Raw genomic sequence first — 112,679 nt, 5'->3', positions numbered from 1 at the left:
TACATGTTACGGGCGTGGCTTTTAAGTAAAAACTAAAAAAAAGAAATCATAATTAATTGTTTTTTAAAGGTTACATAAAAATATATATTTGTATTACAATAATAGAAATAATTAATTATTATGATAATATGGTTTCGTGATAGTGTTCAAACGCTTCTACAAATATTAAAATAGGAAAAGAGTCAAATAAATTATAAACACAGTATAGCAAATACGTTGAAGGGGACTGGATTATTTATTAAACCTATGTGTAAAATTGTAAAGCTTTCCTCATTTTGCCGATTTATTATCGTTTAAAATGTGTACTGTTTTTTGGATTAAAAAGTCCTTTAGCTGCAGTGATGAAACACCTTTCGTGAGATGTATATATCCCCTCTGCCTGACTTGTAATACCTAATCATCTTTAATTCCTGGTATTATAATAGCAGGCATCGATTTTTATACAGTTAATTTTATTCATATGAGGGACTGTTGACTTTTAGTTTTTTTTATTAGGAAGGATTGATTATATTAACTTTTTTTTGTTTGTTTTATCTAATTATATCTAATTCTTAGTATTATGTTAGCAGGCATCGATTTTATTTAGTTATTTTATTCACATGAGGGGTAATTCGATTTTTTTGGGGGAAATGGCGTGCGTAGTGCGCCGCAAATTTTTTTTACCCCCTCCAAAAATATTTACCCCGGGGGTAAAATTTGCTTGGAAGGGGGGAGGTAAATTTTGTTTACCCCCCAAAAATTGTATTAAATATTCAGTATTAAAAATGCACGTGAAGCGCACAAGAATTATCCAACCCCTCTATTCTTTACTTTGCCAAACCGTCTTATTTGTTTAGCTCTAATTTTATGAAACTTGTCATCCTTGTTTTAGATGTAATTTAATCATTTTTTATTCCTCCATAAAAATCGATTCATATTATTACTTTTGTATGATAAATATTGTAAATAATCCTCTGTGTTCTACTCCTATGTGGTATTCTTTAATGGATATAGAATGCGTGGACAATATGACAGGAGAAATTTTGTCATTTAGGTGGCAAAAATAGTCCTTATTCATTTGTCAGTTCGTTCCTCCAGTTTAGGGGTTTAGAGGGGGTGGATGGGGTATATCCTAATATTAGCCAGCTGGAAGTAGCTTATTATCAGTGCATGAAAGAAATTCACTATCCACATTTATTATATCAATTTATTTTTCATTTTTATAGTCAAAGAATATACAAAGAATATGTGTTTTAAGGTTACAAAACAAGGATTAAAACTAAAACACACCATTCCTACTTATAATAATACCAGTAGCTTCGCCCTTAGAGGCCTCTAAAGACAATATGAAGATGGGAAATTAGGTAAAATTTCATTTTTCAATTAAAATTTTTTTAACGGAAATAAAGGTGTTTCTTTATTAATATCTCTTGGCAGGGGAGAAGAAGCCACCCCGAAATAGCTAAAAATCCCTTCTTAGTCATTTATAAAAAAAATCCATCTTTCAATAATTTTGGTTATTTTCAAACCTGTGATAGATTCCAAATAATCCTTGAGTTATTACATCCTTTCTTAAAGACAGGAATAATCATTCTGAAATTAAATGAAGTAGCAAGTTAGAGTGGGTGTCAACACCATGTGAGAAAAATATTTTGGATAGCTTGCCTCTCCTTCTTGAAACGCTTCAAGACTTCCTTCTCCCTGAAAAATCCCTGTGCACGCGCCTGTTTTTGTTGAGAAAAAATGACCACTAAAATACAGGGAGTAAGGGAGGGGACAATGGGCAATTAATTCAATATAAGAGTTATCAAAGAAAGGGCATGAAATCCAGTTTAATCCAATAAATTTGTAGGAAATTATAAAGGGATTGTTAATTGAATAATAGATTTCCATAGCGTCATGTAAAGTGAAATCACAACTTGTTTTTGATGAAATATATTGAGGTTTATTGGTGTGATTTTTATATTAAAAGATTATTGGACCCGGCCAGCTGCTAGCAATAATATGACTGCCCCTTTTTATTCTGTTTATTTCCCTTGCCCCTTGCCCCCACCTCCCTTCTCCCCGTCTGCTACATTCCAAACTAACACAACGAGTGTTTATTTCCCTTGCCCTCACTTCCCTTATCCCTTCTCCCCATCTGCAATATTCAAAACATACATAACGAGTAGCGGCATTTCATGCGCAAGTCCCCAAACTCAGTCAGAAACTGCTAAATTCTTGCACATTCCCTTTAAGCCAGTCCCCAAAGTCTGAGACTCCTAAAAATTGAATATTCGATCCATTGTCCCCTCCCTTACTCCCTGACTAAAATAAGTGTAGGTCCTCTAATACAATGTGTATTTAAACTATTAAAACTGTATGACAATTTTGACTGTTAGTAAAAGTTTTATAATTATTTTATTTTTTTTATTTTCAGTATAATTATCTTTATCTTTCTTATTAACTTCTCCTCTTTCATTAATACAACATTTTTATCTCTCCCTCTCTTTATCTATCTTCCTCCTCCCCCCTGAATTATGAATAATTTTGTGTGTCCAGTTGATGGTTGGTTGTCTGCAGGTGGGCTATGCTGTGCAGGATCCTGAAACTACCATCAACCTGAATCTACACCACCATTATGAAAAATCATTAGGATTGTCACAGGTTTGAGCTTATTTTTGAATTAGCATAATTTCAAGCAAAGCTTTCCTACAATTAGGGGTTTGTTTATATGTACATCAGTGACGGCTAGGCTTTACAATTCCATACTGAGCTGGATCTTTAAATCATTTTAGTGGTGAGCCAGATCAGGGTGGCTCACCTCGATCTGGCTCACCACTAAGTGATTTAAAGATCCAGCTCTGAAAATTTACCTATATAATTTGATATTAGAATTTTAATTTTAAACTAATCCCTTGTATGTAATTTGTCATAAGACTACATGCGCAGCAACTTTTATAAAACACAAATTATGTTTATAAAGTCAGGGAAGGGGAGGACAATGGCATTTAAATATTTTTCTCCCTCAAATTAAAGGAAATAATTTTGTGTTGGGTATTTTAATTTGTCTATGATTTTCTCTTCTCCTTATTATTAAATTTAATTAAAATTCAGTTATTAAAAGCGAAGCTTTTCTATAATTAGGGTCGGTACGTCCGTCCGTAACGGATAGCTTTTTTCGTTAATTTAGGCATGTTTGAATTGTCCTATCGATTTCAAACTTTGTATGGTAATTCCTTTAGTAGTTAGGTACGATTTAGCAACTCTATAATTATTACCAGAATGTCCGTACGTCCATTTTAAACATGTCGATTTTTTTACTTTTTTAACAACAAATTTTCATGTGATCTAATCATCCGATTGATCTGATTTTTGGTATATTAATTCCTGGGACAACAAAGTATATTGTTATAAGCGAAGCAACTCTATAATCAAGTCCTAAAATATAAGTTTGTCCATAAAGATTATCCTGTATCCAGCAGTTTTTCAACAATTTTACTTACAATTTTGGTTCGACTCTTATACATTTATATTTTGATTATTCAGTTCTGACACTATACAAATGTTAATGTCCGTTTGTTCTACCGTTTCAGTGCTTCGCTTTTATGGATGTTGTAATCCTTGTTTATTTTACAGTTATACAGATAATATTTTTATTTCAGACTCCTGATGAAAAAGGGACAGACAGGGTACTTGTACAGAAAAGACTATCCCTAGTAATTTTAAAAAATTGTCTAAATAGTGACAACAAATTTATGAAAAGAAAGGATGAATACAAGGAAATTTAGAGATCATATTGCCTTGCAAATATATGGAAAGTGTCAAGTCTGACGACATAAAAACACGTCTATTATCCATCTCTGTCTTAGTGGTTACCTTTCAACTTTCTCATCTCATCCTTCCTTTTAAGACGTATTTTTATGACGTCACACATTACGCATATCAAAAATAATTTATTTAAAATAGGGAGGGGGACAATTTACATTTTTAAAATCAAAATCACTTTGGCAAGGCTGGTGCTTGGCTTAATCTCAAGTCCAATTTGATCAAATTGGTAATTTTGCAAATTGTCCCCCCTCCCCCAAAATAAAAAAAAAGAAGAAAATTTTAAAAAATTAAGATAAATTTACCATTTAAAGGCATGCAAATGAATCTTGCATGTATGTTAGTCTGATGGTAGAATACATAGTAATGCCTTAATTCAATTTTCGCCTGATTTGGACAACATAAAACAGTTTTTACCCAGCAGAAAGGATGGAGGTGGTGGTGGGGGGGGGGGGGTTGGTGCAAAGTAACAATTATAAATATTATTATCTAATGATAGAATAAATCCCAAAAGATGAAAGCAATATTTTGTCAAACCTTAAAACATTGACAACAAATAGAAAAGATAAGTTTATAAAATTATTATTGAGTTTTAAAAAATAAAATTTAGGTTTTTAAAGTAGGAAAATCTTAATCAATTTCCAATTTAAAACATTTTTACCTTTTGTGTACAAGTGACTAGAACTGTCTAGCTGTCCACTGCAATGCGTTTCATATTTGAAGCTTTTAAATTTTCAAGGTAAATTTTACATTTAAGCTACAACTTATATGCTTATATCATTTAAAAATTAGGTAATTTTCTTGGGAAGTAAATTTTACTACAAGGTCTAATTCCAAAATTTTAATTATGAAACCCAAAATTAGTAATATAATAGAATAATCTAAATAGAAATTACAAATAGAAAAAAATAAAACTAAATGGACTATTCATGAAAATGTGTAAAACATTTTTTGCCTTATCAGACAAAAAGGCGGCTAGTTGAACATAAAACAAGGGTGACAACATCCATAAGTAGCGAATCATAAAAAAATCATGGAATGGCCAAATAAATAAAGTGAGTTATAGAGTAGATTTTAAGTTCTCATAACAAAGAAAAAAAATCCAAGAAAATCATGATATCTTTAAGGAATAATGTTTACATTTTTCAAAGCTGTCTATCTTCGAAAAATAATATTTCCCTACTAGCGTTACGGAATAACTGACAGACCAAATGAATCATAGAGTTGTTTCTATGCTAAAAACTATTGCTATTTCAATTCAAATTATCAAAAAATGAGAAAAATTTACCAAATCTATATATATCGTCAAACACTGTTCTTATGTCCAACAAACACTAGCTATGTATTAATTGCATTGATTTCATAATGATATCAAAACTCACCAACTCTCTTTCTTAAATAGTCCTCTTATTTATAAATATGAAATAGAGAGCAAGGGAAACTAATGATCAAAGAACACAAATTAGGGCGAAATTACTTTAAGATAAACTGAGGTTGCAATTCTGATCTCTGTATCTATGTAGAAGTGGTGAGAACAAGGACGATCTAGAGGATGACAGCGAGGAACCTCAGGAGAGGAAACGAACAGCCTCCAGGTATAAAACATGCAGAGCTTATTTTTTAATAAATGTATTAGGTCTAATTTTATTGAAATATTCCAAACAAAAAATCATGGGTAACATATCCGGATGAAGCTTAAGACATTACCAACCGCATGACCGATTAAGCTCTACTTTTCAGAGAATTTCCCTACTGGTCATTCCATAGTTTAAGATTAAGTTTATAAATTGCGTTATTAATTGCTATGCTTACAATATATATATATATATCGTATTTGCAAGCTTTAAAACATATTCAAACTAAATCTTTTAAGTAAGAGGCAGTCAACAAATAATAAATAAAATCAAACAAAGTAGTTTTAGGTGATTTCCCCCTTTATTAAAATGCTTTTCCTAAATGCAAGGTTATACACTTTGACTTTTCAAGGGTATCATTCATAATAGGGTAAGAGCCAAATCTAATATTGAAGGCATTATCTTTTTTATTTTAGTTATTTTTAGATATATCCCTTCTCTTAAAAATTTTAGTTAATTGCCAAACTTTTAACAAATAAGCAGTTAAATCTAGTATGAGTTTCAGCTTAAACCTAGTTTTCTGATTAAAAAATTTAATGAATCCTAGTGTCAAATTTCAGGTTCGCGTGGAGGCGGGGCAGTGAGGGTGATGAGGTTAGCAGCCTGGCCATCCTCCAGGCCGGGGTATGCCAGATCAATCCGGTCACCAAAACTGGACAGCGGCTCTACATGGTAACTTAGAAAGATAATAGGCTTAACCCTAAAAAAAATTATAGGCTAGCATAGTAGTTAGGTAGGATTACCATACCCTTAAATATGATGATGGGTGTGGGGGTATGTGAGGGTTTTATGCCCTTTTGGCACTTTAAGAAATGCATTATTTATTTTTATCAATGCGGAGTGAAATAATAAAAAGCTTAGTATATCTGATTTTAAAAGTAATTTCAAATTAATAGTTTTAATAAGGATATCTTTAGACATATTCAGTAAAGGTAATAAAAAACAAATAGGCTTTCAAAAAAGGTTAATCTAACAAATTGTTTGACCCTATTTTGTCATCAAGGTACACATGTTGTTGCTGCCCTTCCTGCCCATTACAGCCTTGATCATACAGAACTCTACAACCTTGAACAACTTACTGCACTATCAGGTATTCCTTGTATATTTGTAACTGCTTTCTATACTGCCATTTACAGCCTTGATTATACAGTACTCTACAACCTTGAACAACTTACTGCACTATCAGGTATTCCTTGTATATTGGTAACTGCTTTCTATACTGCCATTTACAGCCTTGATTATACAGTACTCTACAACCTTGAACAACTTACTGCACTATCAGGTATTCCTTGTATATTGGTAACTGCTTTCTATACTCCCATTTACAGCCTTAATTATACAGAACTCTACAACTTTGAACAACTTACTGCACTATCAGGTATTCATTGTATATTTGTAACTGCATTCTATACTGCCATTTACAGCCTTTATCATACAGAACTCTACAACCTTGAACAACTTATTGTACTATCATTTACTTGTGTATATCTGCTCCTCCTTTTACACAGCATGATCCCTAAAAGGGTCAAGTTATGTCAATTTGATTTTTCATATTCTGATGTGGAAATGTATAGAGAACAAGATATTTATACTTTTGATAATGCATAAATAAGGGCTTTCAGGGTCTATTATGTACTAACTTTTCAGCCTTGATTATATAGAACTCTACAAATCTTAACAATTTACAATAGCGATCATTTTATACAACAAACCTTATTTTTAAAATAATCACATTTAGTAGAAGGTTGCATTATTGATAAATTCTGATATTTCAACAATTGATTTCTTTTCCAGTTTCATGAAATTATTTTATATGCTTTTAATGAAAGAAAAACAGCCTAGGTTCGAGTCTCGGTAAAATTATTCATTTTTCATAATAATCATATGAATCAAACAAATACTTTTTAATCATTGAAAAAGCTTTAACGTGCAAATTTTCTGTTACCAGTAAATATTTTTTGATTAGAAATAGGAGCAAATGAAAATGACTTTGCCCCTAGCATCATCTAGGGTCTTTGTAGTAGTATGGTGAGGAAATCCAAGGAAAATAGCATAAACCATCTATATGAATTTTCCTTAAAATGGAGGACTAAATCTGTTTAGTGGTTAGCGGAAACTTAACTGACAAACAAAAAACCTTACTACTTTTAATTTATTTTAAGAGAGAAGTAGAACGAATAGGTGCAAAGGTGGACGCAGCTACTCTTCTGGAAAAGTTTATTACTAACATGCAAAGAGAAAGATCAGAGGTATCAATATTTTTTTTTAAATTTCAAATAGCAAAACTATTATACAAGTCTTTTAATCAAATCGTCATGCCTTCTTTAAGTTTAAATACTTTAATTGGCAACCACCATTTAAAAGTAATATATTTTAGAAATACTTCATTATATACAGGGTGAGTCAGAAAAAACTGAGTTTTCCGATTTTCTGATACAACCAGTAGGAATATGGAAAAAACAATTATAGGTTCTTGTTCTCTATAAAAATATACATTAAACTTAGAAAAGGTGTTTTTAAATATCTCTGAAAACAACGGCGCTTTTTAGAGCATAAAGATTTCAAAAAGTGTGTGTGATCACTTTTTCGGCCATTATTTTGTACTTTTTAGGTAGATTTATGAACAATGAAAAATGTTTACCATTCTAAAAAGATAAACAAACGTATTTTTGATTATTAAAATTTGTATTTAACAGATTGTAAATATTTAACATCTTAAAAATACAATTTATTTAAATTAAATTATCACATTATAAATCAAACGTTTTGTTGTAATCTATTGTTAAGATTTAATACTCCATGACCGAAAAATCAGCTCATGACCGGAAATATTTCATCTTGTTACCTAAGGTCCTACCCCCTCCTCCTGAATTTCCTCTATATTTGGTGCAAGACTGGATTTAATCTCCAAAATCTCCACCCCCTTTTGAAATAATTTTACTTGTGTGTTATAATCCATCATAATAACTTCATTTAAATAGGTTAGGGTTTCTAAAAGGCATTTTTATTTTAAAAATTCAAACCTTGATAACTTTTTTATCTTAAGAGATTTTTTTGTCAAATAAAAAGGTTTTTTTTTCTTTTTACTATAAGCTACGTTATTATAGAAGATTGTTTTAAACCACATGCATCACAATCAAGAAATATGAAAAAATGACAAATTGCAGTATTCTAAAAATGCTTTTGTGAGGAGCCAAAAAGCATTTCACCTTTAAAACTCTTTAAAGTATTTTTCTTAGACCTTTTTCTAAATAAATATTGAAAGTTTAAGATTTTTTTATACAAAATAGATGAGTTATTGTAATTTTTCTTGATCAACATTTTTCACACAAGGCATTTTTTGATACCATACACCTATCATAGAGGCCGCATTTTTAGAGATAATGAAAAACACCTTTTACAAGTTCGATGTGCTTTTGTACAGAGAACATGGATATATAATTATTTTTTCTGTATTCCTTCTGGTTGTTTCTGAAAATCGAAAAACTCAGTTTTTTCTGACTCACCCTGTATACCATTTTTAAAACTAGAACCAAAAATATTATAATAGTCTTTGTAGATTATTTCAGATCTGTAAATGAAACGTCCTTACTCTACAATATGTTATAGGAAGCAACGCTACTATACAATATATTTTGTATGTGTCTAGGTAGCTTTTAACATCTTTACTAACGGTACTCAGACCCTCGGACTCAACTTATCTGAAAGGTTTGCAATAACGGACAATGCCCTGGAGAAAATGCCTTGGCCTGAGATGGCTGTCAATGAAAATACCAGGTAAAATATTTTTGTTATTACAACTAAAAGGATTTTGCTTTCTTTTGAACTATTATTTACCTTAATACTATATGGGGGGGGGGGGGTTTGCCTGAGACTTGAGAATTATGTATTTATACTCTTAAATAAATAACCTAATTAATGTATTGTGATGGTTTTATGCTATATCACTGACTTTCCCCGCCATAAAGGATAGAGATTAAGCAACTAATATTAAAGAAATCATTAAAGCAACATTTTTTTGTTTTAGACTTTTTAAGAGCAAGCTAAGATTCCAGATTCGACACGGGGACTTCAGACAACGTATCAGCCAGGACGAAGAAGATATTCAGGCAACATACCTTTATTCTGCAAGTGGACCATGACATTCCCACTTAATATTTTATATTAGCACAGCTACATTATAATTAGGTTATTTACGTTCCTCCTAACTTTAGTTTGGATGTCAGGTTAGGTTTTATTATATTGAGAACTGGGTAGCCATGCAGGATTAGGGTCTCTGTGGGGCTTGGAAAAGAAAAAAGAACTTCCCCCTTATTATCCACATATTTCAAAAATAAGGAGGTGGGGTTCGATAGGTACTTTGAGTGAAATAACCTTATTCAAATTGTTCATAGTTTTCTAAAACTACAATGATTTTTATTGTTTTTATATATATTTTTTTGGTGATTTAAAGAGTTGGGGTAGTGATATTCTACTTGAAGAATAAAGGATAAATAATTAATCTGCAGAGTATCTTGAACTGGTACAACTCGGCGGACGGAGTATTTCTGAACCATCTTTCACAGGACATACGTGGCACTAACAGCAGTGCCGTCTGGAGGTATTGTTTTAGCATTTTAGTAGCGTACCCAGTGTGGGGGTCCACTTTAGTTTAAAGGAAAAATGAATTTTTTTTGGGGGGGGGGAGGGTATTTTTTTTTTACACAAACAGACATTTTTCTATATACTTTTTTATAAGGATTAATTTACTACGTTTCCTTAACATAAGGTCCCACGACTAAACCAGAAGCAAGAAATAAACTAAACTTGTGTTGAAATTAGCAAAAAATAATTATATTTTAGATATTTGATAGCATACAAGAATCTGTTACGAGCTATAGAGAACATAGGCATAGCTGTAGTATATGGTATCAGGTAAACTAATCTTTTTAAAGTTGGGTAAACACATTTACTAATATAGTTTGACCCATTGGTAGATAGGTAAAAATCGCATATCTATCGCATCGTATTATAGACTGTTTTCCGCAGATATTTAAATGAAAAAATATGAGATTTAAACTAGTTTAGTTAGCCCAGAATGGCTAATAAAACTGGTGATAATTTTATGATTTTTTTTATTTTAGTGAAAAATTGTCTGTAATACGACGCTATACTTTATTTTCAGTATGGCAGAGAACCGGTTCTAATCCAGCGGATATTAACCGGTTTCGAAGCCATACTGGAATTATAGTTATTTTATTTCAGTTCTTCTTATTTTGGACTGTCAATTGGTCATGCAAATTATAGCTTATTTTTATATTTCTTGCATTGACTATTATGACCAACTTCTTTAAACCCAAGCAAAAGTAAAATTATTACCTGTTTAGTACGAGCTTCAATAAGATTCTTGGCCATAAAGCGGGAAAAGAGTGTCATAGTTTGGTCAGTAAAAAACATGCTCACTCATGACAATTACATCCAGTTTATCCGACTTTTAAACTTAATGATTTAGGATGGTCTGCATTATAGTCAGTTATGCACATGTTTGTATTTAGATATTATGGTAAAGGAAGCATCACACATGACAATTATGTACAATTTATCCGTCATGACACCCTGGGATTTGAGTATCTGGACCAGAGCAAGAATTTTGTACCACAAGTGGCGGTCAACCTGCTTGATGTGGGCAGAGGTAAGTTTTGTATTGATAGAATCGTCCTATTGGTTTTGGATTTTGTTCCGTTATGCAAGTCTCAATTATTAAATATGAGGTCTCGTTTTGAAATCAAAGGCGTTTTAAGTAACAATTCTTTTGTAAGATGTTAATTCATTTTAGTATAAGGACATTTTCTCATAAGTAGCACACACTTTTAGAAATACTGTTAAGTCTACTCTACAATGTGCATGTGCAACTACTATAGAGACTGAGTAGATACTGTATTATCAACATTTAGTTAATTATAGCCCTACACAGAAACAAACCTAATAGTAGAGTAGATCAGGTACTAAAATTAATATCACATATTCATCTCATCGTATTACAGACAGTTGTCCACAAAAAAATAATTATTTTATTTCTTTTTCGTGGACAAGAATTAATAAAATGATACTATATGAATTTTTCAGTATGGCTCAGAACCTGTTTTAATCCAGTAGAAATTAATCGGTTATAAAGCTATAATGATAATATTTGTTATTTGTTTAAAGGGAAAGATTTTCCAACATTACGGCTGAAGGCAAGTCGAGATGATATACTCGCACAGAAAGAACAAAATCCTGATCCACAAGAAGCTTTGAGATACTATCAGGTTTTTATTTTTGATCATATTTTGTTTATGCTTACTTTCATCCTTGTTAAATTCTGTGGTTCCAATTTATATAAATCAACAAAAAAAACGATATCATAATCATATTTCTACAATTTATTAGTAGCGAAGCTACTCTATAATTCACAATGTCCGTCCGTCCGTCTGTCCGTCCGTCTGTCCGTCCGTCTGTCCGTAATTAATGAATTGGGGGAAACGTGATTTTCTCAGCTCCTAAAAAAGGTAGAAGGCTGAAACTTTTTGACAACATTTCCATCATTAAGGAGCACAATTAACCATAAAACATCAATGGCGGCCAGACCTCTCTTTAGCAGGTTTTAGGCTATTTTTATATTTTTCACATTTTTCTCCATTTTTTTGGTGTTTATGGTCCGATTTTCAAATTTTTTTCAGTTATAGATATCTAAATAAAATTTCCTGTCGATTAAAGAAAACAACAATGACGGTCTGACTGCCTCTTTGCAGGTTTTAGGCTATTTTTATATTTTTACATTTTTCTCCATATCTTTGGTGTTTATGGTCCGATTTTCAAATTTTTTTCCGTTCTAGATATCTAAATTAAATTTCCCGTCGATTAAAGAAAACAACAATTACGGTCCGACTGCCTTTTTGCAGGTTTTAGGCTATTTTTATATTTTTCACATTTTTCTCCATATCTTTGGTGTTTATGGTCCGATTTTCAAAATTTTTTTAGTTATAGATATCAAAATTAAATTTCCTGTCTTAAAAAAAATATGGCGGTCAGACTGCCTTTAGCAGGTTTTTGGCTATTTTACACATTTCCCCATATCTTTGGTGTTTTTGGTCTGATTTTCAAACTTTTTTGGGATATCAGTATCAAAATATTTTTCCATTGTTATGAGCATCATTTATGTAATTTACTTTGACTGTGGTCATCATACAAAATAAAACTAGGTTTCGTGTTTATTTTCTCTGATAAATCTATTTTTGAATTTAAAAAATACACTTTAAATCTACTTGTACACATTCCCATCCATGATTTTTTGTGCTTCGCTACTTATGGATGTTGTCATCCTTGTTTAAGTTCTTAAGTGTAAGTGCTATTTTTCGTATTACAACTTTATTTGAAACTTGAAAAGTAAAATATGTTAAAATTAAAAGGATTAAATATATATTAGGGGCGTGTGGCCTAATGGATAAGGCACCAGACTTCGGATCTGGGGATTGCAGGTTCGAGTCCTGTCACGCTCGAAAAATTTTATATTATTAGTAGATGTATTCTAATGGATATACAATATACGTTGATATTATGAATGGAGAAAAATTGTGACAGGACTCGAACCACACACCCTTGCTTAAAATCAAAACACAAATTGAGAAACTAGCAATAATGAGAAATTTTTATATTATAATTTTTTTTAATAAAATCTTCATTTTAAATTTTAAGATTTTAAAATTTTCTCTTGACTTAAACAAAAAATATACCGAGCGTGACAGGAACCTGCAATCCCCAGATCCGAAGTCTGGTGCCTTATCCATTAGGCCACACGCCCTGCTAAATATAATTGGATTAGATATCAAATTAAAATTGTTTTTTTTTTATTTCTATGTTCCGTGATTATTTTATTTGTACTGAATAATAAGATACTAGTTTTCATAGTATGTAGTATGTAATCACTTTATTGGACCTTTTATCATTAAACAAAATGACGTTAATTATGTAAATTTCTGTCATTTTTATTTCTTTTTCATCATGTGAAAATTTGATGTATTCTTTTTTAGGCAACATTTAATTACACTGAAGATTTGAGAGTGGTTTTAAGAGATCTTAGACTTAGAATAGTGTAAGTTAACCTTTTTTCAAGAACTATTAAGATTTTAGCAACAAAGCTACTTTACAAGCCACTGTAAAACGTGTTTTGATCGGTTTTATTGCGGTAAGTATAAAATGCTTCAAATTTCTATTTGCTTTTATTATCCCCGTATAACATTTTAATGTTATTTTTCTTTAGAAAATAATAAAGATAAGGATATTTTTAAAACATCTATAAAACAGATAAACAATAAAACCAAATAATATTTGTAAATTTAGCTAAAAAAAATTTATTTATAGGGAGATAGTTAACAATGAGTTGAACGCGGCTAACCAGCAACAAGCCCTGGGGATAGGTGTTCTAGTCCTGGTTCTGGTTATATCTCCAGTTATCATCTTTCTGGTCAGGTAGGAATAATTCTGCAAGGGTGGGAGAGGACAACAAAAGTTAAAACCTTCAATAAATGCCTATTCTAAATATTAACCAGCTCTTAGGGTCAAAGTCTACGAATTATTGAGTTCTTTGTTGTATTGAATGGGGGCATTCAATGAAAAAGTACTCTATGATTTAATGCAATTTAAAAGTACATAACCAGGAATAAGGTGTAACCCTTAAGCGTAATAAATCTAAAATAATTTTTTTTTTTTTTTTTTGGGGGGGGGGCAGATGGAGATGTCGTCAATTCTACTATGCGTTGCCCCCACAAGAGCTGAAAAACACTTAAAGGTTTCGTGATATTTTCCCGAATTAATTTCGTTGTTGGTATAAGCTGGGACAAAACAGTTAGCTAAGTTTAGATTTAATGCAATTGTGTGTGTTTGTATATGGGTCCGACATGTTAGTTGTAAAAGTTGTAAAATATTTGACAGACAAATTGACCGACAAACCGACCTAAATTACATAGCTACGCAAATAAAAAAAATTATATATTTAGGAATGCCACAGTAACCATCCAGATATTTTCGCTATCCTTGACAAAGAAGGCGCATGAGTTAAAGATGGAGAAGAAGAAGGCGGACGCATTGACGTATCAGATGTTACCGAGGTCTATAGCAAAGGTAAACATCTAATAGGATCATGTAGAAGATATAAATCAATTTTGAAATATTAAAAGGCATTAAATACAGTATATAGCATACAGAGCTGGATCTTTAAATGTGTAGCCGTTGCCGTAGCCGTTCTCTTATTTAATATTTTTACTTAAAATTCAAAAAGTGGTTTTGATTTAAAGATCGCATATAGCCGTTGGCCACGCGTAGCCAATTTGATTTAAAAATCGCTATTAGGTTAGTGGCTGTACCTCTGGCAGCGGCAATGGCAACGGCTACACATTTAAAGATCCAGCTAAGATTGATATGAAACACGATTAAAGAACAAGCATTCTTAAACTATGAATACAGCTTTAAGAAGTCAACATAATTACTGGTGTTTTGTAGAAGATGATTAAAGTCCCTCCAAAGATTATGACGTCATACGATAAAATAACCAATGAGAGGCCAGCATAAATTTTACCATCGGTAAATTACAGTGTATACTGGCCTCTCATTGGCTATTCTATCGTATGACGTCATAATCTGTGGAGTGACTTTAATCATCTTCTGTTTTGTACATTTACAAACATTCTAGAAAAACAGTTGAAACTGACTTTTTCAAAGCGTTTGATGTTAATAAATGAAAAATGAATATTAGGGCTTTTTAACGATAACAAATATTCAAATTGAGCTTCCTCTTTTTTAAAGGAAACTACATGAATGTTGCTAGATCTCAAGGTTTTTTTAATGTTCAAAATATCTTAACTTACTTTTATTTTTGTTTTCATTTTCAACAATTTTTACAGGATTTACAACGGAGAAAAAAGTTGGATGCATTGAAATTCGATGCTGTGACCATCTACTTCTCAGATATTGTGGACTTTAGTCAGATTGTTGAAGACAGCTCTCCTCATGAGGTGTGTAGTACGTTCTTGTTTTCAAAAGCAAAGCTACTTTATAAGTCTTACTTGCTATACTACTAGAGACTCTCTAAAGTCTCATAATGGAGAGAATTTTTTGGGTGAGGGTTTCTAGGGGCGGTTTCTTTTGGGAAGATTAAGGTAACCTACTCTTAAATGATTATAAACCTTTCATGAACCTACGTAAAGCTTCCCTGTATAGGAGAATCATAACGGTTCAGCTGTTAACGAGATCCTTTGCTACACACAGAGATACATTCTGTTATTTTTACATAAGGATAAAGGGTTTCTTTCGGTTAAATCGTTGGTCTAATTTAAAACTTAAAACGCTTGCTTAGTTTAACTCGATATTGTTGATTTCAAAAACATATTGTGCGATCCCATTGATTAGTGTTTTTAAATCATCAATGTTAAACATGTAACTTGTACCCTATTCGTTGCAATCTTTAATATATTTGACATCTAAGTTTAGTTTAAATGAAAATATTTTTTTTCTAGTTAGTTTTCTTTCTGAACGCATTTTACAAGATGTTTGACTACTGTTTACAAAAATATGATGTATTTAAGGTAAATTTCATTTTTTTTTTTTAAATATTCACCGCCCTAAACTATTATTATTTTTGTATTATGATTAATTGTATCCAATTTTATTCTAAAATTCACTTTAAAAATGTTGTCATATGTATAATAATTTAAATTAAAAATACACCTTACAAAAACTATATAAATTTAATATATTTGAAGTTTTTCTGCCATTAACGCAATTAAATATCTCGGATGTTTTTAAATGTTCATCCAAAGACCAAATAGACTCTTGGGATTTTCAGTAAAGCAGCCACTCTATAAATTGTCCATGCCTGTCCGATAGGACTTTGAAAACCTAAAAAACAATTAAATGATCTTTCATAAGCATTTTTTGACAGGGCTTGCCAAAATTTGGTACTTTTACAGCACAAAAATATTTTGAACCTAGTAATAGTGGCTGACTCAGATTATGACGTCAAAAAAATTAACCAATAAGAGACCACTATAAATTTTACCATTAGTCAGTTACAGTGTATACTGGCCTCTCATTGGCTATTTTTACGTCATAATCAGAGTCAGACACTTTTACCAGTTTTAAATATTTTCAGTCGAACATTTTTTAATAGGCGTTGCTACAAAAGACATAATTACAAAAGGATTTATGGATGTTGTCATATTTTATTTATGTTATATTTTATTTAGGGCTTTTGTAGGACTATGTCTTTTGTAAATTAGATATTTTGTTATACTCTTTTAAAGGTGGACACGGTGAATGATTCTCATATGGTGGCCTCGGGAGTTCCAGATAAGAATGGTGACAGGCATGCCAGTATTATTGCCAGCATGGCTCTTGACGTCATGGTGAGTTTTGGGCTTAATGTAAAGGTTTCTACATGATATCAATGCAAGACGACCTTTTAAAAATCAAGTACAATTATTAGTTTTATTCATGAAATAAAGTATTCTATTGGTTGGTTTTATATGTATAGCGCATTTAAACATAACAGACGACTTTTTATGGACAAAATAGTTCTTTTTTTCATTGGGGAAATAGCTTGAAATATTATAGGCAACGTGTAGTATGTTTCCAATTCAACACAAGCCCAACGAGAGAGTTCAGCTGAGATCCAGTATCCATACTGGCAGTGTCGTCGCTGGGGTACAGGTAGTAGATAGATAGATAGATAGCAAGACATACAGACAGTATCCATACTGGCAGTGTCGTCGCTGGGGTTCAGGTAGTAGATAGATAGATAGATAGCCAGATAGACAAACAGTATCCATACTGGCAGTGTCATCGCTGGGGTACAGGTAGTAGATAGATAGATAGATAGCCAGACAGACAGATAGATAGACACATAGATAGATATATAGTTAGAATCATAGATAGACACATAGATAGACACATAGTTAGACATATAGATAGACATATAGTTAGACATATAGATAGACATATAGTTAGACACATAGATAGATAGATGGATAGACAGACAGACAGACAGTCAGTAAGTCAAATAGACAGACAAAGATACAGACAGATAAATACATAGATAGAAGGTTATAACAAATGGGTAGATAGATAGTTAGATAGACAGAGAGATAGTATTATATATTGTAGATGTATTGAATAAGAAAATTTAGAACTTAGCATCTCATTTAATAAAGAATTTACAGATTAAGTTTTGGTTTGTTTCGAAAAAATTTGAGCGTGGCAGGACTCGAACCTGCAATCCCTGGATTCGAAGTCCAATGCCTTATCCATTAGGCCACACGCCCTTATAAAATAAAACTGTATAATAGCATTGTATTTCTGTTATTAATTATGTCAAAAAATGTTGAAAATTTTAAATGTACATACACAATAAAGGTTTTCTTTTAAACAAAGTTTATTGATGCACTAATATCTTGGGATCTAAAGGGATTATACAATGGCCGATAAATTTATGTATATGCATCCCCATTTATCATGCACAATATTAACCCTTCTGTAGATTACAATTGTAGGTTGAAACGTATGCACACTCAACTTATTGGGCCAATCTATAAAAAATCAGTAGAAGTCCCCAAAGATGTTGCGCCGACTAATAAGAAAACCTAATAAGGATGATATAAAATAAGGGACATCAAAATTAGAAGGGCTATTTCTCAGATATGTTGCTTCAAACAGGACTCGAACCTGCAATCCCTAGACCCGAAGTCTGAAATATTAAAGATATTATATGCTTGTTTTAGAGATACAACAAAGATAGTCGAAATAGTTAAGCATTAATCATTTATATATAAATTTCATTCCTAGTCGCAAGTTATTCTATGTTCAGTCATATGCGTCATTTAGTAGAAGTAAAATAATTCATGAAAAAGATTTTATTTCTATAAAATTTAATACTAAAGATTTTTTAAAATGTTGAATTTTATGTAGGAATGTGTTTTATCCTTAAGTTTAAAAATACATATTATAAATGCACTTTATAACATATATTTTATTGTCATTTCCCTAAATGATAATTGTAACAAACTAGAAAACCAACATTTTTAAAGCATAAACATCTTTTATTAGAAATGTAGAAAATTTGATTCCCAATTGGTACACAATTGAACTAGGGTCATGATAGAAATAAATCAAAATCAATTAAGCCACAAATAAGTTAAGAAGAAGGTATGAACATGAATATATTGACATCACGCCAGGCTACAATTGAATCAAGACAAAAGTAAGTGCCGAGCTCTGGGACCTATGTATGGTGAAATTAGACATAAAACCATGATGATTCCAGGTAAAATCAAAATATTTCAGCGGGATCTTTTTGAGAAAATTAGATTTGAAAATTTTAGGTTAAATTTTCACCCCCTAGGAGTTGCCGTATAATCATGACAAGAAAAGCAAAGATTATTTATTTAAAATTTTGAACAACTTTGCTTTTATGAGGTCTTTCATAAAACCTCTCTATATATGATTTATTTAAGGCTAAATTTCCGTGACCTTAGCAAAGCAACTGATAAAAATGGCCATTAATTAACTCCCTTCAGAAGTGGTTTTATGAAGAACTTTATAAAAGCAAACTTGTTCAAAATTTTAAATAAATAATCTTTGCTTTTCTTGTCATGATTATGCGGCAACTCCCAGGGGGTGAAAATTGGACTTGAAATTTTCAAATCTAATTTTCTCAAAAAGATCCCGCTGAAATATTTTGGTTTTACCTGGAATCATTATGGTTTTATGTCTAATTTCACCATACATAGGTCCCAGAGCTCGGCACTTACTTTTATCTTGATTCAATTGTAGCCTGGCGTGACATGCTAAACACTAAAGTAAACAAAACAGAAAATAAACTCTACCCTAGTACTGATATAGTGACGACTATATTCTTGTTCTGAGGAGGGTTTTCATAATGAAAAATACCGTGAATATTACAAGACTTGTAAACATCAAGATGCCAACTAAATATCAAAATAAGTACATTTTCCAATACTTTATCTACTTTTTAATCCTCCTAGCTTTAATTTTTATTTGATCTTACGAGTAATATTTAATAGAAAAAACGGCATTTTATTATAAGAAACTTACCTCTGCTAACATTCATTAAACCAAAATTATTATTTCAAGTTCGATACTAATATAGGTGGTTGGAAGCAAAATGCCGCGCTACAGATTATTTGGAGAGACAGTGGATGTTGCCTCCATGATGAATGTCATTGGAGAAGGTAACAAACCTTAGATTAACATTTTCTAACTTAGAGTGATTGCGGTTCTAGCATCTTGGGGCTTTAATAGGATTGGAAAATAAAAAAAAATGTGAGCTAATATATAAATGCTTTAGAATTTAAGTTCTTAGAATCAGCTAAAATTTAGTACCTTTTTAAAGCATTTAGAAATGAGCACTAAATTTTGATCACCCTATATTTTAGACTTCTCTGAAAAGCATTGCTCAATCGGACAAACTGTTTAAGAGCTCTTTTGCTTCAAAAAAAAACCTCATTATGCATTATACTTTGTATTATGATGTTTAGAAAAAGCAAAAAACCATTAGGTACATTACTTCTTTTTGTAAATAATGAATGTTTTTTCTTTGCCAGCATTCAAGATCCACATAAGCCTGGAGTCTAAGGTCCTGTTGGACACCCATGGAGGGTTTAGGACTGAGAACAGAGGAGTTGTAGAGATCAAGGTAAATATCAAATTAATCTTCTTCTCATTTTTTTTTTTTTAATATTCTTTTTACATATTTGGCAAAAGAAAAGAGTGTATATTTCATTAGATGCTTTTATCCTCCTAAATTTACCCTCTCCCTCTTGACTATTATAAAAAAGGTTGCAATTTCATGATTTTTGTCAGTTGTCACATGTAAGAGATCAAAATTATGGTTTTGGTTAATTTAAAATATCCACCACAAAAGTCATCCCCCTTATTGCACTTCCTTTCATGGAAATTAAAACGGGCATTTATGTAGTTATGTAGAATATGTTATAGCCGTTCCCATCTTCTTTCATGCGACTGATATAACAGCCGCTAAACTGTACTAAATTTTATAATTGCAACATAATTCCCTCAAATTTTTATAGATTTTTTATTTGCTGAAATTTAACTAATGTTGCAATTTTAGGGGAAAGGAACCGTGAATTCTTTCTGGTTGCTTGGTAAGGAGACAGCTGACAGGGAGGAGGTCAGCAGACAACAGGTAATTATACAAAAACGTTGCTAAAAAAAAAGTAAGCAAGCAAGCCTGATCCTCAACTTTTATCTCTTACCTAACTATATAGGGTAAGGGGGGGGAAATTTCGGTATTTTTTCGGGGTTTTTTTGAAAAAAATGGGGTAAATATTAATATTTTTAAATGAAACCAAGACCGGTAGAAAGCTTATGGAAAGGACTATCTGGTCCTAAAAGGACGTTATCCTAGGACTTTTAGAAGTTTGCCAAAATTGACCGCAAAAAAGTTACCGAAAATTCCCCACCAGCGGGGGAATTTTCGGTAATTTTTTTCAACCTAAAAAAAATCGATGAAAAACGGCCAAACGACCAGTCGAACATAAATAATCATAATTAGTATAGGTTATAGGGATTATCCACAAAAAATTTCATAATGATCGGACTATTCCTTCTATGTTAAAAATGAATTTTTTTGAAAGACGCGAATTTTCGATTTTTTTTTCTCGAAATTTAAAAAAAAAAAACTTAAAATTAATATAAGAAAAAACGTATTTTATTACTTTTTAGGCCTGATCCTAAAAAAGCTCACATTGAACTATAGATTTAGACCAAAAAACATGAAAATTTATTAAAAATTGACCTCAATAATCAAATTTGAAGCAAAAGTGTCATCTTTGCAAAAAATCTTGACTACATTTTAACCTTAAAAAAATCTATGAAAAAAGGCCAAACGACCAAACAAGCGTTATAAATCATAATTAGTATAGGTTATTGGGATTAACCACAAAAAAAATCATAAAGATCGGACTATTCCTCCTATGTCAAAAATATTTTTTTTTCAAAGGACCAGAAATTTTGATTTTTTCCTCGCAAAAATTTGCTTCAAAAAATAAAATTAATTTTTTTTGTTTTTTATCTGTTCTATTCATTTTTAGGCCTAATTCTTAAAAAGTCCATATGGAAAAATAGATTTGACAAAAGAAAACATGAAAACATGACCTTAAAAGTTGAATTTTAATTTCTTTTGAAATTACCGAAATTTCCCCCGGCGCCAACTTTGGTCATTTTTGAAAAAAATATTACCCCGATTTTAAAGCTCTCAACAGATTTGGAAAGAGCGGGCAATTCTTAGTTCAAAAGGTTTCTACGGATCAGCTCTAGGTCTTACTAATTTTTGTGTACGTCGATCTTTACACACCTACTAAAAAATTTTTGAAAAAAAAAAATTTTTCGTCCGACTTTGAGACCCAATAAGTTCCCTTAATATTCATCTCACAAAAAATTCATTACATACTTTTTTGTAGGCAATTTAATAAGGAACAAATTTGCTTTTATGTTTTTTTCTGTCATTTGAAAGGAACATGGAGAAAAAGGTCATTTAATGAAGGTAGGTCGAAATTACCGAAAATAGCCCCTTACCTAAACTTCCCCCCCTTTACCCTATTTTTACTGAATTTCTACCCCTTTTCTATCCTCAAATACTGCTTGATTTCGAACCTTTAACATCAATGATATTCATATTTTCCAGGTGTATGATTTAATGGAGGAGCCACAGTACATGCGGGACCTCTCAGACTGGGCGGATATCGATCAGAATCCTTAAAATGTATTTACAGGGTGATTCCTAAAAAATCACGTTCTTAAAAAAAAACACCAAAATTTTACCTGTACAAAAGTACATCATCCTAAGTACATATTGTAGTATTTTTATGTGCTTATTGCATAGGAAACTGAAAAATGAGAAAATTATTACTTTTTTTATATTGATGTACTTTAGTAAAAGAAATATTAGGGAAAAGAACTTTGTTTTAGGATCACACTGTATAAAAATATTATCAATTCTATTTCAACTTTTCTGTGTTTTATAATTGGTGGAAAAATGTTAACCCAAAAATAATGTATTTATTGTAAAATCTAAATGTATTTAATGAGAATTTATATTATTTCTGTCTGTTAATAACTTAAGCATTTACAATCATATTATTATTATTATCTTATCATTTCCTTATAAGTATTACATCATAGATATAAATGTATTTATCTGTTTTATAAATGTTTTAAAATAATTGTTTGATAATGTATTGGAATTCAACCGAGTTTCTTTTAGCTGCCAAGTGTTTGTTTATATTTTTACAGTCCATGAAAAAATATATTTATTAAAAATGTTCTATTATTATTGATGTATTTTAGGTATATAAAATAAATTTTATTTCTTTTTTTTGTCTTCATTTTTGTTATAACTTCCTAGATAATTACTTCGTTGGGTCTGGATTCTCCTTTGATTTCAAGTTAGTAACATCCAACAGACAACCAACTCTTTGATTGCATGACCTTTTATGAGGTGCGCCTGTTTTTATGGGCCAAGGCATTTCTACTAATCTGATTAAAAGAGTCAAGTGTCAGACATAGCAGCAGAAGGTACCATTTTAACGTTTCTTGTATGATGCGGTTTGGACCAGACTCGAACCTGCCAGCGCTGCATATATGAAAATGCCGCGGATCATCTTTAATGCTCTATATTTGTTTAATTTTCTGATTTATTCAGCTTCGCTTGTTTGGATGTTGTCACTCTTGTTTTTGATATATTTTGATGTTTTATAATTAATGTTATTTCTGTTGAATATTAAGATATTTAGACTTTGTAAAAATGTTTAAAAGGTTTCTCAGCATAATTGATTATTTGTGTCCTATAATAGGGATTCAGAGATGAGTCAATATAATAAAAAAATAATCCAAGAAGTTTGATCATCAGAGCTACACTTTCTACGGATATTAAAATAAATAATAACCCCAGTTTTGTTAGCCGAATGCCCCGGCTAACAAAACTGATATTAACTTTATGATGCCATACTTAAAAAGTTTCTTAATAATCTAGAATATTACAACAAAAATATCATAAAACGTTAATTTTCTTGAGCCTAACCCTGCAAGGCTAACCATTATCCAATAAAACCTATCCTAACATAATCTAAAGTATTAACAGACTAACAAAACTCTATTTCAATTTATTTTCAAAGAAATAATACAGGTGAGGATTAATGACTAGATGGCAATTTGAAGTAATACATCAGTCTATTTTACTACGTTTTTACTATTAATTATAACAAAATTTATTAAATTTTTTATCTTTCTCTATATCTCTGATTTACCTTAAAAGAAAATATGTGAGTACGCGGAATATTTTTTTATTTGAGTACACTTAAAACACAATTTTTAAAAAGAACGCAAAATGATTCCTAGTTTCACATAAGTTTACTTGTATCTAAAATAGTATCTTATCATATAAAAAAGTGAGGTTTTTTGTCTGAAAATAAAAACTTCGACAACAACCGATTAGCTTCACATTGGTCCCGAATTTTTTTTATTAAAGCCTTAGGATACTTTCTTATTTTCTTTACCTCTTTTAATACAGAGCTCCTAAATGCTAGGGGCGTAGTGAATATATAAGGTACTTATCATTTGCTATCATTTTTCTAATTCCTAAAAAAAATTATAATACATAAAATGTTCAGAACCCATATGAAGCTGTCTTAAAAAGAATTAAAATGTTAAGTGATTATTTTTATAGGCCCAGGTAAAGTTTTAATCAAGTTTGATAAAGTCAAGAAAAGCCTCAAGAAAGCAAAACAATGTTGGGGGGGGGGGGGGAGGGTGTTACTACATCTCTATTTATTTTAAAAAGGTCCCTAGAAGCTAGGGGCGAATACAATAGTATTTGGATTAAAGTAAAGTATATATTTAATGTTAGTATAAGTAAATATAAATAAAGAGCAAGTGTTATAATTAAATCTTTTGTTTGAGAATGGGTGTAAGAAAAGGAGTAAACACTATTTATCCTTAGTAAAAGACAAAAACATCACCAATCAGAGAGGGAGTGGACATTAGACTGTTTATTACACTCATCCCTAAAGTTTTATGATAACGCTTTCTAATTTGTTTCGCTTTCAACTTTGGGGACTTTCATCAAATTTTGATTGGTTGCTTCATTAAGTTGAGTGTCCAAATGTTCCAAATACTAATTGTAATCTACAGAAGGGCTAATTTTGTGTATCATCATTGGGGATGTACATCAATTTATCGGCCATTGTCTAAACCCTTTAGATCCCTGACTGCCATATTTAACAGGTCAATCTATAACATTGTGTAATAAATATAGAAAGTCTAGATGAACAATCCCTTGGTAGTGCTAATAGTCTAGGAGCAATCTGACCACATTTAGTACTAAGTGCGGTATTATTTCCATTGCATTGCAAGAGTTGAATTTCTTAGCTGTTAAAGAAATTATATTGTTCAAGAAAATCGTCGTTCGTATTATTTGATTAAATCGTATGTGACTAGATATACAAAGTTTTCGTCTGCTCTAAATTCCTTTTAAGTTTGGCGTATTGTTGTATCAAATTGATCAGATCATCTAGAGTAATATATATATTGTTTGTTTAGTGTAATGTCTGTAAATAAGTTACAGGTGTTTTCGCATCACCATTTAGCTAATAAAATGTTCTGTTGTAATCTATAATACAAAGTAGAACGCTGTCTGTCTGTTTGTTTGTCTGTGTGTCTGTTTGTCTGTTTGTTTGTAGCGAAGGATCTCGCTAACCGCTGAACCGATCGGGTTCTCCTTTACAGGGTAGCTTCTCATAGGTCCCGGGAAGGTTAACAACTATTTTCTTGGGGGGTGGGACACCCCTGTCCACCAACCCCCCAAAAAATTAAAAAATACCCCCCCCAAAAAAATTTTTTTTTCTTTTTAATACTAAAATTAAAATAGTGGGACTCCCCCCCACCCCATAAAAAAAAATTCCCCCCCCAAAGAAATTTTTTTTTTAGATTTATTGTTTAAATCTAAGTTACGAAAAATTGGTTTGATCAAACCTCTTGGGGCAAAGCCCCTAGAGGCTAGGGGCGAATCCGCTAGTAATTTATTATGTGATACATTTAAAGACACAATAACTTCAATTTTTAAGATATTAATATTCAAAGAGGTTAAAACCATAATATATACAGGGTGCGCCACATAAATCCGGACTTTTTTTAAACGGCCATAGCGCCAAAACTACTTGACCAATCAGGACGTTTGACCCCACTATAAAAAGCTTAGGTAATGACCTTTTTGCCCATGAAAATCTTTGGGCGATGGAGGACGTGTACGCCGAGCTGGCCGCGCATATGTTCAACAAGGCAGATTCGAATTGCGCAGATAAATTACCGTGGATTTATGACTTGGGCCTACTAAATCTGACCTTAGCCCATCTGTAGGTGAGATGGACTAATGAAACTTGCTGGAGATACTATCAGATACCTAGTGAAAACACTAGAAAAGACTAGAGCTCTCTATCCCAACTGACTTGGCTGTAGTACTCCGACAAAGTTGATCGTGGTAGATTTTAAGATGTCAAAAACGTCAAAAATCTTGAAAATTTCTCGGTTCTTGACTTCAGGGGCCCATATGGAACCTTGAAACTCGTTTTAGACTATGTATTGCGCTGATAACCCTATCCTAATCTTCGTGCCATTCTTAAAAAGGTATAAAACGTTGTTCTAGCTTAACTGTGGCCCAAATGAGAGCCGCCGTGTCAGTGGGTAGCTTTAAAGATGGGTTAATTTGGATCCTGCTGTTACTCACTTCTTAAGGAGATATGGCCTCCCAGCAGCCCCGATCTTAATCCAATGGACTTTTGGGCCTAGAGCGCCATTAAAGCATGAACCAATAGACGCGCCCATACCAAAAAGGTATCTCTCATTGCTCCTATCATGGAGAACTTCGCCTGCTTGAACAGGGACATGTTGACCAGGGTCGGCGGGCGGTTCAAGGGGCGGGTAGAGGCGGTGATTGAGGCTGGCGGCGATTTTATTAAATAATCTAATAGTCATATACCTAGGTTGCTTCCCAGTTTTTAAAATTCAATAAAATCTTTAAAATTGACGATTTTATGTTTATTTGTTTAAAAATAAGAAAAAGTCCGGATTTATGTGGTGCACCCTGTACAATAGTACATATTTGCAATCCGATTAATTTTGAGAGGACAGGTTAACATGGGGAATAATAACCTAATAATAATCCCAAAGTCATGGGTTTCAGTGTATCGAAATTTTTTGTGGTCTAACTAAAATATTTTAGAAAAATTTTAAGAATAAATAAATTTTAACTGTACCTAGAATAATTAAAAATATATTCCTCCAATCATTCAATTTTCGCATAATATTAATTTTTTAAATTCCATATGTTAAAAACCTTCAAGCATTCGCGTATATGCAGATTTATAAAAGGGACTTGAGCCTTGATGAGATGAAAGAAATCTAAAGGTAGATTTTTTTCTCATTGGGATGTTGACCATGACCACCCTCCCGTACGCCCCTATTCAAAATAGTCGAATACAACAATTCCCAAAAGGTTTAAAAATAAATACATGTAAACAGCGAACACTTAATTTATTCAAAATTGCCTAAAATGGTGAAAATGTCAAAGAGTTTTCACATTTGCCTAAATCTAACAAGGCTCGTTTGCCGCATATTTTCAAGCCGTCGTCGAATTGTTAAAAAAGGCGGCTCAGCTGCTGGCAGCTAATTGCTTTCTAATAGACGACTGCTGTTGTCATTTAAATATTATATTTTGCGGCTGCAGTTATAGATTACCAAAATGTATTTATCGGAATGCTTGCTTACCGGCAGCTGCTTTTGGCTGAGCTGCAAAATACTACTAATATGGCAACTGCTGATCCATTGAATTGAGAGAATGCATAGCCCAGCGGGGCCCCGTGGGAAATTAAGACTATTTGTTGGAAACGCTTATGATAACAATTTCATTATGCATATGTCCCCATTTACTTTTTAGTCAAGGATTCAGTGATAAGTCAATGGTGCACAAATATTTTACCAACATTTATATCTCAAAATTGTTTTTACGTCCCTCTTTCTGAAAAAAATTTGACAGAATTATTTTATTTATGAAAAAAATAAAAGCTTTAATTGACGATACCTGCCATGGTAAAATTTCTCTGTTCTTTGTTTACATTTTACCTTACTTTTTTATTACCTCTACATATGTATTTTACTAGATTTAATTTTAATAAGAATAAATTTATATTTCATTAAACTATGTAAATTGTTAAACTTTAACTTTGAATTTAAAAAAAAAACAAAGAATTGGTTTATTTGTAGTTTCATAAATTTTTAAACTTTATTCGTAAAACATAGAAACTAATCTAACAAGAATTGTTTTATCTATAACTAGCGGCTGCGACCTTATCATCTAGGTTTAAAGGGGGTATATAAATCCGAAAACCAACCCAAGGCTTAAATATAGAAATAAGATAGCCTAAGACCAGCCCGCGACCTATTTGAAATTTCCCTAAAAAGGAGAACTTAATTTGTTCAGTAATTATTGAAATCTTCAGACAAAAAAACCTACAACTTTATAAAATAGGATGAAGCCTTAAAGCTTTTTAAAATACATATTATAAAAAAAATAATGAAAATTTTATAGAACTAATTATCAAGCTAAAATTATAAAAAATAATGAAAATTATATAGAACTAATTATCAAGCTAAAATTATAAAAAATAATGAAAATTATATAGAACTAATTATCAAGCTAAAATTATAAAAAATAATGAAAATTATATAGAACTAATTATCAAGCTAAAATTAAAGAAATAAACAAGGATGACAAGTTACAACACCAATCAGTAGCGATGCTTTATAAAGAAAGTCCACCAAAGAAATGGAGTTTATAGCAGTTCCGATAGACTGACAGACTAAGTAAATTGAATAATAGATGCTCCTTTTTATTAGGAATCTTCACTAAAAATTTCTACAATTTTAGTAAATAGTTTCTGTGAGTAGCACGTTTCCTCCAGAAAACAGCTGATAGACGGACATTTAGAATTCTTTGCTTATAATAAAAACTTGCCATAGGTTGGAAGTTTTTTTTTTAAATGTTCGATTTTACTTTAGTTTTATTATGAAAGAATATTATTTGAGTGTATTAAACTCATTTATTAAGGAATTTATAAAGATTTGAATCCTGCAATGCAATAATGTGAGTGAATCTAAAAAATATGATGACATTGAGCTATCCTAAATAGCCCAATAAAATTACTCCGCCAATTTAAGAGATATTTTGCTCCAGACAAAACTGCTTCGCCACTAGAATTTAGGGACTTATGCTTTTGATTTAGGGGTTAGCAGGATAATAACACAAAACCAAACCAAGACTTTTATGAAAAGAATAACCAAAATCAAAGACATCTTTTAACCTGAGAATTTACAGAACATACATTTGAAACTAATAAACGCTTAAGAAAATTAGAATTGCCGGTTGTCTGTCCCTCGCCCTAGATGTTATAGCTAGGACATAATTCATATGATATTATGTCTCCACAAGTATTTACAAACAACCAAACAACTTGGTAAAACTATACCAAACTTGGATATTTAATTTCAAACTTTTCAAACATTTTGCCGGAAAGGATTTATTGGGAGAATGTCATTCTTCTCTCATCTCTCTATCTTTTTTTCTCTCTCTCTCTCTATATATATCTCTCTCTCTCTCTCTCTCTCTCTCTCTCTCTCTCTCTCTCTCTCTCTCTCTCTATCTATCTATCTATCTATCTCACTCTCTTTCTCTCTCTCTCTCTTTCTCTTTCTATCCCTCTCTCTTTCTCTTTATATCCCTCTCTCTTTGTATCTTCATACTTATCTTTTTAAAATCATCTGAAAAGTATTCAATAATATGTTAGTTTGAAATAATTGTAGGACATTCTCATCATATACTTAACTAGTGGATGCACCCCTAGAATTCTAGTCTAAACTATTCCCAAATCTTAGAACATGAGACCAATCTAAAAATGGGTACTTGAATCAGTTAAGTGGTTAGTGAGATCTTAGCCGACAAACAACAAAACCTTACTATTTTCATTTTAGGATTAATCATCGATACATTTTGATATTATTTGCTAAATTCAAACTATTTTCATTCATCGTCAGTCATAAAAATAACCTTCTTACAACTATAAAAGTTACAAAAAATAAATCTTTTCAAAGTGCCCTGTTAAGCCAGAATCCTACCCCTTATTTGATACAAACATTAAAAATGAGAGATTGGAAATAGTTTTCTTTTTAGTTTACTAATTTAGTTTAGGTTAGGTACTTACAAGGGTTAGGCATAGAAAACATCTACCTCACTCCCCCCTCCCTTTATTTTTGATATATTTCAAAAGTAAGAGGCATAGCACTAATACAATTAATAAAAAAGCTTCCAAAAAGATAGAATAAAGATGTATAATTATGAATATTAGATGAAAAACATCTTAAAAAAGAAACATTTACCTGTGTTGTAACGACATTACTCTTTCTTTGTATGTTGGCAATATTTCACGGATAGAGGATAATTATTCGGCTATTTTATTCGATTTTCATTGTTCTTTCTATTTTTCAACTTATCTTGAATTTTTCCCTTCTTACCTTTGCTTGGCATACGGCATTTTTTGCTCGGTTCGGCTGTGGAATAGTAAAACAACTATGAAAATATCTAATGTAGATTTTGAATTTTTGGCGGCAGATTATTTTATGAAATTACTGCAGTTTGCTCAAAATTTGAATTGAAAGTTTTCAGCTGGGAATTGTCAAAATTAAAATTGTTAATCTAACACAACTTAAATTGATCAAATCTGCAGAATATAATTCCCCCGTCCACCAAGATATATGATTTATCAATTACAAAGTTGAGTGAAAGCAATCAAACTTTATACTTTTCTTCATTCACTTTAGTAAAGGAGAAGAAATTTTTTATTCTTTTTTTTGTAAATTTATTTTAGGATACAATGGTCAATAGTCAGTTTTATCACATTTTTATATTTAAGGATGTAATTTTAAGCGCAGCTATCCTATATGTTTGTTGAGCTCTATTTACAGAATTATCATAACAGCCTAATTTAAGAATTGTGATTCCTGCAAGACGATTAGGAACAACGTAAAAAACATTATATATTCAATAAAATATCTAATCATGTTCAAATTAATAAATTTTTCAGTAGATATAAAAAGCTATATCAGTGTCAGTCTAAATTTCATAATGTTTATTTGTCCTTTAGCTGATTAGTTTCGCTTCTCTAAAGATACTCTATAATCGTTACCAGTAGGCTCTATTACCAGTTAGTCCGTAAAACCATTTAAATTTTAAAACATGCTAATTTTAAATTTTTTTGACAACAATCTATTGTATGATATAATTATACCATTTTTTGAACAATGATTCCTATGACAACAATTATGCAATGCAGCTTCAAAAAGTCCTTAAAAATGTAAGTACGTCCTTAAATCATCTGATTAAAAAGCTTCGTTTTTATAGCTCTTGTCATCGTTGTTACCTAAAAATAAAACCAATCTAAACACACATACACAAACATACATCTTAATACTCTCACTCATTCCCCTCCCCCACTCCTCTCTCTCACTCCCCTCCCTCACTCATGGTTTCTAATAATAAAATGAAAATTTGATGTTAATTTAATATTTGGCTTAAGTATTCACTATGGATGGATTTACCTAGTCTTTTCAACTTTAACAGTGATGTACTTCATTGGATTTCTATGAATTGGGAGAGTTTATATTAAGTATTCAATATGTATGGATTTATCGTATTTTTTTCAACTTTAACAGTTAGATACTTTATTGGATATCTCTGAAGTGGGAGAGTTTATATTAACCCATTAGTGACGAACCGGGTATTAAAGGGCGAATATAGGTTGAATATAATATGGGCTCAAAATAACCGTGCAATTCCATAGATTATAAGTAACTTTAAGATATTGACATATCCAAATGTATAAGACTGTTATAGCTTAAAACCTGAACATTCTCAGGATAAATTTATGTAATAAGTGTGGTTCCCTAAGAACTCCAAACACCCTAGCATCACACAAGGCTTCGGTTTAAGGTTGAATTAAAAAGCTTTCGTTAAATGATAGTCGTAATAAAAGTGGAAACCAGTTATCAATCTATTTTTTTGTATTGTGGATTGTTTCTTCCTTGACAATATTCCCCAACAAAGTGTAAAGTATATGAATTTTATTTTTTTTAAAAAACCTTTACAGGAGAAATTTTATTTCATGTAAGTATGAAAATTATATGGTAATTGTTATAATTAATTTAAAGAGGACAAAAATAATAGGTGAATAGTGTTTTTTTTCTTATATTTTTTCTGGAGAAAATCTGGCGATCGGTGCGTTTGTGTGTGTGTGTTGAAAAATGCGTACTAGGGTAATTATACCATCAAGAATTAATCATTGATCTTTATACAGAAAAAAAAACTTTAAAACGTATTATTTACCCTAGTAATTACTCCGGACGCAAATTGACGCAAATTATTTTATGCTTTTTAAAAAATCAATAAAATAGTATATAATATAGAAGAAATAAACATTTTAATTATCAATTAAGATGCATGCCAATGTAATAATCAATTAAACTTAAGAAAACTAGTCAAAAAAAGTCTTGTAAAGGGGTAAAATAAACGATTTTGTTGACTTTCTCATTTATCATATGTTGAAGTAAAAGCAAAAATTGCAAAATCTACTTAAGGATTTTTTTGATTTTTTAAATTTAACATAGATATTTTAAAAGTATGTAATGGCACCTTTCATATAAGCTCATATCATATTGAAACTATATTCGCCCTTTAAAACCCGGTTCCGAAAAATGGAAAAAAAAACGGTTTCCAGTCTTCAAATTTCATCATCCTTTTGTGAGCCTCCCCTTTACTCCGTTCTTTATCTATTGTCCCTGGAGAAAAGTCTCAGATATGGATCTATGATATGGATAATATGGATCAACCGCGAAAAAAAAGGTGCTTTAGAAAAACGTTAATAACTTTTTTGTTTTTATAGTTAAGTTGCTGATTTTTTTTGTGAAATCTAATGTTTATTGACAAGTACATCTATTTGTGAATTCGTTTTATTCAAATTATTATTTTTTATATGATTTTTTTATCATTTTTTTACGCCCTATTAGGACCCGGTTCGGCATGGCCATAAATACCCGACAGTTTTAAATCCCGGCTCGGTTTTGATTTTATTACCTGGTTTTAACTTTTCAACCATTAAATATTTTTTTATGATTTATCATTCTTGAGCCACCCTAATCAGTTTACCCTAGTAATCTCTATATGTGTCCTCCAATAGTTTTATGCCCTTTTTCTGATATGTATCATCCAATTTTTATATGTTCTTTTTTTGTGTATGTCAGGTTTTAAAACTTTGACAAACGGGCTTTTTTACCCGGTTACGGCGGTCGAAACCGGCCGAAACACTAAATTTGAAATAAATCGCTTCATATATTACTTGTAGCCCTATAGATTACATGAGGTTGTGTAGTTTTCAATTACGGATCGTATCAAAGTTCTAAAAAGTGTTCATCTCACTTTGGGCGTTCAAAAATTACATTTTTCATTTTTTTGTCGAAATAACCGGGTATTTAGGAAAAAGCGGCTTTTAATGCCGGCAGAAAACCACCCAAAACGGGTTTAAATACCCGTTGTGCATTTATGGCCATGCCGAACCGGGTTTTTTTTGCAACTTTCCTGTGCACGCCACTAGAGCAAAACAAAAAATTGGAATTCCATTTTGACCATTATAAAGCTTCCTGAAATTTTCAGCTCGATCGGCCCATAAAAGTGGCGCTCGGCACTAATGGGTTAAGTATTAACTATGGATGGATTTACTGTATTTTTTCAACTTTAACAGTTAGATACTTCATTAGATTTCTCTAAATTGGGAGAGTTTATTATGTTATTTTTGTTTGACAGATTTATTTTTATTTTTGATCTGGATTTTAAAATATACCGTTGGCGACAGTTTATAAGGCCGATATTGCATGCACACTTAGGACTTTCCCATTACAAGGGGAATCAAATTATAGAGTAGATTAGATACAATACTTATTATTTTATATAAGCTTTCCCAATGCACAGCAATCTATGAGTGTATCTAACTGTTTAAAATTTATATTTTGCTCTCTAAGTTAAACGAAGCTAGCAAATTGGTTAAAACATCCATAACTACATATGTGTATGTATAAATGTTTATAGAAAACTGAATACTTTTAGTTTTATTTACTATATTTATGCAGAAATATAGGGATTAGTAAATGAAAGATAAATTAACTTTCATTGTTTAATTAAAAAGACATGATTTAGGATCTTTATTTTGATGGATGATCAGTATTTCACGCATCGTATAACAGAATTTTTTATAGAAATAATCACTGCATTGGTGACCTTGACCTATGGCCCCTCGTAGCCAAACAGAAAGTAATTTTTTGATTTTTCATTGAAAATGCCTTTAACACCAAACGATTTTTAAAAATGCCTGAAAATAGGTTTTCATACAGCAGAAATTAAATTAGATTCGGAGCCATACAGGACACCATTTCCACTGACCTATCCATGAAGACTTAGGTCATAATTATTAGAATCACTTTACATCAAAGAAATTAATCACAAAGTAAAATAAATCTATAAATTATTTTCCATACATTTATCCATGAAATATATGATATGTATAATTTACATTTTATTCTTATTCAACTTTATTCAGTCTAGTTATACCTTTTATGTTAAATTAAAAATTTACTGTGTCATTCATACCAATTAAAGTTAATTTCTTTTTATTGACGGTAGGGGGACAAAGTGACTAAAAATCAGCCATGTGACGTCATAAAAATGAGGAAGATGAGTGGGAAAGGAAACCCTTAAAAAATATATGGATAATCCCTCTTGTTTATGACGTCACATGGCTGATTTTTAAGTCACTTTGTCCCCCTAAATAAATTAGGTTTAAAACGTTGAATCTGAAATTCCTTTTTTCTAACATACATACACGTATATAAAAGGTATTTTATTTATAAAGTATTTGTTTTTTCTTCACATTTTTATATCGAAAAAAAGTTTAAAATTGAACCAGAATACTTTTTTCAATTTGTTGCGAAGCTTTTCGGTTTAAGCCAAATATATTTTAATATTTTAACAGATTAGGAGTTTAGAAAGGCAGCATTTAACAGGAAGATTATTTTTTATATCAGTAGACATATCCATCAAAAAAAAATAAAAAAAATAGAACAACAAGGATGACAACATCCATAAAAGCGAAGCTCTGAAATGGAAGGACAAACGAACATTAATACTTGTAGATTGTCAGAACTGAATTAGCAGAATATTAATGCATCAGTACAAACAATATTTTAAGAAAATTTGTTGCAAAACTGCATAAATAGATGATACTGTTTAAGGACATACTTACATTTTTGGGACTTGTTTATAGAGATGCCTCGCTTATAACATTGTACCTTGTTGTAATAGGAATCAGTTTTCAAAAAATCAGAAGAATCGGATAATTTTAACATACAAAAATCGACATGTTTAAAATGGACGTACGGACATTCTGGTATTGTTTATAGAGTTGCTACGCTTTCTTAATTGTACCTAACTACTATAGGAATCATCATGCAAAGTTTGGAATCGATAGGATAATTCTAACCTGTTTAAATTAACGAAAAGAGCTAACCCTCGGTTTCGGACGGACGGACGAACGGACGGACCGACCATAATTATAGAAAAGCTTCGCTTTTAAAAATGCGCGACCAACTAACCCTCAACACATTGAAGAGTAGCTTCGCTGAATGAAGAAACTAGAGCTTACGCCGCCACCTTGATAAAAATGTCTTGTAAAGTTCAATGTTAAACTTTTGAGATATCATTATATCGACACAGATCCTGTAGCCAAACGATTATCATAACGTTATATTAGTTAGGATTTTTTAAGTAAAAAAACTGTTAACAAAAATGCAGTTAACAAAACCATAAAGTCGACATAGACAACTAAAATTGTATGTCAACGCAAGACATCCATGCTTAGCACGGATTGTAAGGGTTATTATATTGGTTCTGGGAAGGATATTTGTTTATTTCTGAATAAATTTCTGCATAACTGACAATATAACAATATTTCCATATCGGATTCTTCTACTACCAACAGGGGAGATAAGAGATATGGTATCTGAAGATAATATAACAATATTTCCATATCGGATTATTCTACTACCAACAGGGGAGTAAAAGGGATATGGTATCTGACGGAAAATTAAGTTTTCGCAAGCAAGGAAGAAAGGAACTGTGGGGGGAGGGGGTGATTCATCTATCCAACAAGAATTTGGGGCAACATTTTTGGAAATTTATTACAACAAGTTGATTATTACCCCCCCCCCCCCTCTAATCATTCAGAATTAAAAACTAATATCTTCTGTAGCTGTATCTCTTATATCCCTTATTACAACAAACTGATCAGTACTCCCCCCCCCCCTCTAATTATTCAGATTTATTAATTCATATCTTCTGTAGCTGTATCTCCTATATCCCTGATTACAAGAAGTTGATCAATACTCCCCCCCCCCCCTCTAATTATTCAGATTTATTAACCCATATCTTCTGTTGCTGTATCTCTTATATCCCTGATTACAAGAAGTTGATCAATATCCCCCCCTCCCCTAATTATTCAGATTTAATAACTCCTATCTTCTGTTGCTGTATCTCTTATATCCCTGATTACAAGAAGTTGATCAATATCCCCCCCTCCCCTAATTATTCAGATTTAATAACTCCTATCTTCTGTTGCTGTATCTCTTATATCCCTGATTACAAGAAGTTGATCAATATCCCCCCCTCCCCTCTAATTATTCAGATTTATTAACTCATATTTTCTGTAGCTGTATCTCTTATATCCCTGATTACAATAAGTTGTTCAATCCCCCCCCCCCCTTAATTATTCAGATTTAATAACTCCTATCTTCTGTAGCTGCATCTCTTAAATCTTTGATTACAACAAGTTGATCAATACTCCCCCCCCCCCCCCCAATAATTATTCAGAATTATAAACTAATATCTTCTATTGCTGTATCTCTTATATCCCTGATTACAACAAGTTGATCAATATTTCCTCCTTTACAGTTATTCACATTTATTAACTCATTTCCCTTTCATAATGTTTTTCCAATGATTTAATGCAAGTTTCTATTTTATTTTTTGTCATAATTGAAATCTGCTTCGGCAGCAAAATTACTCGAATTTTGTCTGTCCACACGTCCGTTTGACCATGGCACTTTAACATCAGATCTTACATTACAAGTTACACGAAGTTCTACAGCTATCAAACGAGAAAAACTTGAAAAAAACTGTAAGTTTTTATACTTTACTTTGATCTACTATTGGCTTTTTTTTCTTTTTAGATATTTAATGCATAAATTTTGCCTAAATTTCAATAAATAACACTTTACTGATATGTTATTAGTAAAACTGTTGTTAGATTTTTAATAAGCCTTTAAACATTCTAAACATTTTTCGATTTCACCCTGTTGGATATGATTTTTGTTTTATTTCGAGACATAAGTAAAAGTACAAAGGGCGCACGAGCTATATGTAACTACCACGGGGTGGGGACCCTGTACCGACTCTCAATTAGGTCTTTGAATATCAACCAATAGCCTCAGAGATACTAAAAGGGGCAGAAAAAAATTCGCAGACAGACGAAAATGGTCCCAATCTCTTGGGTTAGATAGTTGTCTGGGTTTTACATCTATACTTAATACGTATACATTTATTATTTGGACTGTAAGAGAATTCTTAATATTCAAAAGAACAATCAAAATATAACAAACAATAAATGATAAATTCATGTAGATTGGATATAGATATATTTTGGATTATTAGAAAGAAATAATGATATGTAACAAATATCTATTTATATGACATTATTAATAATGCAAAAAAAGCCTTAATTAAAAAATATTATTCTTATTTCCTTTATTTAAATATGAAAGGTTTTCCCGTTGTTAAAAAGTTAATATCTAGCCTTAAAAAACTAACATTACTTCTTAAATGAAGGAAATAATGTAATATTTTTAAATTAAGACAACTCTTTTTCGGTCGCCTATCTGAAAAAAAGAATGATTTAGGTTATGTCAGATTTTAAAACAAATCTTTAAGTTATTATTATAACAATACATTAATTTTACTTTTGTTTAAAAAGGAAAAAAAATCCTCTTTTAGGGTAGATTTTTAGTTCATTTATACTTAACAAAAAATACACATAATAAAAATTTAATTATTAATAACAATTTGAAGAATAAAAAAGAAATATTAAAACTTAACACATGAAAAAAACACAAAAATTTGTTAATACATTTGTACCTCGTTTAAAATTTTTTTTCATTGATATATCCCTTACGCAGTCGGGCAGATGAAAAATATGTTATTTTTATAAAACAATCTTAGTTTTCTTTATGAAACCTTAATAGATGGAGATTGTTTATTTAGAATATAAAGTTTTTTCATCTACCCAACTATTTAACAATTAAATAATTTCTTCTGTCTTCCTAACTAATAAACTAATAGATTAAATAGAAAATGGATATAAATATAAAATACTAAAGTTGCATAATAGAAGAATGATAGTCTGTGATTGGTTAATTATGTCCGCTGTTGCACTGATCATGGCCTGGTGAGATAGAGGAACTATAGATAAGTTGACAGATAGCCAATTTAAAAAATCATAGTATTAAGCGAAAAAAAAGGGCCAAATAATTATTTGTGTTAGGCAGTGTCTGCTATTCAGCCAATTAATTCCATTTGAAATTGCAAAAAATTAAATATTTTGTTAGCGTAAAGTTGGTGTAAAACTTTTTTTTTTGATGTAACTGAAAGGGAAGGGGGTAAAAAGGGGAGAAAAAAGGGAAGGGGGTGAGGGGAAATTTTCACTTCGAATTGTTTGTCAGAATCACATTCTCTTTTCCCTGGTCTTAAGTATTAGTAAGTAAAAAGTTATGGATTTGACAATGAAATTAATCTTCACCCTAATTCATTTATAAATTCTGCATTTGGTAGCTAGTGAACATTTAGGAGAGGAAAGAGAAAAATTATATTACAACCGTCATAGATAAAAAGTCAGTAACTGAGTTTTACACTGAAGTAATTTAATGAATATCAAATGCTTTACAAAAGTCAAACTGTCTTAAATTGCGTATAAAGATTATGGTCTATGTGAAATATAGGTAGTTTAATATAGTTGGGCATAGATTAATTCAAAATTTAAAATTTAATCTAATTTGTCTTTTACTTACTTATGATAGCTTATATAAAAGTTGGGGATTTGGGATTTTTATCAATTTGTTGTGAAATGGTGTACTCATTGTATCCAACAGGCGATTTAATTAGAATATGTTTGGCAATAAAAAAAATAAACTCATAAAACTCCCATTTTATATATCTGACAAGCAAAATTTTCCCACATTTATTTTGCTCATTGTAAATACAAAACTGTCCTCATTATTCTATAGTTTGCTATGCCTGGTTCAGGTTAGGAAAAGTAAACTCTGTTGTACGAACAGTACCCTTCCCTAAACCGGTTTGCTCCCCACTGTTGGAACCGGCTTTTCTGATTGTCTCCCTCTCCACTTCCTCTGTTCGATGATGTATTGCTGGCTTGAATATGTCTGGAATCCAAGGGTCTATAAGTAAATGTTTTCTTAATATGAGAATTTAGATAATAAATAATTTTGTTTTAAATTTTAAACATGTATTATGCTAGCTGACAATAATCATATTGGGAGTGCCTTGACACACAATAGGACTAGTTTACTATTTATGTAACGAACAAGAAAGGGGTACTTACAAGAATTTCTTATTAGTCTTAAAGTTAGCATTTTCTTAAAAGGTCTTAAAGCAAATGATTCATTGGGTAAATTGATAAAATTATTCCAGAATCTAACCCAATTTTGTACAATCTAGTTAAAGCTTTTATGCGTTTTCGCCATTATTATTGGAAATTTAGTGGAAATTTCCTTGCTGCCCGAGTCGTTAATAATCATTTGTTCAAGGATAATCAAGGAAATATGATTAATAAAACTTCTTTACAATAAACTCATGATTTGTTAGGGTTACAGGTAGTAACAAATGTAACATTTTCAACGTTTCACAAAATAAAGAATAAAAGCAAGGGCCATGGAGAAAAACAAGGTATCGACTATATTGCCTCCTTGCCATCAGACATCAGAAATGAACTATACAGACAGTATGAGTTGGATTTTACAATGTTTGGTTATACACAATATGATTATGAATTATAATTTTAAGTTGCTGCAAAGTTATTATAATTATCATAAAAAAAACAAAATTGTAAACGATTAGAAATGAAAGAAAATCGATTAAGCTTTTTCACTTAATAATGTAACAAGAATGTAAGTTTGTATTAGTGTAGGAAATGAATTACTAAACTAAATTAACTAAACGACGCGTCTGTATCAACTTATGCAAAACTATAATTCAAAACTTTTCATAGTGTGTGAAAAAATGGAAACAGAGTTTCAATAGATTTGAGTCTCTTCTAGATTATAAATTGTCGGTTGGTCTATCTGTTAGCAATAATTATGTGATTTGTTAACCGACGATTTATGAAAGGGGTTGGTTATCCTTTGAATAAAGTAAAAGTATCTCTGTCTGTGTTTCTGTCTGTGTGTGAATGCCAAAGTATCTCGCTAACCACTGAACCGATACGGTTGATCCTGGAAAAGTTAATAACTAGTTTGGGGGAGGGTACCACCACTCTCCCACTATCTCTATCTGTCCCTAACTATCTATCTAGATAAAGTTATGATAAATGACACCTGAGATGATATAATTAGTTGTGAATGAGACAATTTCACTGAAATCAGACCAACCAAATTTATTCCGAGACATAACTTTTGCCTAAAAGTAAATAATTTAATAAAATTGCTAAAAACTTTGATTTTCCTATACTGAGTAACAATTGATGAAATATAGCATTTTTGCAACATAGCAGTAAGCAAAAAAACATTGTAAAATTGGTAAACTGTTTTAACGTGTATTACCTAAAAAAAATTTTAAAGCCAGTAAATATTTAAACTTAAAATATATTATTTCTAAAAATTTTATTTAAAAAGAAACTACTTTCCATCAAACATTCCACCAGGAAATTTTTTTAATGCAAAATGGAACTTTTTATAATTTCTATAAAAAAATGACATCATACTGGCCTACCATTGGTCAATTAGAATATATACTGGCCTGTCATTGGTAATTTAATTTTTGTATTGGCCTATCATTGGTCATTTGTATTGTATGAAGTAATTCTTTTATAGGCACAATATAAAGCTTCGTAAAAACGACTGAGTCACTGATTAATCAACAATTCAAATTATAGATTAAATAACGTGCTTACTTGATATGGAGAATTATCTCGTAGACCTTCAAGAATAAATGTTTGTGTTTGTCGTGGTTCGCTTACACTGTCAGGTCTGAAAAACAAAAAATATTTAGGTACTTTATATCAGAGCTCGGCAGCCGCGTGAAAACTTTATTGAAATCATATTATAACTTTAAAATTCAAGTTGATGTGTCTAAACCGTTTCTAAAACAGACAATCCATCTTTTTGATTTTTTTATTTGCACAAAATAGTCAGAAAATAACATAAAACCATCACAAAACATTTATAAAGCTTCCCTAAAAATTGCAATTTTGAAAAGCATTTCCCGAAATCTTAAGCTTCAGAAAAAACCTTACTAAATTAAAATCAATTTTTCAACATAGTAAGCGGCGTCTTATTGCTAATATTTAAAATGATTATAACAAGGAAAATTATGCAAATGAGTAGCACAGCAATTATAACTCTTACCTATTGATGACAATTGTACTCCATGGTAAATTTGCATCTTGTTTGGCATCTATTGGCTCTGCTCTCTATAGAAAGAAAGTCATTAACTTACACAAAAATAATGTTTTGAATGAAATAATAATCAATAATAAACAAGTCTATACGTTATCCTGTCTTATTAATACTGAATTTAAAAAGTAGCATGTACTATAAAAACACAAGTACGGTATAATTTAGAGGTTTTAATTTTTTTTTACAAATCATTTGCAATCATTTGCAATTGCTATGTAAATCTTACCCCCAGACATAGACGTCTATGAGAGGAAAAGGTGGTGGTAAAGGGGCACTTATCCCCAAAAAACTTTAAAACCCCTCATTTCACCCCTCAAGAATTTAAAAATTTAGACTACCCTCCCCCCAAAATCTTTGAAACCCTTATCTTAGATGTCATTCAGGGTATTTTTTATGAGTGGGTGTAAAATTAACTCTCCCCCCTCAAAAAAGCTTGGACGTCCCTGTATTTACATACATTATATTGTTATTAAATTAATACTTACCGTAACAAGTCTGTAGAGAAGTCTGTATTCCAGAATCCTCTCATGACTGGTAGTGAACCATTGTAACTTGTAGCTGCCATCTTGGTTTCTCTGTACGCGGGTATCGAACTCAGGTCTGCTAGGGTTGCCTGTAATATTAAACAGACTTTGTTGACAACCGCAGTTCAACAAAATAAACGGCTGCATTTTATTTTTGGACTGAATGCAACCAGAAATAAGGTATAACCAACAAGCGAAATAATTCTAAAATAATATTGGGGGGGGGGGGGGGGGGCAGATGTAGAGGTCGTCAAGTTTACTGAGTATTGACCTCCAACGACAGCTGCATAGGTTTAGTGATTTTTTCCAATTTAAATTCGTTGTTGGTATAAGCTTGTACCAATGTACCTTCCTTATTTTTTTTAAATTTAAAAATACCGTAATACCTTACTTTTTTTTATTAAGTCTTTTTTTGCTCATGGTCGATATCATGCAATAACAAAACTAGATTTTTTACCTTTTAATTGAATAATAGTTTCAGTTTTTCCCAAACTGTTGGTGGCAGAACAGGTGTAATTTGCAAAATCTTCCTCTCCAACTTTTTTGACAATGAGATGGTGGTCTGGACCACTCTGCCGGATGTTATACCTTAAACTATATTCAAAATTAGTAAAAATCTAGGATAATGGAAAGAAAACGAAGTACCGGGTTCCGTCGTATTTTCACTAGGGTTGGGCTGGATATCCGGTGTGGCCGGATATCCGGCCGGATATCCGGCCATTTTCAATATCCGGCCGGATACCGGATATTAAAACTATCCGACCGGATATCCGGCAATATAATCTTTTACAATATAATCTATAATACAAAGTAGCTTGATGTCTGTCCGTCTGTCCGTCTGTCCGTCTGTCTGTCTGTCTGTCCCTTAAGATCTCGGTAACCACTGAACCGATTGGATTCTACTCTTCAGGGTATATTTCTATTGGTCCTGTGGTGGTTTTAAGCTATTTTCTTGGGGGGTGGGACACCCCCAACCCCCCCAAAAACAAAAAATCCCCCCCCCATTTTTTTTTTTTTTTTTTTTTTTTTGCTGAAGATTTCCTAGGTTCTTTAGGTTTTGTAGAAGATTTCCTAGGTTCTTTAGGTTTTGCAGAAGATTTCCTAGGTTCTTTAGGTTTTGTAGAAGATTTCCTAGGTTCTTTAGGTTTTGTAGAAGATTTCCTTGGTCCTTTAACGAATTTCGCCTTAATTTTTTTAATCACCTCTTGGGGCAAAGCCCCTAGAGGCTAGGGGCGAAGCCGCTAGTCTTTTATATTTTACAACAAAAATCTCTGTTTTTTTTTAAATTTTAAATGGCTTTAATTTTTTTATTATTGAAGCTAGTAGAACAATTTTTTTCTGAATATTTTTATCTTTATGTAAATTTTACATTAGAAATCTAAAAACATAAATTTTGGCGGTGGCAGCAGTACTTGGCAGCTGCCAGCCTCAAACCGACGATTGGCTGGTAAACGGCAACGGATTTTATGAAATTGTAATATGTCATGAAAATATATAAAAAAGCCTAAGTTTAAAATTTGAAATCTTCAAGTAAAAATTTGCGGTCACAGGAACCGTTTAAAGATATCTGGAGACCTGGAGAATCAGGACTTGCAGGATTATACCTGGAACATGAAATCGACTTGAACACCTATATTACATATGAGGATGTACGACTATGGGATATTTTATATTTTAAAATGCTTTGTTTAAGTAAAAAAATATTTTTACTTTTTATCTGAATGACCTTACCAGATTTGCTGGTATCCTGTGCCCGCCAGGAAGGAGGTATTAAAAAAATTTCAACTCTCAGTTATGTGTCATACCCATATTTCGAAAGTCACTCAGTTATAGCCCTCTACCTTTTATACACAGAAAATGGGATAGAAAAAATCAGAGGGGGGAGGGGCAGGCATTCAACGCCACCTCCCCGCCCATCCTCCAACCGTTAGGGATTGATATTACAGATTGAGAGTAGTAATAGTTAATTAGATTGATTTGCTAAGCTTTTTTGTCTGTAGCGAAGGATCTCGATAACCGCTGAACCGATATGGTTCTCCTTTAGAGTGAAGCTTCTTATAGTGGTGGTTTTAGGCTGTTTAATTTTTATAAAAAAAAGTCGTTGTAAGGTTTTAAGTTATTTTTCTGCACTTTCATGTCCCTTCTAATTTCCCTAGATACTAGGGACGCAGCCGCTAGTATAATATAAAACACCAGTTTATGAAGAAATTTTTTTTGCGGGTATAGTCCCTTTCGTGGCAACGCCCCTTAAGGAGCGATTATTCGCATTTTCACAGTAGCCTATCTCCTATTTCTAGCCTCTCGTGGGGGACTCTATCCTTGCGGGGCCAATTGCCTAACCCTGCGGGGAAATCACCTTACCAAAAATAACCTAACCTAACCTAAAATAACCTATTAAAAGCAATTTTAAAAATACAACGAATCGCCCCTTAAGGTGCGTTGCCACGAAAGGGACTATATCCTTTTTTGATACTTTAATATGTAGTAATTTGGCCGGTTATCCGGCCGGATATCCGGTCATTTAGCCGGATAACCGGATATTTGCCGGATATCCGGCCAACGCCGGATATCCGGCCGGATACTGGATATCCGGCATTTGAAATAAGCCGGATATCCGATATCCGGTATCCGGCCAAAAAAATATCCGGCCCAACCCTAATTTTCAGGGTTAGGAAATTGGCCCCCAGGGGCTAGAAATAGGAGAAAAGCTACTGCGAAAATGCCACGAAACCCGCTACTTCGTTTTCTTTCCATGATTCAAAATCTATGTTCATTAATAAAATAAAAATAAAACTCTTGTCAACTAAACTAGACTAAGATTTTTTGCTTCTTAAAGAATTAAAATAAATAACAAAAAGCATATAAAAAACACATAAAAAATGTTTATTTTTAAAAAATATTTAAAGAATAACTAATTCAATTATATTTTACACATTTTAATCTGATTTGATATCTTTCTAAAAATTTGGAACTATATTTGAATGACAAGTTTATAACAAAGATACTGATTCGTAAAAGAATATTAATATAAGAAATTAGAATGTTTTACCTTTCCCCAACTCGTATAGGAATGCTGTTCTTAAACCATTTAACTTCAGGTTTAGGTTCTGAATTGACTGTGCACGTGATTTGTTTCCTGTAACCTGTCCCTCCTTCTACAATTAGCTCTGATACCTGTAATATAGTTGTGCTTAATTTGAAATGGATTTAAAATAAAGTATTTTCAGTAGTAAGGAAATATTACAATAGATTTTAGCGACTGCACAAAAATTAATCCTTTTTAAAAATTTTTAATAATACTTTAAATAAGATGGTAATATAATTTAGGAAACAAAATTGGATAATAGTTATTTCTCGCATCGTATTATAAACTGGTTTTAATCTTATGATTGTACATTTTTATATTCATAGAAAGCTGGATATAATACGATGCTAGACATAGTTTTTTCGCATGGATGAGAACCGGTTCCTATCCACCGGATTCGAATGAATACGAGAAAATAAAATTACAACATTTAAATTTGTATAATACAAAAGTAAATTAAGTAGAAAAGCATGAGCGGACGATATCAAATGTTTTGCTAATGTTAAATTAACAACAAATAAATGATGCATATGGCATTTTGTAGGATAAATGCTCAAAATTAATTTAATGACAAATCGTTTACCTAATACTTATCATTTTTTATATGAAAAATATTTATATTACTGAAATCCTAATGGACATAATATACCTTTATAACAGGTGAATAGAAAACTAGCAGATTTATTCTTCCGAAAGATTCTTTTCCAACTCCATTACTCGCCTAAATTAATTAAATATAATTAATTTTTATTTAAATATAATTAATTAATTTTTAAATATAATTAAAATTTAAATTTAAGGTACTTCAACAATTCTATATTTTAATCATTTTATATTATTTAAAATTTATAAAATTATTATGGTTATTTTCTTTTCAAATTATTTTTTAAAATCTATGAGTTTAGCACCATAAAATTTTATCCTTATGTAAGAGTAAACGAGGTCTTTGTGTAATGTGTATGTCTGCAAGTTTAGTGCTATCCTAAAAGTGCCTAGTGAGCCATGTCACATCATAGAAATGAGGGATGAGAGGAGAAGTGGGAAAGGAAAAGAGATGGATAATTCCTCATTTTTATGACGTCACATGGCTAATTTTTTTAGACACTTCATAAAGCTTCCTTGTTTTGATATATATTCTTCATATAATGAGGGGGTACTGTTAGTTTATCATTAAGTCTAACCAATTGGTAGGCCCTAACCCAGAGCAGGCCCTTCAGTCTAAATATGCAGGACTCTAATCCTGTATCCATGTAAACCTAACCTAACCTGAACTAAAGTAAAAAACAACAACATACACTCAAAGTCTGTGCTCGACAAGCCACTTTGGAGAACCAAAGTCAATTTGTTGCGTCAAATATAATTAAAATTGAATAAATTATTGGCGCCGTTTAAAAGATCTTACCGAGCAAACATATAGTCCAGAGTGATTTCTGTGTGCGTTGTGAAGGGTCAGGCTCATTCCATTATTTGCCATCTCAATCCTAAGCAAAACAATAATGACAACATGCATAAAAAGCACAGCTCTGAAACGGTAGGATAAACGAACATTGACTCTTTTAGAGTATCTAAACTGAATAAGCAGAATATAAATGTACAAGTCTGAACAAACTAAAGTAAATTTGAAAAATTACAAAAGAAAAAAAAACAATTTGCTAGCAGACGAAAAGAGTCTAATCTGCCATGATACATCTATACAATCTATACAATTATTGTTTGGCATAAGAAGTAAGCTATAGGGAGAGTTATGTAGCAATAAACAAATTTGTACCCATGGTTAATGTTTTTCTTGTTATTATTATTTTAATATTTTCTAAACCTTTTCATCTCTTTTGTGAAGCTTTAAAATTAATCTCATGACCCGCTTTTCATATTCAAGCATGGATACATGGATATGTAAACTGTATACAAATTGAATACCCTCTGTAAATTTTCTCCCTGTTCTATTGAATAAAATAGTATGGTTTTTGGTGTGTTTGTATAAGCTTAAGATTTCGATGATTTCGAGTGATTTTAGGATATCTTATTTTTAGATTTAATTTTTTGGATGGTTTTAGTCTATTTCGTCCTTCTCTGCTCCTTTGAAAAAAAGAGTCATGAGTTACTAGAGGTGTAGCTGCTAAACGTACAACTTATATTGTTCTACTATACAGTGAAGCTTTTTTGAAGGACCTGGAAAGTTTTTTTTTTAATTTGAAAATTAAAAATGGAGTATCGATTAGCAAACCAGCTTTTTTATAGTACCCACAGATGAGGTGCTTTTAGGTGTTAAAAACCAATTGTGAATAAACTTCTTATTATTCTATCTATGTATCTTTGTAACTTGAGTACACACACACATCCTAGTACTTTCATACATTGGAACACACTTTATATAGTTAGGCAGTTGAAAATATTTCTTTATTTATTAGTTTTTAAGATCTTTAACTTCTGAATATAAAAGTTAACTTTCACTCTTTCTACAAATAGTTTAATCTAATCCTCCTTCATTAACTATCTTAATTTTTATTGTAAATGCTGGGATTTATAATCAACTGTTAATTATTCTAGTTTGATAAACACGTCCTCCCAATTGATGGCTTAAAATCATATTAAACCTTGTTTGGGTTGATCAAACTAGCAGTGCCCAAACAATTCCACCAAAATTTACTAAATGGGGGTGTACTGTTTTTTATCTCTGAGCAAATGATACTGTTTATTAATATGATATATGGGTTAGATTTAAAGAAACAGCAAAACATTATTTTAGGATTGACATTTTAATATATGACACTACTTTTAAGCTGCTCAACTGTTAAATACATATTCAACTTTTGACTTTTAAAGTTTTAATGGAATTTATAAACACACCCTTACTCACACACATACACATACACACACACGCACACACACACACACACTCGCATATTAAAGTTTATGGTGTATAGATATATGAATAAAAAGATAAAAGTAAAAGATATCAAGATGTTCAGGCGTGGTTGCGCCCAATTTAGGCGTGTCATGAAAGTTTTCTTTTTGAAAAGTTTATGTTTGATGTTTATATAGGCCCAATTTGATTTAGTTGTAAAAGAGTTGCCGTTAATTTGATCTATGTCAAAATTGTGCTCTAAATAAAGTGTATTCTTATATCCTAACTGCAGATTTTTTATGATTCGTTTTGTCTGTCTGTCAGTACGTCGGTCCTTCCGCAACGCAATACATGGTGGAAATGTTTTTAAGACACAGCAGAATTTTTTTGGTATAGATTCCCTGTACTAACGCCAATCATACTTCAAAATACATTAAATAAATACTATATTTTATTATTTTATTCAATGCTTTATTTCCATCTTTTTTTTGTTTTTTTTTTATAACAACTGAGCATCTGTTATAAAACTCACTTTGTCTGTTTGTCCATACATGATTTTTTTGTGCTTCGCTACGTCCAAGCTTTTTTGAGGAATGTAAAATGAGATATTTTAAAGGTTTGAGGAGGGTAATCTAAGATGTTTTATTTAATTTAGGGGGGGGGGGTAAAATGATGGGTTTCAAAGTTTGAGGGGGGGGGGGGGGGGTAAATATACCTTTATTCCCCCCACCTTGGAGGTTTATTAAATTATAATATCTGTATTTTACCTTCCTCCATGCAGTAGACGGTCAGGTTTTAACGTTACTCCGTTGCGGCTCCATTTCACTGTCGGAGAGGGATTTCCATTTGCTCTAAAAATAAACATATTAGATTTTTTGAGTAATATTTCTAAAAATTTAGCCTAACAGGTCTTTAGATTAATATTTTAACGAATTAAATAATGTTTGTAACACTGTTTACATAAACTAGGTTTTTAGTACTTCAATGTTAAAATAAAATTTTTCTTATTAGCTTTAGCATGGTACTGTTTTTTTAATTTAGTGGCATCGCTTTTAGCCTCTAAGATCCTCTTAAGCTTAAGGTCCGAAACTTAATGAAAAAGAAAAAATTAGGGAGATGGGGGATTTTTTCTTCCTTTCATATATCCTATATATATATGACCTATCCCACCTGCTTACTCTTTGTAAAACAGGATAAAACCTGGTCTCTTACTGGACAGTCATTTAATTTGTATGATTTACTCACTAGCTTTTATATCAAGCAGTAAGATATTTTGGTCTGAAGCTAAAGATCTTGAAAATTGCTGCTCTGACTTGGTTGTAATTTTTAATTTCATAAATAGTTTTAGGCTTTTTTCCTAACCTCCCCTAGAGTCTAGGTACGATGCAACTAGTTTAATATACTTTAACACCCCAAATTCTGTGGTTATTACTTCTTGTATATAATATTTGTAAAAAGCATAAGCAAACGTGTTACATTGTTATATGGAAATATTGTTTAAGATAATGTTCCCTCGTAAATCAAAGCAAAGTATGTGAAACTATCTCACTACTTTCCCCAATACAATCAAGAATTTCATTGTTTACATTTGGAAGCTTTCAAAGCGTTGGACCTTTTGAAGTTTAAAAAAAGGAAAAAGAAATGTAAAAAAATATTTCAGAAAAATGATAGGGACTTTCACTAATACCTCTTTTTACCGTTGAACCCTTTCTGATTATATATCTCTGAAAGAAAGTATATTTTTGTTAGTGTGAAGGACAACTATGGGGTACAATCCTTGCAGGGCTTTTATATCTTTTACTTAACCTAATCTAACCTAAAATAAGCATCAAGCAGATTGTTTGTGGTGCATTATTAATTTGAGGTAAATCGTCTGATAACTTAAAATTTAAGGTTTCTAAATCAAAATATTCTGCTATCGTGAAAAGTGAAAAAAAGATTAAGATAGAATTCTAAATAAAACATTACAAATTTTATGGACGGATTTGTTTAAAAACTTTAAAACTCCCATTTAAACATTGTTGCAATTCAAAGAATTCTTAATTTTGTTAAGGGGCAGCGTGATATTAGAGTGTGTGCTTGGTTGAAAGTTGAAAATCTATGAGATTAGTGGAGGGAAAAAAACACTTAAAGTTTGTGTAGTACATTCGATAACATTATGTCATTTTAATATTATTAACAATATGAATTTTTGATGTGCTGAATTTTGATTTCCAATACATTCAAAAATTAAATTTTAATTTTTTTTTGGAAGTTTGAAGCTTTTTTAGCTAGTACTAAATATTGAGATAGGATGAGGAGACACCGCGGAAACTGCGTACACATTTGGAAATTAAAATTCAGCACATTGAATTTTTATTAGTTTTTGAAACATCCTAAATAAGGAGTTTCGGAAAGGTCATGTGTGACGTCATAAAAATACGTCAAAAAAGGAAGAAAGATAGGAGAAGTGGGAAAGAAAACCCCTAAGAAAGAGATGGATTTAGACGTATTTTTATGACGTTATACATGACACTTTCCGCATCTCCCTAATTAACTGTATTTTATATTTTTGATGCAAACAATAGTTTCTTTATGTCAGTCATTTATAATTCATATCACATTAACCCTGTGGGGATAATGTGATATGAATTATAAATGACTGGGATATGGCTAATTACATAAATTTAATAGAAAACCTAGATTCCTCTTTTGCATTAATTTTTAAAAGCGAAGCTTTTCGATAATTAGGGTCCGTTCGTCCGTAACGGATAGCTTTTTTCGTTAATTTAGGCATGTTAGAATTGTCCTATTGATTTCAAACTTTGCATGGTGATTCCTATAGTAGATAGGTACGATTTAGAAAGCGTAGCAACTCTCTAATCACTACAAGAATGTCCGTACGTCCATTTTAAACATGATGATTTTTTTACTTTTTTAATAACAAACTTTTATGTGATCTAGTTATCCGATTGATCTGATTTTTGGTATACTGATTCCTGGGACAACAAAGTACATATATCATAAGCGAAGCCACTCTATAATCAAGTCCCAAAAATGTAAGTATGTCCATAAACATTATCCTGTTTCAAGCAGTTTTTCAACAAATTTACTTAAAATTTTGCTTCGACTCTTATACATCTATATTCTGATTATTCAGTTCAGACACTATACAACCGTTAATGTCCGTTTGTCCTTCCATTTCAGAGCTTCGCTTTTATGGATGTTGTCATCCTTGTTCTTTAAAAAATCTATCCCTGCGAGGTTTTAAAAGGTGAAGAAATATTCCGGTAGGGATTCAAATGCCTGCTGCTATTTATTTGTCAAAGAAAAAAAATTTGTTTCTACTCAAACCTAACTTTGCCGTATTCTAATTAACCCTGTTAGGGTTTAATAGGATTATTATTCATAAAAAACCTGTGGGATCTAAATGTTGCTACTTACATGAACTTTATAGGAACACTAGAGAATCGCCTACTTAAATGCATTGGCTATAAAAACTGGTTCCTTCTCTTCCTAACTTTGTCTTTATCCTACAAACCTTGCTTTCTTTGAAAAAAAAGCTTGATAATTGGTAAAATTATCCATTTGGGGGTCTGAAAGATCTACTCACAAGCATTTTATAAAAACACTAGTTCCATCTATTGGAACACAGTAAAAGTGTCTGACTGATTATGACGTAACAAAAAAAATTAGCCAATGAGAGGCCATTATTGACCAATGGTAAAATTTATAGTGGCCTCTCATTGGCTAATTTTTTTTTGTTACGTCATAATCAGTCAGACACTTTTACTGTGTTCCTATTTAAATGCATTAAAATATTTTCAAAGGTTTATCATCTATTCGTTTGGTTTTTATAAAAAATGGCTACTTACATGCACTTGATAGAAACACTAGTTCCTTCTCTGACAGTTATTTCTCCGCTTTTTGGTTCTGTTTTAACTGTGGGTGGCACTAAAAGTAAGTCAAATGAAAAAATACTAACGGCTGCGCCCCTAGCATCTAGGGGATCTATATTTTAAGGGATATGAAAGGGCAGAAAAATAGACTAAAATCACTAAAACCTTTTCCTTTATTATAATGTGATGTGTCGCTTTGAGCTGGATTAAAACCAGTGCTTAGACATACTGTTTTTTTTGTTGTTGTTTCATACTCAAGTCTATTGGCCACGAGTAATAAAATAAATTACGTCAAACACTAGATATGACAGGCCAGACGCTATAATAGTACGCCATACCCTGGAAATACAAACACTAGATGCGCGGCGAATAGCAATACATCAAGCAAGACCTCTCTTAAACCATTTATTATACTAAAAGTATATAAATAATAAGTAAAAAGAACCTACCTAATATTTCAACAATATGAACTACAGCTAATGGTTCAGTTGCTTCCACCTCGGCCTCACAACTAAATTTCAAATCATCCCTTATTTTGAAGATGTTTAGGATATATTCAAAATATTGGTTTGTCCTTTTCAGGAAAGATTGACACATGAAATGGGTTACATTTTAGGCTATTTTCTGCGAAGTAAGCACTATTATTTATGAATTAAATGATTGATTGCTTCCCTTTTCCATGTTTTACTTCAGGTATTTAAATATTTCTGTGTGTTTCTCTCAGATAAGAAAACGCATAATTTAAGTACGAACTTTTTAAAAAAAATTCCCTAATAACGCGACAAGTGCGATACAAGTTAGGGTTGAAAGTTAGAGAAGGAAGACAGAGGAGGATGACGTCATATTTAAAGGAAATATGACTATCGGGATACTTCCGCCAAATGTTTTTAAATTTGTCCCCTTTTTAGGAGACTAGCTTTGTTGAAAGTCCATGAGGATGACTTATCATTAACCTTAAATTGAAAAAAGGGGGGGGGGGGCAGGGGTCAATGTTTATAAAATAATGGATTATTTCCTATATTTTCCACCATCATGAATTCCAATGCTGTCAATTCGAAGGTTGTTTCCCATCAGATGCAGTCGAGAATCTCGCCGTACCTATAATTATATTTATTACTATCTATGAATAGAATCATCCTACCAGCGTAAAAACTCCTTAATGATTCCTGTTCTAAGTTCGTAATATTTTTATAAATGAAACATCTAAAAATCTTTAAGATCCATGCATTTTATTATTATTTTTTATATAGATAAATTCATACACATTTTATCAATATTTTGCCTAATATTTTGATATTTAACTTCTTCAAGCATTATCATTTACACTTAAAGAAGGCGTCTTAACTTTTATTTTTATAGCTAGTCGGTGTTTTTAGTAAGTAGTAGATGTAAAATTTTCCATAGAATTCAGATATGCAATCGTTTTTTTTGTAGACCTCTTTTTTAAAAAGTAATTTAATTTTTTTTTATAAAAAAATAAGTATGTTTTAAGGTACTAAAACGCAACAAAAAAAAGAAGAAAATTGCCATTATGAACAAATATAGTAAGATCTTTAATTTGACACTTTACTTTTTTAATTCTGTTGAGTAATTATTGAAAAAATCTATTTTTTTGAACCCACGAGAATAAAAACTTTCAACTTAAATATATTATCACAGAGTGTTAAGAAATAGGCGTTATATATACTTTTAGAATGAAAAAATCGATTTTTCAATAATTACCTAACAGAATTCAAAAAGTAAGGTGTCAAATTAAAGATCTTACTATTTTTGTTCATAATGGCCATTTTCTTCTTTTTGTTATTGCGTTTTAGTACCTTAAAACCAATTTAATTTTAAAAAAACTTAGATTACTTAAAAAATAAGAGGTCTACAAAAAAAACCGATTGCATATCTGAATTCTATGGATAATTTTACGCCTACTACTTACGAAAAACACCGACTAGCTATTAAAATAAAAGTTAAGACACCTTCTTTTTACTTTTTATACTTAGATAATGTTTTTTTCTTCTAGACTAAATCTTAACAAGCTATATTACATCATCAATAAGTAATGAAGCGAAGCAGCTTATAGTGCCCAATAAAAATGACGTCATACAATGCAAATGATGCAATGCAATGATAGGCAAGTATACAATTTACCATTGGTCAATATAAATGTATACTGGCCTATCATTGGTAATTTGTATTGTATTATAAAAGCCAAAAGCCTATAAAAGACTGGTTTAAGCTAATTTTGAAATAAAGATATTACACGCTCTCTAAAATATTCAGACAGACACATAGAGAAAAAAATAAAAGAGAGGAATTAAAGCAAGTAGAAGACGAAAATAGGCAGTGGGCCCAGGGGCCTAATTAGCGCGGTTGCCGCGCTAAATTTTATTGCTATTCCACCACTTTTCAAATGGGAGGATTACAAAATTAATATGTAAAGTTTTAATAATTAGAATATAATATTTAAATTAAAAATAAAAAGAAAATTTTGTTATTAAATATAAAAAATACTAAAATAACAACATCTAAAAAAATATTTTTTTTTACTTTTTACTTTTAGATATTGTCGTTTTAATGTTTTAATTAAAAATTACAAAGAATTTATTTTTATTTTAAAAAATTTGTGCATGAAAGATGAATCCTTTCATTTCTAAAAAGGGGGACATTTTTTTCATAATAAACATTCAGCTGATTCTGACCGCCCATGGCTGTTTGCTAAATATCGCTTTTCTTTTTATTCACATTATTGTTTATGATTGACATACAAAAAGCCCTGGGCGGCTTTTGATTTTCGTCTGCTAAATTTTCTTTAAAAATTTAGGGATGGGGAAGTAGTATTTTACCATGAAAAGGGGGTGAGTATTCATCCTCTTATCCTTTTTCCTTATGGACAGACAGGTGGATATTCATAATATTAGATGGCTTCGCTGATAAAAATATAATAACCTTTATATCTCCAGCTGTAAGAACTCTGTCACCTTTTCTCCATAACATTATTGTTCCAGGCCTAGAATAGTTAAATCGTAATATACACAGCTTTTCGCGGATATTAAAATCAAAATTATAAGATTTGTTAATCCCGAGGGGCCGGAGGTCTACGCTAACAGACCTGGAACTATTTCTATTTTATTTTGATATTCGTGGAAAATTGTCTATAATACGATGCTATACACGATTTTTGGTACGACTGTGAAGTAGAACCGGTTTTAATCCAACGGATATTAATCGGATTCGTAGTTATACTGGAATTACTTATTCTTATTAAAATAACTGGATGTGTGTGTGACCGCTGAACGGATATGGTTCTCACATACAGAGGAGATTCTTATAGGTTCATGGAAAAATACCCTCCCAAAATTAGATTTACTTTTTCTTCTTTAAAGGGGACCGACAACCCACCCTTGAGGTTCCTAGGGGCATAAACACTATTTCTACTATATAAAGTAGTAATGGTTTTTATGTTTTGTCCGTTCACCACAGAATTAATTAAGTTCTCTGTTTTGGGAAGTTTCACATAGGTCACAAAATATATACAATAATAAATAATTTTGTATTGTAGTGTCCATATAATTTTGTTTCACATAAATATATTCTAACAGTCCTTAAACAATAGATTCTTCTTTTGGAAATAAGCAAGGAAAATCATGTCCAAGAGACACAACTCTAAAATTGTAAACGCAATTCATTTTTTACTCTTTTTGAAATTTTCTTCTTTTTGTAATAAATAAGAATTAAACTTCCAAAAAGCGAATATTATTTAAAGTATTTTATAATTAAAATTTGAATATATATGTATGTATGTTAAAATAAATTTTGTTTACAAATTGAAATTCAATAATAACTTTTTTAAACATCAACATGTAGACAAAAAGTGCATTTAGCTAAAGAAAATACAAGAATTATAGAGTAGCCTTGCTCTGAAAAAGTTATATTGGATGTGGGACACACTAATATCCAATATTTTGTATATCTTTCCCTGGGATAAAAATTATTGACTTAGGTAAAAGTTTATATATTTGTAGAATGACCTTCTTGTATAAGAAGAAGAAGCATCCTTCAGATGAAACTCTACAAAACTTATGCTTATTATTAACTAATTAATATAGATATAATAAATACTATGAACCAAAAAAATTAGGTTTATAATGCAATTTAGTTATAAAATCAAGGTAGAATATTGTGTGCTTTTTTTATAAAAATAACAGGATGTCAGTCTATTTATCTGTGTGTCTGTAACAAAGGATCTCGCAATTTTCTTAACTAATATGTTTCTCCTTTACAGTGACGCCTTATAGGTACACTACACACAAGGTTTATTTTTACATGAATTTATTGTACCTAGATTGCAAAAATACGGCATCCATTGAAAGAAGAATTGATTTTATAAATCTAGAAAATAATTTTAAATAGATTTATCGCATCGTTTTATAGACAGCTTTCCGCGGATATAATAGTAAACAATTATAAAATTTAAACCAGTTTTGTTAGCCCTGATAGGTCGATACATATTTTCATCATTATGGCATAGAACTGGTTTTAATCCAGCTGATATTGATCAATTTGAACACTCCAGGTAAAGTTCAGATCCTGTAACCACCTGAACCATACACACACAACAAGCTTACCTTCTGACTATCATAGAAAGAGGACACTCCAGGTAAAGTTCAGATCCTGTGGCCACCTGAACCATACACACACAACAAGCTTACCTTCTAACAATCATAGGTAGAGAACACTCCAGGTAAAGTTCAGATCCTGTGGCCCCCTGAACCATACACACACAACAAGCTTACCTTCTATCAATCATAGGTAGAAGACACTCCAGGTAAAGTTCAGATCCTGTGGCCCCCTGAACCATATACACACAACAAGCTTACCTTCTATCAATCATAGGTAGAAGACACTCCAGGTAAAGTTCAGATCCTGTCGCCACCTGAACCATACACACACACAACAAGCTTACCTTCTGACTATCATAGGAAGAGGACACTCCAGGTAAAGTTCAGATCCTGTGGCCACCTGAACCACACACACACACAACAAGGTTACATTCAATATATTCAACAACTTTTAAACAAATGCATACCTAACGTACAAATACAATATGGTCTAGAACAGGAAAAAAAAATTTTGGGATTTTTTTTCAGTCCCAAATCAGTTGTAAAGTATGTTTTTATTTTGTTAATCAAATTTGAAAAGGGGGAAAAGGTGCAGTTTTTTTTGGAAGTTTAAAGTTGATTGAAGTGAAAATAAAATTAAAGTCTGTTTAATTTTTAACATACATTGCTAGTATCGTAAAGAATCCTTCTTTTTTTTAGAAAATTAATTTTAAGGGCATTTTATTTGGACTATATTTTATGGAATTTGGAGAACTGTGCATATGAATTCTGAATTTAAATAAGTACATAAAATTTTAGCAACATAGTTTAACCATTTTATCTTGGAACATTTCATTATTTTAAACTATAATTCTTTAACATAAAGTAAACATATTATTTTTTCAAAAGGTAAAGATTTCATAAGCGCTAGACTGAATTGAATGTACTTTTCAGAGGAGCTTTATGAATATATCTTGGGATGGTTTTAGGCTATTTTTTTGACCTGCTTAACCCCCCTCCCTCTAATGGCTAGGGACTGAGCTTAGAAAAAAAATATTATTCAAATAAAAGCATTTACTAAAGGCAGAATTTTGCAGATGTTTTCAATGAATTAAATTACTAATTAGGACATGTTACTAATGTTTTCTTATATTTTAAACTTTCTTATACCTAGAACGAACTATTGAACCACAGAAAAAACATCAAAAGTGCATTTTTCCAAACAGTTTGTTGAAGTCAAGATGCCATCATTTTTGTTTAAATCCACCAATATAAAAAAAACCATAGTCCTCTTTAAGGTAAAAGTTCTTGTAAAATAGACATACGTTAAGACAATTTCATGTACAAAAATATCTGTAAATTGTTTTATAAATATATTGAATGTTCCTTGTGTAGTTTTTCTTCCCCAACTATTCTAAGCTGTTTGTCTTCTTCTAGAATAATAAAATTATGATTATTAGTAGCGAAGTTATGTTAATTACAAATGGATATAGAATATTCGTGGATATTATGACAGAGGAAAAGTTATCGTCAACTTAGGTTGCTAACATGGAACTTTCTTCTTGGTCAATAGGAGGGGAGGAGGTCGGGTAAAGGGGTGAAAGTGTTGTTTTAATATTTTTGCCCACTGCGAGTTTCATTTTATTAGATAACATAAATATCTGGAGTAAGATTCAAGCAATAATATTTCCTTTTAAACACAGAAGTTCTCGTATTATCACTGACAATTTTAATCGGTTTGACTTAAACAAAGGGTTTAATTTATGTGTATGTTAATTTTGATTTCGCCGGCTATTTCTAATGCCATTTCTAATAAAGTTAATAATAAAAAATCTAAAATTTAAAAAAATAGTTTTGAAATCCTCCAACATCTTCTTTATTAAATAAGAGCCCAATTTTAATCAGTTTGACTAAAACAAAGGGTTTAATTAATATGTACATATGTTTTTCACAGGCCAATTTTCAATACAACAGATCTATAGTATAGATGTATATACAGACAACTACCGCCCTTCCTTTTTCAAAGACCTCTTTCGTCTGCTTCTAAATTATTTTCTGCTACTTGGCTGTGTTAATATCAGCGACACCATTGGTTGATTTTCAATAACCCAATAGAAAGGTTGCACAAGGCGGTTGCGATGGGAAGATACAGTTATTTAACCCTTTCTCCCTCTAGTGTTTATTCTAATTTTAATACAATATTTAAAGATCGTTAAGTTAATTATAAAAATCTACAATTTAAAAAAAAATCGTTTTAAAATCATTCAATACCTCCTTTTTATGTTATTTATTTCCTTAAAACCTTATATGATTAAAGTGTATTAAATTCCCTGTCCCCGACATAATGATCTGACTTTGTTGTGAGAATGTGCTCTAACATTCTTGCCAGGGATAGGACAATGGCCGATAAGTTGATGTGTATCTCCAATGATCATAAACAAAATTACTTCTTCTGTAAATTTCAATTAGTGCTTAAAACGTTTGAACACTCCAATGAACCAACCAATCAAATATCAATAAAAGTCCCCAAAGTTATCAAGCCAACGAATAAGAAAAAAGTTATGTTAAAACTTTGGGGACTAGTGAAAATAACAGTCCATTGTCCCCTTCCTTCCTAAATTCTTGTGGCCAGAAACATATCATTTACATAAATTTCCCTTTCCTTACATTCAATATTTGGTGATATCACACAAAGTTCCCTCTTAAGCACTGATACCCCCCTCCCCCTTTTTTTTAAAAACAATGTAAATAAGGGAGGGGGGTAGTTTTTGTTTGTTTATAACTAAGGTTAAGTTAGTTTATTTTGGAAATTGGAAAAAAGGACTCCCCAGTTATTTTTAATTTATTTTTAAAAATAGGGGGGGGGGGGGTTATCAGTGCTCAACTGGCGACTTGTGGGAAAGCAACCGGTATTTTCTTTTTCTTCTTTATAAGAAGGTATATTCAATAATATACATAAATATTATCCCCTCGTAGTAGCGAAACTCATCTAAAATTCCAATTCTTTGTATGTCCGTCTGTCTGTCAATAAGTTTAAGTGAGAAATGTTATTTTCTATAGTTTATGATGGTGCCTTGAAAAGTTTGTCTGTGCATAAATTTTATGTTATTTTTGGGTGATATTACGTCTAATTGATTTCAAACTTAAACAACTAAAATATAAGAATATTAAAATACGAAAATAACTAGTAGACGATGTCTATTCTTTCATTTATGGAGATTATTGAATTTGGGTTAAAAAATACAGAAGTATATTCCATAATTGAAAAAATTAAAATTATTGAATATTTGTCTGTGTTTATGTGCGGCTGATATATTGATTATAATTGTGACAAATGAATATTATCGGAATTTTTCGCGCACATATAATATGACATAAACACAATACCATTTGATTATCTATAAGTAACTAATATGAATGTAATATAATACGCGCACACGTTTTGGCAGTTGGAAGGGGTGATCAAACCGTACACAAAATTAAATTTTTACACTCCCCAAAAGTTTGTATAATATTGATTTACAAAAATTTGCTAAATAAATCATAGAAAGGAATGATTTTAGAGATGATTCTTTTATGCCTATTCGTGCTAGGAATCAACATTCGAAAAAAATCATCTAATTGGATAATTGTGTGTTTTATATTTAACATATTTGTTATCAAAAAAGCTCTACGTTTGAATAGAACATACAGACCTTATTGTCATGATCATAAATAAATGCTACGCTTTCAAATTTATACCATGTTTTAAAATTTATAGGACAATTCTATTATGCCTGAATTAACAATATTAGCTAACCGTTATGGACATACGGACAGACCTACATTTAGAAAAACTGCGCTTGAAAAATAATCATAATACTTGGCCCTCAAATTTAATTTGAGCTAATGAATATGACGCACTAATATTCCATGTTATAAAGAAGCTTCGCTATTAGAAAAATAATACATAAAACTAAATAGGAAAAATATAATAAACTGAAACAATAAAAGTCTTAAACGTTTGGCTAGAAGTAATTTTGTTGAATAAGTTTAAATCCCTTTGAAGTTAGGAGAGATAATAAATGTTCTGAGTTGTTGATCTAATATTCTACACCATACACCCACACCCAGGGATACAGGGGTGTATAAATATGTATGTAAGTGTTGATCTATTATTCTACACCATACACCCACACCCAGGGATACAGGGGTGTATAAATATATATATAGGTGTTGATCTAATATTCTACACCATACACCCACACCCAGGGATACAGGGGTGTGTAAATATATATATGTAAGTGTTGATCTATTATTCTACTCCATACACACTATGCAGGGGTGTATAGATATATAATTTATAGGTGTTGATCTAATTTTCTACACCATACACCTACGTCCTACACCCAGGGATACAGGGATGTATAAATATATATGTAGGTAGGTGTTGATCTATTATTTTACTCCATACACCCACACCCAGGGATACAGGGGAGTATAAATATATATGTAGGTAGGTGTTGATCTATTATTCTACACCATACACCCACACCCAGGGATACAGGGGAGTATAAATATATATATAGGTGTTGATCTAATATTCTACACCATACATCTACACCCAGGGAAACAGGGGTGTATAAATATATATATGTATGTGTTGATCTAATATTATGCTACAAAACTCAACTATATTTTTAATCATAGACTTATCTTTATATCCTTAACACTCACACTTAAACACCTCATGGGTGTAATATGGAATGGTTAGATATTAGCACCCTAATTTTCAAACACAATGAAACAAGGTTAAGAACATCCCAAACAAGCGACTTTCATAAATTATTGAAATGTTCATAAATAAAAGAAAAGTTATTTAAACCAAATTTTTAAATTCATGTATTTTTCATTGAAGAGAACTAGCCCTTTGATTTAATGACCTTTGAATATAAAAAAATCTTAAAACAAAAATAATCTTAATCCTAAAATTGTATTCAATTCTGTTAAATATACTAAAAACTATAATCTTCCACTTGATTTTTTTTAACTAATTGACATATATTTCAAACAAAAAAAAATATTAGGTTGACATAATCTAAAGCATCAAAGCTGTTATGAGACATTTTTATACTATGCCATACTGATCATTTATAAATAATTTTAGAAATTAAGATTTAAAAGAAAAATTAAACCAATGCAATGCAATAAGATACCTTATAGTTACAAGAATCTTTATGAAAGATTTAATTTATAAATAGTTTACAAATCTAGATGACTTTAGAAATAAGATACACATCTATTATGAAATGTTCAAAATATACAGAACGATTGAATTCATCTGCTTTCCCTTTATCAAAGTACACCATTACGCCCTTGTGGACACTTGCTAATAAAGTTATAGAATACTTTATAAAATTTATGCTCCAACATTTATATGAATTGTGTAGATACATATTTATATTCTTCACAACAATTTAACATTATCTTATACATGCAGGGATCTTAAGGGATAAGACAATTAGTTAAAAATTGATGTATATCTCTAATTATGATAAACAATATTAACCCATCTGTTGATTATAATAATTTGCTGAAATGTTTGGACCAACCAAGATTTATTAAAAGTTCCTAAAGTTTTTAAGCCAACCGATGAGAACACTTTAAAAAATACTACCTAGGTTCTATAACTGCTTAAGATTTAGGTTGTTTACTGTTATAGTCATTTTATTGTATTTGTATCTCATATTTTTTGATTTTATGACTTTGTTTAAATTTTAATGCCCAAATAAGTATGTTTATGTTTTTATGTTAAAACTTTGGATTATACGAGTGTAATTTACATTCCTTTGTCACCTCCCTCCCTCTATAATAACTATATTAAATAGCCGCCGAAAAAATCACATTTCCCCCATAGCGTTACGGACTGACAAAGTGAATTATAGAACGACTTCGCTACAAAAAAAACTAGAATATGTTACCTTCTCCTGTGGAAATATCAAGCATTATGATTGGAATTATAACAATAAATAATTTGTGATCATGTACTATCATTTCTAATCCTATAACTAATAATTTCTGAAAATATAAAAATATATTTTAGCTAGTGATTGAGTCTATAGTAATTCATATTTGTACTATAGGCTGCACCCCTACACATCAGTTCAGGGAATATACAGATCCTTCGGTACAAACACACAGACATGCAAAGATCATGTTACTTTTAGATTAGGATAGAATAAAACTGACAATTATTTTCAAAGCAATCTATGATTCAAAGTAGAACGATGTCCGCTCGTAACCCATCTGTCCGTCTGAAGTTTAAGATCTCGCTAACTACTATAGCATGAATATATAACTACTGGTACTGTGGTTTCAAGCTATTTTCTTGTAAATTCAAAAAATGAACACATGCAAAAAAATTCTTATTTCTCTATTTTTATAACAAAGTTGAATTTGAATCCCCATGGTACTATTGAATGTTACAGGGCCGGCAGCCGCGCGTCAGCCACGACTAAGCATCAAATTAAAACCCGTATGGATGCTTTACATTTTTATATTACAGGAATTGCCATATTTGGGTCAGGTTTAAACTTAGGTTTTAGACAGTTGGCGCTCGTATGCCGAGCCCTGGTATATTATACTGTGGCTGCGTTACTAAACGTGTAAAAACCTAGAATGAACTCAGCCCATGTCATAATTCTGAAAGTTTAGAGAATCAATTGTTTGATGTGCAGCCCCGCATGGATAAATGGTTAGGTAAATTGGCTGTTAACTTAGGATTTTGAATGCGATTTAAGATGTTATAACAAACTGGTGGCTATGCCCTTGTGGGGCTTTAAAACATACTCCGCGACTAATACTAGCAATGTAAAGAGATTATTTGCCCGAAAGACAACAAAACCCTTGTTTGCACGACCTTTGTTTGGAAGTCCTAACTGAGATGCGACAACTGTTTGGAGGTCAAAGCATTCCCTCCTACTTTTACTATTGATGTCACGCGCCTGTTATAGCAGTTGTAAGTACCATTTTTAATGTCTCTAGCATAAAAATCATGATGATAACTATTTTAATTTTCTAATTTTTTTTCATGGATTTTCTTTAATCTTTAAACCATGTGAGTTGGGGTTAACTTTAACGTGTTGCTCCGACTTCAAGTTTTACTTTTATAGACAAATTTAAACTCAGGTATATTTTACAAACGTTTTCCTCATTATATGAATTAGTAACAAGAGCGATTACGTCTAATAGTAGGGAAAAGGTTTGAAATTATAAGCTAAACATCAAGAGATAATATGAAAAAAGGGAAAGTGAATTATCTTCAAAAAATTGACCAAGGCTACCATTACAAATAGACGAGACACACGGACAAATGGCTATAAAGATAGACAGAGGGACAGACACAAAAAAATAAAATCTCCATAAGTTGCGCAGCAATGTTAAACTTACAACAATTTAAATAAAAAAAGAAAAGTATGTATTGTGTTTTAAAGAGGACATTGTCATTAAATCATCAATCATAATTGTTTTTATCCCTTAACATCACTGCTTATCGGTCAATCGAGGTATTAGATAATTGTAGCATTTTATACTACCTTTCATGATATGACCTTTGTGTACAGGTTGTCAAAGTTCATGACAACATATCCTATTATATAAAGTACTAAGCTTTTTTTGTCTGTAGTGAAGGATCTCGCTAACAACTGAACCAATATGGTTCTCCTTTTGAGGGAAGTTTCATATAGGCCCTTAGATGGTTTTAGGCTATTTTTATTTTTAAAAATAAGTCTTTGTATGGTTTTAAGCTATTTTTCTGCCGTTCCATATCCCTTCGAATTTACAGCTCCTAGATGCTAGGGGCGCAGCCGCTAGTATACTACATGCCAGGACACTAATAGAACAACAATGGAAACAAACATTAAAAAGAAGTTCTACAAATGACTAACAAACGAACATCAACAAATAAAGAGTCTTAAAATATTCCGTAAAAATCTTATAAAAAAGTTTAAATACCTTACCTAATATGGACATACTAACATTTCAAGACAATTGACTATATAGATGTTGCGCTTATGACACTAAAACAATAAAATATATTGACATTCCTAAATTAACGACAAGAACTTTCCGTTATGAACATGAAGACGGATGGACCAATCATAAATATAGAAAAACTTCAATTTAAAAAAAATGTAGATTACAAAGAAAAATTGTGAAAATAATAATAAGGAAAAAAAGTGTAAGTTAGATGTGAATTGAAGAGGAAAAGTTTAAAAGGTAGGATTAGAACAGGATTTCTTGTGCGGCTAGGAAATAGATAGATACACAGCAGGGAGATTAAGGGATAAGACAATGGATAGGATTAGAACAGGATTTCTTGTGCGGGTAGGAAATAGATAGATACACAGCAGGGAGATTAAGGGATAAGACAATGGATAGGATTAGAACAGGATTTCTTGTGTGGGTAGGAAATAGATAGATACACAGCAGGGAGATTAAGGGATAAGACAATGGATAGGATTAGAACAGGATTTCTTGCGCGGCTAGGAAATAGATAGATACACAGCAGGGAGATTGAGGGATAAGACAATGGATAGGATTAGAACAGGATTTCTTGTGTGGGTAGGAAATAGATAGATACACAGCAGGGAGATTAAGGGATAAGACAATGGATAGGATTAGAACAGGATTTCTTGTGTGGGTAGGAAATAGATAGATACACAGCAGGGAGATTTAGGGATAAGACAATGGATTGGATTAGAACAGGATTTCTTGTGCGGCTAGGAAATAGATAGATACACAGCAGGGAGATTAAGGGATAAGACAATGGATAGGATTAGAACAGGATTTCTTGTGTGGCTAGATAATAGATAGATACACAGCGGGGAGATTAAGGGATAAGACAATGGATAGGATTAGAACAGGATTTCTTGTGTGGCTAGATAATAGATAGATACACAGCAGGGAGATTAAGGGATAAGACAATGGATAGGATTAGAACAGGATTTCTTGTGTGGCTAGGAAATAGATAGATACACAGCGGGGAGATTAAGGGATAAGACAATGGATAGGATTAGAACAGGATTTCTTGCGCGGCTAGGAAATAGATAGATACACAGCGGGGAGATTAAGGGATAAGACAATGGATAGGATTAGAACAGGATTTCTTGTGTGGCTAGATAATAGATAGATACACAGCGGGGAGATTAAGGGATAAGACAATGGATAGGATTAGAACAGGATTTCTTGTGTGGGTAGGAAATAGATAGATACACAGCAGGGAGATTAAGGGATAAGACAATGGATAGGATTAGAACAGGATTTCTTGTGTGGCTAGGAAATAGATAGATACACAGCGGGGAGATTAAGGGATAAGACAATGGATAGGATTAGAACAGGATTTCTTGCGCGGCTAGGAAATAGATAGATACACAGCAGGGAGATTAAGGGATAAGACAATGGATAGGATTAGAACAGGATTTCTTGTGTGGCTAGGAAATAGATAGATACACAGCGGGGAGATTAAGGGATAAGACAATGGATAGGATTAGAACAGGATTTCTTGTGTGGCTAGGAAATAGATAGATACACAGCGGGGAGATTAAGGGATAAGACAATGGATAGGATTAGAACAGGATTTCTTGCGCGGCTAGGAAATAGATAGATACACAGCAGGGAGATTAAGGGATAAGACAATGGATAGGATTAGAACAGGATTTCTTGTGTGGCTAGGAAATAGATAGATACACAGCGGGGAGATTAAGGGATAAGACAATGGATAGGATTAGAACAGGATTTCTTGTGTGGCTAGGAAATAGATAGATACACAGCGGGGAGATTAAGGGATAAGACAATGGATAGGATTAGAACAGGATTTCTTGCGCGGCTAGGAAATAGATAGATACACAGCAGGGAGATTAAGGGATAAGACAATGGATAGGATTAGAACAGGATTTCTTGCGCGGCTAGGAAATAGATAGATACACAGCAGGGAGATTAAGGGATAAGACAATGGATAGGATTAGAACAGGATTTCTTGTGTGGCTAGGAAATAGATAGATATACAGCAGGGAGATTAAGGGATAAGACAATGGACGGTAAATTGATATACAAAAATAACCACTTTTATAGATTGAATTTATTGGTAAAATTTAGACACCGTTACTAGTTTGGAACCAACTAAATAAAATTCAATAAAAGTACTTAATGTTTTTGAGCCAACGATGTCCCCACCCTCCCTGAATGGAAAGAGAGAGATTTTCTTATTCAATAGAAAACAATGAAAGATAGTTTTAAAATGCAATATATATACATTTAACAAGAAAGGGCTTACTGGTTGCCTCATATATAAAAGTTCGCCAATAATATGAAACATATTAATAAATCATAGATGACATTAGTTAAAATTTATGGTAATTTCAACTACCAGATTTGCCCCTGATTTTGACCAGAAAAAAAAGTATTTTAGGGAGGGCTGTGTTTTTTTCTCGAAAAAAATCGTATATTCCCTATGAATGGCCTAAAACCTTTGGAAAACTTTAATCAAATTTATAAAACAGCAATTTAAAAAAATGGTAGTGACACACATACATACAACTTGCTACTTTATAGAAAAATATTAATAAGCAGATAAATAAATACATTTTTAGTTGTTATTTGATCGATGATAGGATGATTTAAAGTGCAGGACTAGAGGCCTCTAGGGGCGTAGCTTCTAATAGATAATTATTTTATTATCAAAGGTTTATTTTGGAATTGAAAATTTTCTAAAATATGAAAAATGAAAATTGAAATTTTCCACAATAAAGTTTTGCCAGGTTTATCCTTTGTGAAGATGTTTAGACAATTTTTTCGGATCATATTGAAACTTGAGGATAAAGAAATTTATAAGTTAGCCAAGATTATGCTTTTTAAGATGATAGTGGCTGGACCTATAGCTTCTCGGAGCTCCGTTTAGTTGTCATAATCACCCAGAAAATAGCCTCAAACCTGCTGTAATATCAAGCTTTCCACAGAATTATTGACCAATTGATCCAGCTGCTTACATGATCTTATAGGACAAATACACTGCGTTACTGTGACACAGTGTTTTAAAATCTAATAATGGATGTAGAATATATTATACGTGGATATTATGACAGGGGAAAATTGTTGTCAATAAAGGTTGCTAACATGGACATCATTTATTGGTCAGTATGCTTATCCAGTAGGAGGGGAGGGGATAAGGTAGAGGGGGTTAATGGGGGGATCGTTATTTTAGCCTGCTACAAGTTTAACTTTTTTAAAACATGATAATTTGGTATAAGATCAAAGTAATAATAATCCGTTCATCTATTCTAATATAATGTTAAGAGTTCTAGTTCTCTTATATTTTGTAAATATTTTATTAATTTTACATCCACTTAAGCAATTTTAAATTAAGTAGTAATAGTAGTAATATATAATTTATTTGTAAGCAAGGATGAGAAAATCCATGAGTTCAGATATTTATATGCATTTAGCCAAATATCAAGAAAAGTCAAATAAAAAGATGACTGACAAAGTTATGTAGTAGATAACAAGTATTTTTATTAAACTGTATTTTAAATGATTTAAAATACAAAAATGTATTTCAAATCAAATTTTAAATTGTTTTGGTTAACTTAAAAAACCTTTTGCCGGGAAAAAATTTATTGAGATAGTAAAAATTGTTAGTTTTATAATTCAATACAGTTCTTGGGATACACAGAAATCATCAAACCTTTATATATGATTAAATATCAATGACTCTAGTAACATGAACTACAGACCAATAGACCAAGTAATTTATTTCTGGATGCACATCAGTAAAATGACTCCTCACTGAAATATGTGGCCGTCTATATTAATTAGGTGCTGGTAAACACAAAAATAATTTAGAAGGTAAGAAACGAATGTTTAAAATTAAAAAGTAGCTTTGCTATGGTTAGGTTTTACATAAACCTATACCTATGTGGCTGGTGCAGTGTTTATGGTGGGCCTAGCCCTTGGCTACTTCTCAACCATATCTCCATATAAACCTATACCTATGTCCCTGGTGCAGTGTTTATGGTGGGCCTAGCCCTTGGCTACTTCTCAACCATATCTCCATATAAACCTATACCTATGTCCCTGGTGCAGTGTTTATGGTGGGCCTAGCCCTTGGCTACTTCTCAACCATATCTCCATATAAACCTATACCTATGTGGCTGGTGCAGTGTTTATGGTGGGCCTAGCCCTTGGCTACTTCTCAACCATATCTCCATATAAACCTATACCTATGTCCCTGGTGCAGTGTTTATGGTGGGCCTAGCCCTTGGCTACTTCTCAACCATATCTCCATATAAACCTATACCTATGTGGCTGGTGCAGTGTTTATGGTGGGCCTAGCCCTTGGCTACTTCTCAACCATATCTCCATATAAACCTATACCTATGTCCCTGGTGCAGTGTTTATGGTGGGCCTAGCCCTTGGCTACTTCTCAACCATATCTCCATATAAACCTATACCTATGTCCCTGGTGCAGTGTTTATGGTGGGCCTAGCCCTTGGCTACTTCTCAACCATATCTCCATATAAACCTATACCTATGTCCCTGGTGCAGTGTTTATGGTGGGCCTAGCCCTTGGCTACTTCTCAACCATATCTCCATATAAACCTATACCTATGTCCCTGGTGCAGTGTTTATGGTGGGCCTAGCCCTTGGCTACTTCTCAACCATATCTCCATATAAACCTATACCTATGTCCCTGGTGCAGTGTTTATGGTGGGCCTAGCCCTTGGCTACTTCTCAACCATATCTCCATATAAACCTAAACCTATGTCCCTGGTGCAGTGTTTATGGTGGGCCTAGCCCCTGGCTACTTCTCAACCATATCTACATATAAACCTATACCTATGTCCCTGGTGCAGTGTTTATGGTGGGCCTAGCCCCTGGCTACTTCTCAACCATATCTCCATATAAACCTATACCTATGTCCCTGGTGCAGTGTTTATGGTGGGCCTAGCCCCTGTCTACTTCTCGACCATATCTCCATATAAACCTATACCTATATCCCTGGTGCAGTGTTTATGGTGGGCCTAGCCCCTGGCTACTTCTCAACCATATCTCAATATAAAGCTTTGCATGTATAATGCTTCACTTTAAATATATCATACACAAACACACACACACAAACATATACACACACACATCCACACTGACATATCCTTAAACAATTTTACATTAATGTTTTAAAATAAATATATTATAGATAAGTATATTAGTAAACCAAAACAGAAATAGACATAAAAATCACCGAAATTGGATCATGAAGTCTTCAGATTTATTGACTTGATGAACAGGCACTCTTAATCGAACTATACTTTTACTGTGCTTCATACCCTCAGACATACAGACCTTTTTAGAATACATCTAGACAACAAAATTAGAAGAGTTTTTTTAATTGTATTTGATTGCTCGTAATTATTATTGTCATTATTATAGTCCAAGGAATGTACATAAAAAAATACTCATACTTTTTAACAACACAAATTTTTCAAAACCATTGCGTTGTCTGTTGCTAATTTTGTTGCTTTATTTTAATAATTTTCTAGCGGTCCCTAAAGGCTTTGATTTATTGAGTTATGCACCCCTTTTTTCAGATTTTCTACCGTTATCGCCATTGTTTACCGACAATGACGGTTGCACGGAGGTACCATACCCTTCCCCCAAAAATAGTTATAAACTTTCCCTTAACCTATAAAAAGTTTCAATGTAAAGTGAACTATGTAATATCCGTCCTGCTTTTTGTCGAGATCTTAAGCAACAGACACACACGGACACATGGACTTTTATATATGGATAGTCATTTAAAATGTAAATGGCATGTTAAAATTAACAGCTACTATATCTTTACTTTAATAATGTAATGCTTTGATTATGCTACAAGGACTTCGTAACCTACTGGTTTTTCATCCTTGATCTTTCCAAACAAAATATAAAATTGTGTAAAAAATTCAAATCTCAAAGTATAAAGTTTGATAGCTTTATTGAAAAGATTCAGGTTTATGCCAAAAAAAAATATTAAAATTTTTTAACATCAAAAGTGGTAACTGGACAAAGTGTCTCAAAAATTAGCCATGTGACGTCATAAAAATGAGGGAGCTAAGAGGGGAAGTGGGAAAAACCCCTTATAAAGAGATGGACAATCACTCTTTTTTTATGACGTCACATGGCTGATTTTTTAGACACTTTGTCCAGTTACTAATAAGTGTTGCAGGCATTAATGTCCATTTTGAACAAGTTTTAGGTGATAAAATCTGAGAGTTTATTTTGATACTAGCAGCTGCGCGCCTAGCATCTAGTGGCTTTATATTCGAAAGGATTTTGAAAAGTAGAAAGATAACCTAAAACCACACCTAGACTTATTTACAAAAAAAATAAAATTGCCTAAAACCATCTCAGGGCCTGTAAAAAGCTTCACTGTAAAGGAGAACAATATCAGTCGAGCGGTAAGCGAGATCCATCGCTATAGACAAAAAAAGCTCACTACTTTATATAACATCCATAGACATAGTGTTTCGCCCTTTTAGGGCTCATCAGTATGGCTCATTTCATCAGCGTTAATTTTGCACGTGGTGGGGCTTGAACCGGGAACCCTTAGATTACCAGGCCAACACCCTACCCATTGCGCCATAACCCCATGACGAGTAAGGAATGAAATTTCGACCAGAGAGCTCAACCAACTTATGATTAGTTGGGGGCCTTACACTTATGGCTAATTAGATAAATTGTTAGAAATGCAATTTTTTTAAGAAAAGGGAATCCACATTAAGAAAAGTCCGTATTTAACGTATAGTTCCAGCCGCTCTAAAAGTAAGAATTACAGCACTTCTGTAATATTAATCACAGACGGTTGGCTGCAGACAATTAAGATTATAAATTGGAACTTGTAAACTAAAGAGACTGAATGTCTCATAAAAAAATAAGAAAAATGAATATATGATCTTATTTACGTTTCTGTGGGATATTTCTATAAAACCTTGGTCATTTTTTGCTCTATTTACTACTGCTTATCTACTCAAAAATAGTTCAATTTTTTACATAAATTGTCCCCTAAGTTTTTTAAAATTAATTTTTAACCTATTCAAAAGAAGTTCATAGCTAGAAATTTAATATAAGATTTTCAACAATTAACAAAAGCACATGTCGATTCTTTTTAACAGTGTAAAAACTACTTAGAACCTGTAAAAAGATAAGAAAAAGCTGTAATAATGTATGGTCAATTTCAAATTCTCAATACAATCATAATTTGTTTTTCAACATAGCTGTAAAGATGACACAATGCTATATGTTAATGACTTACGAACATACTTTATTGTTAGCAGAATCGCTATTTAAAAGATTGTTATTGTATTAGAAACGTTTAGTTAAATTATTCTTTGGATAATATAAATTCATATTATGGTATATTATTTGTTGCTATTTTTTTCAAAATTCAAAATTGAACACAACATTTAAACACTTTATAATAAAGTCACATGCAAAGAAATATTACATAGTAGTGGATTAAATAATAGGTTGGCTTTAAGGATAAAACTAAGGTCTAAATATTGAAGTTAATCTTCTCTCACCCCTCTCCACTCAATGTCTACCCACACAACCACAATATTTAGATTAGTTCTAGTGTCATAAAATATAAGAAATAACATTAAAATATCATCATATGATATCTCTAAAGTTTAGAGTGTCGCTGCTGTATAATTATTCCTAGAACCCTCCCAATATTGGCCGCCAACGCAACAAACCAAAATTGAACAAATCTTTGGGATCCCCATGACAAGTTGCCCAACCGAGGCTGGGCTCTTGCAGCTCCGTCACAAATTTCTCCGTGAGGTCGGGGCGGGACGGAGTTTGGATTGGTTTTGGTGGGAAGAGAAGGAGATTTAGCACTACATAAAGTTGGTAAATTGAAGTTTAATTATAATACATGCAAAAATTTAATATGTTGATTTTTGCGTAAGGGGTAGGGGGTGGGTAGATATACCACACTTTTCTGGGATCTTGCTGCGTCAAGTATCAACTGTTGGGAATATCAAAGGATGACTCCATGCAAAATTTGAGCCGGATCCGGCCAAAACCGGCCGTGAATTTTATAAAAAACCGGTTTTTTCCGGTTTTTAGGGGGTATCTGTAAATCGATTCAGCTGGAGCAAAACCGGTTGGAGGTACAAAAAATTTTACTTCACATGAAATTTAGCCAATGCAATTGCCTACAAAAATGTACTTCATCATCAACTTGATTGGACAACTCTTTCCCCTCCTAAATGTCCATTAAAACCTCGGAAACGGCAAAAATCGCCAAAAATCACGCCTTCGGCGGCGAATAACGGCTAAACTGTCAGTCGGAGGCGAATGAAACATAAATAAAGAAATGTCCGCCTCAAAATGTTGTTCAATATCAAAGAGATGCTTGAAGTCTCTAAAATGACTCCTTCCCCTCCTTTAAGGGGAAAAACTGAAAAAACGTCATTTTCAAAAGTATGCCCACTTCGTGGGTGTGGGGGGCACTGAACCCGTCACCCCTGGGTCACCAAATATAAAGTCTAGGCGGCTCACATTCCTGAATTTTCACCAAGTGAAAGTCTTGAGTCATTATCTCTTATGAGAAAAAAGTTATTAATGAATTAAAATTTCAAATTGTGATTTTTTGATGGATTTCTTTGATGAAATGACAGGCCGGTCAATTTTTAGGCCATTTTTTGCGGTTTTTGGGCCGTCACGCCCAAACGGTTTGAGATAATCTCACGGGACCTTTTGCCCAACCTAAGTCTGGTTATTTGTGAGGTCTAGGAACAAAAATCAGACTTACGCAAAAGATTATAATAATAATCTTTACACAGAAAAATGGCACGAGGTGAGGGTTTGAGGGGGCAAAATGAGACGACCAGCGATTTTTGACGGCGCGCAGCGACGTCGTGCTTCATCCAATCAGGGATTTTTTTTTCTTAGACCTCACAAATAACCAGACTTAGGTCGGGCAAAAGGTCCCGTGAGATTATCTCAAACCGTTTGGGCGTGACGGCCCAAAAACCGCAAAAAATGGCCTAAAAATTGACCGGCCTGTCATTTCATCAAAGAAATCCATCAAAAAATCACAATTTGAAATTTTAATTCATTAATAACTTTTTTCTCATAAGAGATAATGACTCAAGACTTTCACTTGGTGAAAATTCAGGAATGTGAGCCGCCTAGACTTTATATTTGGTGACCCAGGGGTGACGGGTTCAGTGCCCCCCACACCCCCGTTTGGGCGTGACGGCCCAAAAACCGCAAAAAATGGCCTAAAAATTGACCGGCCTGTCATTTCATCAAAGAAATCCATCAAAAAATCACAATTTGAAATTTTAATTCATTAATAACTTTTTTCTCATAAGAGATAATGACACAAGACTTTCACTTGGTGAAAATTCAGCAATGTGAGCCGCCTAGACTTTATATTTGGTGACCCAGGGGTGACGGGTTCAGTGCCCCCCACACTCACGAAGTGGGCATACTTTTGAAAATGACGTTTTTTCAGTTTTTCCCCTTAAAGGAGGGGAAGGAGTCGTTTTAGAGACTTCAAGCATCTCTTTAATATTGAACAACTTTTCGAGGCGGACAGTTCTTTATTTATGTTTCATTCGCCTCCGACTGACCGTTTAGCCGTTATTCGCCGCCGAAGGCGTGATTTTTGGCGATTTTTGCCGTTTCCGAGGTTTTAATGGACATTTAGGAGGGGAAAGAGTTGTCCAATCAAGTTGATGATGAAGTACATTTTTGTAGGCAATTGCATTGGCTAAATTTCATGTGAAGTAAAATTTTTTGTACCTCCAACCGGTTTTGCTCCAGCTGAATCGATTTACAGATACCCCCTAAAAACCGGAAAAAACCGGTTTTTTATAAAATTCACGGCCGGTTTTGGCCGGATCCGGCTCAAATTTTGCATGGAGTCATCCTTTGATATTCCCAACAGTTGATACTTGACGCAGCAAGATCCCAGAAAAGTGTGGTATATCTAGGGGTGGGGTGGTGAAGATTTAATTCAATTAAACTAAGACTATTAATACATTTTCTTAAGAACCTTTAGAAATAATACCCATATGGGTAGAAGTAGAGAAAACCTAGGGGGATTGGAGGAAATCTCTGTAAGAGAAACATATGAATATAATTAGCTCATGACAAATGTCCAGAGAGACTGTATAAGTTTGACCCTTGAAAATAATAAATTTATGATTGTATAATTGGACAAAGCTTATCTTATCTTAAACAAAACGTTGCAAGTTAAAAATGTAAATAAGAAGCTTAAATCTGTAATGTAAATTGCATGCATTTTGTTACAATTAATATTTAGGTATAAATAAAAAGCTAGAAAGCTACCCAGACTCTTTAAAAATTGCTATTCTTTTAAATTTTATTTAGAAAGAAATTGCCAAAATATATACTGCAATACCAAAAATTTATTATCTTCAAACTATAAATGGAGATACAAGAAACTTAAATATTGTTTTCACGACTAAATATCAAATACAAACATAAGAATATCTCAAGAGGCATTAATAATTTCATGAGATTTAAAAAAAAAATTATACTCTAAGACGAATGTACTACAATCAATAATAGCAAAAACTGTTTTGCCACTGGGAATGATAGATCATTGATTGTCTAATTATAATCGTAATTTTTTTACTAATAATTTATAATATTGTTAGAGTAAAGCATTGTAAGTATTATTTTTGAGAAAATGTATTTACCATGTAGAGGTATGCTTTTCTATATACTGCCCTTGGCATAAAACATTTTCCAGTTTTTAAACAATAGAAAAGATTTCTTTTTTTTAAATTTCAAATACAATGTTACATATAACATTTAAAATTTAAAGTGGCTTTGCAATTAAGTTTGTTTAAGTATTACTATGAAATACTTCAACCAACCCACAAACAAAAACTTGAATCTTGGAGAATATTTTTACTTTTTTAAAGACATTTTTAGAAGAGTCTCTTAAAAATTTTACCAACCAAAAACTGACAGACCAAAATCTTAAAGTTGAAGGTTCACAATTGAAAAAAATATAATCTTTTTTGATGATATTTTCATTAAAAATTTTTTATCATAACAAACTTACTTACGACTCAAACACCTGCTACCTAAAAAAACATCTTTGTACTCGAAAAAAACCTAAAACATCCAAAAAAAGAGAAAAATAAAAAAAAAAACATTTATAAATCCTTGTCTCTAAAGCATTAACCTCAACATTAGAAGTGAAATATTAGCGGCACCAAATCTTTTATATTGAATTAATAAATCCCCCCGACATCTTCAAAACTTTTTACTACATGATATTGCCTTTTAAGAAGCGAAGCTTTTCTAAAATACCACTCCGTTCTTAACGGATAGCTCTTATATTTAATTTAGGTATTTTAGATTAAACATATCCATTTCAAACATGGATTGATGATATCTGTAGCAATTAGGTACAAATAGGCAGCCGCCTATTTCAGTATAATTTTGCTTAACATTCCCTTGCTGGCGGCTGCGGGTTATGTAAAAAACAAAATGCGGCTGCAGCTGCCGAATTAGCTTGAAAGACTTTACTATATTATATTTTTAAAAACAAGCTTCGCGCACAATGCATAATATCATCCTTGTTATTGTTTTTATAACCCGTGTGTCGATATATCTGGTATAAGTTAAGATATGTTATTATGTTGAAATAATGGGAAAACTTGTGTCTTCAATGTTGTCAAAGTATTTCAAAGTTTTGGGCAAAGCTGATTTATATGTACACTAGTGGCTACGCCCCTAGAGGCCTCTAGGGGCACTTGAGGAGGGGGGAGTCGAATTTGATAACCAAATTTTTTTTTTATATTTAAAAGAAAAATTTTGGGGGGAGGTTGGGGGTGTCCCACCCCCCAAGAAAATAGTTATAAACCTTCACGGGACCTATGAGAAGCCACCCTGTTAAGGAGAACCGGATCGGTTCAGCGGTTAGCGAGACCCTTCGGTACAGACACACAGATACACAAACAGACAAACATCCTGTTACTTTAGTATAAGGATTAATACACCAGAGAGAGAGAGAGGACAATAGGCTGTTTCTTTCACTTGTCCCCAAAGTTTTATAATAACACTTTCTTATTTGTTGGATTAACAACTTTAGGGACTTTCGAAGTTTGATTGGTTGGTTCATTAAGTTGAATGTTCAAACGTTTTAACCTCTGATTTTAATCTATTTACTGTATCATCGTTGGGTACGTTCATTAATTCATCAGCCATTGTCCTCTCCCTTTAGATCCCTGATAATAAACGGTTAGTCTGTTGCATATATGATTGTTAGTTTAGGTTAGCTCCGCAGTAGCTAGACTTCCCAAAGGGTTACTGTTGGTAAATGGAACCCTAAAAGAGCGATATTCGTATGGTCCATTTGACTATGAGCAATTTGATTTTTTACAAATAAAATCATATATTTCTATTTACTTGATGATATACTTGAAACGGATTTAGATATGTTCTAACAAGTAGTTTTTGGTAAATAAAATGTTTAATCTAGCAAGAGCTTCTATAAGTTTAGTTTGTATGTACGTATATAAGGATTCTTGTAGAATATTAATTTATGTAAAATGAAAAATTATAATATTAAATCAATTTAGTTGGCCCTGATGGGCTGAAGTCCAGGGCTAACAAAACTTGTATTAATTTTATGATTTTTATTTTGATATTGTGAAAAATTGTCTATAATACGAAGCTTTAGTTACTATTCATCGATAACCGGTTCAAATCCAGCTGATATTAATCGGTTTTTTAAGCCATGCTGAAAAAATTATTAATGTTTCTTTAAAGCCTAGCAATTATAGAATCTACAACAGAAATCTACGAAACTCTATAAGTCATCTATGAATATATTTTCAAAATCAATTTCAAGCTTCGTCTAAATGGAAATTTTAACTTTTTCCAAAATTATTTAGATCTTAAATATTTTAAGATTAATAAAATTCTAGGTTAAGAATCAAAATTATTTTAAAGTGGTTCTTAAATTTGTAAGTTTCATTAGAATAATATCTTTATATAATATTATTTCTAGTTCCTTTGACTGTCATTAATTTGCAAATGACATATGTAATAAAAGCAGTCACCAATACATATGTAAATGATTTGCAGTGTTTTTTAAAAGAATAAACCTTACAAACATTATATAATTTATAGTTTATGTGCTCTACATTCGAAAAGGAGTGTATAGCCTAAAAACACCTTAAAAACCTAAATCCAACCATATATAATTTCTATATAATTCACAGTTTATGTGCTCTGCATTCGAAAAAAAGTGTGGGGTGAAGAAAAATAGCCTAAAACCACCTCAAAACCTAAATCCAACCATATATAATTTCTTTATAATTCACAGTTTATGTGCTCTGCATTCGAAAAAAAGTGTAGGGTGAAGAAAAATAGCCTAAAACCACCTCAAAACCTAAATCCAACCATATATGTATAATTTCTATATAATTCACAGTTTATGTGCTCTGCATTCGAAAAAAAGTGTAGGGTGAAGAAAAATAGCTTAAAACCACCTCAAAACCTAAATCCAACCATATATAGTCTAAATCTATCCCTGGACCTCTGCAAAGCTTTCAATTGGAAAGTTCAATCGGTTCAGTGCAGTGGTACGTTGGACCTTACAAGACAAACAAAACCTTACTACTTTATATAATTAACAGGTCTATTCTGGTAAGCCGAGCGTTCTCGGCCCACAGGGTAACGAGTTCGAGTTCAACGAGCCCTAGCCTTGAATTATTCTACCAAAACAAACTAGCAGGATTTAGTCATACAGAAATTATATATTTAACTGAATAATATTTACAAGCAATGTTTACTATATATATACAACAGATTATAACAATGGTTAGGTTTGAAGGGGGTGTGGGACGCTAGGGCTTAGCTCCCGGCGGTAGACAGGCTGTGGGGGCAGCGGTGGTAAAAGGGGAGGCAGCGCCTCCCGGTTATATAAGCGCGTGAGGGGCGCGTGATAGCTGCATGTTTGAGCCCCTCCCCACATTTAGGCAGGCCAGTTTGACCGCTAGATAGCGGGGTCAACATCGGTCATGAGATAGATGGTGATATAATAAGATTAGTGCAGTGGGTTTGTTATGATAAGTCACAGCGTAGCAACTCTGTAAACTGCCTGTCCGTCTGGTTTTCGTATTACCACAACCTCCCCTTCAAGGGTTGCGTGGCTCTCGAGCCACCAGGCCTTGAACCTGGGGATACGACAACCTATGTCTGCGCAGTACAGGCTCTTCCTGGGGCACAGCTCGATGGAGGACAGCTCTGGCTACACAGGCTCCACGGGACACTCGTTGCTCGGTCTGGCTGTGGTTGGATATCAGCATTGTCAGCTCCTGGTTGGCTTCTAGACGGGGGTTGGCGACGGCCAGGCCCCGGCGCTGGAAATTTTGCCTCGTCTGCAGGACTAGCTCTGCCTCAGCGGGTAGCTGGACACGGAGGCCTAGGCTAACTCTGGTGGTTCCCAAGGGGGGAATGACGATGGATGAGGGCGCATAAAATTCCATGGGGGCGCCTGCCTGGTTCAGGTTGCTTGGCCTCCTAGCCCCTACCCGGATAGGGATGGCTGTCATTAACAGGGGGCACATGGTTTCAGCTTCGTCCTCTGGGGCGGCCTCTTCCATTGCAACAGCTGCTTCTCCTCCTACAGGCTCGCTGCTGGCTGGCAGGTGCTCCATGTCTGTGTCAGGATTCCAGATGGCATCTCTGGGTGGCTCTGGAACTGGCGGCGGCGGCGGTGGTTCGTTGGGTTGCTCCTGCAGGTCCTCTTCTACTGGGTCACGATCTTGGCCGCTGGGCTGTGGGGCGGCTGCGGCCGGCTGGTGCACTGGGAACTGTCCTGGGTCGCTAGCTGCGGGCGCCGCCGCTCCAACCGGCAGCTCGGTGGCATCCTCGTCGCCGTCCACATCAACTTGAATGTCTGCTGGAATCTGGTGGGCAGTCACATCTCCAGTGTATTTGCGCAGTCGGCCTACATGCGCGGTAACTTCCGAGATCCTGGCTATTGGAGAGGCAGGTTTGATGACATAATGGACTTCTGTAGCTTTCCTCACTACCTTCCAGGGGCCAGTCCATCTCTTGGTGATCTTGGCTGCCTTCCCTGGCACCAGGCGGGGGGCCAGGTACCAGACCAAGTCTCCAACCTCATACTTGGCCGTGCCTTCGTAGGCTGCCGCGCTCCTCCGGATGGCTCCCTCCTCCTTCTGCTGGATGGCGTCATACACTGCATAGTAACGTTGCAGGAGGGCTTGGACGTTGGCTGGGACCGAGGCATATTCTGTTTCTGGCAGCCGGAGCACCATGTCCACCGGAAGCTTGGCCTCTCTCCCAAAGAAGGCCAGGAACAGGGTCACGCCGGTAGATCTGCAGGCCTTGGTGTTGTAGGCGAAGGCAATGGCAGGCAAGTGGGGCTCCCAGTTGTTGTCGTCTCTGTCTAAGAACAGACGCATGCCGGTATTGAGCGTCCGATGGAACCTTTCCACTCGGTTGGACTGTGGGTTGTAGGGTGGTGGATATGTCAGGCCAATCTCAAGCCTGGAGGCCAGTTCCTGGAATACCTGGCCGGTGAACTCCATCCCATTATCGGAGTGGATCTTCAGGGGGCATCCAAACGTGGCCAGGTGGCGGTGCAGCAGGGCTTCAGCCACCGTGAGGGTGCGCTTGTTGGGGATGGCGTAGAGGCTGACAAACCGGCTGAACCCATCTTGGCAGGTGAGGATGTAGCGGTTCCCAGCTGGGGTCTCTGGCAGCGGCCCCACCAGGTCGATGAACAGGACTTGCTGTGGATACCCCTGGCGGGAGGGTACATGTATCCCTTGCTTCAACCTTTCCTTGGTAACCTTCTGGACACATTCAGGACAAGTCTGAACCATCAGGCGGACGTCACGGGCCAGGTTGGGCCACCAGAAGTGCATGGCCACACGGGCGATAGTCGCGTCCATCCCAAAGTGTCCGGCCATGGGGGTCCCATGGGCTAGAAAGAACGCGTCCTGCTGGAGGGCCGAAGGCAGCAGGTATCTTGTCCGCTCCCCTGTCAGGGTCTGGTCAGTGGTGGTGAGGCAACCATGCTCGTCAAGTCCCAGGGCTGGGAAGCGGCTGGCGTACTGCTGCTCGTCTCGGTCCTTGCCGCGCAGCTCAGCCTTGGTTGGGGCTCTGCCATCAGCCACCCACTGGCGGACACGGAGCAGGAGGGGGTCTTGTGTCTGGGCTTCTAGTACTCTAGCTGGGTCCAGTCGGGCGGCAGGGGGCCGGCTGGCTGCGGACTCCCCTAGCTGGCAAAGGTTATGGAGATACTCAGCCTGCTCTGCTAATTCTTCGGCGCTGGCCGTTGGCATGTTGGCGTCCTCCCGGCGGCTGAGGGCGTCAGCGTTGGTGTTCTGGGTGCCAGGACGGTGGCAGACAGTAAAGTCTAGGGCCGCTAGCTCCTGTGGATGTGTTCAGTGACTTCATCTGCAGCAAGGCTGAGGAATCAGTGTTGATCTGGAAGCTGCGGTAGGACAAGATGCCGTGGAATTTCCGGATTCCATACATAATGGCGGCCATCTCTCCCTTCCAGGACGGGTAGCGAGTCTCGGGGTCGGTTGTCTTGCGCCCCCCGGCGGCAATCAGCCTCTCCTTGCCGTCCTGGCATTGACTCAGAATGGCAGAGATGGCGCGGCTGCTGAAATCTGTGGTGAGCTGGAATACCGCTGGCAAGTCAAACCTGGGCGGCGCTCGGATGGGGGCTTGACGGAACTTTTCCTTGAGCTGCAGCAGCTGGGCTTCCATCTCAGGTGTCCAGGTTAGGGCCTTGGCCGTCTTCTGCCGATTCATCTCGTAGGTGAGGTCGGCATACTCTGGGATGAACAGGCGGTAGTATCCAAAGAACCCCAGAAGCGCCAGCAAGTCTTTGGGGGTGCTGGGGGCCGGCCAGTCCAGGATACGGTCAATATAATCCTCTTGCATGGCTATCCCCTCACGGCTGAGGGTGTGGCCCAGATAATCCACCTTGGCTCAGAACAGCTTAGTCTTGGCTGGCTTGAGGCGGATTCCTCCCCTGCGGTGGGCTTCCAAGACCTCTTGGAGCCTAGCCAGGTGGGCCCAGGTATCCTGGTGGAAGGTCAGGACGTCGTCAAGGTATGACTGGAGGTTGGCTGTGCCTAATGGGTTTAGGACCCCTGGAATAAATCTAGAATAGACAGATGGTGCCGTAGCCAGGCCAAAGGGCATCCTTTTCCATTGATACAAGCCTCTGGGGGTGGTGAAGGCGGTGCAGGGCCGGCTGTCCTCAGACACACGGATGGTGTAGTATGCGGCCACCGCGTCTAGGGCACTGTAGACGCGGTGCCCTCCAGCTCGTTCTACCAGCTGCTGGATCCTGGGCAGAGGGTAGCTATCCAGCTCCAGGCACTTGTTGAGGGCTCTGTAGTCGACGGCCCAGCGGGTGCTCCCGTCCTTCTTCTTGATGGGCACCAGGGGGCTGCTCCAGGCGGAGTCTGACGGCTCTATGACTCCCTCCTGTAGCCAGGTGTCCAATTGTTTCTCCAGTTCAGCCTCCTGCCGCGGGTTCAGATCCCTAAATCTCTGGCGGATTGGCTGGGTCCCTGGCTTGAGGCGCAGCTGCAGCTCGACTATATCGGTGCAGCCGGGGGTAGAGTTGGAGAAGACGTCCCTGTATTCTGATAGCATGGTCCAGACCTCCTTCTTGAGCAAGGGGTCCTTGCGCAGGAACTCGTTGTCTTCCATCTCAAGGGCCTCCCACAACTCTTGCATGTCTGGGGGCTCAGCAGGCTCTTGGAACGAGTGGAGACTCGGGGGAGGCTTATCAGAAACCTCTAAAATGTCAGGCTTGACCAGCTCCCCTGCCACTGGGAGGCCAGCGTCCAGCAGAAGGGGCGTCTCCCCTTCATTCACCACCAGCACTCGAAACACAGTGGCGGATCCAGGCCTGTGGGCATACAGGCCTTCTGGGATGACAAGATCCTCCCCAAACCTCTGTTCTGGGGCAGCTAGTTGGATGGCATCCTTGGTGCGGTGGCCTACTAGCTCAACAGGGACCGCCATGACACCGCGGCCAGGCAAGACCACCCGCTTGGCCGTGCGCAGTTGGGGTGGCTGGCCGTCAGTTGGAGTGACAGCACTTAACCTATACGTGGCTGATGTGGGGCCAGCTTCGGCTCCGGGACCCACCGGCCGCGACTTGACGGGCTCGGCCTCGGGAGGGGCTGACGTGTCGGAGCCAGGTGTGGCTCCGAGGGCGTCCGGCCACGATTTGACGGGCTCGGCGCTGGGAGAGGCCAAAGTGCTGGGTCCAGCCTGGGCTCCGTGGGCGTCCGGCCGCGACTTGACGGGCTCGGCGCTAGGAGAGGCTGAGGCAGCGGAGCCATGCATGGTTCCGGAGGCAGCCGGCCACGACTTGACGGGCACGGCGCCGGGAGAGGCTGATTCCTGGGAGTTGAGTGTGGCTCCGGGTACATCAGACCGCGACTTGACGGGTCTGGACTCGGGCTTGGCTGGTGGACTGGCTGGAGGTCCCAGGTAGAGGGGGCCAGGTGGACACGGCTGGCCGTTGATAAAGGTGTCGGCGGAGAAGATTGGTTCTGGAGGGCTGGCAATCTCAGGGAACGTTGTTGGCAGGTTCTCCCGCGGCACCTTGGGCACTGGGGGCAACCCCATGGCTAGCAGGTTGGTCCCCCTATGGGCGTTGAGCGCAGCATCCACCCAGTGCGTGCCTTTCTCGACCACACGCGGCTGCTCTGGCAGCGGGCCTGGCAGAGGCCCCTCATAACTCAACTCTCTCTCGGCTGTCTCCCGGTCAATGGGGACGCCACGGAGTGGGATAAACTCCCCACGCACCCACAAGCAAGGTGGTTGCATGTCGAAACAGAGCCTAGTTCCGAACTCCTTGAGAAAATACCCTCCTAGGTTCAGAGGGTGGACCACAGTCACGTGGTAAAGATGGAGTATAAGAGTGTGTGAGACTGCCATATATAATTCTTTCAATTTTCCTATTACCTGGAGGGGTTGACCTTCCTCGTTAGCAGTCAGGATTTGGGTGTTGTCCGGAATCAACATGCATTGCACGCCCATTGCGTGCATGAGGTGTTCAGAAATTACAGCAGACCCTGGTACACGGTTGCCAGAATCGATCATGGCATCAACCTGTACATGCTGGGCAGGGTCAGGAGTAGGAAACCTCACCCTGATATGGCAGGGGAAGTGGAGGTCCTGCCCTTGAGACAAGGGGGCCTCCCGTTCGGCTGGGGTTGGCAGAAACTTCGGTGGTGGCCGAACCGCAGCTATGGTGGTATCGCTTACCATGGTGGCTTAGACTGTAGCTTCGAATCACTAGAGCTTATTAATTATCACTGGGTCAACAATTTTATATTTATTTTTATCACTTGGTTGACATTTATACACACTTATGTGTTGTTATCACTAGGAGCTCTAGGTGTGATTCTGGAAGCACTGGCAGCAGGGAATGTCCGTCCTGCAAGGTTCAGAGGGGTGACGGCGGTAGGGAATGACCCGTCCTACAGCGCCGCTGGTTCGAATCCCGAAAATGGCGGCAGGGAATGGCCCGTCCTACAGCGCCTCGGGTTCGAATCCTGGAAGGCAGCGGCAGGGAATGTCCCGTCCTGCCGTGCCTGTGGCTCAAAATCTGCTATCCGTCGCAGTGGTAGGGCTTACTTGTGTGCTGAAGCTTCGCAGCCACACATTGCCTTCTCAAGGAGACCAGCACCCAGCTGTCTGTCTCGTAGGTTTGGCCTGGGTGTCCTGGGGCTTGTCCCAGCTACACTTGCCAATTTAGACTCAGTTCTGTAGCCGTCTGAGCTAAATTATCCGATTACCGTGGCTGCGCACCTAGCGCTACTCCTACACGGTACGGAAAAAGCGTCTTAACTGGCGCTTTTAGCAGGCTAAATCTGCTTGCCTTAGGCCAGAGGCCCACATATTGCGTTCAAAATGATGGAAATTCGACCTAAAAAGGCCGTCTCGCGGGTCAGTTGGCTTCTCAGTTGGCGGCTGATTGTCCCCTTACTTGCCAAAGGGTCCAATCAGAGGTAGAATAGGCTAGTTTCTGTAAGGCTCGATTGAAACACGCTGACACCAAGTTCTGGTAAGCCGAGCGTTCTCGGCCCACAGGGTAACGAGTTCGAGTTCAACGAGCCCTAGCCTTGAATTATTCTACCAAAACAAACTAGCAGGATTTAGTCATACAGAAATTATATATTTAACTGAATAATATTTACAAGCAATGTTTACTATATATATACAACAGATTATAACAATGGTTAGGTTTGAAGGGGGTGTGGGACGCTAGGGCTTAGCTCCCGGCGGTAGACAGGCTGTGGGGGCAGCGGTGGTAAAAGGGGAGGCAGCGCCTCCCGGTTATATAAGCGCGTGAGGGGCGCGTGATAGCTGCATGTTTGAGCCCCTCCCCACATTTAGGCAGGCCAGTTTGACCGCTAGATAGCGGGGTCAACATCGGTCATGAGATAGATGGTGATATAATAAGATTAGTGCAGTGGGTTTGTTATGATAAGTCACAGCGTAGCAACTCTGTAAACTGCCTGTCCGTCTGGTTGTCGTATTACCACACTATGACTACTTCATCTACACTTAGATTTTACCACTTAATTTAAATAAAAATAAACCAGGTAGAAAAAAGCTAATAACGCAGAGACAAAGCTGTAACGCATTTTCTTCCAATAAATCTTTTTCAAGAGTTCAAAGTTTTACACAAGAGTGGAATAGGAAAGGTTCATTGTCCATTAACTGAGAAAACTTTCCGTTTTTGTCTGAAAGAAATGAATAATATGATAGGTATGACTATGACCACTGTTGGTGTTACTTCTTTTCCGCAGAAAGACTAGCAAACCTGCGAATAATCTATTGTACGTCACAAAATCAGATTTAAACATTATTTTTATCAAATATTAATTTCGAATATTCAGATAAATACGTTTGTGATAACCTTTTTGATGAAATTTGAGCAGTTAAAGCTTTGATTTAGTTTTTTTTTCACGAGATCTTGTAGGTCACACAAACATATAGCATACTGTTTTAGCATAAAGAATTAATAGAAATTTTAATGAACTTTCTTTATTATATTACCTACAGTTTTATAAACACGTACTCCGATTTGTTGTCTCAAAACTTTGATCCAAGATCTATTGGTTTAAACTCGCAGTATTCAAACCATTAATTTTTACTTACAAAGGGGTTAATGTTGTTTGTCATCATAGAGTTTGAACATAAATTCATCGTTCAAAATCACTACAAAAAGACTTGGATTTCGTAATGGATATTTAGGTCAGATATATTTTTTAATAAAAGATGCATAGAAAAAGTATTTTTACGTAAACGTATGAACATTGTGTGCACAATTAATGTATGAAAATTCTTACCTAACCATGTGAATAATTTATTAACAAGAATGACAGACATTCAAAGCATTGCAACTGGGGAATCTTTTAATTAATCAATATTACATTAATGCTGTCTATTAGCATAAGTATAAATTGATGCATTTCCCCAATCATGATAAACAGGATAGCCCTTTCTGTGTAAGGAAATTATTGGTTGAAATGTTTTGACACTTTTAGGTTGGGACAAGTTTTGAAGACAATGGATAACGTGTTATAAAACTTTGAGTACCAATGTAAATTACAGCCCAATGTCTTCTTCCTCCCTATAAAAAGCAGGAATAAAACTAAAGAGATAATTAAATATTACCGAGGATATTATATCTACTCGCGTAATAAGTTATTTGCGATTTAATTAATTACTGATTCATAACTTTCATTCAAAATTAAATCTAGATATAAATAAGTCATGGAGTAGTCTCTCCTCTTACATAAAAGCAGAATAAAATGGAATATAAAAAGAATTCTACATACACACACATTAAAACTAAGGCCAATGTATTTGACCATTCATCATTTAAATTTATTCACCGTATATTTAACTTTTTTTCTTTATTCTATAGTCTAATATTTTTCTATTTCCTATAAATTTAGTAATTCTAATATGACAGAAATTTTTGGAAAGAAGTCTGTAATTGGCGAATAAATTTATTTTAAAAGATATAAGCTTTGTTCTTTGTAGGTCAGAAAGAGAGAGCGTGTGAGATTTTAGTCGACAGAAGGACAGACAGACACTTTAAACTATAGACTAGCTTCACAAAACAAAATACAGACCTATAGGAAAAATATAGAGTAGCACAAATAATCAAAATACAATTTGACAAGCAACAATGAATTTATTATTACTTGGATCTTACACCAGATTATCATGTACTCTATGAAAGTGAAACTCGTTGCTTTCCAAAAAGACTAATTTCCTCTTCCTACTGGATGAACGAACTGACCAACCTAAATTGACGACAATTTATCCCCTGTCATATTATCCACCTATATTCTATATACCTTCAAGCAACTTAGCACTTTTTCATCCTTGTTATGAATTTATTATATGCACAATTAGAAACAATTAACATAAATATTCAACAGAATGTTATAGTGAGAAGTAATAACTATTATATCAATCATTACCTAGTGTTACCCCCTGCAGGGATATAGGGATTTAAATATTTAGTAGTATGTTATAGTGAGAAGTAATAACTATTATATCAATCATTACCTAGTGTTACCCCCTGCAGGGATATAGGGATTTAAATATTTAGTAGTATGTTATAGTGAGAAGTAATAACTATTATATCCATCATTACCTAATGTTACTCGCTGTAGAGATATAGAGATATAAATATTAAGTAGTATGTTATAGTGAGAAGTAATAACTATTATATCAATCATTACCTAATGTTACCCCTGCAGGGATATAGAGATATAAATATTTAGTAGTATGTTATAGTGAGAAGTAATAACTATTATATCAATCATTACCTAATGTTACCCCTGCAGGGATATAGAGATATAAATATTAAGTAGTATGTTATAGTGAGAAGTAATAACTATTATATCAATCATTACCTAATGTTACTCTCTGCAGGGATATAGAGATATAAATATTAAGTAGTATGTTATAGTGAGAAGTAATAACTATTATATCAATCATTACCTAATGTTACTCTCTGCAGGGATATAGAGATATAAATATTAAGTAGTATGTTATAGTGAGAAGTAATAACTATTATATCCATCATTACCTAATGTTACCCCCTGCAGGGATATAGAGATATAAATATTTAGTAGTATGTTATAGTGAGAAGTAATAACTATTTTATCAATTATTACCTAATGTTTCTCCCTGCGCGGGGATATAGATGTATGGCAAATTAATTAGCATGTTATTACAAAACGTAGCTATTTTATCAAAGATTATCTAAGAGATAAAGTGATGTAAATATCTATAATACAATATAGCTTGATGTTTGTCTGAAGCTTAAGATCTCAGTAACCGCTGAAACTACTGGACTCTAATCTACAGGGAATACACCTACTGGTCCTCTGATGGTTTTAAGCTATTGTTTTGGGTGAACACTCCCAACCCCCTTACAAAAGAAAAATATCTCTTTCCTAAAAATTTTCCTTTTTGGTAAGCAAAAAGTAATTGCTGAACCAATTGGGCTCTTCTCTTCAGAGAATATAACTATTGGTCCTGTGGCGATTTTAAGCTAAAGACTAGAGACGAAAGCGCTAGTTTATCAATTATATAGTTACTAGCGGCTTCGCCCCTAGCCTCTAGGGGCTTTATTTCTGAAGGTTCAGGGGAGAATTTTAAAAATTTTGTTTACATAATTTTAGATATTTTTTTTGTATTTTATAACATTTTATTACTCTTTATATCATTTTATAACTCTTTATAACATTTTATAACTTTTTATATTGATTTATATTATTTAAAACCTTTGAAATTTTTTTTTTATTGTTTTTTAAAATTTAAAAAAAATTTTAAAAGAAGAAAAGAAATTTAAAAAGAAGAAAAATATTTGAAAATATAAAGAAAATATAAAAAAGTATAAAAAAATATAAAAATTAATAAAAATTAATAAAAATACATAAAAATATATTAAAACATAAAAAACATTAAAATTAGAAAAAAATATTAAAAATTTTTTTTGGGGGGGGAAATTTTCATTTTTGGGGGGGTTGGGGGTGTCCCACCCCCCAAGAAAATAGCTTAAAACCACCACAGGACCAATAGGTATATACCCTAAAGAGTAGAATCCAATCGGTTCAGTGGTTACCGAGATCTTAAGCTTCAGACGGACGGACAGACAGACAGACAGACAGACATCAAGCTACTTTGTATTATAGATAGTCATATACTCCATTTAACCATACCTTTATTAATGGTATATCAATAACTGATTATATATAAACCTAGATATGAAATGAGGTATAATAATTCAATTCTTACATTTGCATAATCACATGCTGAAAGACTTTCCCCTAATATATAAAAAGTACTAGTGGATCCGCCCCTAGCATCTTTGCGCAGAAATAGCAATTAACCACTCCATGACTTAAATCTGAAAACAAAATAGCCTAACACTATCACAGGACCTTTGTAAAGCTTTTTAAAATCGAGAACCCAATCGTTTTAGTAGTTAATAAGATCTTAAGCTTTAGACAAAAAAAACCTTCACTACTTTGTATAATAGGATATAAATATACTGTTTTGCCCTATTTTTGATTATATAAGAAAGCTTTGTTTGAATCGTAAAAGTCACCCAAATTCCAAAATCAGATGAGCTTTAAGAAAAAAGTTTGTTGAAAACTCTTAAAGAAGTTGTATCAACTTTTTTGCTTTTTATTTAAGATAGCTAGCCGGTCCTTTCAGTAAGTAGTAGATGTAAAATTTTTCATAGAATTCAGATATGCAATCAGTTTTTTTTGTAGACCTCTTATTTTTTAAGTAATTTAAGTTTTTTAAAAAAATAATTAAGTCGGTTTTAAGGTACTAAAACGCAACAAAATAAAAGAAGAAAATGGCCAGTATGAACAAAAATAGTAAGATCTTTAATTTGACATCTTACTTTTAAAATTCTGTTGAGTAATTATTGAAAAAATCTATTTTTTTAACCTCGGTTTAATAAAAACTTTAGACCTAAATATTTTCTCAAACAGACATAAAAAACATGGGTTCATATATACCTTTAGAATCAGAAAAATATTACGAATCTATTCTAAGCAAAATTGAAAAAGTTTTATAAAACTATAATAAAAAAAATAAGTTTATTTTAAGAATCATAATTTTCGGCTTTAAAGGGTTAGCTTGAACCAAACCTGAACAAAACCTAAACAAAAGACAATGCAATGTAGCAGATATTTTTTAAACACAAGAAACAATAATGTATTTTTAACTGCATTGTTTTGAAGTTTATAAACAGACTGATGCATATTTGTTCATAATTTTTCATTCTTTACATGTTCTTTAATATCACTATATTTATTGTAGTATCTATTGTATATATTGTATGAACGTTCTCCTTTTTTTTCTGGCAATTCTATAGGTTAATTTTATAGATTAAGCTTCCCGATTCGTCAATTTTTGCGATTGGCTAGTTTAGTAGTTACAATTCTTAAAATAACTTTTTTATTTTTTCTATTTTTTATTACAATTTTTTTTAACTTTTTCAATTTTGCTTACAATGGATTCATATTATTTTTCTCATTCTAATGGTATATATGAACCCATATTTTTTATGTCTGTATGAGAAAATATTTAGGTTTAATGTTTTGATTAAACCGAGGTTAAAAAAATAGATTTTTTCAACAATTACTCAACAGAATTTTAAAAGTAAGGTGTCAAATTAAAGATCTTACTATTTTTGTTTATACTGGCTATTTTCTTCTTTTATTTTGTTGCGTTTTAGTACCTTAAAACCGACTTAATTATTTTTTTAAAAAACTTAAATTACTTAAAAAATAAGAGGTCTACAAAAAAACCGATTGTATATCTGAATTCTATGAAAAACTTTACATCTACTACTTACTGAAAGGACCGGCTAGCTATCTTAAATAAAAAGCAAAAAAGTTGATACAACTTCTTTTAGATTCTTTGATATTAAAATTGCAGTGATTTTTGGAAAAACAAATCGTAAATGAAGATTAAAATCAATTATAATGTTAGTTTCTTTTTTTGATGTGTCAAGTTACATGAAAGTAAAAATTAAGTTTAGAAACGTTATAACGTTTTTATAAAATTAATTAAAATTTTTTCTCTAAAAGTTTATTCAAATCATTTTCAATATAAGCTTAACAACAATAGTAATAATTGATAAAACCACATATTTTTTTTAGGTATACCTATAGCTTAAATAGGTATACCTAATATTCATGTGATAAAAAAAAATATTGATTTTCAGCAAAAGTTTCCATTTTCACCCAGAGAAAAGGGGGCCTCTTCTTTGACCATCAGATAGTAGCTGCCTTCAGGGGAGTATCTAAATATTTTTAAATATATTTTACCACCTATTTACTTATGTATAAATATATATATATATTACCACCTATTTACTTATAACAATGATATAGTAAAAGCAGTAAAGTGAAATATAATAATAAGGCTGAAAATAAAATGATCAGTAAAATAATTATACAAGTATGGTACAATTTAACTGGATGACGACTTTGTGAGTGGACTTTTTTTAATAAAACCAGCTGTTTTTCTCAAAGTTATATAAAAATTATTTTCTGTTACTTCAAGCGTAAAACGATTATCACATTATTATACACAAGCATAATTAAACTCAAATATAAGTAGTATACCTGTCCAGGTGTATTCCCATGTGGGCAAACTGGTTCTGGCAACATTGTTCCAGCTCAAATACAAGAAATATACCTGTCCAGATGTAAACCCATATGAGCAAACTCGTTCTGGTAACATTGCCCCAGCTCAAATACAAGAAGTATACCTGTCCAGATGTAGTCCCATGTGAGCAAACTGATTCTGGCAACATTGCCCCAGCTCAAATACAAGAAGTATACCTGTCCAGATGTAGACCCATGTGAGCAAACTGGTTCTGGCAACATTGTCCTAGCTCAAATGCCTCCCAGGATTCACACTATAAATTAAGCATTAATTTTCAGGCAAAAGAAAAGGATTTTAAAAAATTGATATTTCAAAAAGTTTATAAAAATTATACGATTAAAAGCACTCTAAGAAAAACAATAGAATATAGATATTTTTCATTTTATTACATAAAGTAGTAGGTTTTTTTTTGTCTTTAGCTTAAGATTTCGATAACTATTTAAGTCTTATATCTAAGTTTGGTTTTAGAGTATTTTACTAATTTTCTTACTCCTTCAAATACATAGCTCCTAGATTCTAGGAGCGCAGCCTCTGGTATTTGAATTATTTAAGTATCATATTGGTTAGTATTACCTGCCAGGACATGAAGGTAGTAGCACTAGACAATTGAATACTTTCAATAAAATATTCTGTAGCTCTGCTGTGACTGCATCCACCCCTAGATTAATATTAATTTTTAGAATGAAATAAAATGATAATGGAGATAGTAGCACTAGATAATTGAATACTGTGAACATCTAGAGAATCCAGAGCATCATCCGGTTGTAATGGGATGCGATACTCAAACACCCACCCAAGGATATTAGGTTCAGCAACATCCAACATGCAACCAACGACCTTTGTCTGAGAAGTCCTAACTGTGTATGGCAATGAGTTGCGCCTGTTTATGGGCCAATGCAACCCCCCCCCCCTATCTCTAACTGGTTATGTCGCGCACCTGACACAGCAGCAGTAGAACCGTTTTTAACGTCTTTAGTTTCTCGGCTGAAATTCAAACCTATCAACATCCCGACGACGAGCGGATGCTCTACGTGTTGAGCCATGGTAGCGTAACAACTTAACTTACTTGATCAAGTCGATGATGTTGTTCTCATCACATACTGTGGCCACACACAAGTCTGTACAGCCAGGTTGGTGCTTTCCTCCAGCTGGATAGAAATCATAGTGACCCAGCTCTTTCCAGTTTGAGAGACATCCCTACAAATATCATAATCCTATTATATAAAGTAATAAGCTTTTTCGACTGTAGCGTAGGATCTCGCTAACTGATGAACTGATATGGTTCTTCTTTTACAGTGAAGCTTCTCATAGTTTACAGGATGGTTTTAGGCCATTTTATCTGTAATACAAAAAGTCTGGGTCTGGTTTTGGGCTACTTTTCGGCCCTTCCTTATCCCTTCGAATATAGAGCACCTAGATAAGAGAGGCGATGTCGCTGGTGTAGTAATATTTAATTCGAGATTTATGAACCTATAAGAAGTTAATAATATAATGCTATTATTATTAATGTCAACTTAATTAATAAGAAAATTGCCATTTTTTGTTTCATTCACTATTACAACAGTGATTCTAAGCTATAAACTATTGTCAGTAAAAAAATCATATTTACTAGTTTAAAATCATGGACTTGTGTGTTTTCCAAATCTATGTGAATTATTTTGTATGGATAATGGATATTTATTTTTTTTCCATAAATTTTTTTTGCAGAAGATTGATAAAAATGGATATTTTATTACGTGGATGTTACACCAGATTTTCATGCTCTCTAATAAAAAGAAACTTGTAGCGGGCTAAAATAACGATACCCCCCCGCCCCATCCACCCCATTTACCCCATTTTCTACACTAGTACTGGATGAATGAACTGGCCAATAAATGCGTCCCATGTTAGCAACCTAAATTTACGACAATTTTTCCCCTGTCATAATATCCACGTATATTCTATATCCATTTGGATAAATAATGGTTTTACCTCCCAGAGCATGCCGCTATTGGAGTGAATGATGTCGACAAATTCTGCGTCTGTCTTGTCAATTCTTCCATCCTGGCCGGCCAACTCAAAAGCAGGTAAGGCAGGGTCAAGGCCTAGATCAATCAATTATTTTGAAGCTCTTTATAGTGCCTATATAAAAAAGACGTCATATTATATTAGTGCATTCTAATAAGACGTAATTAGGAATTTTCGGCCAAAAGTTTTTAAGTTAGTGCCCATAAAAAAGGGGATAAATTAAGACTGTGGACCGAAAAATCCCGAACTAAGTCATATGGACTATTCTAATATGGCGTACTTTTTTATGGGCACTATAAAGAGCTTTAATTACTTTATGAAGCACATGCACTCCTAAACTTGGGCATGCTAACAAACAGGATATAATAATATGTAAATTGGCATAGATTTTTTAATTGTAGATGTGTAACAATTTTACATAATCAAATTTGCTTAGATAGTTTATTACCGACTGAAAGCTAATTAAAAGAAATTGCAACTAAAACAAAGCGCGCGAAGTAATGGTTACATTTAAAAACTAAAATCAGAAAATTGTTATAGGTTTCGTGATTTTATCTGTATGTATACCAAATTGTAATTCAACATACAATATATAAATGAATGTTGAAATAAATTGAAAATAAGCGAGGGGGGTTTAGTTTTTTTTTGTAAAACCTATACCTGCGAAGCTCTTACTATGTGGGGATATTCAGTATACAGTATTCAACATAACTTAACCTGACCAAAAATAATAAACAAACAAAGCACCTTCTTTCCAATGTATATAAAAAACAGGGGTAAGGATTTTATAGCTCAAAAAGGTACTCTGAGAGAAAAACTCCAATTTTCACCTGTAATTCTAGGCACCTTGCCAAGACCAAGTTCCTGAATTTTCTTGCCAATAAATCCCACAACGTGGGCGCCAAGGCTGTGACCAACCAAATGTAGCTGACTGAATCCTAAATAGAGTGAGATTCTTTCACGGTGACCGATTTTCCTAGTATTGATGTCACTTTTGCCCTTCAGGTGGGAGCTGGGTGAGAGATAGGCCTTAGAAGTCTCGCTTTGTTCTGCCAATAGCTTTTTATAGACATACAATATATAACATTCAAGATTAGTCTACTGTAGCTTCCCAGGTGACTCGGCAAAGTCAAAACTTGGATTTAGCATTCGGTCACCTTGAAAGCAGCCCACTGTATAATTATAATTACCAAAAATAAGTTATCAAAAGCCATTTAGAAATACGACAAATCGCCCATAAGGGGCGTTGCCACGAAAGGGACGATTCCCTACATTTTTTATTTTTAAAAATATAATTATGATGCTCTTTTGATTAGATGAAGTTGAAAGCTTATTAGTTAGGTCCTTGCAGATTGCAAATTCTACATGCACATTGGAAAATGTATTTTCATTGATACAAATAATGAATATAACTGGTCAACAAAATCCAACAAAAATGAAAATATGATTTGTCTTACCAATAGAGTAAAACACTAGAGGGAGAAAGGGTTAAATAACTGTATCTCCCCATCGCATCAACCTTGTGCAACCTTTCTATAGGGTCATTGAAAATCAACCAATGGTGTCGCTTATATTACCACATCCAAGTAGCAGAAAGTAATTTAGAAGCAGACGAAAAAGGTCATTGAAAAAGAAATGGAGGTTATCTGTATATACATCTATACTACAGATCTGTTGTCTTACCTCCATGATTAGCAATAACTTGAACAAGATTAGCAGCGTGCTCAGCTACAACTCTAAAAATATATTTAGTAAGCTTTCTTCATATTAACTGTTAACAATTAAAAAATAAATCAATTATGATTGTTATGTTCATGATGAATTTTTTTTTTAAATTTTAGATATAATTATTTAAGTAAATTTCATAATTATTGACTCAATTAAAATCATTCAAAATAAGTTAATTAAGGTTTACATTTGATAGAGCTAAAAAATATCGGAGTTACGGAGTAGTTACTAAAAATATATTTTGTAAAAAAAATTTGATTTTAGAAGAAAACAAAGTAGCGGAGTTTTGTCGTATTTTCACAGTAGCTCTTCTCCTATTTCTAGCCCATTCGGGGGGCTCTAATCTTGCGGTATCAATTTCCTAACCCTTCGGGCAATCCTTAACATTTACCTAACCTCAAATAAATTCTGTGAAAATACGACGAAACCCGCTACTTCATTTTCTGTCCATGATCCAAAATGTTATATGCTAATGAAACCTTTTCTAAAGTTACGGTCTGTGATTTTCACTTAACTTTCTTAATCCTAAGCCCTTACTTTGTTCTCTTAGCAGCTCCGAAGTAGTCATACCACATGGCCAATTTCTCCCAATCTATGGAGATTACGTTGAAGTCTCCAACTAAAATAAAATCTATGATGAATTACTAGTAAAAAAATTCCAAATAAATAAACAAGCATGATATATATTATAAAATATTTTGTGTAAGAAATTTCATATTACATATTAATAAATAATTACAAGCATAATCCGAAATGTATTCAAGAATCAAAATTAACAATTAAATTTACTTGAAGCTTAATTAGCTGGAATTGGGACAAACGTTCTAAGATTCTAATTGATTTTGGTCGGTTTATTTCTGTCTATTTCACAAAAGTCGGTTCATCAACCGACTAAAACACTCTAAAAACCCATCTACATTTATACTTTTAATTATCACGACAAGAGTTTTTTACTCCTTTTATTTTCTCAGTTGTTATTCAATATATAGGGCTTAATTATTTTGTGAAGATTCCATATACCCATGAGCATCAAGTATGTAATTTTCTTTGTCCGTCGGTCTGTCAGTCATGTTACAAAATATTTTAATCATCATCCCTAGTCCTGCCAGAATGGTAACTGGACAAAGTGTCTCAAAAATCAGCCATGTGACGCCATAAAAATGAGTGATTATCCATCACTTTTTTATGAGTTTTCTTTCCCACTGCCCCACTCATCTTCCTCATTTTTATGACGTCACATAGCTGATTTTTGATACACTTTGTCCAGTTACGCTAGAATGGCCTACCTGAAAGATAGGCATTGGCAAAACCTTGGGTGAACCCAGCGCCATTAGAGCTAAACCCATGACTTAACAAAATTATTAAAATTAGTAACTTTATTATATAAACAACTAAAAGTGAATGAGAAACTTATTTGTAATTCCAAAATTTGTTTCAAATAAAGTATAATTTTAAAGCACTCTAAGAAATATGAAACAAGTATTATCAAGTGACTAAAATACTATGCCATGATAATCATTAACATAATTGTGTCTGTGTGTGTGTACCGAATGTGCTAACCGCTGAACCCTATATGGTTCTCCTTAAGACTAAAATTAAGAATAGGGGGTCAAATTCAACCTCCTTTAATACATCAATTGTCCTTAGAGGCCTTTTGGGGGCGTAGTTGATGATAATATATATTAAAAACAAACAGATTAAAAGAGAGGATAATTAAAAGTAAAAAATATGCGGTGCATTTTGAGTATTTTCGTTGCTTGATAACCTAAGTTTCCAATTTTGTAAAGTGCTTAATAGTTCCACTTTATTTATACTCACTTTCGCAAAAAAAGAACCATTGTTTTTTGGGTGGGGGAGGGGGGGGGGGTTAACCACTAGCTATCTCCCGGTCGCACTCTCACTCTCATTTTTCTAACCTTCAACATAACATAACATTTTTTGTTTTTATTGAATTTTGTTTGTTTCTCATTCACTTTTATCTAATACCTTCCAGATAAGCTTTCCCAAATGGGGCTCCGAACCTGCCACCTTCGTCTGTATACCCATGACTTAACAAGGACATTAAAGGTATTCTTAAAATCTTATATACATTGGATTTTAATTACAAGAAAAAATCGCGCAACTTTTCATTTTTGTTATGTAATTTTTAAGATGCAAGATAAGAAACACTTAGGTATGTAACATCTATAGTTCTCCATATGTAAGTCTGAAGGTAAAGATCTCAGTAACCGCAGAATTTGATTTTGCGTTTTGGTGAAGTAAACCTATTTACTGGTCAATGTCATACCATGGTTTAACTTTCTTTAAAATGGCCCTAGGAAAAACGTCGGAGTGGTGGACCTCAAAGTGGCCTCTTAATCTAACCTAACCTATTTTATAGGTTTTTATATGTCTTACCACTGCGGGGTGCTTATTTGTTTATTTATATTTTAACCTAACCTAACCTGTATACTTAACTAACTTAATTTTCAAACAGTCCTGTGTTTGTCCACTCCGACGTTTGTCACTACTCCGTTTGTCCTGGAACCCTTAAAATGTGATTATTATCATTTTGAAACAGTTTACCTGACAATGATAGTTGGGTTATCAGCATGGAATCCATTTTGTATCAGAGAGTCGATGTTGAAATCTACTTGAGCATAGTTGTCAGGGCCAGTTTTCCTAAAAATTAAAGATTAGTGATACTTATGTCTTAAGTAGGATATGGAATATTATTTCACATTGCATCAACGCCTGCTAGAGCCTTTTGGCTTCATTATTATATAGAAAATTAAGCTTAGGCAAATCCGAATATCAATATTTAGCTTAAATTTTGCAAATACCTTTTTACATGTATTTTGTGTGTGTCAGGTTTTGGTCGTCTCTTTTTCTAAGTTTGTACTAAAACGCTATAAAAATGACATAAAATGTTTCTTCACAAATATTTCAGCCACCTATCTTCAAAATTAGCTTTGTAAATCATATTTCTTCTATAAAAATGAAATTGCTCTAATAACCGACGGGCAGACGGACAAAAGGATGAATAGACATTTGCATGGGAAATTTTGCTTAAAATGTAATAATTATAATAATTAAAACAAACCATGAATTTTACCTAGTCCATAAGTAGAAGTTAATATCGTCTACTGTTGGTTCTCTGGTCTGGTTAGAAGCGGCGCCATTGTTGCCTGACAAATTTTGGCGGGAGATTTTCCCGCCAAAAACGGAACTTGCACAAATTAAAAGGCAGAGTGTGGTTACTTTTCGTAACATTGTTTTGTGTTTGTTTGTGAGCTTAAACTTTTAAACTAGGCACTTTTTCTTATCTTAGGTTTTACGTCTGTTTTGATGTATATATAAATATTTTTCTGTTTGTTGTTGCAATAAATCAAATAATAAATGAAGGATTATGTTCTTTAAGTTGTTAATTTTCAGGGGTGTTAATTTTTCAACAACAAAAAAAACAGGGCGTGACTAACGGCCATTTTGGAGGCTCGGCAACTTCTACCAAAAGAAAACTTTTTGGTCACGGCTTGCTAACAAAAGCGCTTATAAGCAGCTGTAGATATCGACCTTACAATAACTGTAGAATAATTCTTTTATTTTTTTTTGTAAAATTGATTGTTTATAATAATTTTTCCCCTGTAAAATTTATTAAAAAAAGTTTCATAATAAGGCATTTATGAAGATAAGGAATAATAATGAAAAGCAAAAATATAAACAATTTAAAGTTTCGTCAGGTATTCATGGATATTTTAATGAAAAAAAAACATAATCTTTTTTCAAATATCTTACAGAGGGAATTAGAACTTACTTTTAGGCATAGCATTAATCTCGAGTTGACGTTTCCTTGTAGCACTGGGTTTTGTGCACTTTTTAAGCTATATGCATTACAAAGGTACATATAAGTTCTTTTTAGAAATTTTGTTAAAAATTGTTAACAAACCTTTACAAAGTCTTTACAAAGATGTACTAACAGATTGCAGAGTAGCTTCGCTACATTGATTTTTAGCCTTTCCCCATCCCTAGGTCCGACCGACTAGTACATACAAAACCAGTTGACTTTAAGACACACATTTTCATATCAAAGAAAAATATCGCTTTTAGATTTTCTATAATTAAGTATCGAATTCGAAGCCACTCTCTTATTCTTCGTGTCTATCGGTAGTTCCTAATAACATAATAGCCATTCCTAATTTTCTCTTTCTTTCTTTTGTATCTTACTAAAACTTTCTTTTTGATTGGCGGATTTTAAAAATAAGATTCATCTTATTTAAATAACAAAAAATGTTATAAGCATTGAATTGCGTTACTTATAGATAAAATTATCCTTGTTATTTATTGTTTTGGCAAAATAATTAACAAAATATTGACCTTCTGACCTCTACAGAAGATTAGGTTTATAGGGAAATAAAATTTTTATTAAGTATAAACATACGCTTACGTAATTCATTTTGAGTATTTATATCAACAGAAAAAATGTAAAAAATTATATTAATGATTGCATCCTTATTAGCATTTAATAATTTTTTTGATAATAAAGTAAAAGGATCTCTATGTGTCTGTCTGTATGTATCTACCGAAGGATCTCGCTAACCGAACTGATCTGTAAGAAATGTAGGATTATTGCTAATTTGGGGGAAAGTTCCACCATCCTCTACAGAAAAATCCCCAAAAAATAAAAAATATAATTAGCCCCGCCGAGCGGATATTTTTTTTTATTTCTTCCATAAGTCAGCTATAAAAGTTGAGTTTCTTAGGGTACAGCTTTGCCATGGCAAAGCGAAGCTTTTCTATAATTAGGGTCGGTCCGTCCGTCCGTAACGGATAGCTTTTTTCGTTAATTTAGGCATGTTAGAATTGTCCTATCGATTTCAAACTTTGCATGGTGATTCCTTAAGTAGTTATGTACGATTTAGAAAGCTTAGCAACTCTATAATTATTATCAGAAAGTCCGTACGTTAATTTAAAACATATTATATTAATTCCTGGGACAACAAAGTATAATGTTATAAGCGAAGCAACTCTATAATCAAGTCCTAAAAATGTAAGTATGTTCATAAACATTATCCTGTATCCAGCAGTTTTTCAACAAATTTAATTACAATTTTGGTTCGACTCTTATACATTTATATTTTGATTATTCAGTTCTGACACTATACAAATGTTAATGTCCGTTTGTCTTACCGTTTCAGTGCTTTGCTTTTATGGATGTTGTCATCCTTGTTTGTCATAAAAATAGCTCGTTTTTTGGGGATTGAACTCAGGAATTTCATAAAGCCTAACTTAAACTAAATGAATAACTATAAATGATAAGCAAAACAGTGATTCGAAACCAATCATGAATTATATTATAAGCAGGGCATATCTTTGCAGGTTATTTTAAAAAGCCAAAATTTATCTATTGCACTTGGGGTAGGTGTTGAACTCGACCATTTCTCATTTTAGTTCTTTAAAGTATAAGTAAAATAAAATTTGTGGGGAGGGTCTAATTATTTTAAAAAGGAAAATTTTGGATGGTGGTACTTTTTTTCTAGGGTTGCTTTCTCTTGGAATGGTAGTGGTACCCTCTTCTAAAATTGTTAAAAACCTTCCATGGACCAATAAGCAGATTGACTGTAAAGGATACAACCAGACAGACATTCTGTTACTTTTATATAAGGACTAGAGGCGGCGTTCTAAAATTATCCCGCTATTGGCTAGGTTGAATATTAATCTTTTTCTTCCATTGACCTATACCTGAATATTAATCTTTTTCTTCCATTGTCCAATCCCTGAATATCAACCCAACTACAAACTTCCCCTTCCTTCCGTCTTTTTTAAATTTCATTATTTTTATTTAAAACCGTATTTAAAATTTTGTCTCTCTTTCTTTAAAATATTTTAGGATCCTAGTATTTTTTGTTTCAAATTATCGTCCTGAAAGGGTTAAAATGTTAAGCTAAATGTTAAATTTTAGTTTAATTTTTGAACAAATTATGGACGCATCTTAGTATCTTATTATTTTAAAACTAAGTTTTCTTAGATTTACTATTTTATTTTAAATTTTCTTTCTTATGTATAGAAATCTAATACTTTAATATAATTCAAATAGCAACATGAAATAAAAAAAAAATTTATTCTTCATAGAGTAAAATAATGGGTCTTATTGTTCTGGTCAATGAGAGTTTATTATGGATTATTGGAGCACTATGAGTATTAAACACTCTACTATTGGAAGATTCGAGCTCAATTATAGACGTTTATTGGGTATAGTCCTTTTCACGACATCCCTCCATAAGGGGCGATGATTTTCTATAGCTCCTTCAAGGAGCTATAGCATAGCCTCTCATCATATGGAGCGATGTGAAAGCCCCTTTTAAGGAGCGTTCATATCGCCCCTTATGATAAGAGGCTATGCTATGGCTCCTTCATGGCCTCTTAATAGCTCCTTTAAAGGGGCGTTCATATCGCCTCTTATGATAAGAGGCTATGCTATAGCCCCATGATGGCTCCTTCATAGCCTCTCCATCGCCCCTCCGTAGTCTCTTACCTTAATTTATATAACAACCCACTTGATGGCCCCTACATCGCTCCTCCATTGCCCCTTTATCACTCCTTCTCCAAATTTATATTACATTGTACTTTGATGGCCCCTACATCGCCCCTCCATCGCTCCTACATCGCCCCTTCATCGCTCCTTCTCCAAATTTATATTACATTGTACTTTGATGGCCCCTACATCGCTCCTACATCGCCCCTTCATCGCTCCTTCATCGCTCCTTCTCCAAATTTATATTACATTGTACTTTGATGGCCCCTACATCGCTCCTACATTGCCCCTTCATCGCCCCTTCATTGCTCCTTCTCCAAATTTATATTACATTGTACTTTGATGGCCCCTACATCGCCCCTCCATCGCTCCTACATTGCCCCTTCATCGCTCCTTCTCCAAATTTATATTACATTGTACTTTGATGGCCCCTACATCGCTCCTACATCGCCCCTTCATCGCTCCTTCATCACTCCTTCTCCAAATTTATATTACATTGTACTTTGATGGCCCCTACATCGCTCCTACATCGCCCCTTCATCGCTCCTTCTCCAAATTTATATTACATGTACACTTTGATGGCCCCTACATCGCCCCTTCATCTCTCCTTCTCCAAATTTATATTACATTGTACTTTAATGGCCCCTACATCGCTCCTCTATCGCCCCTTCATTGCTCCTACATCGTCCCTTCATCGCTCCTTCTCCAAATTTATATTACATTGTACTTTGATGGCCCCTACATCGCTCCTACATCCCCCCTTCATCGCTCCTCCACCGCCCCTTCATCGCTCCTTCACCAAATTTATATTACATTGCAACTTGATGGCCCCTACATTGCTCCTACATCGCCCCTACATCGCTCCTACATCGCTCCTCCATCCCCCCTTCATCGCTCCTTCTCCAAATTTATATTACATTGCAACTTGATGGCCCGAACATCGCTCATACATCGCCCCTACATCGCTCCTCCATCGCCCCTTCATCGCTCCTTCTCCAAATTTATATTACATTGCAACTTGATGGCCCCTACATCGCTCCTACATCGCCCCTTCATCGCCCCTCCATCGCCACTACATCGCCCCTCCATCGCTCCTTCTCCAAATTTATATTACATTGTACTTTGATGGCCCCTACTTCGCCACTCCATCGCCCCTCCATTGCTCCTTCATCGCTCCTACATCGCCCCTTCTTCAAATTTATATAACATTGCAACTTGATGGCCCCTACATGAAATGGTGACACAAACGAACATTAAAACTTGTAGATTGTTGGAACTGAATGAGCAAAATAATAATGCATAAGTCTAAACTTAATTGAAATAAATTTTTTTCAAAACTTCTTAAAAACAGGATACTGTTTAAGAACATACTTTTTTAGAACTTGATTATAGAGATGCTGATAACCTTATACTTTGTGTTCCAATAGTTTTCAAAAAATCATATGAATAAGATAATCATAACATACATAAATTTGTTTTAAATTGACGTACGGACTTTCTGATAATGATTATAAAGTTGCTACGATTTCTAAATCGTACCTAATTGTTATTTAAATCATCATGCAAAGTCTTAATTTGATAACACAGTTTTAACCTTTTCACATTAATGAAAAGAGCTAACCATTGCACGGAAAAAGCTTACTATCTGTGACGGACAGACCGACCCTAATTATAATTAATAAAAAGACTGCTAAAATTTTGTTAAGATTTCTATAAATTTAAGTATCTTTATTTGCATGGCTGTTCTTGGTTTTTAATCCAAAAGCTTCGCTTCTTAGATATGTTATCATCTTTGTTTTAGTCATGAATAAGCTTTACAAACAGATGTACATACAGACAAAGATAATTTTACTTTTATATGAGGAATAAAAACAAAATAGTTATAAACCTTCCTAGGGTATATAAGAAGCTACCCTGTAAAGGAGAACCATATCAGTTCAGCAGTTAGTGAGATCTTTCAATACAAACAGACATACATACAAACAAAGATCATGTTAGTTTAATATAAGAAATATAAATAAAATAGTTATAAATCTGCCCAGGACTTATGAGAAGCTACTCTGTAAAGAAGAACCATATCGGTTCAGCGGTTAGCAAGATTTGTAGGTACACACAGACAGACATACATACAGGTGGGAGGGGGGGGGTGGGTGGTATCCTACCCCAAAATAATTATAAACCTTCCCAGGACCTGAATGAGAAGCTTCAATGTAAAGGAGAAACTTATCGGTTCAGTTGTAAGCGAGATCCTTCAATACAAACAGACATACATACAGACAAAGATCAGGTTACTTTATTATAAGGAATAAAAATAAAATAGATATAAACCTGCCCTGGACCTATGAGAAGCTACCCTGTAAAGAAGAACCATATCGGTTCAGCGGTTAGCAAGATCCTTCAAAGCAAACAAACATACTTACAGACAAAGATAATTTTATTTTATTATTAGGAATAAAAATAAAATAATTATAAACTTGCCAAGGACCTATGAGAAGCTACCCTGTAAAAGAAGAACCATATCGGTTCAGAGGTTAGCGAGATCCTTCATTACAAACAGACACACATACAGACAAAGATAATTTTACTTTATTATGAGGAATAAAAATAAAATAGTTATAAACCTTCCCAGGGCCTATGAGAAGCTACCCTGTAAAGGAGAACCATATCAGTTTAGCGGTTAGCGAGATCCTTCAATACAAACAGACATACATACAGACAAAGATCATGTTAGTTTAATAAAAGGAATAGAAATAAAATAGTTGTAAACTTTTCCAGGAACTATGAGAAGCTACCCTGAAAAGGAGAACCATATCGGTTCAGTAGTCAGCAAGATTCTTAGGTACAGACAGACATACATACAGACATAGATCCTGTCACTTTAATATAAGGAATAAAAATGAAATAGCTTAAACCATCTCAGGACCTATAGAAAGCTTCACTGTAAAAAAGAACCATATTAATTCAGTCGTTAGCAAGATTCCTCGGTATAGACAGACAGACAGACAAACATACATACAGAGAATCATATCGGTTCAGCGGCAAACGAGATCTTTTACTACAGACTAAAAAAACCTACTTTAAATAAAAGGATTCTTTTTTTATATTTTATTATATATTATTTTTTTATCATTTTAAAAACGAAGCTATTCTATAATTAGGGTCAGTTTAAACATCCGTCCGTATGTAACGGATAGCTTTTTTCGTTAATTTAGGCAAGTTGTACTATCGATTTCAAACTTTTCATGATGATTTCTGCAGTGGTTAGGTACGATTTAGAAAGCGTAGCAACTCTATAATCGTTACCAGAATGTTCGTACGTCCATTTTAAACATGTTGATTTTAACTTTTTTTTTAACAACAATTTTTTATTTGAAATAATCATCCGATTGATCTGATTTTTGGAGTACTGGTTTCTATCAAGCGAAGCAATCAAGAAGTTTTGCAACAAATATACCTATAATTTTGTCAAAACTATACTATTTTTATTGTGTAAATTCAGTTCTGACACTCTATAGGAGTTAATGTTTGTCTGTCATACTGTTTCAGAGCTTTGATTTCATGGATGTGTCATCCTTGTTATTATTTACTTGTGGCTGCGCCCCTTTTAGAGTAATAAGGAGACAGAGAAACTGCCTATAACATCTAGGGGCTTAAATCTAAAAATAAGATAGTTTACAACCATCCCAGAACCTATGTGGTGCTTCTCTTAAAAGGAGAATTCAATCAGTTCAGTTGTTTATAAAATCTTAAGCTTCAGATAAAAATATTGTTGTTGTTAAAAGCTAAACTTATCTACAATTAGGTTTAGTCCTTTCATAATAAACAGGTAGCTCTTATCATTAAGTTAAGCATGTGATTTTCTCTGCTATTTTTAATGTTTTTAGTAGCGAAGCTACTCTATAATTCCAAATGTCCGTCCCTCCATCTCTTCGTTATTAATGAATTGGGGGAAGTGATTTTCTCAGCTCCTATAAAAGATAGACAGCTGAAATTTTTAGTTCAGATTCCTATAACATATGCCTATATAATCTGTACATTGTTTTGTCCATCCCTATATTTTTACGTTTTTATAATTTTCTCGTTTTTTTAAAAGGATTAAATAAATTCACATTTTACATATTTTCAATAATTTTCATTAACCCTTACAGATTGGGGGAGGGGGGTCATATTGACCCCCCCCCCTCTAGTTTTTTCAATGTCATTTTTTTTGTAGGTAAGATAGAGAGTTGTAACTTCATGACTTTTTAAGTTTAGTAATTATACGTCGGCAAGAGTTGATCTTATAAGGATATCTGGTCTGTGTCCGTTGTGGCGTCCGGTCAAAGTCAGTTAGGTGGCACCGAATTTAGAAAAAAATTCTAAATAAATCTTAATTTCTACATTATGACTTTTGTGTATAAGGTAGAAACTTAAAATTTTTTTGGTGAATACTTAGATATCAATGACCTTCTGAGTAAAGTGGTGTTATGACCGTTTGACCGCTCCCTGACCGACTTTATGACCGATTTTTGTCCGGCTTTTACTACAGACATATATCATGAATATTGTGGCTTCTATTACAGCTAGAGACCTATAATTTTTTTTGGTAAATCCTTGAGCAACAATAAACAGATAAAAATAGTAATTGGCGCCGCCAACCGCCGTTTTACCGCCGCCAACTACCGTTTTACCGCCGTAACCGCCGAAAATGTTGGTTTCCGTTATTTGTCGTTTTTCGGCAATGATCAGAAAAAGTAATTTTTTTGTTATGAAAAATAAAAGTTCGTCCTAAAATTTGGTCATCCTAGCTGCAAAATTGGCCGCTCTACAGCTGTTTTAATATTAAGCGGCTGGCCGCTAAAAAGCGGCTACGGAGCAGTCTGACCGCTATGACTAGAAAAAGTAATTTTCTCTAAAAATACACATGAACCACCAGAAAATTTTTTTATATCTCTAACTGTAACAGGAGCCGAGATAGAGGGGGGGGGGTCAATATGACAACACCCAACACCCCCTGTATTAGCTAATGTATTAACTAATAATTTTAATCTACAGAAACGGTAATTTTGTTAATTCATTATGTTTGTCTTATCCTTTAAGATCCCTGATAAAGTTTCCCTAATTATGCCTAACAAAAAGCTACCAAATTCAATTTCATTTCAATCTTATTTGGATTTTATTTAATGTAATATAAATTATGGGAGGGGCGATAGAGGGGCGATAGAGGGGCGATGTATGGGCGATGGAGTGGCAAACTAGGGGTTATCAAAGTACAATGTAATATAAATTTGGGGAAGGAGCGATGAAGGGGCGATGTAGAAGCGATGTAGGGGCCATCAAGTTGCAATGTAATATAAATTTGGAGAAGGAGCGATGAAGGGGCGATGGAGGAGCGATGAAGGAGCGATGTAGGTGCGATGTAGGAGCGATGTAGGGGCCATCAAGTTGCAATGAAATATATATTTGGAGAAGGAGCGATGAAGGGGCGATGTAGGAGCGATGAAGGAGCGATGTAGGGGCCATCAAGTTGCAATGTAATATGAATTTGGAGAAGGAGCGATGAAGGGGCGATGGAGGAGCGATGTAGGGGCGATGGAGGAGCGATGTAGGGGCCATCAAGTTGCAATGTAATATAAATTTGGAAATTTTACATATTTTCAATAATTTTCATTAACCCTTACAGATTGGGGGAGGGGGGTCATATTGACCCCCCCCCTCTAGTTTTTTCAATGTCATTTTTTTTGTAGGTAAGATAGAGAGTTGTAACTTCATGACTTTTTAAGTTTAGTAATTATACGTCGGCAAGAGTTGATCTTATAAGGATATCTGGTCTGTGTCCGTTGTGGCGTCCGGTCAAAGTCAGTTAGGTGGCACCGAATTTAGAAAAAAATTCTAAATAAATCTTAATTTCTACATTATGACTTTTGTGTATAAGGTAGAAACTTAAAATTTTTTTGGTGAATACTTAGATATCAATGACCTTCTGAGTAAAGTGGTGTTATGACCGTTTGACCGCTCCCTGACCGACTTTATGACCGATTTTTGTCCGGCTTTTACTACAGACATATATCATGAATATTGTGGCTTCTATTACAGCTAGAGACCTATAATTTTTTTTGGTAAATCCTTGAGCAACAATAAACAGATAAAAATAGTAATTGGCGCCGCCAACCGCCGTTTTACCGCCGCCAACTACCGTTTTACCGCCGTAACCGCCGAAAATGTTGGTTTCCGTTATTTGTCGTTTTTCGGCAATGATCAGAAAAAGTAATTTTTTTGTTATGAAAAATAAAAGTTCGTCCTAAAATTTGGTCATCCTAGCTGCAAAATTGGCCGCTCTACAGCTGTTTTAATATTAAGCGGCTGGCCGCTAAAAAGCGGTTACGGAGCAGTCTGACCGCTATGACTAGAAAAAGTAATTTTCTCTAAAAATACACATGAACCACCAGAAAAATTTTTTATATCTCTAACTGTAACAGGAGCCGAGATAGAGGGGGGGGGTCAATATGACAACACCCAACACCCCCCCCCCCCCCAATCTATTAAAGGAAGCCTGCAAGAAATACCACGCTTTAACTGCTGAAAGACTGCCACAAGTAGACCAAATACCCCAAATTTGAAGCCTTCAGCTTCTATAACAAAAAAGTTCTAGGCATTTTAAAATGACATTTTATGTACAATGGAAATTTTGAAAGAATTGCAATGCTCATGTTGAAAACTTTAAAATTAAACTACGTGGCCTAGAAACAAAATTATAAGCTTATTTTTGTCATAAATTTAGGTTTCCAGTAACTAATTATATTTTTACAATAAAAATACCCATTTTTATAGTCAAAATCATTAAAAAAAATTAAGTTTTACTTGCGTTGTACCGAATGTACTGTAGCCAATCAGAAGGCTTAATCAGCTTAACAACTAATCACAGCTAAGCTTGTATTAGTTTACCCCTTTGTTTCCGCTATGATTTTCGTTTAAAAATGCAATTTAAATCGAATTTTTTCATAGATTTTGACTATGAAATGTGGTGTTTTTATTGTAAAAATGTAATCAGTTACAGGAAATCTAAGTTTCTGACAAAGATAAGGTTATAATTTTATGTCTAGGCAACGTAATTTAATATTGTTTTTTCTTTTATGAGCATAGGAAATCTTTCAAAATATTCATTGTACATAAAATGCTATTTTAAAATGCCTAGAACTTTCTTGTTATTGAAGCTAAAGGCTTTAAATTTGGGGTATCGGGTCTACTTGTGGCAGTCTTTCAGCAGTTAAAGCGTGTTATTTCTTGCAGGCGTCCTTTAAGGTGGGAATTGGGGCCCGATCTGTAAGGGTTAAGATTTGTATATTAATTGGGGTGCTAGATCAATTCCTAGATTTTTCATGATTTTTTGTTAATCTTATTCAGGATAGTCAGCTGAAATTTTTAGGGAATGAATAAATTTACAGTTGAAATTTTTAGGGATTAATTAAGTCAATATTCTACATATATGACATACTTTATAGATCATTTATTTTAGATGTCGTTTAATAATTTTTGAGCTTTGCTACTTATTGATGTTGTGTTCCTTGTTTAGTAAATATTCCTATGACATTTAGTCTACACATTATTTTGTCTGTCTGTCGGTTATGCTTCAAAAGATTTAGGTTTCGTGATAATCTTTGAGTTATAGCATATTCTCTTAACATCTGCTCTATAATTTACTTTGTCCGTTTGTCCATTATGTGATCCTTGTTCAATATTCTATTCAACTAACAAATTTCATCATATTAGTTTGTTTTATATTTATTTATTTTAATCTTTTCATCATAATATCCTTTTTGAAAGGGAAGCTTTTCTATAATAAGGATTGCTTTGTCCATACGTCCATAAAGGTTAGACATTTTTATTAATTCAGACATGTTAGATTTATCCTATCAATTTCAAACTTTGCATGATGATTTCTATAACAGTTAGGTACAATTTGGCGTTGCAATACTATATTCATTACTAGAAAGTATGTTCTTTTAGAAATTTTTTTTGTATGATATGACTATCCTATTAATCTGATTTTTGGAGTAATGTTTCTTCGGACAACAATGTTTCTATGTACAATATGGTTTAGACTTTAACAAGATTTATTGTTTGTCCTTCCTTCTGATTTTAGAGCTTCGCTTTTATGATGTTGTTCTCCTTGTTATTTTGCTTATTTTTCCTTTTATGTATTCTATTATATAAAGTTACCTCCACCCTCCCAGAAAATTCACCACAAGAAGAATATCTCCCCCAAAAATATTTTTTTTACTTTTTTAAAGCAAAGCTTTTCTATGATAAGGGTCAGTCCGTACGTCCGTAACGGTTAGCTCTTTTTTGTTAATTTAGGCATGTTGGAATTGTCCTATCGATTTCAAACTTTGCATGGTGATTCCTGTATTAGCAAGGTACGATTTAGAAAGCGTAGCAACTCTATAATCGTTATAAACATCATGATAATGAATTGACAAAGTTAAGAGAGGGAGAGGTAATTGGACTGTTAATTACACAAGTACCACAAGTTTTAATTTGTTTATTTATTCGTAGGATTGAAAACTTTTGGCACTTTTACTAAATTTTGATTGGTTAGTTCTTTAAAAGCTAACGTATTAGCTAATGTATTAACTAATAATTTTAATCTACAGAAACGGTAATTTTGTTAATTCATTATGTTTGTCTTATCCTTTAAGATCCCTGATAAAGTTTCCCTAATTATGCCTAACAAAAAGCTACCAAATTCAATTTCATTTCAATCTTATTTGGATTTTATTTAATGTAATATAAATTATGGGAGGGGCGATAGAGGGGCGATGTATGGGCGATGGAGTGGCGAACTAGGGGTTATCAAAGTACAATGTAATATAAATTTGGGGAAGGAGCGATGAAGGGGCGATGTAGAAGCGATGTAGGGGCCATCAAGTTGCAATGTAATATAAATTTGGAGAAGGAGCGATGAAGGGGCGATGGAGGAGCGATGAAGGAGCGATGTAGGTGCGATGTAGGAGCGATGTAGGGGCCATCAAGTTGCAATGAAATATATATTTGGAGAAGGAGCGATGAAGGGGCGATGTAGGAGCGATGAAGGAGCGATGTAGGGGCCATCAAGTTGCAATGTAATATGAATTTGGAGAAGGAGCGATGAAGGGGCGATGGAGGAGCGATGTAGGGGCGATGGAGGAGCGATGTAGGGGCCATCAAGTTGCAATGTAATATAAATTTGGAGAAGGAGCGATGAAGGGGCGATGTAGGAGCGATGAAGGAGCAATGTAGGGGCCATCAAGTTGCAATGTAATATAAATTTGGAGAAGGAGCGATGAAGGGGCGATGTAGGAGCGATGTAGGAGCAATGTAGGGGCCATCAAGTTGCAATGTAATATAAATTTGGAGAAGGAGCGATGAAGGGGCGATGGAGGAGCGATGTAGGAGCGATGTAGGGGCGATGTAGGAGCGATGTAGGGGCCATCAAGTTGCAATGAAATATAAATTTGGAGAAGGAGCGATGAAGGGGCAATGTAGGAGCGATGAAGGAGCGATGTAGGGGCCATCAAGTTGCAATGTAATATAAATTTGGAGAAGGAGCGATGAAGGGGCGATGGAGGAGCAATGTAGGAGCGATGTAGGGGCGATGTAGGAGCGATGTAGGGGCCATCAAGTTGCAATGTAATATAAATTTGGAGAAGGAGCGATGAAGGGGCGATGTAGGAGCGATGTAGGGGCCATCAAAGTACAATGTAATATAAATTTGGAGAAGGAGCGATAAAGGAGCGATGAAGGGGCGATGTAGGAGCGATGTAGGGGCCATCAAAGTACAATGTAATATAAATTTGGAGAAGGAGCGATGAAGGGGCGATGTAGGAGCGATGGAGGGGCGATGTAGGGGCCATCAAAGTACAATGTAATATAAATTTGGAGAAGGAGCGATGGAGGAGCGATGAAGGGGCGATGTAGGGGCCATCAAAGTACAATGTAATATAAATTTGGAGAAGGAGCGATGAAGGGGCGATGTAGGAGCGATGGAGGGGCGATGTAGGGGCCATCAAAGTACAATGTATAGGACATATCATCTCCTCTTTAGAAGGGGCGATAAAGGATCATTTAATCGCCTCTTAGGACAAGGGGCTATTAAATCGCTCCTTTCAAGGAGTCATAACATCGCCTCTTGTTATAAGGGGCTATTAAATCGCCCCTTTCAAGGAGCCATTACATCGCCCCATGTCATAAGAGGCGATCAATTAAAATAATCGCTCCTTATGGAGGGATGTCGTGAAAAGGACTATACCCCGTTTATTTCCTATATAGATCTGTCATGGATCTTGATGCAAGAAAGCAAACCGTTTTATAAAAAATCTGTCGAAAATAATTCATAAGGTAATAAAACAGAAAAAGTAATCGCTCATATAGGTATGGAATAAACTCTTCTGTTTATTAGTTTGTGATTCTCATTGCTATTTAGCTATCGGTCTGTTTTAACCAGAACGCTTACATTTCTAATCCTACATATTATTTATATAGTTGATATGATACTGTATAACTTATTTTATAATATATTCTTTTAGAATCATGATCTCTAAGACGACATATCTTTACTTCTTTCAGTAATATATTAATTCGATTTTTAAACATACTCTAAATTAAATTTCTAATTTCATATACTTTGCAGTAAAAAAAGATTTTTACGAAAAATAATAAAACAAGGATGACAACATCCATGAAAGCGAAGCTCTGAAACGGTGGGTCAAACGAACATTAACACTTGTAGAGTGTTAGTACTAAATAATCAGTATATGAATGTATAAAAGTCGAAACAAAATTTTAAGTAAATATCTGGAAAAACTGATTGATACAGGATAATGTTAACGGTCATACTTACATTTTTAGGACTTGATTAAAGAGATGCTTCGCTTATAACATTGCTGTACTTTGTTTTCCAAAATCTTACCTAACTACTTTAGGAAATACCATCCAAAGTTTGAAATCGATAGAACAATTCTAACATGCCTAAATTAACGAAAGGAGCTAACCGTTACGGACGGACGGCCAGAACGACCCTTATCATGAAAGTTCGCTTTTAAAAATATCTAAAATATTAATCTTATTGATCTAAATTTGTTACTTAAACCCTGAAAAATATATCATCTTTCTACGACGACCTTTTAATACTTACAGTAAGCATAATTTTGCTGTACAAAAACATTACATAAAAATCCTGCAGTATTTAACACTATTCTGTATTTCAAACTCCATTTCTTGGTCCAATTTTAATAATTTAGGGTATTTTGTATGTTTGACTTCACAATA

The 112,679-nt window shown here is 33.7% G+C and overlaps 3 protein-coding genes and 2 non-coding genes across 7 annotated transcripts; 2 read left to right on the top strand and 3 right to left on the bottom strand.

Moving 5' to 3' along the window:
* Window positions 1-2,506: 2,506 nt before the first annotated feature.
* On the top strand, window positions 2,507-22,841 carry LOC145323850 (uncharacterized). The gene is made up of 24 exons (XM_080166432.1): window positions 2,507-2,625; window positions 3,624-3,650; window positions 4,479-4,525; window positions 5,310-5,381; window positions 5,981-6,092; window positions 6,424-6,510; window positions 7,583-7,669; window positions 9,070-9,197; window positions 9,448-9,529; window positions 9,929-10,020; window positions 10,263-10,334; window positions 10,955-11,091; window positions 11,607-11,707; window positions 13,469-13,530; window positions 13,800-13,907; window positions 14,435-14,558; window positions 15,338-15,448; window positions 15,950-16,018; window positions 16,736-16,837; window positions 17,046-17,141; window positions 19,597-19,678; window positions 20,051-20,142; window positions 20,578-20,652; window positions 22,153-22,841. The coding sequence occupies exons 1-24, from the start codon at window positions 2,524-2,526 to the stop codon at window positions 22,225-22,227; spliced, it is 2,142 nt and encodes a 713-aa protein (XP_080022558.1). The 5' UTR covers window positions 2,507-2,523; the 3' UTR covers window positions 22,228-22,841.
* Window positions 12,865-12,937, top strand: TRNAR-UCG (transfer RNA arginine (anticodon UCG)). Its single transcript has one exon. It is a non-coding gene; the product is annotated as a tRNA-Arg (tRNA).
* On the bottom strand, window positions 17,680-17,752 carry TRNAR-UCG (transfer RNA arginine (anticodon UCG)). Its single transcript has one exon. It is a non-coding gene; the product is annotated as a tRNA-Arg (tRNA).
* A 14,508-nt stretch (window positions 22,842-37,349) lies between the features above and the next one.
* Window positions 37,350-62,388, bottom strand: LOC145331311 (limbic system-associated membrane protein-like). The gene is made up of 18 exons (XM_080175932.1): window positions 62,296-62,388; window positions 57,724-57,768; window positions 56,701-56,758; window positions 54,684-54,744; window positions 52,762-52,841; window positions 52,193-52,257; window positions 51,720-51,798; window positions 48,633-48,716; window positions 46,423-46,501; window positions 45,670-45,741; window positions 44,985-45,109; window positions 42,393-42,529; window positions 41,897-42,024; window positions 41,361-41,425; window positions 40,907-40,982; window positions 40,332-40,413; window positions 39,016-39,176; window positions 37,350-38,167 (listed from the first exon to the last, which is right to left on the bottom strand). The coding sequence occupies exons 1-18, from the start codon at window positions 62,366-62,368 to the stop codon at window positions 38,066-38,068; spliced, it is 1,572 nt and encodes a 523-aa protein (XP_080032058.1). The 5' UTR covers window positions 62,369-62,388; the 3' UTR covers window positions 37,350-38,065.
* Window positions 62,389-90,420: 28,032 nt separating this feature from the next.
* LOC145331535 (phospholipase A1 VesT1.02-like) lies at window positions 90,421-98,366 on the bottom strand. 3 transcript variants are annotated; one of them, XM_080176248.1, is made up of 11 exons: window positions 97,977-98,366; window positions 97,448-97,543; window positions 96,169-96,230; window positions 95,420-95,501; window positions 94,838-94,890; window positions 93,985-94,092; window positions 93,119-93,231; window positions 92,214-92,344; window positions 91,721-91,805; window positions 91,324-91,400; window positions 90,421-90,779 (listed from the first exon to the last, which is right to left on the bottom strand). In XM_080176248.1, the coding sequence occupies exons 1-11, from the start codon at window positions 98,132-98,134 to the stop codon at window positions 90,698-90,700; spliced, it is 1,047 nt and encodes a 348-aa protein (XP_080032374.1). In that variant the 5' UTR covers window positions 98,135-98,366; the 3' UTR covers window positions 90,421-90,697. The 3 variants fall into 3 exon arrangements, 2 of the variants coding, with proteins under 2 accessions (XP_080032374.1, XP_080032381.1); XM_080176255.1 differs by lacking the exon at window positions 96,169-96,230 and adding an exon at window positions 96,869-96,930 and having other exon boundaries at window positions 97,977-98,269; XR_013883780.1 differs by having other exon boundaries at window positions 90,714-90,779; window positions 91,251-91,400; window positions 97,977-98,258.
* Window positions 98,367-112,679: the final 14,313 nt, after the last annotated feature.

Source organism: Acartia tonsa, chromosome 1 (genome assembly GCF_053477335.1).
Source record: "Acartia tonsa isolate MP-2025a chromosome 1, ASM5347733v1, whole genome shotgun sequence".
NCBI lineage: Eukaryota > Metazoa > Arthropoda > Copepoda > Calanoida > Acartiidae > Acartia > Acartia tonsa.
This window is presented reverse-complemented; position numbering and strand designations above follow the sequence as displayed.

What these genes read in the sequence shown, in the direction of transcription:
- LOC145331535 (XM_080176248.1), bottom strand. Translation starts at nt 98,134, where the DNA reads ATGTTACGAAAAGTAACCACACTCTGCCTTTTAATTTGTGCAAGTTCC. An exon ending in AGTTATTGCTAATCATGGAG is followed by an intron (nt 94,093 to 94,837) that starts GTAAGACAACAG and finishes CACTCTATTTAG; the next exon opens with GATTCAGTCAGCTACATTTG. An exon ending in CTACCTTCATGTCCTGGCAG is followed by an intron (nt 91,401 to 91,720) that starts GTAATACTAACC and finishes CTTAATTTATAG; the next exon opens with TGTGAATCCTGGGAGGCATT.
- LOC145331311 (XM_080175932.1), bottom strand. Translation starts at nt 62,368, where the DNA reads ATGATAGTACATGATCACAAATTATTTATTGTTATAATTCCAATCATA. An exon ending in TTACAGCTGGAGATATAAAG is followed by an intron (nt 52,842 to 54,683) that starts GTTATTATATTT and finishes ATATAATTATAG; the next exon opens with GTACGGCGAGATTCTCGACT. An exon ending in CTGGACTATATGTTTGCTCG is followed by an intron (nt 45,742 to 46,422) that starts GTAAGATCTTTT and finishes TAATTAATTTAG; the next exon opens with GCGAGTAATGGAGTTGGAAA.
- LOC145323850 (XM_080166432.1), top strand. Translation starts at nt 2,524, where the DNA reads ATGGTTGGTTGTCTGCAGGTGGGCTATGCTGTGCAGGATCCTGAAACT. An exon ending in GAAGCTTTTAAATTTTCAAG is followed by an intron (nt 4,526 to 5,309) that starts GTAAATTTTACA and finishes GTATCTATGTAG; the next exon opens with AAGTGGTGAGAACAAGGACG. An exon ending in GATGAATGTCATTGGAGAAG is followed by an intron (nt 19,679 to 20,050) that starts GTAACAAACCTT and finishes TTTCTTTGCCAG; the next exon opens with CATTCAAGATCCACATAAGC.